The following is a 144,179-nucleotide window of genomic DNA, read 5'->3' on the forward strand; positions in this document are numbered from 1 at the left end:
TTCCTTTTTTTATTATTTTTAATTTTATTTTTGTAGAACAGTGTGCACAAATTTTATTTAAGGTGATGATACTGGGGAAGGAATAATGGATCAGCTTTTTAATTATATGAATTTATTGATGAGGCGAAAAATGGTCATTAATGATCCAACCCACCGAATTTATTAGTGACACTGCTCAATATCATGAAACCTCATGTGAGAATTAATATAAATGATGTAAATATATTAGTTTATAAAAATGGAATGGTTCAAATGACAGTTAAATGTGACAATTGACAAATTTAATTCTACATTCTTAAATACAGAAAAGAAAAATGTCTTTAAAACGATAAATCTTGAATTTTATTTTATATTAAAAAACAAAATAATAAATAAGACTTCAAACTATCTGGTTCACTTTCGCACGTATGCATACGACAGATAAAAATATGCAGTTTTATATCTTTCGAACACTTCACAGCACATTATGTATGGTCTTTCAAATATAAAATATCAATATATGCACAATAATTACATCAAAGGGAAATTGATAAATCACCAAATGACATCAAAACACATTAAAAAAAAAAAATCCGTTACCTTTAAAAACCTTTGTTTCCAAATTCCAAATGATGCTTATCCAAACAAAATTTATACTTTAAAAAGCCTAAAAGGAGAATATTACAGAATAATGGAGTGAAAAAAGAATTGAAGAAACCAAAAGAACAAAAACAAACACAGTTTATAGTCTCTCTCACAGTAAAGACATGCTCATGGATTCAAACGGTATGATTAAATAACTCGAAAACACACTAATAAATAACCAAGTAAGAGAACTAGTGGAATGATCAAACATTCAACTGAATGAGCAGTAACCCACAGCAAAAATGGCTCAAAATACATGGTCCCAAGATCTAACAAAAAAAACTGGCACATCAATGACATTTGACTCGTTCAGATAGATTCAAATGCCACAATCTCAATGGGACTTCACATATTCCTGGACTATATGAAGGCCTTCTGACTCCTCACCATAATCCTGTAAATTTAAAATAATAAAAATCAACAACAAGATATAAGGCAACAAGTTAATCACACAAGATGCCATATTCATGGTTTTACCTTGATAACCACACAAGAAGAACCTACAACTTTCCTTGCCTTTCCCTCGGAATCGATCTTGCACAGCTAGACAATCATCAAAATTAAGAAAATTGGTCAGTATAGGGTAAGGAAGAGTGAAAACGGAAGCTTCAGTAACATGACAACAATGGGGGGCATTCATCCAGATTTTCCTTTTGGTTCTAAATCATACCCTTCAAGTTCCCCCAAGATTTTATGTTACTCCTTGCTCAGACATGGTCTTATCAAAAATTTGAAACCCAAAGCCTTAGCATGGGAAATTTACAATGCTGATACAATTGTACAATATAAGAAAATACCACGTAAATGGCACAACAAATAATGTGTTGACCTAGTTTCAAAATCATCACAAAATGCAACATACTTGAGATTAAGATAGAGACATTACACTGAGTGCATGCATCACTTTACTTGTAAACTAAAAAACTCGCAAAGCAAACAACTTACCCCAGCCCACTCGCCGAGTGTCTTGGCACTTGGTACAGTAATCAAATGCACATTGTGATCAGCACAGAGCGCTTTCACAAGCTTCACATAGTCGGGTTGGTTACAGTCCTCTGCCAGCAAGCAGAGCTGTGCAGCATGCTTCTCAATGGCCTTGGCACCTTCATGGAGTCCACGAACAAGACCATCATGTGCCAATGATTTCTTCAACACAAGCTGCAGGGCTGTCATCAGGTCCATAGGCTCTCCAAGAGCAGGAACTTCAGCAACAACAGCATCCTCTCTACCACAGGAGAAAATATAGAAGAGTCCATCATTCCTCACTTACATAGTCCCGTAAGGTTAGTTCAGTTCAGTCAGGAATGACACAATAAGTGCATGAAATAATCAGTCTATCACAATACATTCCTGTGGTCAAACAAATGTTTCCAAACCTATTCGGAACCATTTTAATTATAAATCAAAATACAATAATCTGAACTATGGCCATAAGCATATATACAGATATATCATTTGCATATATTAAAATATTTATGTAATTTCCTCAAATTATCATACTAAACTGATTGCAGGTTTAAAAACCCACACAGCAAGGTACCAATTGCAACTGGAGATGACAATTGCATGCACAATCTTAAAACCATGAAAAAAACATCCTTTGCCACCACAATATTTCATAAATTTCAGTGTTGATTCAATTGCAATGAAGTCTCATAACCAACAATTTTCAAGCAGCAAAGCAAAGCTTAAGATTTAAAAAAACAGTCAGTTTCTGATTGCAACAAAAAACAACAATTTCCAAGTGATATCTGAAAATCAGGGGGAAAAACTCCCTTTCCATTTCATTGGATATCAATAGATTCACCCATTCATTGCACTGAACAATATATAAGGCCTGACTGAGTAAAGATTTAAAAAGAATGCAAGTTATGAATCACAACAAAATATAACAATTCTCATTAGATATCTGGAAATCATTAAAAAAAAAAAAAGGTTCTTTTCAGCCCATATCATTCAAACATGCATCCTCATATTCATTTCAAGACAATCAAATCCCATAATCAACCAATTAAACATTTAAAAAGATCCAAGTTAGGAATTGCAACCAAAGGCAACTGTTCCCGTGATATATAACAAATCAGAAGACAAAAAAAACTTCAATGTTAGTCCGCAAAAACCTAGAGCAGCAACTACGAGCAACTAGCAAGCAAATAAATGAGCAAACTTCTCAAAAACCTAATTTTGTGACAACAGTTCAGGTTTCCATATAACAAAACTATGTATAAAAAAAAAGGATATCAAATTAACAACTACAGTTAAAAAACCACGAAATCAAAGACAAACGGTGCACTTACGCAGCCATTATCGATAGAGTAGTAGATCTCAAACTCTAGGGACGGAGAGATTGAAGACAAGATCGAGATGAAAGTGATTCCAAGAGGAGCTCCGCCGCCAACGCAGAGCTAGGGTTTATCAAGAAATCGAGAAAGAGAGAAAGAATAGTGAAAAGTGTAGTTATATACGATGCTGGAAAACGGGTTGGCGGGTGTTATTGGGTCCTGTTCCAAACGGGTTTCGGTGAACAAAACCCGACCCGTTATGAATTTTCACATAATTCTGATCATATATAATTATATATATATATATTATAAATAAAGATTATCAGGGAAGTCCACATAGACGTTCCCAGATTTTAAAATGGTAGAATGATAGTAAGGATAAAAGAGACAGATTCATATTGGTTTGTGAGCCGTGTTATGACAATGCAAGATCATGGTACTCGGATGATGAGAACGGTTGAAATCAGAACGTTGATAGAGGATTGATCTTCTATATATAAAAATTTCCGTTATCTATAATGATAAATTAATAAGAGGATGAGTTTTATACAAACGTCAATAGATTTAATTTCAAATTTACTGAATGTTGATCTAAACCGTTGAATTTCAATCCAACGGTGATGAAAGTTTCAGTAATAGTGTCACTGTTAAAGCAATAGTATTATTGCGCTTTATAAATAGTAAAAAGTGAGATATATAATGTCTAAATCAATCATAACCGTCCAATCTTTATATACACAATGTCTAAATTAATCACAACCGTCCAATCTCTTTTCCCAAAATCTACCATGAATAATAAAAAAACCAGTTAAACTAAAACCATACTGAAGAATACCATACCAACTGGTTCGGCTGAAGTACACTTTTTGGTTACTATTGTGAGTACTATTCATCAACCCATCTCCTTGTTTCTCTCTTTCTCAATATTTCTCTAATATTTTAAACTTTGGGATGTTTGCTCGTTTAATAATAGTAGATTTTAAAATTTTGATAACTCACGTAAAAAACGAGTGTGAGACATTTAAAAGTCTACTATAACATGCCGATAGTTGTAAGTATGGGCTTACAATGGAAATCTCTTAAGTCTTATTCACAATTGAGGATGCAGAGGCTGGATGATCACTTCTCTGCTCATGGCCACGCTCCTGATGTTTGATTTCTTTCAAATTCAATATTCTAAATAATTTATGTAATTATGTACTTATTTATTTAACTTGAGGATGCAATCATGCAAGTGGTGAATAATTGGTGTTTATTTTGGAATTTGGATGAAAAAGTTTCCTTCAAATTTTAATTTAATTTAATTTTAATATAAAAAATTATTTGATTTAGATTGTGACTTTAATTCATTACATCTTCCAAGCAAATCAAATTATAATTATAAAATTAGACTTTAGAAAATTTGAAATTTGTTCACATTTATATTTAATTTTTAACTGATTAGGGATGGATAATTTCATATGTGAAAAAAATGTATATATTAGTGATTTTCTTTCTTTTATCAATTTTCTAACTACATGTGTTAAGCAATAATATAAAAATTCAAATCCCAATTTTTTAGAAGGTGTTTGGTTGCAAAGAGTGGAATGGAGAGGAGTAGAAAAGTAATGAAAATGAGAGAGATTGGAAAAAGAATGTGAATGAAAACTATGTTTTGTTGGAAGAATTGGAGAGTTGGTTTATTGGAAATGAGAAAAAAATGAAAAATGTGATAAAATGACTATTATGCCTTTTATACAAATGAGTCATGAGGATTATATTTTTTTAAAAAAATATTTAAGTATTAAAATAAATAAATTATTATAAATAAATATTTAATTTTAGTAATTCACCAAATTTCAAAATTTTTGTTAATATTACTAATTAGCAAGTAATTAACTATAATAAATAACTAATTATCAATTTAAATATATTTTTAAATAAATATATTATGAACCATAATAATTACTATTTTAGCTGTTGATATTGATTAATGTCCAAATTTGTTATTAATATTATAATAAATAATTAATTAGTTAATCTAAATAACTAATTACAATTTGGAGATAGTTATTTACACAAGGGTAATATGGTCATTTCATGAGTCAGGAATTAAGAATTCCTCATTTTTCTCATGATTGTGAATACCTTTTCAGCCCCCACCATCCCTCTCATTCCTTTCTTAATCCTCTCTCACTCCTATTGTGGACCCCATCCTCTTAATTTATTTTAAATTACTTTTAGTTAAATCTATCTACTTATTTATATTTTAAAAGGAGACCCGGATCCTCACGCGATATTTGTTTTGGTTTAAAAATTAAAGGAGAGTAGAAAACCGGAGGAAACCCTATCTCTTCTTGTGTCGTGTGGTGACCTTGGCGGCAGGCTCTTGATATTTTTGTTCTCGTTGAATTTTTGTGACGAAAGATCCAAGGTAGGTGCTTGAATTTTTATTGTGGTTGTGAGATCTTACTTATTCTCATCTTTAGTTTCCACCCCTATAGACTACTCTTAGGAATTTGATATGTGTTCACCAACCTTTGTGTTTATTCATTCATTTATGCACATGATTTATGTTTGTTAGGGCATCCTTCGAGTGCTTGATTTTGAATAATCTGATTTGGAGTCTTGGAGTTGTGAGACATTTAGGTAAATATCCACGTATAAATTATAATACGTATATAGACCTTTTTGAAAACTAGATAAATTTGTGAAAAATCAATATTTAATTTATTTATTTTGTGATAATTAGGTTTTCGTTTTACTATTCAAATATTGTTTATATAATTAATACTATTTTCGGAATTATTTTTAATTTATTTAATATTTCAAATTGATGATCTTCTTTTTGAATCGAAGTGTTTACATGTGCAGTAATCTTGATTTTTATTTAAATTTTTGAATTTCAAGATAATTCATTTAAATTCAAAATTTTCTTTTTCTAAAATTTCATATCTTCCGAATTTTACATACTTGTGTTGAATTATAATTATTTAAAAATCTCTTAATTTTTGGAAATTTGTTTAAATTGTGAATAATTCTTGGGTTTAAAGTCCAGATTATATATTATTTATTTATTTTGAATTTCATGTATTTATTTAATTTTTGATTAAAGAGTATTATTATTTTTATTATCTGTTCATGTTTGTATTCCATTAACTGGTGTATTTTGATATGACAAAAAATGGGATCATGTTACTGTAAATTTTTATACTTTGCTTGTTTTGAATTTTGTTAGTTCATCGTTTTGTGAACAAGGTACTTTGATATAGAAATTAGTCCCCAACTAACTTTGCAACAACTCATCCATCGGGGGTTAAACACGCCAGGTGTCGACACGTATTTTGTTCTAGAAACTATAGTTTCCCACCGCTTCTGTCGGTCGCGAATATCGGCCTTTGTTAATTTTTGGCTCGGGTCACCGAGGGTAAAAAATATGACTTTTTGTTTTGTCTCGGGATCACCGAGGGTAAATATATGAATTTTGTGATTTGTTTTTGGGCAATAGTTGTTTGGGGGACCTATATGCTTAATTTTTGACATCTATGTTATGTGAATTAAACTTATGGTTGGTTTTTTGCAAATTATTAAATTATGATTTTTGATAAGTGATCCCTATATTTTTTTAGTGGGTGCTTCTTTCGAGCTTCAAGCTCATAAATTTTTGTTTGTTTTTTTCTTTTCGGATCGGGGAGTAGAGGTCGATGTGGATAGCTTAGCGAGGGATTGTTGGGCCACCGTCAATCTTCTTAGCATGTAATAAGTCCCGCTTTGTTGTGGGCATAATTTTTTTATTTGATTAAATTTGTAGCAACTCGTGCAAGACACTTAGTTATTTATTTTTAGTGTTGAACTCCATTCTTGTTTCTAGCCTTTGCTCTCGTTAGACTTTTTGTGATTTGTTGAGAACAGGGTTTTTGAGGCCTTACATGCCTCACTGGGCCTCGACTTGGTTGGTGTGTGGCCGTTTGTCGATCACGCTGGGCCCTGGGGAGCCGGGTTCGGGGTGTGACACCTATTACTCAACATCCAAATAAATGCTAATTCGATGTAAAGAATCATTCCCACTCCACTCTTTGCAATCAAACACTCCTTAATGTTAATCCTCTCTCACTCCTGTTACTCCACATCCAAACAAATGCTAACTCGATGTAAAGAATCATTCCCACTCCACTCTATGCAATCAAACACTCCTTAATGTAGTTGTTGTTGTTTTTTTTGTTTTTGAGTTGCATGTTTGGACAATCTTCCAAGTCATGATGACCTAGGTGTTCGTTCTAAAACAAGGCACTCTTATGATACTACATTTGAATTGTTTAATTTTGAAAAACCTAACCAAATGGAAGTTGATAAATGCCTAAACTATTTGGGAGAAACAAAAGGCATTTCTTCATACACACACACACACACACACACACACACACATATATATATGGACAGTCATTGCTTTAAATAATTATATAAAAAAAACATAAATCAACAATCTCTTAGTCTAATGACATTAATTTTCTACATAAAATATTTATTTTATTGGCAAAGAAGTGGTTTGAATTTCAACTCTTGATTTTCTACATAAAATTATTTATTTTATTACCAAAAAAATGGGTTTAAATTTCAACTCACGTAATAAGAGAAAAATACATGTGAATTAAAGTATTGAATTTTTCTTTATGTACGTCTTTGCCGTAATTTGTCTACTTTGTTGCTGACCTTGAAAAATTAACAAAAGTATGCATGATGGCTTACACCTACCCACAAAAGATGACAATTGAATTTAGTTGGTTGACATATACATGATATTCATGGAACAAAACTTTAATTAATGAGAAGCAATACTGAAATTTCTTATTGGGGTATTTGTTCAAAATATGTATTTAATTCCAAAATTTTCATTTATTACATAAAACAAAGATAATAATAACATTTAAGATGAATGCAATCTTTGAAAAGTTTCTTTGAAAGCTATCCTTGGAATTGTATGAGAATTATAAAATTCTAAAATCATGAAGACTTTATTAAGAGCATATAAATTTTAAAGTTGTACAGGTACTCTTAATAAAAGTCTATTTTAGGATGAAGTTAAAAAAAAAAAAATCTCGTAGTTAGGAAAATTATTAGTAAATTTATTCTTAAGAGATTTATTTTTAAAATGAATGGATATACAAACTACTAGATTTCAATGTATTTGTGATTGATGGTTACAAGCTAGCGTGGAATTGTAAGGTATAAACTAGGTAAGGATTTTCATTTTTCTTTCTGCTTTGATTTGGTTTATTTTTCTATTGGTTTTGCATTATTTACCAGGTGATAGCTTTCATTGCTATCAAATAATTCATCTGATTTTTATTATGTGCATCCATCCATGTTGTGCTAACAATCATTATTTTTTCATTGTAAATAAATAACAAACAATGAAAATGAAAATAAAAACTTTCATTACGATAGGCTTGCCCTCTCTTTGTTTTCTTCAGCACCCATTCCCTCTTTTGAGTTATTTTCTGTTTGACTGCAAAATTCTAACAATTTTAGAATGACTAATTTTATTGGATATCCCACTGTGGCTGGTAATTAAAAAATTTTGGGTTAGAGCCTTTAAACTCGCAATATAAAAGGTATCATGTGAGGGAATTATTCTCCCTTCTTTCTAGGATGGTACGGTAGAAGATTTATTTTTAAAAAATCTATAAATCACTGTAATAGATGTATTTTCATATATGGCTATTCTTTCTAATAATAAATTTTTTATATATGTACTTCTTTAATTTTCTAAGGATTTTTATTCACTGAAGTATATATATATATATAAAAGACCAATATAAACTATTTTGATCTAAATTATTGATCACGATCGTAACAGAAATTGAATTAATGTAAACCATTCAATCTTATTTTCACTAAATTTATAGGAACAAAACTAAACGAAAAACTTAAACTAAATGAACCCATTCATTTGTCTATCTTTTTTCTTGGTGTTTTTTGTGCTCAATTACGGAGCTATGAACATCCACAATTGACGTTTTGCTCATATACATATATATAAACCGCATGCGGTTTTATCTCATATTTTTATTAAACAATTCATAATAAATAAATAATTTTACCTTTCACCTTACATTTAAAGTCCTAAAATACCTTTAATAAAACTTAAAGTGATATTTGATTGAGGGTTAAAAAAATTTGGAAGATTCAACAAATTTATTGAAAATTTGAGCTAGCAAGCAGTACGATTTTCATCTAAGCCTACCGAACTACATCTTAATTTATACCCATCAAAATTAAATATATCATAAAATTTAAAATTTACTTTTTTTAAATAAATTATAACAAAATTTATGTTTGAACATTATTTTTTTTTACAATAATGTATGCAAAACCACTCAATACACACTTTTTTTTTTACAATAATGTATGCAAACCACTCAATACACAATTGTTTTTTATTATTATATCTTAATCATGCAGAAAGAGCTCAATTGAGGAAATGATCACATTTATAAATTTTAAAATATAAATATTAAACATATTTATTTAAATAATCAAATTATGTAAAACATATATAATATTTGGAGGATTTGGCCGGTGTAAACCAATGTTTTTAAAATCGGACCGGACCGGCCGGTCGGACCGGAAAATCCGGGAACCGGCCCATAACCTGGTCCGGTTTTAGAAAGGACTTAGGCTTTTCTTGATTTCATGATGCTCTTTGAGTCTTGATTTGTTGAAAATATTGTTTGAATTCTTGGAACTTTGGAGTTTGGAGGTATGAGAAAAATAAAGAAACTTGTAAATTGTTTAAGAGGTATAGATGATTTATGACTTATTTTTATTTATACTTTTATTTTAATGGTAATGATGATCAAATATGAGAATTAAATTAATCATACTTAGTTCTAGTTTTGTTTTGAATTTTTTTGTTCATTCCTTGTCTCATCCTCACATAATTAGTAATTTAATTAGTAGTTTAATTTATGTAGTTATCATTATTCATTTATGATTAATAGATTAAGAAATAAAAAGTTTAGGGAGTTGTATTTGTTGCTTTATCTAGATTAATTATTTGAGTCTTCAACAATTTTGATAAAATCATAATGATATTTAAATAAATATTTAAGATAATTATGATTAAAAATATGATAAAGTTTGTTATATTATATATATATATAGTATTTAAGATAATTATTTATTTATGATGTCATCCGGTCGGACCGATTGACCCATGACCCAAATATGAGACCGGTTCACTATCCGGTCCGGTTTTAAAAACATTAGTGTAAACCCCAACCAGAACACCCCCAAATCTATTATATTACTTTCCTCTCATTTACACCTTTTTTATTATATATAAATGGGAACAATAACCACACATCATATGACAAGAAACTTCAATGAATGCTCCATCTAATTTGGTAGTAAAATGTGGGCAAGAACACGGCAGCCAAGTTATTGACCATTGACCCAACCTGTCTTTCTTTTCTCTCACCAATACACATCTACTTCTTGCTTTTCTCTTTCTTTGAAAACTCTTTATCTCTGTTTTTCTTGACCAGTTGCATGAGATGCCCTTACACATACGCTGAAAAAGATGCCAACAGGTCCCAAGACTTTTATTTATTCATTTATTCTCTTAAACTATTGATTTTGGGGGATTAATGTGCTTGGCTTGGTTTTTGTAACTTTGTTTCAATATATACATGTGAAAATAATATAATAAATGGAACTACAGTTGCCTTTGTTTCTTGTGAAGTGGGTCTTTATCTAGGAAGTGAGGGAAGTCAATGTAGAAGAAAAAAAAAATAGTAAGTGGGCCAATTGAAACAAGAACTAAGGGTTAGTTTAATGGTTGTTCTTTCTTTTTATATTAATGTTTTTGGGTTTCATCGTTTTCATTGTATATGGTTGTCTTCTTTTGTAGTGGTCCTTTGATTTTTATTTTTTATTTTTTTTTATTTTTAAAAAACTATAGGTAGATTCTCTTAGTTATTACATGTGTAGTTTTTTCATTGTAAAATTTAATTAAATAGGAGTTAAAAGTAAAATATATGAAGTAGAAACAAGAGTTTGTGAATTTGAGAAATGTGAACAAACCTTTTTCACACATGGTTGTTATTAATCCTCACAATATCCCTCCTAATTCAAGGTTGAAGGTGTAAAACATTTAATTTATTTATATTAAAAAATTCTTTCAAAATAATATATGGAAGTATCCCGGACATACGGTGGAAATTACCAAGCTGGAATACGGTAGAGACATAGAGAATTTTCTATAGAGCGGTGAAATGTGTAGAGATTGAAAAAAACACTAACGATGAAGGCACTATGTTGGGATGACACTAACACAAATATCATTAAAAAAATATTAAAAATAAAAAAAAGAAGCGCATGTTGTTCTTTTTAAAATAAAATGACGTGACATAAAAAAACACTGAATGTACTCCATTATTTTCATATAATTTTTCTATTAAATTATAGTCTCTGTTTAATATTTATAATTATAATCTTCAAACTTTATTAATTATCACAATTTAATTTAAAAAAGTACATCAAAATGTTTGGTGGATACGTCATACATTTAATAAAAAGTAAGAAGAAAATTCAATTTAGAGAATATATATATATATGCATCGAAGATAACTCTACAATAAATAATATCAAATAAAATAATAAATATATAATATTTCACACAATAATAAAATCTTAAATAGAAAAACAAAAACAAAAACAAACCAGACACTGCTAAATGTATCATTGGCTAAGCATACAACTTTTGTTAGTGAATCAATAAACAATTTAAAATTTTAGTAGATGCACATATATTTACAAATACAAAACTTTCGAGGGGTATAAGTAAAAAATGCAAAATAAACAAAAAAATATGACCAAGTAAACACACACGGCCATCTCAGCCGTTACCCAAAAAATAATAAAAATATATATATATATATATATAAAGGGTTAAGTTGAAAACACTATGAAATTAAAAAAAAAAAAACCAGAAAACTGGAACTCGTTCTCCTCTCTCTCTTCCCGTTCCCATTCTCCACAAACCGCGTTTTCCAAGAGACTTGTTTGCCAAGTTCATCACATTTCCTAATTTTCCTTCATGAAAATGCCTATTTTTCAAGCTCCACTTCCTCTACTTCCTTTTCCTCTTCGTTAAACGTAACTCCACTTTCCTTTTTCATCTCTCTTTCTGTCTGTCTGTCTATCTATCTATTGTTCATGCAAACAAGTTCATAATCATGGTATTCTTTGATAAACTTTTCATATTTCTTCTCTTCTTCGTCTCGGTTCTCCACCGCGACGCCGCCACGGCGGCGCCTTTCTTCTCCTTCTTCAACCGGAGCTCCGCCGCCATCGAGATGCCCACCCATCTCAGTTTCAATTCAGTGACGGCTTCTTCCGATCCTGGTTGCGATCTTCCCCTTGCTACGCCGGAGAAGAAGGACGACCACCGGAGCTCCGATCTCGAAGACGATGACGACGAGGAGGTAACCCCACATCAGCCACCAATCTCGTCTCAGCCTCTTAAGCTTCATCTCAAGCACCGGTCAACGAGAAGCGAGACGAAGACGAAGAGAGAAGCCCTAATCGAATCCACCCACACCGACCAATTCCGGATCCAAACACTTCATCGGAGAGTCACGGAGAAGAAGATCGAGACTAAGATCGGCGCCGGAACAGAGAAGAAATCGGCGACGGTGGTGTCGCCGGAGCTTGCCGGAAGGCTAGTGGCGACGTTGGAGTCCGGGGTGACGCTGGGATCGGGGGAGTACTTCATGGATGTGTTCATCGGAACCCCGCCGCGCCATTTCTCGTTGATCCTGGACACCGGCAGCGATCTCAACTGGATCCAGTGCCTCCCCTGCCACGATTGCTTCGAACAACACGGCCCCATCTACGACCCCAGCGCCTCATCGTCCTACCGGAACGTCACCTGCGGCGATCCCCGTTGCAGCCTTGTCTCCGCGCCGGAACCTCACCGTCCTTGCACCTCCCCTGACCTCCCCTGCCCCTACTTCTACTGGTACGGCGATCGCTCCAACACCACCGGCGACCTCGCTCTCGAATCCTTCACCGTGAATCTCACCACTCCGGCATCCCATCTCGTCGAGAACGTCATCTTCGGCTGCGGCCACTGGAACCGAGGCTTATTCCACGGCGCAGCCGGCCTTCTCGGCCTCGGCCGTGGTCCTCTGTCCTTCTCCTCCCAGCTCCGCTCCCTCTACGGCCACACCTTCTCCTACTGCCTCGTCGATCGCAACAGCGATCTCACCGTCAGCAGCAAGCTCATCTTCGGTGAAGACCAATCCCTCATCGCACATCCAGACCTCAACTTCACCTCCTTCGTCTCCGGCCGCGACAACCCCGCCGACACCTTCTACTACGTCCAAGTCAAAGCCATAATGGTCGGCGACGAGCTGCTCAACATCCCCAAAGACGCATGGGAACTCTCCAAAGACGGCAATGGCGGCACAATCATAGATTCAGGCACAACCCTAAGCTACTTCACGGATCAAGCTTACAAAGCAATCAAAGAAGCATTCATCCACAAGGTGAAACACTACGATATTATCCAAGGTTTTCCGATCTTGAATCCATGCTACAATGTGAGCGGAGTTGAGGAGTTGAATTTGCCGGAGTTCGGCATTGTGTTCGTCGACGGGGCGGTTTGGAATTTTCCGGTGGAGAACTACTTCATAAGGTTAGAACCAGAAGGGATAATGTGCCTGGCAATTCTAGGTACGCCTGCATCTTCCCTTAACATTATTGGTAACTACCAGCAGCAAAATTTTCACATCATGTACGATACTGAGCGTTCCAGATTGGGATTTGCTCCCATGAGATGTGCTGAGGTATGATGATGTTGATTTTGTGTAGAGATTTTGTGTGGGGTTTTCTTCCAACAACAAGTGTTGGAGAAGATTCTTGACAAGATATACATTCTCATCCATGATCCATCCCTGTTTTGGATTTGTTATTGTTTCAGGTTTTGTGTGTGTATGTGTGTGTTTGTGTTTTTTAGCCACATCAGGATACTATATACTTGTACAACAAAAGGCAAATTTTTTTTTCCCCTTTATTTTATTTTATTTTATTTTTAGATATGTTACAAAACTCATGTAGCTAAGAATTTCAGATCAGTGTTTCAATATATACACACATAGCAGTGTATGTATATATATATATTTATTTATATTAAATGGGGCCAACTTTTGTGTTATATTGTTATTTAATATATAATTTTATCTTATTAAATATTAGTTTTATGAATTAAAAATTTATAAATAACAGAATGGAATAATATTATAAATATTTTATCTGCCATGGTAGTTTTGTAAGCAAGGAATTCTAAGTGGTAAAGTAGTCTTGTTGCCGCAAGTAGAATTACAACTCTAGACTTTTGAAGAACTACAGCTCTAGACTTTTGAGTAGGAAAGAGGAAAGTAAACAAGTCTTACATTTATAAATAAACAATATATTATATTCTTTATTATTATTAATATCATAACTCTAGGTTAGGTTTCTACCAGCAACCACCACCTATACATTTTTAGCCTTGAATTATTCAAACCAAATAATATTTTTTTTAATCTATTGAATGCTAATTTATTTTGGCTACATATTCTTGGTCTTTTTATTATTTATTTAAGAATTACATAACAAACTTTGGAACCAATTGCTTTCTTTGTTGGAAAATAAATAACTAAAACAGTATGAGAATTTGGATGGTAATATGGAATTCAAACTTTGGTATTGCATTTCCTGATTAATGAAAGCTCAAACTGTGGACAAGTTTGTTGACTGGTTATTTAAACTAATTAATTGGTTGTTCAAACTTTCACCTACTTTGCGTGGTTTACTGCCACCTTTAAACCATCTCTTTCAATCCGTTTTTTTCTTTCTTCTCAACTCTTATTATTACTCCATTTGTCACCAGAAACTTAATCTCTTCTATTTAATATATATATATATATATATTTAATTCTTTGATAAAATGTTTTCAGAAATCATGGAAGACAATATCATAGAAAGCGTCATGAAGAATTAGGAGATGCAAGTAATCACGTGTGGGCTCTAATTTTTTTTTTTTTAAATAAATTTGCACAGTTAAATTAAGAAAAACTTCAATATTGGTATTCATCAATATTACAAACTAAAATTGAACATGTTATTTTAAAAAAATTAATATTAAAAATATGATAAATAACCAACAACTTTTTCGTCTAATGACACATGATCTTTTGTGTAAAGTGTTTTTTTAGAAAGAACTTGAGATAAAATTCTAAAACCCACATAAAGTGAAGACATATGGGTTTGTTTAGCTTGTGGTATACTCGAAGTTTATGCATGCCCTGTGTTTCCTTTAAATTGGGACATTTATTGCTCATTTATTTTTTAAAAAATCAAGTATATATATAAGAGGTCAAGTTTCATAAGAACATGCATAGGCTTTAAATCTACAAAGGCCCTCTTCATATCTCTCTCTAGCTACTCCCTCCACAAAACCAAACTATACTAAATTTCAATGGTAACACCCTTCTTTCTCCCTCCACTTATTCTCTTCCTTGCTTTCACTCGCTCACTCATTTGTGCATATATATTATCGTGGTCAAAATGACAGAACAACAAACAATTTGTTAAGAAACTTTCACCTATAATTCAGAAATACTCTATTTTGTAAATGTAGACATAAATTTTCATATTTTCCTGAAAATATAAGCTTTTAATTGTTTTCTTTTCCTTTGACTTAATCATTTAATTTTCTTATTTGTTTATTCTTGTAAAGCAAGTCTTCCCTTTCATGTTTCCCTTCAAACGTGAAGCAGTCTCAAAAGTCAACCATGACTCATAATTCATAAACAATGTCATCCTATTCGGACAAGTGGAAAATTTTTAGTTGTGTTGCATGTTCTAGCAATTTAAATTTCAAGGAAATTTTGAAATTATCTACGAGAGTTTAGATCCAATTTTTTCCAATAACCTCTTAGTAAAATCACTTTATTCTGTTGGCTCGTCAGAGAAAACAAAATTTTTACACTTGATAACCTATTCAAAAAAAGGTTACAATCCAAATGCTACTGACACATGTTTTCTATGTCATAATAATTCGGAAACAGTGGATCATCTTTTCTTTGATTGTATTCTTTTAGAGCGTATTCGGTCCTTCTTCAGACAAATCCTTCATTAAAAATCCCTTCATCTGTTTCCATTATCTGGACCAATTGGATCCCCTCCTTGAACTCTTCTTACAGGAACCTTTGGGATCTCTGTTCTAGAGCCATCTTATGGAATATTTGGTTGGAACGTAACAATCGTATTTTCAACCAAAACTGTTCTCCTACTTCTTCAATTCTTTATAAAATTGCTAATATGCTTCTTTCTTGGATCTCTACATGGATTCGGTATCTCATCAGCAGGATTCCTCAAATGCTACACAAAGGATCAAGAGATCCCTCACCTTTCTGAGCTCTAGATCCACAGGTGTTATTGGCGATTTAGAGCACACCACTGATCAGGAGTAGTTTGCTTCACTCGTTGCTGGGCAGGCCTGTGTCCCTTGTTGGTTGACTTCGTCTGTTCAGCTTGTTATCTTTTTCTTCTGTTTTTCGTCTGAGTCTTTCTCTTGTCCGGTTTTACTGTTGTCCTCATCTCTTGTGAGAATTTCAGTTTTAATTATTGTTGTTCTTTTGTTTGGTGTCTCTGTTTTTTCTTAGTTCTCCTCTCTACATTTTTTTTTTTTAATAAATTTGTGATTTATCCAATTTATTCAAAAAAAAAAATTATTCCAACAAAAAATCTAAACTATTTATGTAAGAAGTTTCTAAATTGTAATATTTAAATTAATTAAATATTTCTTTGTAGAATTGAGCTTAAAGTTTTAAAATTAAATTTATTATTAATATTTTTATAGATGGGGAAGCACACATGTATATAATCATGGAGTATGCATAACAGAGGACCCTTAGTATCATTGTGTTTAGTGCATTTAGAACTCTGGTAGTAAAAGTCTTGTAAACCAAATCTTACGTGATGAACCACTATTACTAAACGTTTAGTAATACTATAATTAGTCTGATAATTTAATATTATAATTTTTTTTCTTTGTGAAGGTCTAACTTAGATATAAATTTTCGGACGTGAACTTCCATATATATATATATATATAACTACTAGTTTTGAATAAAGTACAATTAAATAAATAATTTGAATTATGATTTTGTTAGGAAACTTAATTATTAAATAAATAAAGACCATTAATTGATATTTAGTCAAAATTACTTACTAGTAATTAATTAAAGAGGCAAAATAATGTCCATAATGTTGTGTCATTAGAGACATTGACTATTGTACTTTGGTTGGTAGGATTAAGCTATCACAATCCAAATTAGTCTAATCCACTTGCCAAATCTATTGAGATTAAGGTACTCTTTAAGTTTTGCTTTTTTAATTTTTATTTTGTTAATAATCATTATCAGCAAACTATTAGAACATGTTTTTTCTTTTCAAACAAGTGTTATGGTACTTAATTTCAGTTAGTGATCCATATTCAATGTATAAAATAATCTTTCAATTATTTGTATATTGAAATAGTTTATATTAATTTAATTTAATGGGATAAGTACAATCAAGTGTCACGAAATTGTAAATGTTTTATTATATATTTGCGAGTTGAAAACCAGTTATTTGTGTCTGCTAGCTACTTGAGAAGCCATCTGAAATTTTATTCTTTTAATAATAATTCCAATATAATAATAATAATAATAATAATAATAATAATAATAATAATAATAATAATCAATCAATCAATCAATGTTGATATATATTGTAACTTTTACAAACACTGTGGTTAAATGTTATGGATTTATATGAATTAAAAAAAAAGAATTTTGCTGCAACGGAATTTTTATTTGAACTTAAATACAATTTTTATTAAATTAACACTAATTTAAATAATTTATATAAGATTCTATTTGTTTTAAATTAACAATATATATATTATATAAGTGGTTAATTAATGATGATTAATGATATAATATTTTTATACGTATTTATCTCTAATTATTTCCCAAAAAAAACACTGCATTTTGAAGAATAAATTAAAAAAAAATGAAAGCATCTTCATATCACTAATTTGTATGAAAAAGTCCACTTTAGACTTGTCTTGATATCTCAATTCCAATTTCCAACTACCAAAATTATTTACAAAGCATTATTCTGGTCAACAAAACACTATATACATAAATAGACAAAACAAAAGCTAAGCTTAAGGTATGAATAGGTTTTTAGAGAATTCCATATATAATTATATGTTCAAAATTTTGATTTTTAATAATTTGTTTAAAAATAAATAGTTTTTAAAATCAATGGATCACTGTTTATAATGTTAATGTGCACTACTATAAGATAAAAATTATGATTAGATTCGAGACTTTTTCATTAATATCTACATTCAAAATTGAATGACTGAAATTTGATTCCAAACATTACTTAGTGACTAGTGTTTAATTTAAAAAAATAAAAATATATTTTTTTATAAAATGAGTTTTTTTTTTATAGTGTAAGAACAGCATTGAGTTTTTAAATAAAATATCAAAAAGTTGAAAATAAGAAAACTCTGTTCTCAAGGAATAAGAAAAACAAAAAAGGAAGGATATGATGCCATAAGAATTGCATGAATTATTATATTGCAAAAACCATCAAGAAAAATTCATAAATCAGAGGACATGAAATTCAAAGGAATCTCACAAAAAGGCAAGCATATTTGCAAGACAAATAAGAGTTAAAAGCATACACATGTGGCATTGTAGAGCAATGAATATTAGTCAAGAATTGAGTGCCAAAAACTTGATAAAAAAAAAACAACCAAAGCTTGTCCTAGTTAACTTTCCATTTCTTAGCACAAAACCAAACCATATGCTGTATGTTGGCTGTGCTCCACCAATTTTCTTTCTCCTTTCTATTTGTCACCTCCCTAAAGTTTAATAATAATAATTATTATTGCATGACCAAAATAAATGAATTTCTTTTCTAATTGTAGTAGGACGGCAATTAATAGATGTCTATAATTGCATTTTCACTAAAATTGGTTGATATATTGATACATTGTGAAAAAAAACTCTTTATTAAATTTTGATAATCAAAGTTTGATGTCTTTTCATTGATTTTGTATAATACATATAGTGAAAAATTTTAATATAACAGTTAGTTTTAATGAAATGATTTTAGTATGCACTGATTTCCTTAATGTATATGTCTTATTTATTATTAATTTTAAGTAACAAATACAAAAGATAAAAACAAGAAATCTTGTTTTAACAATTAAATAATAACAAAAAATCTCCCTTCAAAAACTAGCAATAAACATTTGCCATAATTTTATTATTGTTTTTCCATAGTAGTAATACACGTACAATTTATTTTGAGAAAAAAGATATCTAGAAAACATAATAAGCAAAAGAATTCTCAAAAGCTAACAATGATTTTCTAAGACCATTGGTTATATCATAATAAAATAATATCTAGATATCATTAAAAAATCATTAGTATAATTTTACTATTAAAAATAGTGTATCTAATAAAAAACTGATGTAGAAATAAAACAAACCAAAATACAACATAAGATACAGTGAAAGATGATCATGGAGATTGCTTATAAGTTATAACATCTAATAAATCACATATATATTTTAAGTAAGTAAGCCCATATTAACAATTAAGAACACCCACATAAAAATGAATCGATTAATAAATCTAGAATTTTTTATTTGTTTTCTTCTCTCAATTAAAAATGGAAAAAAAGCATACATTAAAGAAAAAAAAAAACATATGCTTGTACCAAACTAATCAATGGACAGAAGAACATGCAAGAAGAGGTGCCAAACTAATTCTTGATCCTAGAAAAAAATATAAATTATAAAATTAAAAACAAAAGAAAAAAAAATAAAGTGGAGTTGGCCTTGTCCACATTAAGACATGAATTCCGTCTATGGTCATCTCATACCAAACTTCAGTTCAGCGGCCTTTCAATCACATCTACATCTCCATCATCATATTCAAAACAGAAAAGCAAAAAAATATGAAGCATCAACAATATATATATATATATATATACAAACATGATCAGAAAAATTAAAGTAAAAAATAAAAATGAAAAATAAGTTAAAAATGAGGTTAAAGAAAAACAATATGCAAAGAAGTGCATGAAAATGAAGAAGAAGAAGAAATTAAGAAAGGATGATGATGATGATGAGGGTATCTTGCACAAGACCGTGCAGCAAGGCCATAAGCAGCGCATCGATGTACAGACCTATCAAAGCATGTACATAGTCTTGTTGTTGTTGTTGTTGATGATGATGATGGTGATCATGGATAGATCAGTACGACGATGCGGTGGTATATGGAAGCGTTGCGCGGTCTTGAGCAAAATCATCACTTCACTCATATATGGGATTTCTTACTTACTATTCACTACTTAAACTGCTGCTACTTCTTCTTCTTTTTTCTTGTTTTCTATCTTTTTTTTTTCTTTTTCTTTTTTTCTTCAATTTCTAAGGACCTAAAACTCTTCTTCTTCTATGAACCTTAGATATATTGAAAGACCAACTTCTTCTTCTTCTTCTTCTTCTTCTTCTTCTTCTTCTTCTTCTTCTTCTTCTTCTTCTTCTCTCTCTCTCACTCTCTCTCTCACTCTCTCTCTCTCTCTCACACACACACTAAGCACACCTGCATACACAGTACTAATACATAACTTTACTCTCTAAGTTCTACAATGAACTTTGTTTTCTTCTTCTTCTTCCCCTCCTCCTCTCTCCATCTCTCCCAAACACTTACTATACACAACTTTACTCTCTTTAGTTCTACGATGAACTTTTTTGTTCTCTCTCTCTCTCTCTCTCACACACACACACACACATTCTCTAAGAGCATATCATGAACTTCTTCTTCTTCCAAACACATGCATACACACTTATGCACAACTTTACTCTCTAAGTTCTACAATGATCTTCTTTGTTTTCTTCTCAAAGACACATATACACAACTTGACTCTCTCTTAAGTTCTACAATGAACTTCTTTGTTTTCTTTTTCCACCTCTCTCTTACTTACACCAGCACACTTTCTCTCTAAGACCATATATGCAATGAGAGCTTCTTCTTCCTTTTTCTCTCTTCTTTCTCTAATTAGACACATATATACAAAAACACAACTTCTAACTGTATAGAATGAATGAAGAATGAATGGATGAAGTTAGTATACTATATAGTATATATGATGAACTTATAAAACCCTAATGAAATAAAAATTAAAGTAGATATGTGTCTATCACAAGGTTGGAGGCAGCAAGGCAAGATGAGAAGGATGAAGATTAGAAAGAAGCAAGAAGGAGGGAGTAGCATGGTAGAGAACCAGGTAAGAGAGGAGAAAAGGGAAGCTTAAAAAGGGAGAAGGAGAGGTGGAGAGTGAGGAGGAGGAGACATTGATTCATGAAAATGAAAGGCAGGATGGCAGGTCTCATTGTGCTTGAAAAGGGCCTTTTCTTTGGGATGCTAACTGGTCTCTGTTTGGTTTTTTTTTATCATCCTCCTAACTACCTCTTTTACCCTTTTCCTCTTCTTTTATCTACTATATTGCCCTCACTTCATTAATTAATTTCACATTATTTGGTCAGTCAGAATTTTCATTTTTTATTACTTTTTTAAAAAAATTGTTTATAAAATATATTTATTATTATATATTGATTATTTATGTGCTCAAAATAATTGTTCAAAATGCTCTTTACCATATTGCCAATTAATTTTTAATTTTTTTTAAATATGAATAAACTATGTTCATTAAAAAAAAATTACAGAACAAAAAAAGAGATTTGAAACCAATACAAAGCTTATCTCGGTTTGATATTTACTTATTTAGTCTACTTTTTTTTTAAAATTATTTTTTATGCATTTCAATTATTAAAAATAAAAATAAAGGCCCTACAAAGTAGTATGTAGAACACTTGCGTATGAGCCTTGTCGGCCCAGTACTAATTCATTTAGGCCTTGTTTTGACTCATGTTAGATAGACTATAGATATAAGTGATTTTTATAATAGAACTAGTAAATTAAAAAGAATTTAATGTGTGGTTTGTCCCTAGTTTAAATTAAAAAAATACATATATATATATATATATATATGTTTTGATGCTATAAATAGGAGAATTCCAAAAATATACCATTACTTTTGTATATTTGATTGTTATGAATAAACTAACTTGTAGATGGTTTAATTAAATTGAAAATTTAAAAATTCCTTATTGTTTGCTACTTAATGGGTAAATAGCAACTGTGAAGAGGTATCCCCATTTTTCAATTGATAGCAATAGATATTTCAAAAATTTAATGGGTAATAGTGCACAAGTGAATTAAAATCAAATTGGGTTTTATGTTGATAAAATTGATGTCACCATGACATAATATGATCATCATTTATATTTATATTTATATTTCTATTTCTATTTCTATTTTTATATTTTTAGTTTGTATCAACCCTAACAAGTCGTATCACTATTTTGGAGATCACCATTAAAAAAAAATCTAACAAAATATTATCCTATGGACGTTTTGATTTAGTGATCAAAATAATAATAAATATTTTATAAAGTTATAGTTTTTTTTTTAAAAATATGAAATTCACAAAAAAAACTCATAGCTTGGTTTATATAAAAAAATAATTAAATATTCAAAAGTCTTATGTTTAAAACTGGTTAGAAATATTGGTGGTAATACATCACCTGATGTAAGCGTGGATTCACAATTTAAACCCCTCATTGTTCGTTGATTACACACCGGAAAAAAACATGGATTTTAGATAATTTTATTAATATATTTGACAAATTAAGTTTAATATATTAATATTAAATCAACATTATTATTATTATTATTCAATAAAAAAATATCAAAATATCTATCAAAGAAGAAGATCAGTGCTTGGGCGCCGCCGCATCTGCGATCTCGTTCGCCATGGATCCCTTCCTCTCGATCCTCAGCGTTGTGCCCTATGGCTTCCTCCGCCCTCCCCGCACTCGCCTGAAGCTCCCTTCCAACCTCGCCCTGCCATCGCCCTCCACCGTCCTCTCCCTCGTCCTCCTCACCTACTTCTGCGTCGTCTCCGGCCTCGTCTACGATGTCATCGTCGAGCCCCCTGGCATCGGCAGCACCCAGGACCCCTCTACCGGCACCGTCCGCCCCGTCGTCTTCCTGCCTGGCCGTGTCAACGGCCAGTACATCATCGAGGGTCTCTCCTCTGGTTTCATGTTCCTGCTCGGCGGCGTTGGCATCATCCTCATGGATCTCGCCCTCGATCGCAACCGTGCTCACAGCGTTCGTGTCACCTTCGCTTCTTTTGGAATCTCCTCCGTCGTCATCGCCTATGTTATGACTATGCTCTTCATCCGCATCAAAATCCCTGGGTATCTCTATTGATTCCCTTTTCCGGTTAGGCCAAGCAAGGTGAGGTTTTTTTTGGCTTATTTTAAAAAATTTCCTGTTTTTCTCCATTTAGACAACGATGAATTGGGAATGCTACTTAATGTTAGAACGGACCATCATCTGATACAGTTATTGCTGAGATTTTTCTTTTTATATGGAATTCGTAATGGTTTTGCTTATCATTTGATTCTCTTGAAATAAATGCTTAGCTTGCTGATTTGATTGAAGTGTTCTTTGTGTGCTTGCTTGCATTGTATTGAATGTATATGTGAACTCTGTGTACCCCATGAACTGTCTTTTTGTGTTTTCGTTTTAGCAGCAATGTTTTTGGTGTTGATTTGTTGTAGGGTATGATTGTGAACGTCTTACTAAGTTTGCAGCGTCACACATTATGACCTCCTTACCTGCAAAGTTTACAACATTATGCATTATGATCTCGCCTTTTACTAGATTAAGGATTCTGGTAGAATCAGATCCATAATTAGATTGCTTCAATTCTGTGAATAGCTCCATATATATACTAGTTCGATATGAAAAATTTAACAGTTAGTTACTTTCAACTCTAGTGAAATGATGTGTAATATTTGAGTGTTTGCAATTTATAAATTATATGTTAATTAGAACACAAAATATAATGCATTGCGAGCTGCATCCTAGATAGGAGAGGACTGTTTGAGGTTGATTGCTACAATGCCAACCATAAGGGAGAGCGGTTTGGGTTGTCACTAAAGTTGATTGTTGAGCTGTGCAAATCGTGGATTGGGTTACTATGTGTGGCTATGGCATCAAAGTGGGTTTCAATCTACATAGTGGGCTGGAAGAAGGACAATAATTTTGATTCATCCTAATATCTTTTCTTCGAGATATATATGGCCAGCTCAATATATGCTAAGGTTATACTTAAATTATCCTTGTACTTGTTGATTTTCCTTATTAGACAACCAATCATAATTCAGGTCTTCAAATTAGTTTGGTTTATGGAATAGAAGTTGATTTAGCTAGTAACCATTTCCTATTTCTCCAATGGTCTTATTGGATATAGTCATGTTCTATCACCTGCATGCTATAGGTGTTGTCATGATGGAGTATTACTTGCGAAGTTGCATCTCATAGCTCACTGCCACTTCTTTTGGTGAAAATTGTGAGCTCCCAGTTGTTTCAATTCTTTTGTGTACTACAAGCATTTTGTCCTTATGAACCCTTTTTATTTTTAGCCCTATCCATCTCCTCAACATGTTCCTCATTTTCCATATCTTTCTGACTGTAACCCTAAATGTTCTAATTTCTTCTAACATATTTCTCACTTTCAATTGTCTTTTAGTACTTTGGATCTGGAATATATCTCCACATTAAGAGAACACGTAGATTTAAGTGACTCAATGGTGATCATAAGTGTCCATGATAAGCATCAAAGCATGATAATCAGACTGTCCATCTATCATGGTCCCATAATCCCATCCTTTGGTTTGACTTGGATGTTGCAAATATTTATTTCTTCCCCTTGTTTTGAGTTTTGAATTCATAACATTATCATATTTATTAGTTATTCTATCAAATTCCTAATTAAATAATTGTTAAAAAAACATAGTTAGGAATGTATCTTGTAAATGTTTCATGATTTTCAGAAGAGGAACATTTAGCTTTTTGTGTTTTTGTTTTTGGTTTTTTTTTTTTTTGGGTGTGCAGTTTAATCTAAAACAACCAATGAACAAATACATAAATTCTTGTAATAGAGAAAAAAAAGCATTTGTTTCCTTTCTCTGATTATTTATGTTTACTCCAGATTTCATGTGAGTAAACTCTAAATGGATAAATCGTTTAGAAGATGTCATCCCAATTTTTGAGATTTACTAAAATATGCCTCTTAAAATTCACATGAACCATGTGAAACTTTTGGTCTGTAGTTTCACTCTGAAAAAATTATCCAAGCCCTTCTTTTAATGGTTATATGTTTTTAGCCTATTCTGATACTTATGATTGCCAAACAGTGGGGATTTCGAGTTTTACCTCCTTTTTGTTCTGTGTTGAATATATATCATCTCTGCCATTTTATTGAAGTGGTTGCTATACCTCAATATAGTAGTTGAATATTTTTGTCTTTTAGAAATTTGTTGGAATATCTTATTAGCCAGATCCGCTTAACAAGATGACATTTGAATGTGAACACTGCTGTGAATTTTCCTGCAACCCCTCCTTAATCAAATGAAAAACTTAGGGAGCCTGATTTTGACATTTGCTCTTAAGTCATCTAATCTCTGAATTCACTAATGGTAATTCTGGCAACTAATTCTACTCCCTTTACTTATGCTGAGTTAGGCCATCCTTATTTTATGGCTTGATTGGTGCTTGACTGGTGTTTAGATATCCCTTTCTTGCATGGTTTTAGTATAGCACAAATGAGATTTATAGAAGAATTTGAACATTACACGTGCGGACAGAGGTATGGGATGCAATGGGTTAGTTATTACTTCCTTCATCCTAACTTTGTAATGTGTTATATAAATACCTGCTATTTTATGATCTAAATTCTGTTCTTTTTGTTTATACTTTAACTGTGCATTCACTTATGGTTCATACCTATGGCTTTCTGGATAAGTAAAATCCTTGAGACTTATTTTCATGGTATGATCTTTCTGTGACATTGAGCATTAAGTTATTGAAAATGTGGGATGCTCATAACTTTCATGATAATAACTACACCCTATTTCAGCATCTCACCTTATCTCAAGGTTGTTGCAAGTTAAGGTACCAGTATGGAATTTTCTCTACTTTGGAACCTTATGCAAATGCCTATCACAGACCTCTTACAATTAATGTTTCTTTGAATATATTGAGTGTGCTCTAATGCTGTGTTGTTGGAGGGGATGAAAATGCTGCATCATGTTGCAATTTTTTTTATTGGTTTTATGTGTCATCCTATGAATATATTTATACGTGTTAATGTCTGATGATCAGGTTATTGCACCAAAGCATCTTCATAAATATCATGTGATTCCAATCTGTGATAAGATATCATATAAATCATCATTCTACATCATTTTTTTACAGTTAACTAGATGAGTCAGGATGCAATTGAATAATGGGTGAATATACCTTAATTAGTAATTAATTATTGAGTTCTAATTTTAACTCGTCCCAATCATTAAACATTATGATATGTTTTTTTTTACAATGTCGACAAGTCATCACATAAACTATATATGTGTCAATTCGGCCCTTGTGGTGGTGGCTCATATTTGAATTTTTACTATTTATTTTACTCAAAAGTAAACAAAAAACTTTGATTTTTGATTTTTTGAGAAAATGGCAAAACAAAGGGAAGTGAATAACTTATTTCCTCTGCTTCAAAGTTGTATATTTTTGATTGAGTTGGGAACTTGGGAAGCATAATTCTCTATTCTTTTGCCTTTTGACTTCTCTCACTTATATTTAACTGAAACGATAATTAAATATTAAATTCTCAACGAAATTATTTTACTTGCACCGTGCTACAGAAAAAGCACTATTGTATCAAATAACTTGCATCGTACTAAATAAACTACAGGCAAGTACAAGGTATCAAAATAAATTAAATTTATATTTTTCACTTGCTTGCACCAAAGATCAAGGGTGTGCTTGGTTGGAGATTAAAATATAGGTTTAAGGATTTTTTTTTTTTTAATTCTGGATTTTAGAAAAAAAATATTATAATGAATTTACCAAAGTTTAACTTAATACATACTAGTAAAACCAAAATATTTTAAAATTAAAATAATTTTATTCTAAACAATAATAAATAGTTATAAATATTAATAATTTATTTAAAATTAATTATTAAATACAAATATTATATATATATTGACAAATGTGACAAGCTCATTTAGTTTGTGGCAAGCACAGGGGTTAAGAATTGACTATCTAGCATACACATGTTTCCCATGATAATGCGAGGTTCAGATTGAAAATAACTACTTTTTTAATTATTTTTTATTTTTATTTTTTATCAAAAAACAGATAAAGCAAAGCAAACCCACTAGACGTGGGCATAAAACCACACCTAAGGCCGAAACAACTGGTCAGAACACCCTGACATATAAGAGCTATCTCATGCCTGAACAGAGTCCCCCTCACTGGGATCAGCTCCACCGGAGGGATCAACACGCTGCCCCGAGAACGCCAAGCTGCGATGGATTGTAGAAGCGTGTTCATCAAACTTCGCCGGCTGGGAAGTAGGGGTTGTAGAAAACCACAAGATCAAAATATGGGCAACCTTCGAAACAACAGAATGTGGTGACAAAGAAACGGCATTAAACATGCAATCATTCCTAGCAAGCCAAACGTGCCACACAACAACTTTAACAATGGCGCCTTCAAGAGCACGTATACAAGGTCTAAGTTTGAACCACCATGAGCCCCACACATCTACCATAAAGGATGGAAGCTCAAGTAATCCAAAAAGGCGCAAGAAAAAACTCCAAATAGGTTGCACAAACTGGTAATGACGGAAGAGATGATCCACAGATTCACTGTCAGTATAACAAAAAACACACGTAGTGGTAGGAAGTTTGTTACATTTTATGGCGGCTAAATTTTCTAGAGAAAGAATCTTATCCCTCCACACGAGCCAATTGAAAATGTTAACCTTCTGCGGACACACGGAATTCCAAATTGCCCTGGAGATCGGGCATTTAACCCTACCATCAATCAGGAAAGTATAGAAAGATTTGACTATAAAAAGCCCATTGGGAGTTAAATTCCACCATTTCAAATCTTCCTTCTGAAGACCAGCACGAAGGTTAGAAGCCTCCAAAAAGCGCTCCACCTCCAGATTCTCCCTAAAAGGAGCCAGCTCTAACCAGTGGATCAACTCCCTAACAGTGCCATTAGGGTTGGCCGTCTCAAGAAATAAATCTGGCCAAATGTTCATAGGAGCACGATTATTTAACCATTTATCCTTCCAAAATAAAGATCTAGAGCCGTCTCGGACAATTTGCTATGTACACCCTCTTGAGTCGGCAAACAGCAGAAAATGCTGTTCCAAAAAAATGAGACCTGTCCTTGACGACGGATGTGCAAGTTCCAATTTGTAATACCATAGTTGAACTGCACAATCGGCTAATTATCCTTCCAAAATAAAGATCTAGAGCTATCTCTAACAATTTGTTTAATACACACCTTTAAAGTCTAAGGACAGTAAAAAATACCGCTCCAAAAAAAGGAGGCCCGCCCTTGACGACGAATGTATAGGTTCCAATTTGAATACCACAGTTGAATGGCACAAGTGGCCATTATTTTTATTTTTATTTTTTTCTACTAAAGAAGTACAATGTATATACAAATTTAAAAACCAAAAAAATCTCTCTCAAGGCAAGCCTTCAAACAACTCATGAAGCTAACCTACTCCGCCTTTCAAAAAATAAATAAATAAATGAAGTACAAAGTCAACAACCCATTTCTGCATGAATCTAAGCGCACTAGTGCACAGTTGCTTCAAACCAAGAAAATCTTGCAGCCAACTAGGCCCTTTACTTTCCATGCAATCCTAACTTTCTCTCCACAACTCAACCCATGCATCAAACTATGACCATTCACAAACTCTATTAAATCTTAATCCCTCAACAAACAATCAATCAATCAATCAAAGACCCAATCAAACATACAACCCATCACTCCTTAACTTGATCCCATATATATATCAAAGCTTTCTTCATCTTCTCCTCCTCCAAAAATGAAGAACCTCACCATCTTCTCCATTTTCTTCATCTTCATCCTCTTATCATCCTCCATATCCTCATCCTCATCCTCCTCATTGTTTCGAACCCGTTTCTTGGCCGGCAAAGACCCGAAAGGCAAGAAATGCGACACCGATCCATCAGTTTGCTACACTGCCGGCAGCGGTGGCCCTCAATGCTGCAACAAACAATGCGTTAACGTCGAGTCCGACTACATGAACTGCGGCAAATGTGGCAACATGTGCAAGTTCACTGAAGTTTGCTGCGGAGGAAAATGCGTCAATATTGCTTTTGATAAACGTCACTGTGGTAGATGCTTCAATAAGTGCCAGCATGGTGTTTTATGCCTCTTTGGGATGTGCCAATATGCTTAATTTCATGAGTTCCATTTGAAATCACATGATTTTAATCCATAATATTAATATATATATATATATATATATATAGTTATATATTCTACGTACATTTTCATACATGCAATAAAAACAGTTGGTAAAACCATACTGATCATACTGCATTAATATCATTATTACTATTATTATGTGTATTTGTATTGCTTGTTCACTTGTTTTTTTCTATGTTCTATTGTCTATGATTCTATCCCCTGTGTTTAAATGGTTGCAAAGTATTAATTTTGCTTTGTAATAGAGAAGTGACAGTATGAAATTTTTTTCCAGTTAAATTTGACTTGATTTCTGTGATCAATTAATATGGAGGAATATATATTGTTAATTTTCTCGTGATTGAATGTTGTTTGAGTTTCAAGGTTAGTGAGGAGCTCTAATTGTAACACATATAGGCTACACGTGAAATGGATTAGATCTATGGAAATCTTTTCTATATTTAAATTGGTAGGACAAACTTGTTATATACCCAAATTAAGTTGACCTTCAAAAGTGGACATTAATTCCTTGAGATTGAATTACTCCTCTTTCTTTAATTATTATTGGGTTGAATTAGGAGTTCTTATATATTACCATGTATTGTTCTTTTGTTATCTATATTTACTAATTATTATAGTCTATAAGGTGAACTTCCAAGCTACAAGGGATTGATAATTAATTTAAGATTTTGGCTTAGTTTAATTGATGGAGGTTATATATAGACATCATGTGATTATCTATCTTCATATTTATTGAAGAATATCTTATAGTTTTTTGAGTGTTCGGTTATGATCTTTATAAGTCAATCCATCCAGCTTAAGTTGGCCATTTGCTTTGACTTTAGGGTTGCATATGCACCAAGTTGCTCACTCAAGAGAAGTTTCCCACGCTACCGGTTTATATATTTAAATATATATATAGAGAGAGAGCATTCTCTACATACATCCATGGGAGCGATTGGATGCTAATCTAACACCCCACCCAGGAAACCCTAATCCGGATCCCATCTCCCATGCTTTCCCCCTCGCCCGATAGCTTTTTCTCTAAATTCTAATCTCATTTGTTCCTCTCAAGTTCTCTTTTTTACTCTTCATCATCTGCATATGTTTACAATATTTAGTAATATATATATATATATATATTATATTTTTTTAAATATTTAATATGATTTTTTACTTTGTTCATGTTTTTTTTTTTTATATTATATATATCGCACAACTTAAGCCTTATAAATTAATATAGAAACAATGGAAAAATATGATTAGTTCAAGTCACTAGTTATTTTAATCATAAATTTAACATTGATTGAGAAAAATTAAATAAGATATATTTTATTGTATACCCAACTGTGATTATTTCAAATATGTTAAAATAAAAAAAACAAAGTAAAATATACAATGAATAGAGAGACGGAAAAAATGCACTCTCTCTCTCTCTCTCTCTATATATATATATATATATATATAATTATTATGAGGTGGATTTTTTTCTGCTATCTTTATAAACATAACTATACATGAAATAATGCAACACATGCAAAAATGCATGTGTTACATATATATATATATATATATATATCAAAGGTGATTACTTTTCTTGGATCACTCAATACATGGAAAATAACTTACAGAATACAATTACAAGATGGTAAAGAAAAAGATTTATTTGGACTGATTAAAGAAGGGAAAAATAAAACAATAAATTTTTTTTTTGAAAATCAAGCTATGCATGGTTTTCCAATGTAACAATATTTGAGAGCACCTGCATTTGCAGTTAAAAATGGCACCATTTTTCCATCGAAAGTAGTAAATTTTTGAGAAGGTAAATAACCAGGAGTACAATTTCCCCATCCTGATTGCACAAAGTAAGCACCATTTAAAAAATAGTCCTTCGTTGATCTCCACTTCCAGTTTTTCCATCCTCCTGCTTCCCTCTTTGTCACCTACTCAAATTATCAATTATCAAATTAATATATGCGATATCAACTTCATTTGGCTTAAATGTTAAAAATTTGAATTATTTACGTAAGTGATTTTAAATTTAAATTTTTATGTATATTAAAAAATAAAAATATTTATTTATAACGGTCTAATTTTTTTTTTTTACAGGTTCTTACTACCTCATCCCTCATCCTTACAGGAGACTAGTGCATGAAAGATTAAAAAAAAAAAACCATGTGATAATGCATGTGATATTACACGCGCGCGCACACATATATACCTGTTTCAAAGCAGGGTTATCAGGGGCAACGTAGTAATTTCCTTCACTCAAGATGGTAGGATCAGCACTGCCTCCAATGGCATACATCTCCCATTTATCATACCTATTGTTTGCCACGTGTGTATAACCATTCCTTACCCTACATATTCAATACATTTTCCAAAATTATTCAGCAATTTAATCCAACTTAATTATAAGCTTATTTATATTTTTTTATATCTTTTTGAACAATACTAAGGCAACAAATGATTAAGAGGAGAGATATGATATTGTATTACTATATATGGTTTGATTTGAAATCAAGTTAATACTAAATTAAGTAGACTATAAATATATCTTATAAATTCTCAAAAATACTAAAATTTGTTTTAAATATATTTTAAAACAAGCTCTTTCCATTTTCATATATACCTTGGCATTCTTTGTATCAAATCATGTGCAAAATGATTGAAAGCCACCGTCACCTTCATCTTCTTATCCGCCACAAATCCATCCATATGCCCAAACAACATCACCTGTATATAAGTAATTAACATTATAAGAAATTAATAAAACACCAAATAAATAAATAAATAAATAAATAGAAATGCATGCAAACCTTATCATGATTAAAAAAGAAGTTGTTTGAAATGGTAAGAGCAGTAGAGCCATGAATGACATCAATGAGACCATCATAAGCATTAGAGAGACTACAGTGATCAATCCAAACATTAGAAGAAGCAAAGATGGAAATAGCATCACCGTCGGAGCCACCTCGCCGGCCGACATGCTCCGGCGAGCTCCGAACCAAACCAGGCTTCCCAGGCTGACAATTATGAATCCCCAAACCATGAATTATGACATGATTAACATCTTGAATAGTAATACAAGGTCCATAACCAATCTCCACTTGAACTCCTCTACCATCAATGGTCTTGAAACTATTCACAATGAGCTCATTCTTCAACCTTATGATCATGTTTTTCGAGAAAATTATCCAGAGAGGTTGAGTTTGGATTGCACCGTAACGGAGAGTGCCCGGCTTTGGGTTTACAGCGTCGTCGGAAGGGTCAGTGACGATGTATATCTTGCCATATTTGCCACCAAGAGCAGACTTGCCGAAGCCTACAGCACAGTTGGCTAAGGCTTGTCTGTTTGATGACCATTTAGGGTTTGAAGCCCAACATGCATCAATGGGGTTGAGGATTTTTTTTGAAGTTTTTGAAGGAGATGAAGGAGGGTAGTGGTTGTAGTTGTAGTTGTTGTTGTTGTAGGAGTATGAGGATAGAATTGGGGAGATGTGGGTGTTTAGAATGAGGAGGGAGAGTAGGAGAGGTTTGTATAATGGGAGTAAAGAAGAGGTCATCATGGTTTTCGTTGGTGTGTGTGCGTGTGTTTGAGAGGAAGGTGAGAGGTGTTCTATGTGTTGTTTATATAAGTGTGATGTATGAATGTATGTATGTATATATGTATGTATAGTGAGAGTCATATGAGAATGTGGTTGCCACGTAAGCGAATATCTTGTGTTTTGCTTTTTATGTTTGTACGAACGTGTCTGCACGAGTTGCGCGGATGGTGGGGATATTAAGTCAATGTATGTTGGGGCTTGTTACAAGGTCAACTATATATACACTATGTTGACTTTGTAGAATGAAGGGGCTTTGATTTGAATCAAATCTTTACATGATATCATTGTGAGATTAACTATTTAAAATTGTAAATAAGGTCATGTTTGGCATGTACAAGGGTGTGGTTTCATTTATATTATTTCTTTCAAAATATGGATTTTAACTCATGTAAATTTTGATTTTCGAGTGCTAGTAAAAATGTAAAAGTAATTTTATTATTGGAATAGTATTTATAATGAGTCAGCTATTTAAACTTTTTTAATAATAAACATTAAAATCTCGATGTGAAAAATCCGTCATTAATTAATTAAGTGTTTTTAGGTATTAAGACCTTCAAAAATTATTGTTTAATTATGTCTGATTTAATCCACTTTCATATTAAAATAATAATAACTATTTTTTTATTAAGTGTAAGATTGAGGAATAAACTCGCTCTGATAACATTGGATGAGGTGACTGGCTTGCTCACCTTATAACACACACAAAAAAACAAAAAAACTAATTTAATAAATCGACCCATTTGATGTACATCATATAACAATAAAAAATAAAAAGTAAGTTCAATGTTTCAAACATATATCTCATTGTTTTGGAGTACTATCAATAAGCCCCCATTTTATCATATGCAATTAAAAAAATTCTAAGGACCAAATTCTGTACGTGTGCTAGTGTGTATATAGGTTTATAATTGAATATAGTAGTTAATGTAGGGGTGGCAATAATCTGTCCGGACCCGCCGGCCCGGTTTTGTCCGGCCCGAAATAAAAAGGGTTTGGACATAAGGTTTGCAAATGCGGGCCGGGTCCGGACATGGCTTGGTTGTCCGGATTTAAATCCGGGCCGGGTCTGGACATAGAAATTCGGACAACCGGGCACTTTTAATCCCTAAAACTTTAAAAGCCCACAACCTTAAGCCCATTTGTTTTAAGCCCATTTGTTTTAAGCCCATTCTTCTAAAAACTTTAAACATATATTGTTTTTTCTATTAAGACTTAGGTTTTTCTATAATTTGAGTTGAGTTTTGGATTATTGATGTTTTTTTTTGCATTTAATGTGAATTAAATTATTTTTGTTTAATTTAATATTTGAGCGAACTTAAAAATAGCTTATAGAATTCGGACAAATTTGGACATCCGGACAACCCGGTTTTAAAATAAACCGGGTTTGGACATGCCAAGTTTGTCCGGATTTAAAACCGGGCCGGGTCCGGACACAAGTTTTTCTATTTATATTAGTAGTTGTCCGGACCCGGTTTTGTCCGGACCCGAATTTTTGCCACCCCTAAGTTAATGTGTTTTTTATTTATTTATTTATTTATTTTATCCAATAGAGTAGTCCTCATTCAATGTCAAGAAGGATTTGATGTTGTGCACTAGGTCTTAGTATGGATTTCCTATGGGAGGAGAAGCATTTTTCACAACTCTAAGATTGCGTGATAGAAAGATTTACTATTGTAGAGTTATGGTACCTTATATATTATTTTGGGTGCACGTGACAGGCTATCATTGCCCAACGTATTAGCTCACCCTATATGGTAAACTCCAAGAGGTCAGTAAACCACTGTAACTAGTATATCTCTATATTTACCTATTCTTTTGACACCCTTAAGACGGGGTGCTTTTCCCCTATTTATCAATATATATATATATATATATATAATTTAATATGTAATTTAATTATCATAATCCTCAATTTTATTTGGAATTTTTGTTTAATTTATATTTGATTATATACAATGGTGCATGTGAACTTTTTCTATAATCATCGTTAGAGTAATAATATTATTATATACTGTATATTTATATGTATATACCCTTAAGTATACATACTCCCCTGTATACATCATTCTTGTATTTATATGGGTTGGTTTCAGTCTAATGAACACAACTTATTCTTTCTCTCATATTTTGTCTATCATGGTATCAGACGCCTGTCGATCTTGCCGAAATTTTGCTCCGTTCAGTCTTTGACGACGAAGTCGTTTGTTTGGTTCTTCGTTTGTTTGGTTCTCTTTGTTTTATCGGAGCTCTGTAAGCGTCATTTGTTTGGTGTTCTTTATTTTGTTATATCTCTGTAAGCCACTTTGTCAACTCACAGCCACCTTGTTAGCTCGCCACCGAGTTTTGTCTGTTCTCCGACGAGTCTTAAAAGCTCGGTCTACTTGAAGCACTACCGTTCTTATATTATTAAATAAAAAAAAAAATCCTGAAATCTTGTGTTTCGCCGTCACCGTGTCTATTGCCGTCGCGATCCTACACCCGTACGAGCTTCGCCGTTGCCACCAGCTGGTGCTTGCCTCGTCATTCTGTTGCCAACAAGCTCCAAAGCATTTCATTCACATCACCCACACCTTCAGCCAGCGACCGACGAGCTCTACAGTCCACACCTTCAATTATTCTTCCTTCCTGGATGAATCCATCTACATCAACTTTTCCTTGACTCCCGACCGGCGTGCATTTTCACTCATTCAACATTTGGTCTTGAGATAATTGATCTTAGAACTAAGAAACATGGCCATGGCTAAGTGTTTGGTTGTGGTTTTGGTTCTCTTTGTACTTAGTTTTTTAGCTTCTTCTACAACTGTTTCTCATAATGGAAGAGCTCTTCTCATTAATGGGCAACGTAGGATTATCATCTTTGGTTCAATTCATTATCCCCGTTCTACTCCTGAGATGTGGCCAGAATTGATTAAAAAGACAAAAGAAGGAGGTCTAGACGCAATTGAAACTTATGTTTTCTGGAATGCTCATGAGCCTGTTAAACGTCAGTATAACTTCGAAGGCAATCTAGACTTGGTTAGATTTATCAAAGAAATTTAGAACGCTGGATTATATGCAATTGTTCGCATTGGTCCTTATGTTTGTGCAGAGTGGGATTATGGTGGCTTCCCTGCTTGGTTGAGGCTAATCCCAGGGATGGAAATGAGAACTGATAACAAACCCTTCAAGGATGAGATGCAAACATTCACAACATTGATTGTGGATATGTTAAAGAAAGAGAACTTATTGGCACCTCAAGGAGGACCAATTATACTCACTCAGATTGAGAATGAGTATGGAAACATTCAATCTGGATATGGAGCTGCTGCAAAAAACTACATTGAATGATGTGCTAACATGGCTCAATCTCTAGACATTGGTGTTCCATAGATTATGTGCCAACAAGCTAATGCACCACAACCAATGATAAACACTTGCAATGGATTCTATTGTCATGATTTCCAGCCTAACAATGCAAACAGTCCCAAGATTTGGACTGAGAACTGGACTGGTTGGTTTAAGGATTGGGACAAGCCAAACCCACATAGACCAGCAGTGGTATCAAGAGCCAGGGTCTTCAACAAAATGGGGAGTTTTTTTGTAGTGAATAAATTCACAATGTCTGCAGACAACTTTGTGTAACCATCTATTCCACGTTTTGATAATCACTACGATCATTGGAGCATGTTGATGGAAAATTTCTTGAAATCCAAGAAGTATTGGAATATTGTTGAATTCAGAGTGGCAAAACCGAATGTTGGAGTGGTACCTACAGAAGCACAATGGAAGGAACTTGAGGCATCAAAGTTGAAAGACTTGAAGGCGAAGAATTACTTATTTCAGGCCATTGATCGATCTGTTTTGGAGACGATTCTTTGCAAAGAAACCTCCAAGGATATATGGGATTCGATGAAGAGAAAATATCAAGGCTCATCAAGGGTGAAGCGTGCACAACTTCAAGCCTTGAGAAGGGATTTAAAAAATCTACAGATGAATGATGGAGAATCTGTTAACAACTATTTTGCAAGAACCATGGGATTGGCTAATAATATGCGGTTTCATGGGGAGAAGATGGATGGTGTCACTACTGTTGAAAAGATATTGCGATCTTTGACAACAAAATTTGACTACATAGTTTGCTCAGTTGAAGAATCAAAGGACATAGATGCACTCTCAATTGATGAACTTCAAAGCTCTGATACCACTGATAACTTAAAAGAAGATATGAGTAAAAAACTGTACACTTTATTCATAATCATTGAAGCTTTTATAAAGGCAAAATTCTAAAAAGATAATCTCTACTAATTTGAGTTTTAATCAACACACAACTAACTTAAATATTTAAATCAAAGATATCCTAACCAAACTAAAATAAACATCATTATCTTAACATTCAAGTCCCAAAGCATTTGGCCTTATCTCCTTCGTTTGATTCCCACCCTTATTCTATTTCACAGTACCCATATTATATATATATATATATATCTATATTATAATATATCCATATCTATTATAATATATCTATACTTATCCCATATCTATATCTATATCTATATAAATACATATTAAAAAAAAAAAAACAAAAACAAAAACAAAAAACGCCAGCTCAATACCCGAGCTGTTTTAGCATTTATTCTCTCTCTCTCTCCTGACTCTTTGCTTTTCCTTTTAATCTTTCCTTTATTTTTTATTTTAACCAAAAAAAAAATGGCATAATATTCTCCACGTTTTCTAGCTCCAATTGATATTAAATTAAATGGTACCAACTACAAAGAATGGTTTACTGCCGTTCGTATTGCCTTACTTGGTATGGATTTGTTTAGCCATGTCGACGGTACATCTCCCCAATCGTCTGCACCTGATGCATCGTGGACACTTAATGATCACCCTACCATGGCTATCATCTATCAGTCTTGTGAAATTGATATTCGTATGGAAATTAGACATCTTCCCACGGCTCATGCAATGTGGGAACACTTGGGGTATATGTTTGAGCATTCTAGCTCTGCTCGTCAGTATGCCATTTTACAGGATCTTACTCACATACAACAGCGTGAGCGTTCCGTTAGGGAGTATGTCAGTGATCTGCGATCCTTATGGCGTCAGCTTGATTCTTTAGAAGGGTCTACTTGTCTGACATGCACATGTTGTAAAACTTGCACTCAGTCTCGCCTAACACAACATACCTTTGAATTTCTGATACATCTTTGTCCTGATTTTGAAGCTGTTCGCAGCCAACTGCTCAATCGAGACCCTCTTCCATCCTTTGACGATGTCATTCGTAGTGTTATTGCTGAAGAAACTCGTCTCAGCACATTATCTGCACAGCTTATCCCTCCAGACACAGTTCTTGCTGTGACCTCTCCACGTTCCACTCGAGCACACTCAATTCTTTCTGGGCTACCAGCTCCTGCTTCATCGACCTCTTCTCGGTCTTCTGTTATCTGTCATTATTGCAAGCGTCCTGGTCATATGAAGAATCAATGTTTGAAGCTTCAGCAATGACAACAATAACAACAGTCATCACAGCCTCGTCATTCACCTCGGTCGATCTCCTGCTCCCTCCCCTTTTGCTGCTTCTGTCTCAGTCTCAGATTCTCCTTCTCCTGTTGATCTTCTTTGTCAGGTTGCTCAGCTTACTAAAAAGATTCATGCCATGCAGCGAGCTCTGCCCTCTAGGGTTTCCTCTGCTATATCTGTTGCCTCTGGTATGTCTTCCTCTTCCTGGATTTTAGATTCTGGTGCCACTCATCATATGACTGTTGATACCTCTAGACTAGTCTCAATTACTACGCCTCATTCATTTTCCAGTGTTCATACTGCTAATGGGAGTCTTCATCCTCTCACGCAGTGTGGTCATCTTCAGTCTACTTCATTTGACATTCCTAACATTCATCATGTCCCTGGCCTAGCTCTTATCCTTCTTTCTGTTAGTCAGCTCATTGATCATGGTCTCACAGTTACTTTTTCTTCCTCTACTTGTACCGTGCAGGACCATCTTACAGACTAGAGGATTGAGATCAGGCGTAGAGTTGGCGACCTCTATCACTTAGACTCTTTCCATCTTCATGCTCCTCCATCTTCTGACATTATCGCCTCTGTATATTCTCTTGATCGTTGGCATAGTCACCTCGGTCATTTGTCTAGTTCTCGCCTGAAACTCTTACCCAGTTCAGGTAATCTTGGTCTGTTTCTTTCCTTCCCTCACATCCATGTCTGGGTTGTAAATTTGCTAAACCTACTGCTCTTCCTTTCTCTTCACGAGAATCCATCTTTGAATCTACCTTTGATCTAGTTCATTATGATGTTTAGGGTCCTGCACTATTCTCCTCTCTTGGTGGTTTTCTCTATTACATATCTTTTATTGATGATTTCTCGCGTTATATTTGGCTTTATTTAATGCGTTCCCGATCTGAGGTTTTTGCCATTTACTCTCAATTTGCGCAAATGGTATATACTCAATTTGGTAAACACATTAAGATTTTTCACTCCGATGGGGCACGCGAGTATCTCTCTACATCCTTTCGCACATTGCTTTTCACTCATGGCACTCTTCCGCAACAATCCTGTCCTTATACACCTGCTCAAAATGGTGTCGCTGAGCGCAACCATCGTCAAAATGGTGCACTTCTTTTTGTCTCTTCTGTCCCTCAATCTTTCTGGGCTGAAGCCATTCTTACATTCGTCTATCTAATCAATCGTACTCCCACTTACACTCTCTCTGGTATCACATCTTTTGAGCGTTTGTATTCCATTCCTCCTTCATATGGTCATCTTCGCACGTTCGGTTGCACCTGTTTTGTTCTTTTGCCCGCTGTCGAGAGAAACAAACTTTCTCCCCATTCTGCCATATGTATTTTTCTTGGATATAGCTCTGAACATAAGGGTTATTGTTGTTATGATCCCCATTCTCACCGTCTTCGTATTTCCCGTAACGTCACTTTTCTTGAAGATACTCCTTACTTCTCATCATCCTTCCCAAATCTTTCCTTTCTTCAGTCTTCCGCTACTGCATCCTCTCCTCTCCCTCCATAGTTCTTCCGAGTTCCACCACCACTTCCAATTCTGTGCCTTTTCAAGACGTCTCCATAAACCTTCCTATGTTCCTCTTTCTCTTTCTTCTGGGTGCATTGATAATTCTGGTGATTCGTCTCCTATCTCCGCCGACCCATCCTCTCCTAAAGATGCTCATGCTGTCCCCCGTTGTTATCCAGACCGTCCTCGCCGCCCTCCTGCTCGGTATGCCCTTTCTCTCTCATCTACCTATTCCCCTGATTTTCAAGCCTTTCTTGTTACTATTCACTCACATTCTGAGCCACAGTATTATCATGAAGTGGTAAAACATCCCAAGTGGCAACAGGCTATGTCAAAGGAACTTGATGCTCTTCAGCGTATGCATACATGGGATCTTGTTCCTCTTCCATCTGGTGTTACTCCTATCAGTTGTCGGTGGGTATATTAAGTCAAGACCAGGGCCGATGGTAGTATTAAGCTCCATAAAGCTCGTTTTGTTGCTCGTGGTTTTACTCAGGAGTATGGCATTGATTATGAAGAGACATTTGCTCCTGTGGCCAAGTTGACTATTGTTCGTCTTCTTTTCACTATTTATGCTGCTCGCCACTGCCCTCATCATCAGTTAGATGTGACCAACGCCTTCTTACATGGATATCTCTCTGAGGACGTTTATATGACTCCTCCTCTTGGTTTTCCTCATCCTTTTCAGCATGTCTGTCATCTTCGCCGAGCTATCTATGGGCTCAAACAGGCTCCTCGTGCATGGTTTGAGCAATTTCACAATGTGGTTCTCACTCTTGGTTTCACTGAGAGCTCTCATGACTATGCCCTCTTCACTCGGCAGACTACTCGTGGCATCACTATTCTTCTTCTTTTTGTTGACGATATGGCTATTACTGGTGATGATGTTGATACTGTTCTTTCATTGAAACAACAGTTACACACTGAGTTTCAGATGAAAGATCTTAGCCCTCTTCGTTGTTATCTGGGTCTTGAGGTTGCTTATTCTAGTCGAGGTTACTTGGTGTCTCAGCAGAAGTACATATCTGATAATTTTCGACGAGCTGATATCACGGATCTCCATACTACCTCTACTCCTATTGAGCTGCATCACCAACTCTCTTCTTCTGATGGTGAGCCTTTGCTTGATCCTACTCGCTATTGTGCACTTGTTGGCGCTCTTGTCTATCCGACCATTAATCGGCCTGATATTGCATATGTTGTTCGTGTTATTAGTGAGTTTGTGAGTGCTCCTCGCTCTACTCATTATGTTGCCCTCTTAAGAGTTCTCGTTATCTTTGTGGTACTATATCTCGATCTTTACTTTTGTCTGCCACATCTTCTCTTAAGTTGCACGCCTATTGTGATGCTGATTGGGCAGGTGATGCCTCTGCATTTTTCTTGGAGATTCCCTTATCTCTTGGAAAAGCAAGAAACAATCTATTGTTGCTCTTTCTACTACTGAGGCTGAGTATAGTGCTATCCCTTCTACTGCTAAGGAGGATCTTTGGTTGCGACAGATTTTGGTGGACTTTGGTGTTTTTATCTCTGCCCCTACTCCTATACACTGTGATAACCAGAGTGCTATTAAAATTGCTGCCAATTTTGTATTTCATGAACGTACGAAGCATCTTGAGGTCGATCTTCACTTTGTTCGTCATCATTATCTTGCTGGCAGTATTCTTCTTCCTTATGTTGCCTCTACACAGCAACTTGCTGATTTTTTTACTAAAGTACATACTGTCTCTCGGTTTCAGTTTCTAGTTGACAAACTCTTGATTTATGACCCACCATGAGTGTGAGGGGGTGTGTTAGAGTAATAATATTATTATATACTATATATTTATACGTACATACCCTTAAGTATACATACTCCCATGTATACATCATTATTGTATTTATATGGGTTGGTTTCAGTCTAATGAACACAACTTATTCTTTCTATCATATTTTGTCTATCAATGATATTGTCTATTTATATAATTGATTGTATATATATAGGGATTTTGATATATGTACCGTATCCAATAATATAAGGTATGCATGATAACCTTTCATAGTTATATATAGTTAATTAAAAGATTATAATTGATTTTTCCTTGATATGTAAATCATGTTTTTTTTTTCTTGTATGCTGCCATATATCTAAAATAAAAATGGCTAATTATTAAAATAACTAATCAAATTTAATTAAATCAATAATCCTTCATTCACAAGCTAGTCTCATCAATATTACACATGAGAAGATTCATTACTTAGTGAAAGAATAATGCGTGTGTTGGAGTTACTGAAAAAATAACTAACCACATTAATTTAAATTTTTAAAATATAAACTAGGTATAAGTACAACTTAAAAAAGATTATGCTCCATCGACTATAAAAGTAGATATTTAATATAAAAATCAGTCTAATACGATATTTTTATGATACATAAAACAATATTTAAATATATATATAATATAAACAAAAACTAAAAAATTGAATACCCCAGCATCTCTCATGAAATTCAAATTATAACTTTTTCCAAAATAATAACTCGAGTTTTTATTTTTTAAATACAAAATTGACACTATTCAAAACAATCGAATCACTCTTAATTATATCACGTTCCATATAACTTTAGTGCCACAAAAATATGTGAAGTACTTAGACTACATCAAAAGCTTCAATAACCAATAAAACAATAAAAAAATAGATAAATTATTAATTTATTAAAAATAAAAAAATAAGTACAAATAAAAAAAAACAAAACAAAAATCAATACACAAACAGAATTTCAGAAAGCAAGAAATTAACAAAAACAACAGCTACGGGAAAAAAAGAAACAAGGGGGCATAATGCACACCTGAGATACATGAAACTTTTCTGAAAACAAAACCACCAAAACATTCAATCAATCAAATCACATTTCATAACAACAAACAAGACAAAAACAAAAATTTATTGATCTTGTCATTGTCACAGATACACACACATATAAATATATATATCAACCTTTGAAAAAAAAAACATATATATATCAACCAAAAGAAGTTAAAAGAGACAAAATGAAGTGTTGAGATTAATTATATGATGATCTAAGCATAGTTGCACATGCCAAATCTACAAAATGCAGCCTTATTACACTTAATCTTGCAACCACCACAGTTATGAACATCATACATGATATTCACACAGTTTCCATGGCAGCAAATCTGACCATACCTGCACTTCCTCCCACACTCTCCACAGTTCAGATTATCTATCAAAACATTCACACAATGCTTCTTACAACAATCAGGACCTGGACTTCCCTTTGCATGGCAAATTCTTGGAACCTTATTGCACTTCATGCTCACCCTTGGCATGTAATGTGATAGCCAATGGTTTACAACTCCAAGTCTATGCTCTTCTTCTTCTTCTTCTTCTTCTCTATTGGAAATGGTAATTATGGACAGCATGAGAATGATGCTGATGATGATGATGATGGTGTTGATCTTGACCATCTTGGTTTGTTTGAAACTTTGAAAGAGAGGGAAAGAACTGAAGTTGTTTTATAGAGGGAAATGTGTACATATAGATATTATGTATATTTGGACAAGCACTAGAAGAGTTGAAAATATGGAACTCCATGGGGTGTTCACACCTCACTAGTTTATTTTGAAAGTTAGGCTCCTCTTATTTATTTCTTTTAATTGTTTTTAGTTTCTTTCACAGTGGCCTAACTTTGTCCATTATATATTTGTGAGGATATGGGTTCATATATATATATATATATATATGTTGTCTATTAAGGGTTACTGTAATTAATAATGAGGTTTTATAGCCATGTGAGTGTGCTCCCAACTTGACAATTTTGTTGAAATACAGTAATTATGGAAGGACTTTGAAAGAAGTAGTTATTGATAATAAATATGAGTATTAATTGATTTTTAATACCAATATCATCCTTTTAGTAATTTTCAGTGTCCACTGTCAGACCTATGTGAGTAGGCTATCTAAGTTTCCGCTAGGGTGGTATATTTAAAAAAAATAGATAAATTTCATTTATTAGAATAAAAAGGTTGAACATTATGCCAAAGTTTGGAAGAATATATATGCTGTGGAAATGAGAGTTATAATTCTATTAAAGTACTGGGTAAATTAACTATTAAATAATATATTTATTTAACCAAAATTACTAGGTTCAAATGGTTAATGACACCACTTTAAAGTTTAAAGTGTTTATTGGAGCTGGAGAAAACTGGTAAAAGTTTGAATCACGAATTAATTAAGCATATCTCTTTGAGTTGTTTCAGCTCTTGCCTTATATATATATATATATATATATGTATATATCTTAGTTAACATTATTCCTCTTTCAATGATAATCAAAACTAATTTTTTTTACATAAAAATATAATTTCTAAGTGGAAGTTGTACGATTAATAGCAAATTGGCTATATAATTTGAATGCAAATTTTAGGAGAGTAGAACAATGAATATATATATATATATATATTCAATTAAGTAACACTATTATCTTATCGATACATCATTACAATTTATCACAACAAGCTAATAGCAAAGCCTCAAACCTCCTAGTATTAGACAATTTTTTTTCGAAATAAAAAGTTGTTTAACTAAGTCCATATATATATAGTCAGAATAACCAAACAAATTAATTAATGAAGCAGTATGTATTAACCAATTAATTCACTTGCACATGGTAATTTTTTTTCATGTATAATTCTCAGAATATGTACCTACAATTAATATATAACTCGCTGCATTTTATATGTGCCTCTCTTCTAGATTATTCTAAATAAAATTTGCTATTAATGTTTTCTTAAACAAATATATATGCTTAACTTCGACCAAATGAGTGTTGGAAATATAGTACCACATCGGTTGTGTAATAGAATTGTAATGAGTTTATATATAGGTATAGAGGTTGAGCCACTAAGTTTTGAGACTTTTTGGTGTAAGACCCCTAAGTCTCATATAAAAGTCCCATATAAGCCCACTAGTACTAAAAAAATATAAAAATCTAACACTAGTATCGAGCCCTCGAGAAAAATGATCCCGATAAAAAAAGAGACCTCTGAGACACAAAGTAGTGTACAAGTCCATGTGTGTAGAACCTCTGAGACACAAAGTAGTGTACAGTCCCCAGTAAGCAGACAAATCACGGTGTACAGAGTCAGTGCAAGTTCGACCGTAGTTGAACTTGAGGGAGGTGTTGGAAATATAGTACTACATCGGTTGTGTAATAGAATTGTAATGGGTTTATATATAGGTATAGAGGTTGAGCCACTAAGTCTTGAGATTTTTTGGTGTAAGACCCCTAAGCCCATATAAAGCCCATATAGGGCCCACTAGTACCAAAAATATAAAATCTAACAATGAGAAGGAAATTGAAAACATGTGGATTTGGTTGCATGCATGTTCAAGGTAATTATTAAATACATCAATTGAGTTTACATATCCTTCATACCCTTTTTTTCCAAGTTGTGATTCTTTACTTTGGAAGCTTGCATAAGTTCCATGTAGCATATTTGGTTAGGTACTTAGCACATCAAGCCCATCCCTAGCTATTTGTTACTCAATTAATTCTTCATTCATAGAGATCTTTGCCAAATGACATTATAATTAAGTTTGAATGCATCTATCTATCTATCTATCTATCTATCCATTGACTACTTGTATCACTGTTTTCATTTTAGCTGACTTTTAAGAGAACATGCTTTCTAATGTCAAAACTATTGTTTAAGGCATTCTTTATCTAATTTTATTCAAGTCAAGATGTAAGAATGGTGATCGATAAGTCCATAGAATTGTGCCTAATTTTTGACATCACTGCCATGTTTAGTTTTTAATTTGTTAGAAATAAATTTTAAAATTTTAATAAATATTAGTTTGAAAAAAAAATCAAATATTGTTTATTATTGGGAGAGTATATTTCTTATAATACTCTTAGTATCTCATCCTGAATTGGTTTAGAACTACATTTCTTAAATAACCAAAAAGTCTGATATATGTATATACACAATTTCATTAAGTTTTTTGGTTACACTACTTACATGAACTTGGCTTAAAAATAATTGTGATACATTAAAATAAATTACATTCATTTAAGTTTTATCAAACCTCAAAAATGACAGTTAAATTTATTGAATGGATGGTTTTCTAAACGGACTCTTCAGTAATAAAGACAAAGTGTGATTATTCATTAATCCTAATATTTGTGCGTGAAACATGCAAATTAGTAGGCCTTTTGAAGCTTTAATATTTGTTTATCAGCATGTTTGTACAACTTTTTTTCTTTTAATTTAATGAAATATTTGTCCTATTGCCAAGTCTTTCTTGGAGGTGACTTTTGAAACAATAATAATTTGTGACCTAAGAAATTGAAAAAACAAAATCTATTACTTTTTTTTTTGTCATTTATCTTAGAGAATAAAACCACATGAATCAATCCATATTTTTTTAAAATTTATAAACTGATTTTCATTCATAAAATATAAAATAGATAGATAAATAAATAAATATATTTTAAATAGTACGTATAAAAAAATATAATTCTCATGACCGCATATGCAATCAAGAGAAGCCTGGAGTTTACAGACCCAGAAGGGGCGCCCGGATGATCAAGCTTAGTATAGGCTAGTTTCGCAGTGTCTTCTTCTTGAGTTCCCTAGGGACCTCTTATTTTTATTTTTATGCTCAGTTGTTCTCTATGTTGTTCCACTTCTAGTGGACTCTGCTCTTTGTTTTGCTTTTATTATTTTGTCGTATCAACCCTTGCTAGATTGCGTCGCTATTGGCGTTGTTTGTTTGTCACCTTGGTAGGTAACCGTTTTGGTTTTTGAATAAATGTGGTTTATCCAAAAAAAAATCCAAGCAATTTTCCCTCCTCTTAATGTACGGGTCTTACTTTCAAAAGATTGCATAATTAAGTTCCATGTAGCATATATTTAGCGCATCAAGCATCGAGAATATACCTATTTAATTATTACCCAATTAATTAATTCTTCATTCATAGAGCCATTTGCCAAACGACATTATAATTTAAGTATGAATACATCTATATGATCTATCTACATATTGAATATTGTATTACTGTTTTCATTTGTAGCTGACTTTGTAAAGAACATGCTTTCTAATGTCAAAACTTATTTTATTTTATTTTATTCAAGTCAAGTTCTTAGAAAGGTGGTTGGTAGGTCCATAGATCTGTGCCTAATTTTTGACATCGCATTCATCAAATCTAAATTGTTGATATACAGCTTCAGCTGCCATTTTTTTTAATTACAAATATAATTTTAATAATTTTAATTTGAATAATTTAATAAATGTTTGGTTTGAAAATATAAAATTAATTTTGCTGATAGGGGTTAGCCCAAATGATTAAGTTTTTTTGTCACACAAAAAACACCTACCATGATAGATCTACTCTTTTGTAGGGCTTAAAGTATTCGTCCGCCGGGACTAGTTTAAATCTTGTCGCTCTTAAGAAATCATAGGATTAAAGACTAAGATATATATATATATATATATATATTATTTTAAGTTATTGCATGAACTTTGCTTAAAAGTGACTGTGATACGTTAAAATAAATCTCATTCATTTAAGTTTTTAGTCAAACCTTAAAAATGGTACTTAAATTTATTAAATAAATATTTTCTTAAAAGCACTCTTCAGTAATAAAGACAAGGTAATTCCTTAATCTTATGGTTTGCTCATTAAATATGCAAACTAGTTAGTCCCTCTCAAGCTTTAATAATTGCCGAATTAATGATTCTAAGTTCCCACTATTTTCGTACAACTTTTTTTCTTTCGTTTTGACTAATAGATGACAACTACAACTTTTTCTTCTAATAGAATGAAATATTTGTCCTATTACCAAATCTTGCTTTCTTGGAGATGACTTTTGAAATTAACAATGATGCTTTGTGACCAAAGAAATTGAGAAAAAAAAAATTCTATTATTTATCCTCTTTTTTCATTTATCTTAGACGTTTTCAATTTAAAAAAATTATCTTAAAGAATAAAACCACAAGATTAATCAATCCATATTTTTATAAAATTAATCGACAAACTGATTTCAATCATAAAATAAATAAATAAAAGTATTTTGAGAAGTATATAATTAACCAAATATAATTCTTATATGAGTGTAGGTATATTAGCATTAATTACCCACTCTTATAAGAGTTTGCAAGTAATTTTCTCTTCCGTGAATATAAGTGTGGCAATTTACACGCAATATGTGATCCAGTTGAACAAAAAGGATTAATGAAAATGCACGGCATCTAATTGAATGACAATATTCTCATCCCAAGTTTAGCAGTCTAAAAAAACTCTAGTCCACTATATACCATTGGAATGCCTAACTTCCTCTTATTACTTGAACCAACTGAATTCCTTCTCTAAATTGCTAATCACCCTACCATTATAATTAACTCTCTTAATTTCTCTCTTCAATCCTATAAATACCTCCCATCTCTTCTTCACCCAAACATCCAAAAAAAAAAAATACAAAAGAAAAACATTAGTACATAGATATTATCATCAACTTGACAATGAATAACAAGTCCTTCATCATCATCATCTTCATGATATGGACAATGATGACATTGTTCATGGCTTTGGGCAGTGCTCAAAGATTTCCCATGACGTGTGATAAGTTTCCCAGGGTTTGCAGGGCAAGAGGAAGTCCAGGTCCAGACTGTTGCAGGAGAACGTGTGTTAATGTTATGATTGATAGCTTTAATTGTGGGAAGTGTGGAAGAAGGTGCAAATATGGAGAGGCATGTTGTGGAGGGAACTGTGTTAATGTTTTTTATGATCCCAAGAACTGTGGAGGTTGCAAGCGTAAGTGTGTTAAGGGTGCTTATTGTAGTTATGGGATGTGTAGTTATGGTTCTTGATTAAACCAAAGCAATTAGCAAGCCATGCATGCATGCATGCATACGTTGCAGTTAATTTGTATTTTGATTTATGGATTAATTATATGATTGTTGGAAATAATAATATGATGATAAACTGGGTTGTTGGTTGCTCAAAGTTTGTCATACTTTTTGTTCATGGTTTATTTCAAATTTTTTTTATTTTTAATGTTGTTGTGATTACAGTTTTGTTATAATATTTTAATTTATTTAATCATCTTCACAATATACATATATATGTATATATATATATGTATGTCTGTATACAGGGGTGATTAATTTATCCACATTAATTTCACAATATATATGTTAAACATGTTTTTATATTAACTAATGTGATATATAATGTGATCACACAAGGTGACATTGTTTTAGCATTGATGTGTTAGATAAATGCCAATATTTTGAATAAGGGATGATTCAGGTGATGAAAGGAATAGCAAATTATGATAATTAAAATGATGGTTGATTAGGCTTGTAAATGAACCTTGAAAAAGTTATGGATTTAAAAAAACATAATATATAAATATATATATATATATATATATAATTTACATTACCGTTTTACCAGGAAATTAAGTTGGCTTCTGTGCATGGTTACTTAAACAGCTTCATTTGAAAGATTGCTCCCACTTTTGTTAAACCAGCTACAAAAGCTTAATTCAAGAGATTGAATGAGCCAAACCATGAACTTGTGCATATACATACATACATATATACATGCATGCATGCATATATATATATATATATATATAAGGTTTCTTGAGCTGAAAATTAATGCCTCTAAAAGTGTCTCATTGGTCTGCAAAATTTTAAAGTTACCTACGTTAACTATGAAAATATTCCCAATTGTCGTTTTGACTTTCAAAGGATTGAAATTGTCCGGATGCGTTAGGTAATGGAAAATTCAACTTTCATTCTCCAATTGACCAACATAATATAAATTTAATAAAACTACTGCATTTTATTATTTTAAAAATTAAAGGGATAATATTTAAATTTTATATTCCTAAGTTATGCTTTAGCAATGAACAATATTAATTTCATTTTGTCAATCATTAGATAACCCAATGGTATGGCACCAAAGTATAAAAAGAGGTCATGGGTACAAATCTCTCCCCGACAGTATTATACTGTTCATACACTATTTATCCGAAATTTTTATATTATTTTTATAATATACATATACTGTACATCCAGATTCCAGTACTGTTGATACTGTTTATATTCATTAAAAAAAAATGCTTGTCAAATATTATTAAAAAAAATATTAATTTCATTTTTGCATTATATCAAAATAGGTTTGATAGGAAGGTAGTACAGAAAAATTTTCAAGAGTACATACAGACAATTAGCATATTATTCCTATGAATGTACATACATACACATTATATACACACGAATCACTTATGATTTGAATATCTCCAATAGAATATGGTTTGGGAAATAGAAAATTGTACACCCTTATTTGCGGTTTAAAAGACAATAAATTACATACTTTCATTACCTTATATTCAAAATCAGTAACTTAATAGAAATCCCAAATGCATTCCATTGCCATGAATTTATGCTATTATAGTATGTAGATCGTTTACCGGACAATAAAATTCTACTAATTCTTGTAAAATCCAAGGGTAAAGAGAGTGAAAAATAAAAAATGTAAAAGAGTCTTATCAGGCTGGGTATCATTAATTAAATAGATAGCATAAAGATGATGAAGATAATTAAAATGTTTGGACATTGAATTATTCTTACAGAAGAATTTTAAGCACAGTTGATTACTCTCAGTACAAAGGCAACACATCTGCTTCCAGCTCCAGACAAAAGCTAAATGCCTCCAGCTAAATTCCGCCAGTAAGATCATCCATCATGCATAAGCAGCTGATACACATCTTATAGCAGTTCCGGAAGCTGTATCACCAATTACTTAACTGCTTGCCAGATTAGGGGTTGCTCCAGGAAATCAACCTCACTAATGTCACATTGCCTACAGATTCATGTTTAATACAGGGGAAATGATACAATGTATTGGAGGCTTGAACACACATTAGTTTACCTGGTTCCAAGTGAAGAATTCGAACTGCTAGAACAGTTTGAAACACGTATCCAAAAGATCTTGCTTTTGCTTGACGTAACACGGATTTATATTCTCAGGATACGAGTTAATTTATATACCTGGCACATTATAGAATTCAGCATAGGCACCGAACATATCATGCACCTTAAATCTCTTACCACAAAAAACTAGCAATAATACCAACCTGCGCACTTCTAGAAGGCAAAGTAACCTCCAAGGAATTCCGGTAACCATCAGTTCTGAAATTAAAAAGAAAAAGAAAAATTACTAAACATCAAATGCAAATATTGGAAGAATTGTAAGCCATCACTTATAACAATGCCATGACTAAATGACAATAACTGGAAATAACGCATTAAGGACCTTTTTGAACTTGTCTTTTTGAGATTTTGATCACTCTGGATTACTCCTCGCCCACCAAAGCTCACGTCATCGGTGTTCAGTATCACCTGTCAACACAAGTTGAAGCAAAAAATAAATGAGTTCAAGTTAATCACACAAGATCCATCTTTCAGCATGAAAACACTAATTTTATTGCAGTGGAACGTGGACAGTGTCTAAGCAATTTCCAAAATTATCATAGATACATATTTAAGTTGCAATTATAAGTGTCATCTAAGTTGTTTAGTGTGTGGCTCACATAATTAACTGCTCAGGATCAAATACAAACTTCCGACAATGATGCAAAGTGATGATATGTTTTTTTTTTTGCTAGTGTGCACATTTATAATTATACATTATCTGGCATAGAACAGTTCACACCAGATTTGGTAATGGAGTCCAGGAAGAAAAAAAAAACCAATTTTATAGCCTTTGATCAAGACTGTTATGACAGGTGCATACTGTAGTCTAAATGGTCTAAAATTTGCTATCCACCTACTATTGTCAATACCCTGACCGCTGATGATAAGAATAGGCTTGTGTTCGAGTCAAGTTTGGATGATTCCAAGAGTAGCAAGGTTTAATCAAGTATCTATCTATTGTATTTTGCTATTCACTTATTTTCTACTTAGCCACTAGATTTAGGATTTGCTTTGAGGTATGAATAAAGGTGAAATTGTGTACATGAACTAAATCATATTATCCATAGAAACTCAACATCTTGAATTGTTCTCATTTTTATCATCTGTTGCAGATTAAAAGGGCTATTGGAAGATAGTCTTCTTTCTTCCCATGTCATCCTCATTATCTGTCATCAGAGCCACATTTTCCCTCAGATGCCTTCAAATAGGGAAATGACAACAACCTCAATTACACTGGTAGATTATTTTGGATGAAAACATTTCAGGCTTTTCTCACCCAGTTAACAACGATTTTGATTCAACTAGCAGGATAAAAAAACCAACTGGACCATGAGATTGGCAAGAAATATAATCATATCGTATTTAAGTACACAACATTCTATGGACAATGTAGCTCCGAAAGTGGTAGTAAAAACCTAAGAGCATTTAGCAGCAGAGGAATAGAAAGTGCCAAGCCATTACAAAGTTCCACCATCACAGAAGTCAGACATGATATAATTGTTTGATTCAGTGGTCAAGCACAGGAATACTCTCCAAAGTAACATACAGAAATATTATTTATTTTCATTAGCTCTTAATAAATGAACATACTGCCATTACAAAAGAAAATGGTAATTGCTCAGTAGTAAAGCTCACCTATTAGAAAATTAACACATCAAATTTTATTGAAATGTCACAGGATTAGTGTATGCAAAACTTCAGAAACCATCAAAACTCAACCACACAAAAGCAACTTACCATATATTCACCAGCTTCTTCTACTCCTATACTATAATTTTCATAGGACTTCTCAGGATGAAAATTAAAAACAAAGAGAAGACGTCCTCTAATATAGGATATCACCTGCCAAGCCCAAAAATCTAAGTCAATTATCTTCTCAAACATGAATTAAAGATGTAGCACATGCATAGATGAATATAAAAATTGCGGGTATAAAATATGCAAGTATACTGTGATATCAACATGTTCTGAACATCACTTGGTATGAGAATTTGGAATAATTTAATTGCCTTAACACTCAACCTTATATATATTTAATATTTGGTATATGGATTTCATAAATATAATGAAACCTTGTTCATCAGTAAGACATCCCCTTGGGCCTTTCAAGAAGTTTCTACTGCTAACGATATACAAGACAAGGTACTGATATGAAGACACAGGGATCATTCTGTCATTGTGTGAAAGACATTATTGCGTGATTCAATAAACCCCAAAGGTCGTGTTCAAGGTCGACTCACCTATCAAATCTCTAGGTTGAAGGTGGATTGGCTCCTAAGACTATGTAATATAGAATAAAGCCAGCGGTTTGAGAAATGGTAATGAACCAAAAAAGAAATACCCTAAATAAAATTTACAACTTTCCAGTCAGCATAGTATTTCATAGAAAATTCAGGTTCCAAAGATATTATGCTTGCAAAAACATATATTGGCTTTCGAATGGCCTGAAGTGAGAAAGTGTCTTCTCCTTATGACATGATTATATGAAAACCTCACCCCACGCTGCCATCAGGCATGGCTCTAGATTTAAATTATTGACAGTTAATAAACTTCAAAATTAACTATAAATGCCAGAAAATAGTCTAATAAATTATAAAAATATAAAAAAATGGAAAAAAAAAATGATGAGAAACAATGTCTATTGTCAATTTTTGGTTTTAAGATGATTTCTCCAAATACATCTGCTTGTATTAAGATATCTACATTTTCAAAAAATGCTGTTAATAATAGTTTAAGTTACACAATATAAGTTACTTATCACATCCCCATTTCATAACAAGTTCCAACCAAGCATTAAGTGAGTTCTAGGCAATAGCAGATCTTCCATGTAGAGAAATGTATGGCTGACTATCACACCTTGACATCTATAATGGTGTCCCTCCTTTTCACTGAATACTAAATCTACTGACTAGATTAACAAAAAATCATCAGTTCTCTAAGTTGAGCATAGCAACATACTTATAAATCCCTAACAGCTTATTTCTTGAATGGGATCATAAAAACCCACCGGAAAAAGGAACTAACTGAAGTAACATGAATCATACCATTTTTGAGTCATCTACATGATGCACAGTTGATGGATTTCGGGAAAGTATTTGTTCCTTTTCGTCTAACTTCATCATCTCCTGCACCAAAAAAAAAACATATAACACTTGGAAGTGGGGGAAAATAGCTATGCATTTGGAAAGTTGTCATTATCAGAATTGGTCAAAATTTTTAAAATAGTTGGCCAGACCAATGACAAACAGTAAATTCTATCAAATGTACAAGCTTATCATCAACTTCAGGGTGCCTGGGTGTTTTGTGTGTTCTCCAAAATCTATGTGATCAAGAGATCACATCAAGTCAAGATTAGATAATGTACATAGTGGTTGTTTGTAAAACTCACTCTTACACCTCTAAGAAGAGCTAAATGCTCCCGTCTTAACTGCCTGTGATATAAAATTCTAGGTATTATCTATGAATACCCAAGAAAAGAGTCATAAACAAAATTAAGATGATAATAAATTATTAAGTTAAAATTTTCAACTTCTACTATTTCATGTAATGATATTAGAAACAGTTACCACTTACAAGGTCTTGTATGGCAAGTCGTAATTCACTTCTCAAGAATTTTAATAAGTTGATAAAATGGCCAAAGCTCCAAAGGCTTCACACATTTTAGTAAGAAATTCAAATCAAGGGTTCATACCTTATCAAAGTTAAATAGGCCCATGTGCAATCCCTTATCCTTCAAGAGATCCCATTTACGATTGGCAAAAGCAAATGAGTAGTTGTTGCTTTCCATTGGGAACTCAACTCTCTGTAAAAGATCAAAAGATTTTGCAATTATTAAACCACAACCAAAGAACTTGAGCACCACTAAAACCATGAACACTAGGTAAAGAAGGGATATGGTGGAAAAGATGTCTTACATTTGGATGTCCAAATTCATTTCCCATAAAATTGAGATAAGCAGATCCACCAATTGAAAATGAAATCAATCTGATCATCTGAGAAAAAATGGCCATTAGTTATTTTATTTTATTTTATTTCTTCTTCTAGATCATCTCTTGGTATGCAGTCACAAGTTCTATATATAAAAATATAATGAAAGAAAAATGACATGTGGGAGAAATACAAACATTAACTGGCTCCATGAATCTATAAATGGAGGCTGAGGTGCAATGAGAAAATAAAAATGATAGAATAACTACTTGCACATTACCAACATTTCAGGTTTTCAGTGAAGAAAAAGCAGAACATAACTAACGTTTATAAAACGAGTCCATAACTAGAAATGGCAAGCCTTCAACATTCTCCCAATTTCTATTATACAATAGCAAAGATTAGCTAACAATATTCAGATATTAGGGCCCTTCTACCACCCTGATATGGAATTTCTTTAGTAATACCTAGTTTCATGAAATCAAGAAATATGTCAAACAATCTTTTTCTCTGTGATCCTGAAGAATGATCAATATCAATAGCTACAAAAAAAAAGTTGAATAGGATGCAAGTGTTGAGCATGAGATGCAAAAGAACAATGATCGAGATGCACGCTTTCCAGCACAAGACACATAATGCCTGACACAGCTATCTACTATTGTGCCATGCAGGTTGTGTCTCTTCATTGATCCAGGTTTGTTCCACATTTTTACTGGTTAAGATTTTGATCTTGTCTTGTCTTGTATGATCAATTTTTAGTGCTCTAATATGAAATATGTAAGTGTTTTAATAAAGAAATTTAATCATCAGAAAATGAAAATGCTGATCGAAAGAAGAATAAAACAATGTAAAACATAATACCTTGTGTAGTGAGGAACCTCTAAATTCAAAATCTTCCAAGCCAATGAAATTCTGATTGTTATTACCGAATAAAATTTCCGCAAATGATCTTCCTCCAGATATGGACTGGCATAGTATGCTCAAAAGTGATTAAACAATTTTGTGCATAAAACAGAAGACAATCAAGCAATTACTTCTATGCAAAAACTAAATAAATTATGCAACAAATGTATGGAGCAACAAACTGAAGATATGAGTCACCTAAAGTTTAACATTTGAAAATCATGGTTAAAACCAAAAAGCAAACAGAGGAAGTTAGCATCATAAAAACATCATTCAGAAATTATTGAATAGAAACAAATGCGCACTCACCAAGATAGAATTAACTTGAATGTAAATACAAAGAAAACAAAAGAAAATAATTTCCAATGGCAAAAGAACATATAAATGCAAAATTTACAACACCTTCCAAAACTTGTCTGAGGGTGCACAAATTAAACGATCGCATACCTACTCATTGACTTTTTTTTTATTTTAGGAAATTAACTCCAGTGATTTGGAAATTGAAAACAAGACAAAATTCAAATCAATAAATGATTCTGATAAAATGCAAAAGGAAAAACTAGATATCATACCTGATTATGATTCTCACAATAGACAAGCATCCTACGATTGTTACTCTGACTATTTACGAGCACATTCACTATCTGCATATTTGCATTATGTTTAGCTGAGGGTACTGAACAAATTTGACGACCTATTAAAATCTTCTGATTTATAGCATAGAGATAATATTTGATACAGAAAAAGATGACCACAACCATGAAACAAATCACAACATATGTGCCACCAGTACATAAAAAATTTACATATTTTTTATAGAATAATTGTTGGAATAACAAAAAGATTCTGCAGGCCTCACAGGTCGTTTAGTTTGAACAGCAAGGCAACCAGGAACTCGAAAGCCAACAAGATTAAATTTGATGGCAGGGACTTAAATTTCTTTATAAAAAATCTACTGGCAAATGTCAATAAACATTAATTGATGTCTCCAAAGTGACAAATTGATGGAATAAGAACCAACCCCTTTAAAATTAAAATCATGAAGCTAATCAAATTACAGAACGAGATCTAAATGGAAACAATATATTTTGGGATTTCTTTTTTTAATTTTTAAGTGAAATCAATCTCAATAGGGATCACAACTATTGTTGGTATTATTTAAAGTGCATTTAAGGAGCAAGGCTGCCCTCCTCTAAAGCTTAGCAAAGCCAGCTCAAGTGACCTGTGAGCCAAAACAGAATATGTTTCAGCTTATCCACCCTGTAATGCAATATTAATAACAATAATAATCATAATCATAATTCTAAAACAACAATAACTTTTGCAACTTCTTGATTTTAATAAATCCTAGTTTGAACCTAGTTTGACAGAATATATCAAATCAATCTCAAATGCCATTTGTGTTCATGGGAAATCAAAAAATCAGGAACCTTGTTTGTTATCAAGTGATAATACTCACTAAGACTAGTTTTTTCCCCCACATTTTCAAACCCTATATATGTGCTTTCATTGTGCACTGTAACTATTGGCTGTCAACTACAAAAATTTATAAATTTAAAAATCCAAAAATTACAAAAGCTTGTTTAAGCATGATGAGAAGTATAAACAGGTAGTTGTGGGGCAAATTGAACAAAACAAATTTTCATACAAGAATGATTGGAGTAAAACCTTAAGATATGTCACTAAAGCAAGATAACTTAAGCAATTTAGACAGTGTTAAAATAGCTTGAGCTAAATTGGGTCTAGGATTTTATTGCTTGAATTTGTTTTGGAGTGAAAACCTTTAATTGAACTTAACCTGAATTTTGATTTAATAATATTAATAAAATAAATATTTTAAGAATAAATTAATACAATGTTTATTAATATCAATAACATTTTAGGCAGTGTGTTTATTAATATTAATAACTTTTAAATATTAATTCATAAAAAAATTTAAATATTCAAGAAGAAAGCCCTCCAAAATCTGCTTATGTTCAAAAGTGTTTTGTTAGAGGTGGTGAAGGTTATCTAATAGTGGGTTTTGAAGCAAAAACGCTTTGGGTGTGTTTATTTGTGTTGGAGTAAAGAAAGTAGGAAAATAAGATGGAGTGTCACTTTGATGTAGTGAGGTGAATTCGAGATGTAGTCTCACTTACAACATTTGTTTTGGAGGAAGGGTGACAAAAAGGAGTAAAGAGTTTATAGAGATTGTCATTTTTCCCTACTTCAAAAAACTTTGGATTGAAGTTCAAGAATGCGGAAGTAAGGTAAAACAGGACTTTCTAACTTCCTCATAAAAAAAAAATAATAAAAAAAAAGACAAAGTGAAGAAAGTCAACCTATTTCTTAGCATCCCTCATTTCACCAAAATAAATAAACCTTTAGAATAAGGTAGTCACAACCTCAAAGATAGGATACAGCTAGAGGTGGGCACGGGCCGTCCGGCAACCCGGCCCGGCCCGTGCCCGGCCCGCCGGGTCATTGATCCGTAATCGGCCCGTACTGTAGACGGGCCGGTTACGGGTTGGGCTTCTTCCAACCCGTGGCCCGGCGGGCCAACCCGCCGGGCCCGGCCCTAATTAAAACCGGGTTGCAACCCAGTTCCCAACCCGCCGGGTCAACCTGGCGGGTTGGGCCCGTTGAAGCCCAGCTGGCCTTCAACGGCTATGAATTCAAATATTCATAGCCGTTGAAGCCAACGGCTGTGATTTTTGAATTTCAAAAATCACAGGGCCATTTTTTTTTTTTTTTTAATTTCAAATTTTAAATTTTCAGAAATTCATTTTTTCTTAAAATTCTTATAAATTTCTATATATACCCCCACCCCACTATTATTTACTTTTTACCAATTATTACTCTTTCCCAACTCTCTACTCTCATGCTCTCTTAATCTCCTACTTTCATTCTCTCTTAATTTCACTCTCTCAAGGCATATTATTTGGATTCTTGGAGTTTAATTATTTCAAGTCAACAAGAAGCAGAAGAAGGAAGTTCAGATGCTAGTGATTTCTTCTACACAGATAACATGATGAGCACACCTGGCTCGACAGTCATTAAGTCCGACCAAGACCTAGATGGTACCGATTAAGTAAGTGGGTGACCGATTATAATGTGTAATAGAACTACGTCGGCTTTGATTCCTCTTACACTCAGGAGGATACGTAGGCAACTTGATTCGGCATGTAAACGAATTAAGTCCAAGCCATTTATTTTCAAATTTAGTGTAATTTAAATTTTTAGTGAAATTTAGTGTAATACGTGGGACATCTCTTATTACTTGGAAACTTGTGGTCTTCATTTTTGGGGTCTTAATTAATTCATTTTTTTCTATGAAATTTTCTGAATTTTTTCTTGAATTTTCACACATTTTCTCATTTTTTTCTCATTTTTTCTGAATTTTCTGTATTTTGTTTAAATTTTTTTAATTTTTTTTAAGGTGGGCCACGACCCGGCCCGCCGGGCCCAAGCTGCGGGCCGACCCCGGGCCCAACCCGGCGGGTTGGCCCACCGGTTTGGCCCGGCCCCCCCGGGCCAACTTGCCAGCCGGGTTCTAAACCTAGCCGGGCCGGGTCCGGGTCAGTGGGCCGGTGAACCGGACCCGGCGGGTCGGGCCCGCCAGGTCCGGTTATCCGGCCCGTGCCCACCTCTAGATACAGCTAAAACAACCCTCGTTATGTCATTCATTCCTATTGCTTCTTAGAAAAGATCATAGGACTTTCAAATATTAAATCAAAAGGACTATCCAATTAAAGTTTCAATGCAGCTATACAAGTATTTACCTAAATAAGAAAACAAATATGACTTATCTAAACTTCAAAACATACTTAATAAAATCATACTTGAAATAAAATTAAAAATCAAAAAATTTAAGCAACAGTCTTGGTACACTTATGCAGGCCAAATTATGAAATTACCAAAATACTCAAAATACTAAAATTCAAGAAACCATAATCTTAAAGAACAAGCACTAGACCATGCCAAATAATCATGTTTGATGTGGATATCTGGATTCTATGCTTCATCAACAACAAAGTTTTGCTAGATGAAAAGGAAAAGATAAAGCCAAAAATACAAAAATAAAAAATTTTACTTAATTAAATGTTGCTAGTCCAAAAACATATGGCTATGAATGTTTTAGACATGACATTGATCTAAAGTTGATGACAAGAAAACCTTGTCAAGGTCTGTTGCTATCCTAGTTTTACTGGAGCCCATAAAAAACTATCTTCAATTATATATACTTTTGTAAAAATAAGAGCTTACAATGATACTGATCTAGGGTAGGGTGTAGAAAAGCTATCTACTTAGAAACCAAATTAAGAATCCTATAAGCATCAGAGTTCGACAAGCAAAGGCAACAATAATATTAAAAGTGCTCTAAATAAAGACAAATCATTGTAAGATTTCAACAGTTATGTAAATAAGACCTTGCTCATGCTCCAAGCCTGATCAGGGACATCTTGAAGAAGCCATAACCATAAATCCATCACAGAAAGGTTGACATAGTAATCAAATCCTAATCCACCTTGAGTTGTTGATTCACATAATCCAGGATAAAATGTTGCCTGCAACCCAAGGTGGTAGTAGTAGTTGCAGTAATTACAATAACAATAATAAACAAAATAGTCTGCTTATGAGAGGTATCAAATAACAACTTAAAAGGTTAAACAACAATAATGCAGCATAACTTAGCTAAAGCATGCAACATTTACCAAGTTATATTAGCATAGAATGTCCTATTTAGACTAAACAATGTTGAAGGTAAATTAGTGGATCAAAAAACTCAGAAGAAAATGGTAGCAACAAATTAAGCTAGGCAAAAAATCATAGTTGAATACTATTAAGTAGATTCAATAATTTGATAACATATTGACTAACCTAAAACTTCAAAAGTGAACTTAAATTCACTAACCACTCTCTTCTAAAACTAACACATTCTCCTTACAAAGATTCATTTCTCACTGAGATCACTTGCCCTACATCCATTTTTCTCTCTTAGTCTCCAATTCCAAATCCCTTCAACGCTTTCCTTTCTCTTCCTCTGATCTCAGCCTTCAACCATTATCTTATCTTCTTTTCTTCCAAGCATCTCTTAAATTTGCAGTTGCACCACACTTACACTTAAAATATCACTTCTCTACGGCTCCTTCATATTCTAGCAATATCTCACAATAAACATCTCATCCATGCTCTAGAAATGTTAGGGAGAGAATGGACGTAGTGAATAGTCAATGGTAATTCACTATAACAGTGAACCATCCTTGACACAACTATTGCTCTAAGATCCTAATGTCATGCAATTCCCCTTTCATTTGCTAATTTTGTTTTTGCCAACATCAGGCCATTCTCAAAAACCTTCGCATACAATAGCTACCAACAGCTTCATCTCTAAACTTTTTTTCTTCAACAACCTATGCCATTGAACTATCATTGTGTATTCCTTTTTATTATTGGACATCAGACATAAAAAATTACTTATTATCATAGTTTAATTTTCTTATGTTGATTTGTAATATAATCATGCTTAAAATTGCAAGTAATATCATTGTGATGTTGTAGTGTTGTATATCAATAATCAATATGCACATATACCTTTCTGATAATGGTTAATGTCATTAGGTGCAGGCTAGTAACAGTAATAAAATTTTGGGCCTTTGCACAATTCCATGCCTGCGTGCGTGGGTGTGTGTGAGTTTTGGTGAATGATTCCATGGATACATGGAATCATTGAATATAGGTTGGCTACTTTGGGCCAGTGGTTTTCTAGTGAATGAACAAACTATAAGCCCTAGAACAATCAAATCTCCAATACATGAAGGTGGAAAATAGACTCTATCTACAGTGCTTCAATTTTAAATGATTCTTGGGAGAGACAACTATGTCCCAATAAATTATTGTCTTCTTTTACCCTGGGGACAATTTAGGCCCAGGGATTGATTGATTTCATTGTGGAGTAGAGCTTTGAACCAAAATTAAAATTGAAGGCCCAACCACAAGTGGAGGGTGGATTAGTAACAATTAAAGGAACTCAAATGTTTCACATCAGTAATTAGTAGTAAAAATTGTTTTAGTTGGTCATCAATACCTGCTCAACTACTATATATACAAATATGATCAATGGCTTTGTCTATGCAGAATTTGTTGACAACAAGTGTGCAATCAATGATGAAAGTAAAAATCAGTTAGCATCCAACTCAAGATTGGAGGATCACCACAAAAGCAAAATTCTGATCTGAGAAAACTTCAAGAACAAATTGACATATGCCACATAACCAGGTTTCAATTAAATGTAAGAAAGAAATGAAATAGTTCCATATGCAGAAAACTGAAAACTATACTAAATCCTAAAGCATAACTGAAAAGCAATCTCAGATCATAACCTGAATTACTAAATAACACCATTTTAGATTTGGTATAATTTGAAATTCAAATCATTTAACTAACTAGAAAGTGAAATACACACACACACACACGCACACACACACACATGCACACACACAGAAACAACGGCAAAAACACTCGAATAACCATGAGGCCAATCAATTTGAAATATAACTTACATCTTCTGCAATTGTTATAATATCTGGGTGGAGTTCATGCAGCATCTCATTTGCTAAAATGAGGTATATCAGAGCATCTTTGTCAACATATTGATTGGCAAACCTACATCCAAGAGAGATCACAATAAATGAATTCTAGGAATTCACACTAAAAAGATGACAAGAGAGAAAATAAACAATTGGAGGAAAAGATATGAAAAGTTTGCCTCTGACTGTCAACCAGAGCACAAATAATGTTGTAGAGTGAAAACTGGTGTTTAATTTTGTTACATTTTAGTCAGTATATGCCAATTCACATATTAAGCTTACATAGAAAAAATATATATGTGAAATACAGAAATTAAGATGCAACTTGAGTTTTTGACAGGCAAAAAGCTTAATATGCAATATTGAGAATCAACAAAAGAAATGAAAAAGAAAAAAGAAAAAAAAAAGAAAAAAAGAAGAAAAAAAAAAGAAGAATTAGATATATGTTTTGGACATCATTGTTCAACTCAGCAGAATCAACTCAACTCAGCCAATTCACCCCATTTTAGACCCCATCAGATAACAAATGAAGGATAAACCTTCAGGGAGATCAGCTAGCTGGCTCCAAGAAATCAAGTTTTTCTCAATTTCAAATTCCTTATCACCAGCAACTGAGGAAAAAAAAAGGAAGAAGAAGAAATTTACCCTACTCCTCAGTTGTGTTTTTCACTGTATAGAACAAATTCCTAATGTCAATTGGATTAGAGACATGTTGACCTACAAATGTAAATACTAAAATGCATTGTTATTAAGTTAAATCTATGCTCCTGATGACTAGATTCCCAGCCAATGGATAAAAATATTTCTGGTTTTGCACTTTGGGCATTTCATTTTGTTAAAAGAAGTGTTGTACATCCGGATCCCATATAAGACTTTTAAATAAAAGCAAGGGTGTCTCACATGTGAAACAGCGAGACACATTTTCTCAACACATCTCAACATGGTATCAGAGACACTCCCACCACAGCCCTTGTTGTCCTTCCACAGCCATCGCCGCTACTCGCCGTTGCCATCATCGGCCACCTAGTCTACTTCACTGACAAAGAGTTCATGCTCTTCTTGGGCTGAAACAATGAAAGCAAGGAGCTGAATACTAGAGCTCTTCTCATCTTCTTCTCCTCCATGTTCTTGTTCTTGTTTGTTGTGATGGAGAACCAGACAAGTTCTGTTGGTGGACAAACCACGATCAATCATACAGTGGAGAATTTGAGGACTTTTTTTAGGGAAATAGTGCAGCTGTTTGATGCTCAGTGAGGTGGACATGTGGCATCTAGCTCGGAGATTGTACTGAAGCCATAGATTGAGCAGCACATCAAACTAGAGTTGAAGCCGAACTTGAGTCTTGAGGGCACTAAAAACTATTTGAGCTGGTCATGCCGGGCTATCCTTATTCTGAAGACGAAGGACTTGAAGGGATATGTTATTGGAGGACGCAGTGAGCCAACTGACAAGTCAACAATTAATTGGAGGGTGTGGAGCTCTACTAACTCATTAGTGGTTGCAAGACTAATGAACTTGATGTCACGATCAATTGTGTCTATGCTTGAGGCCATCGAACAAGCTAGTGAGGTGTGGAAGGCAGTGAAGAACATGTATTCTAGGGTTGGAAATGCCATGTTAATGACACAGGTTGAAGAACTTATGAAGACAAGGCAAGACCAACATACTATTCTAGAATATGCCGCTGAGCTCAAGCGGTTGAGATCTAACCTTGACTATTATGATCCATAAACAGTACCTGATGTAGAGAGTGCAACAATCAACAGAAAGTGGATTGATCGTCGGAGAATAGTCCAATTTCTCAAAGGTATAAATCCTAGCCTTGAGAATCGAAGAGCGGCTATATTTGCACAATCCACCTTGCCATCCTTGGAGGAGGCAATATCAGCTATGGCACAAGAGGAGACAAGATAGCAATTGACGGGTAATAATTTTGTCTCAAATACCCAATCATCCTTAGTTGTCTCTAATGTGAGACCTGCAAGTGGTGAAACTAGGTTTGGAGAATGCTATAATTGTGGAGACTATGGACATATCAGCAGATTTTGTACACAACCAAGAACTAGAGGAAGAGGAAAAGGCAGGGGTGGTGGTAGAGGAGGTCATGGACGGAATATTGGTGAACGTGGTAAGGATACCGGTGGACACAAGGCACATCTTTCTGTTTTTGGAGGTGGTGAGGCAATCCAGTCTACTGAGATGACTACAAGAGAAATGGAACAATGGAAAGCATTCAAGTCAAATATCGATGGTACTGAAGACAAAACTCCCACCACTGACGAAACCACATGCACATCTTTCAGTAACTTTGCCAACTATGCCCACTCAGGCACAGGTAGTCAAGCACAAGCCTTGCATCTTCATGTAAAAGTGCATCTTCAAAATGGATTGTAGATTCGGGTGCATCTAAGCATGTAGCATGTGCATATAGTGAGTTCTCTGCATATAGTCCATTTGCATACCATGAAACCATCAAGACTGCTGATGGTACATTACAACCTATTATAGGAAAGGGATCTGTCAAATGCACATCATCCATTGTTATATCTGATGTCCTACATGTTCCTTCCTTTCTTGTTAATCTACATTCAGTTAGTGCTATTGTCTACCAACTTAAATGCATTGTTTCCTTTGATGAGTTTAAGGTTTGGTTTTAGGAGAAAGGGGAGGGGAGGAAACTTGGAACTGGCACATGGCATGATAGGTTGTGGTATCTGGACAGAGAAAATGTTGATGCCGCTTTAGTGTTTGTTCTTACTATTGTTGTTGGAGGCAATGTGGAATCTGAGATACTGTTTGGGTTGTCGAAGGTGCGCCTGAGGCGCTAGGCGCACAAGGCTCGCCGGTCTGTGCCCTTATACACATCGGGCCGGCGGTGTCAAGGAGGCACACGTCTTTGAGCCTAGGCATCAGGCGAGGGCTTAGGCGCCCCTCCATAGTATTCAAGTATGTTTTTTCATTCACTTCCACTTTTAATCATGGCCACAGATTTTAATTTTAAGTTTTAATCTGATCCACAAATCTTGCATCTTGGTGATTGAAATAGGAGAAAACTCACTGCCCACACTTAAAAAATCAAAATCCAAATCAAGACAAAAGCACCCAAAACCGGTCGTCACTTCTCTCTCTTGCATCCGGCCTGGTCAGCACTTCCCTGTGGTACGCCTCCATTCTTTCACTTTCTTCTCTCTCCCACCTCTCTCGATCAAGGCACGCTCACAACCCTGACACTCATTTTCCACTCTCTTTATTGCTCACCCATCACCGATCCCTTGAAACCAACAAAATTTCTTGTTGCCCAACACCTGCTCGACGAAATGGCTCGAAGAGATTTAGCACATCTCAACCCTCTCTTCTCCGCTCACATCCGAAACAACAATCCTAAGCTTGGCTGATCATCCTCTCTTTATCTCTATTCCTCTCCTCTTTATGTTTTCATGTCTTTCTCTGAGACCTGTGTAATTTGTTGAGTTTTTAAATATAATTTGTTAAAATTTGTGTATTAAATATTATAGAAATATATATAAATTGGTTGATGTTACTTGTTCAAACTTGTTGGTTGCTTACTGTACCTGTTGATTGCTTCACAAACTTGCTTCAAAGTTCAAACCGGCTTATTAAAATTTCTAGTTGAAAACTTGTGTCACAACTCACAATTGTGTATTTATTTAATATGTAGTTATATAATATATAGTTATATTAATATACATATGAAGTGTGTTATTGAAAGTCTTGAAAACATAATTATATAAACAAAATGATCTATCTAAACCCACGACCTGAAACCTGAAATGCAAAGGTATTCTAAATACTTAAACATAATTGTTATGATGTACTGTCTTCAAAGACTCAAAGTTCAAACTGAAAGTTTGAAACTACAATTTGCAACACCTAATGGTCCTGATCATTGTAAAAGAGACAACAATTGCTAAATAATGCACAAATATGACTTCACCTCATCTAACAGATTAGAGGCAAACAACTTGAAGATTCCACTACAAAGTCTGCAATGCAAAGTGTCATTCTCTACTTCTTCGAAATCTACAGAACTGTTCTTATTGCTTAGAAGATAACATGCTTGATTCTAAATAATTTTGATAATTTGATCCACAATGAAGTGTGAACATATTTTAATTACAGAATTTAGTAGATTGAATTCTAAATTATTTAATCACGCTGGCTTGTACTTTTTAATAGTTTTATACCAAGTTAAATTTGTTTTTGTAACTTTGTTTAGTGGATTGAATTTGTGTTTATTTGTTGATAGGTATATGGCTTCTTCAAATGAGGACTATTTCATCATCAAGTGGAAAAAGTGATCCATGTTGGAAATATGTTCACTTCATTAATCCAAACAACAAGAATGATTTGAAATGCAACTTTTGTGATAAAGTTACAAAATGTGGAATATTGAGAGCTAAATGTTGTATATAAAAACTGCATAATTTTCATCATGCATTTAGTTGTTGATTCTTAATTAATCATGTATTTTCTTAGCATTTGTAATAAATTCTTCCTTTTTGTACAAACTATTTCTTTTAATTATTTTGCATGTAGGAGGCTGGACCTGACCCAAAACTTTGATAAACTGAAGGTGTTCAAAAGCAAGGAGAAAAATGACAAGACTTGACAGATGGGCTAGCTTTTCCAAAATACACAATCCTTCAAGTAAACTAGCACACCTGTGGTCTGTAAAAATACCTGGGACCCAGCACCTAACACTTGGTATAAAAGGCATCAAGAAAGAGGTTTTCAGGGAGGAAAGCAGGCAGAGAAAGGGCTAGAGACCTGAAGATCAAGTTTTTGTGGGCAACATAGGGATTTTCCAAGCTTGTCCTGTGTTCTTGCATAGCATTTACTTTTCCTGTTTTCTTTAGTAATTAAGACATGGAAGTGTAGAACTTCTCTCTAGGTATGGGATTAGCCCAAAGTTGTGATGATTGATGTCGTTGTTTCTTTTGTAAAGATCTTTTATAATTAATGGTAGATTACTTTAAGTTGGAGTGTAAAAGCACTTGCTTGCTTTATCATAGGGATCAAGATTAACTGAAAGGTTATTCTAGGTCTTGAAAATTCTTAAGTCAACCCTGAAATTACAAAAAAGTATTTCTTGAGGGTTTATTGTTTAATCATTAAGAGTTCATCTACCATGAAAGTAGGAGTTGGCTCAATCTAAATCAACTTGTTATCTCTTGAAAAAGAGTGACAAGTAATTAAAGATTATTACCCTTCAATTGATCTACCTAAATCAAGTAGAGATCCAAACACATCTTTCATTACTCTTTGTGGTGAGTTCCTAAGCCTAGGTTTACTTAAATCTAAGTTACAGTCCACACCCTTGCATCTCTGCATTTCTCATTTGTGTAATTTCTCCTGCTTTGTTGTTTTTATTCTCCCTTCTCTACATCTTTTAATTGCTTAGATAGCCAACTGTTGCAATAGATTAGTAATCACACTTGGTCTATATGGGATCGATATCTTAATTACTACTTGGCAAAACCATACACTTGCGGTTGCACAACACTAAACAACATATTGTGGGAGGTTTTAGAAATACAACAATTTGTAAAAGATGTCCACCACCTGTGCAAGAAGAGATTCAGTCTTATATGATAAATAAGGTTAATGCAAGCAAGATGGTTGAAGGTAATTTTCCGGATATTACCGAAGTAGATGCTTTTGGTGGTGATGAAGAAGATTAAGATGAAAAAACCATTTTGATTAGCCCGCACCAAGGAGGCAGTAAAATTTTGAATGCAAAGAAACAACATCGACAAAAAGGGCCACTAGATTTATACTTCACACAAAGTGCTGAAAAATCAAGTAAAAGAGAAGGAAAGATGAAGCAAACAATGATACTTGCAAGAAGGAGTTGCGAGAAAGAGCATGTAGAGAAATAGCTCGATGGTTGTATGATGTAATGATTCCATTTAATGTTGTTAAATATCCTCAATTTCAAGTAAAGATCGATGCAATTAGTCAATATGGTATAGGCATAAAAGCACCTAGCTACCATGAGCTCCACGTCTCCTTTCTTAATAAAGAAGTGGAGGATGGCAAAAATATACTACAGCCATATGAAGAAGAATGGGCACATTATGGTCGCTCTATAATGGCTGATGGTTGGACGGACAAGAGGGCATTGATAAATTTTTTAGTGAATTCTCTAAAAGAAACATTGTTCTTAGAATCTATCAATACTCCGGGTTATGTGAAAACTAGAGAAAAAATGTTTGAGTTGCTTGATCGCATGGTCCAACATGTCAGAGAGAAAAATGTTATACAAATAGTTACTGCCAGCGCATCTGCCAATGTCTTTGCAGGTATAAAATTAATCTATCCATCCTATCCTAGTACATGTTATTTGAATACTTTATTAACTGAAAGTGTTTGTCTATTTGATGATTTTTGAATTTATTTTTAGGTAAGCACTTGGAAGAAAAATATAAGAATTTGTTTTGGACTCCTTGTGCCACACATTGTTTGGATTTGATTTTGGAAGATATTGGCAAGATCCAAATGTGAAACGAACTGTATAAAGAGCAATCAGCTTAAACTCCATTTATGTTCGATCGGGCATGGTTAATTAGTTAAGGAGTTTCCCAATCAAAGAATTTGTTAGGCCGGCTGTTACAAGGTTTGCCACGGCTTTTCTCACACTTAAACGAATCCATAAATTGAAGAATTGTATGAGGAAAATGTCTACTTCTAAAGAATGGGAAAAGAGTACATGGTCAAAGGAAATTGCCAGGAAAAAAAGCACAAGCTAGTGTAATGATGACAAGATTTTGGACCAGCATTTTATATATTTTAAAGATTTTTCAGTCCTCTGGTTGGTGTGCTTCGATTGGCTGATGGTGAGAAAAAACTAACTATAGGTGACATTTTTGAAGCCATGGATAGCGCCAAGGAAGCTATAGCAAAGCCGTTTGGAGAGAATGAAGAACAATACAAAGATGTGTTTGATATCATCGACAAACGATGGGAATGTCAACCTCATCGACCTTTGCATGCGGCTAGACATTATCTTAATCCGGAATTTTTTTATGCCAACCCGATAGAGATTATCAAGACTAGTGAGATAATCGATGGGGTGCTTGAAACTCTAGAGAGATTGGTTACAGATTCTTCATGTCAAGACAAAATCAACAATCAAATAAGTATACATCAAAATGCATGTGGCATATTTGGAAGAAACATTGCAATTAGGAATCGAAGTTTGAAATCACCAGGTACTTAAGTTTTGTTATAAATTGATAAGATTTAACTTATACTATTGTGTAACTAACTTTGCTATTAATTAATTTAATTAATAGCCGAATGATGGAAATCTTATGGAGCCTTAACTCCAGAGTTGCTAGATTTTGCAATCAAAGTACTCAATCTAACTTGTAGCGCATTTGGTTGCGAGCGTAATTAGAGTATTTTTGAACATGTACGAATTATACTTATATATAGTATACTAGTGTTTTCCTTTTAATATTGTAGATTAACCTCTAAGGCCCTAACTATATACTATATAAATATATAATGTTGTCCTTTTTTTTCAGGTTTATACTAAAAAAAGAATGGACTTGATGAACAAAAGATGAATGATTTGGTCTTCGTGAAATATAGCCAAGCACTAAAGCGTCGATATGATGACTATGATCGTATTGACCCTATTTCTTTACAAGATATTGATGATGCAAATAAGTGGTTGATGGGTACACTAGAACAAGAGCAAGGAGACGACGAACTAGTGTTCGGTGATGATGACCATACTTAGGATGCAGTTGAAAGAGCAACTGGAATTGATGAAAACGCATATACTACTCAAGGCCGAGGAGAAGGAAAGGGAATAAATGTTACTGCTTCAAGTTCAAGGCCATCAAAGGGGAAAAAGAAGGAAATGAAGGCATCATTTGCTAGTTTGAGAACCCCCTTAATTTCTAGAGATGGCGATGAGGAAGAAAATCTTGGAGATGATTATTTTGATGAAGAGGATGATCAATTTGAAGAGAAAATTGATGGAGTTGGTGGCGATGATAATTATGAACCACTTGACTTTTGATGATGAAAGTGATTAGTGGCTAGATTTTATTGAGTTAGGATTCAATGGGTGCATTATATCATGTTATAGCATTTTGGTCTTGAACATTTGAACTTATTCAGTATGTCATTATGCGTGTTGATATCCTCTATGATATTAATCTTTAGAACATTCTAAAAAAACTCTTTCATTTTTCTTGAGTGCACCCAGTATCGCTCGGCCGCGAGCCTGCACCTAGGCTCCAGGACCCCCTTGCGCCTAGATGAGCCTTACGCCATGACAATCTTGGTTGCTATTACATCACTGTTGTCTTGGCCATTTAGTAAATTAAGTCATATTTTTCCAGTGCTTTACATGATAGTAAATAAGGAAAAGCTTGTGTGTGATGCTTGTGAGCTTGGTAAGCACACAAGAAGTATTTATGTCAGTTTTGGTCATAGAAGTTCAAAACCTTTTGATGTTATTCACTTAGATGTATGAGGACCTTGTCCTGTGACTACAATAAGTGGTTATAAATGGTTTATTACCTTCATTGATTGTCGCTCTCGTATGACATGGTTGTATTTGATGAAGAATAAGAATGATGCTCTTGCATGCTTCAAAGATTTTCATAAATCAGTTATGACTCAATATGATGCGCAAGTGAAGATATTTCGTACTGACAATGGGAAAGAATATATAAACACTGAATTTGGTGTGTATTTGTCAAATAATGGGATACTTCATCAAACTACATGTCCTAATAGTGCATCTCAAAACGGAGTTGCTGAAAGGAAGAACCGACATTTGCTAGAGGTGGCAAGATCGTTGATGTTCACAATGAATGTTCCAAAGTATCTTAGGAGCGAAGCTGTCTGCACAGCAGCATATCTAATAAATCGGATGCTATCTAAAGTTTTGGATTGGAAAACTCCTTATGATATACTTAATGGTGAGAATAAATATATTGTTCCCCCAAAGATGTTCGGTTGTGTTTGCTTCGTAAGGGATTACAGACTGACAGTTGGAAAACTTAATCCATGAGCTGTTAAATGTGTGTTTGTGGGGTATTCAACAACCCAAAAAGGCTACAAGTGTTGGAGCCCAGTTGAACGCAGGATGTTTGTTAGTATGGACGTGACTTTTCGAAAGTCAGAGCCATACTATGGAGAAAGATCGGATGATTTATCTTTGTTTGATGAAACATCCTCTCCTAGAACAAGTGATGTTGGTCGGGAAAGGGAGATAGTGCAAATGGAGTCGGGTGTGGCGCCACAATCAATACCACATCTATAACCGCACATACCTCGGGTAGTTGTTGGATCAATTCCTATCATTATGGAGAATGCTGAGAAAGCTATTATTCAAGGGGAGGATGGTGATTTAACACAAGTACAAATGAAGGAACAAGGTCAAGGAGAATTGAAGGTGTACAAAAGAAGGACAACATGTATTTAGGAAAAGAAAGCTCATATTCAGGGGGAGGATGGTGGTTTAACACAAGTACAAATGAAGGAACGAGGCCAAGGAGAATTGAATGTGTACAAAAGAAGGACAACATGTACCCAAGGAGAGCAAGGTTGTCAATCTCATTAGCAGCAGCCAAGGTTTAAAAAGGCGAAAGGCGTACTTGAGGCGTTTTGCTCTTATGAGGCGAGGCGTAAGCCTCGAGGCGATCCGAGGCGTAAGCCTCAACAAAAACTTAAAAAATATAAATGATAAATAATCATAACTTGTAGATAATGAATAAAGAATAATGGTTAATGTATATTAATTATTAGTGTTAAATTAATATTTAAATTATAAACATATTAAATATTTTTATAATTTTTATTATCTTTGATATATTATTAATATATATATTATATAATTAATTTTTTTTAAAATAATCTAATTAATGGATAATGATTTGATGATTATAATTTATAAGTTTGTAAAAACCCTAGCCTCCATCGTCCATTGATAATGATAATGATTGATATTATTTAAATTATAAATATTTTTTTAATAATTTTTTTATTAACATTTTGATATATTATTATATAATTAATTTTTTTATTTTCAAATAATCTCAACCGTTGAATCGTTGATAATGGTTTGATTTGTAAACCCCTAGCCCACGTCGCCACCATCATCATCCGCTCAAAGACGTGCCCGCTCAAAAGACGCCCGTCGCCACCATCATCACCCGCTCAAAGACGCCCACGTCGCCACCATCATCACCCGCTCAAAGACGCGCCCGCTCAAAGACGCCCCGTCGCCACCACCATCATCACCCGCTCAAAGACGCCCCGCTCAAAGACGCCCGGGGCTCGCAACCTCGATGCCCGCATCCTCTCCGACCTCCGCAACAACCGTCCCCTTCGGCCCTTAGTTCTTAGCCATTTTTTTGTTGCTTCTTGAGGGCGTCGCCTCTTGAGCCTCGAGGCGACGAGCCTCGAGGCGGAGCGCCTCACCCGGTTGAGGCGTAAGCTTCGCCACCGGCCATGGAAGCGTATGCCTCGAGGCAGGCCGTCACCGCCTCGCCTTGAGGCGCGCCTCGAGGCGTACGCCTCAATCGCCTTTTTAAACAATGGCAGCAGCAACAGATACAGCTGGTAAAGATAACTGAACAATCCATCATGCCATGTCTAGCTCCAAGTCCTCAACCTATCTTAACTCCTGAAGGGTTTTCCTCGTCTTTTCTTAAGGCGTGTGGTATGGACTTTCTTCTACTCTATTCCTTCATCTAATGATCTTTCTTTGCCTATTGCGCAACGGAGGCAACCCCGCAGTAATGCAGAAAAGCCACCAATTAGATATGGATATGAAAATAATCATGACATAGCTAACTTTTTTTCATATTCCAACATTCCACCTACATATAAAGCATTTGTTACATCCTTAGACACAACGTCTATACCGAAAGATTGGACAGTAGCTCAGCAAAATCCCAAGTGGCAATCAGTGATGCTTAAGGAGCTTAATACACTTGAAAAGAACAAAACTTGGGAGCTCATACCTCTTCTTGCAGGCAAACGGACAATTGGTCGTAAATGGGTCTTTACTGTGAAGTAAACACCAAAAGGGAAAATTGAACATTACAAGGCGCGCTTGGTAGCCAAGGGAAACAACCAAACATGTGGCATCGATTATGATGAGACTTTTGCAATGGTAGCTAAGATGAGCTCAGTGAGAATTTTAGTATCACTTACAGCAAATTTTGGATGGTCGTTGCATCAGTTAGATGTGAAGAATGCATTTCTCCATGGAGATTTACAAAAGGAAGTTTATATCTGGGTTTTGCATGAAGCGAACAATAAGCAACGTGTCGGCTAAATTAGTCTCTCTATGGACTTAAGCAGTCTCCTTGGGCATGGTTCGATAGATTCAGAAAAGCTGTTTGTGGTATGGGATACCAACAAAGCAATGTTGACCATATAATATTTATAGGCATCTTGGAGGCCGCATTACTCTATTAGCAGTATATGTTGATGATATTGTGATTACGGGAGATGATGAGAGAGATTGCTCAGTTGAAGAAAAACTTGCAAGAGAATTCGAAGTGAAGGATCATAGACTCTTGAGGTATTTTTTAGGAATTAAGGTTGCCCGATCACAAAAAGGCATTGTCCTCTCTCAAAGGAAGTATGTTTTAGATCTGCTCACTGAGACAAATATGTTGGAATGTCACCCAGATGCTACTCCTATGAAGCAAAATCACAAAATCTGTGCAGATGCTAGAAAGCCAATTGAAAGAGAGAGATATCAAAGACTAGTTGGCCAGCTGATCTATTTATGCCACTCGCCCATATATCACCTATGTTGTGAGTGTAGTAAGCTAGTATATGCATGATCCACGAACAAGGCATGTGGAAACAGTTTATCGAATATTGAGATACCTAAAAAATATCCTAGGGAAAGGCTTATGGTTTGGGAGCAATGGGCACTAAATATTGAGGCCTACAATGATGCAAATTGGGCTAGCTATACAGATGATAGACGGTCCACCTCGGGATACTATGTGTTTGTAGAAGGAAACTTAGTGTCTTGGTGAAGCAAGAAACAAGCCGTGAAGGCATGCTCTACAGCAGAGGCAAAATATCGAGCAATGGCACTTGCGTTATGTGAGATGATTTGGCTATGTGCACTCCTAGTGGAACTTTAGGTGTATCGACATACTCCTCTTAAGCTATTATGTGATAACTAGTCAGCATTGAATACTGCCAATAATCCAGTGCAACATGACCGAACGAAGCATGTGGAGATAGGTTTTTCATTAAAGTAAAACTAGATAGTCGAATATTAACGATTGCACATGTGAGAACAACAGAACTGTTAGATTTTATATTTTGTACGAGTGGGCCCTATATGGGTGCTACATAAACATAGGGGTTTTATACCAAAAAGTCTTAAGACTTAGTGGCTCAGCCTTTATACCTATATATAAACCCATTACACTTTTATCACATAACCGATGCAGGACTATATTTTCAAACAGGAACAATTAGCTGATTATCTTACCAAAGGTCTTACTTCTATAGTTCTTACAAATCATTGTAACAAGATGGCCATGATTGATATTTTTCACCCATCTTGAGGGAGAGTGTTAAAAGAAGTGTTGTACAGCTGGATCCCATATAAAGCTTTTAAATAAAAGCAAGGGTGTCTCACATGTGAAACAATGAGACACACATTTTCTCAACACATTTTATAAAAAAACAAGTTTTTATAGGGATTTTATAAAAACAAGTTGGCACATGATGACAAAAGAAAGAAGCAAAAAATCAGGCAAGCACAAAGGAAAAATGTGCTATTTGTAGCTTGCTAGTTCACTTTCACAACCATAATGATGAAGCTTCCATTGGCTTTTCTCTCAATTGAAAATATTAGGTATCATAAAGGTGGATTTGGCTATGTGGTTGGGATCATGTTCTAATGTGACCAATCTGCTAAGTATTGTAAAATATAAATCAGTTTCACATTACTGAGGGTTATTTTCTAAAGAAGCTTCTGATTGAGCCATGCTTATTTCATGTAAATACAACTCAACAGAAGATCCATTACAACTTCCTAAAAGATTAGAACTTTGTAAAGCATCTAATTGACAAAAGTCACAAAATGCACCCTAAAAATGTTACGCTCATACCGAATACTGTAACTGAATATAGTTGTCCTCTATCATTTTCATGAAAAGAAAGCATAAGCTTGTGATGTTCTGTAGTAAAGAAAAAAAAGAAACAAAAAATTACATGCTGCCCATATACCCATAATCATCACTGAGATTCAGAATGCAGTAAGCATGCTTATGGTTTAGTTAAAAAATGAATCCTTTAATCCATCTTTACAGTATATGCATGGAAAGATAATAGTTTCCCTGAAGAGGGTGTTAGCGTGCGCTTATCTTAGTTTAATTGATCTTATCATAGTTCTAGTTGACATAATATTAGTTTGATCATTTTCATAATCTGATATTTTATTAGTGCTTATTTTATCTGGGGCCTATGCATACATTCATATATACTGTAAGTCTCAAGGAGTTGGCGAATGACGCAATAAAGAATTCAGTTTTTTTTTCCTCTACAAGTAATCTGTATTAACTATATGTAAAAGATAATAACTTATCCAAAGAGTAGTTAAAGACATATGACATAAAAAAAAGTTACTTAACTTACAGAAACAAAGATGATGGAAATCATGCATGAACTGATCAGAACGAGAACACTTACTCCTCCATCTGGCCAGTAAAATTAGCAAAGCCATTATGTGTATACATCATAGAAGCAAGAGAGTGGAACTGAAAGCCATCAACACAATATTCTGTAACCCACCTATCCAGGAAAATAAACATATAACTATAAGATAAATTAGCACTGATCCAAAAAATAATTTGCAAAATAAACAATCAAGCAAACAAAAAGGGAACAATTGCCTCTTTAATGAGAAAATAACAGTTCTGAGAATACCATTTCAAATTTGACAAAAGAAAGTGCAATACATCAACATCACCATATTTGAACATTCGAGTTCCCCAATATTTATGATGACCTCGTTTACCTATCGAAATAAAAAAACGCGTGATAGACAATTTGCACTAAAAAAAACTACGCAGAGAAAGAAACAACTTTAAAAACCTTGAATTTTTTATAAAACACAAAAAGAATAAATTTTGAAATAAAATTTACTCCAAACATTGTCTCATCAGACAACGTATTAAATGAAATGAAAAATGTAATGAATCTAATGGGAAAGCATAGAAAAATCTCACTATGGTCTGGTGGTGGAGGAAAGTTCAAAAGCATAGATATGGCCAGATTGTATTAGATATATGCATACCACTCCGTATCTTAATAAGGCCTAGCTAAACATATTTTACAAAATAAGGACCAATTGTGCCTAATTAAGCATGGTTGGAATAATTAAGATAAACAGATCTAATTTAAAAAAAATGACATTTATTTGGATTTGTCAGCCCATTTCAGTAATCCAATATGTAGACTGTTAGAAGTTAGAATTACAGTATGGCTGATAAGCATTGCCTACCCATCACTTGGGCATCTATCAGCCCCATTAAAGTGAGGCAGCCATGCAATATCAAATTAGCATATTCAACTTGGCACATATCAGTCAATAATAAAACTTATATGGTTTATTATTTTTATTATTATCATTAGTAGTAGTAGTCGACAATGATTAGTATTAATTTGAGTCAATTATGCATTAATTAGGGATGGCCCAAGACTATTGTGTTGATTTAAATTAAAATTGTTAAAAAAAAAAAAAGAATGGCTCTGTCAATGATTTATTCAATGGCTCAAAATCTTAAACTTTTAGGCACCGACTAGATGCTCATGCAGACCTTGAATCCAACTGACCAAACTAGCTTGATTAGTTTAATCAGAAGATTAATTTTATGCATGGTTTAATTCAAACATGAGCCAGATGTTTACGAGAAACAGTGGATGTGCTTCGCATGCCAGGTCTTCCACATGCTTTTTGCTTTCGGTTCCACTTGGACATGATACTTTATGAAAATATACACAACTTGACTTCACAGCATGTATTTCCTATATAACTTCCCTCGATGTTATAATGGCACCAGAGCCATTAGATAATACAAGTAAGCCACAACAATCTTATTAATAAAGCAAATTAAAATTACAGGAAAATCTAACAACAGTCTACATGAGCAATAATAAAATAGAATACCTGAATGGAAGTAGCAATCATTAGAACCATCAAACAACGATAACCCAACCAACTCATCTGCTGCAGCATAGGAATGAACAACATCTAAAAGAACCAGGAGCCCAAGCCCTATGTAAGAAATACAAATGCAAGACAGGCATTAAAAATTGCATCTAGTGGCTGTTGTGCAATGCAATGAGGTTTGTCAGCACTATTCAAACTTCAACAATAGTTTATCTGAGAAGTATAAATCTGAGTTGAGAAGATTTGAAAGACTAGATCATTAGTTTGCCATGAACAATGTTCAAATATCACCAATATTGAATATATCAATTCCGGAGGCATGACGAGCAATTCTGCCCACAAAATGAGATTTAATGTATAGCCTACTGCCAATACCTCTATAATACGGCAGTGCATTTTGTCTAGCTAACAAGGCAGTAGTTGGGTTGGCCATGTAACTGACCAATCACCTAAATCACACAAAAACAGAACCGCTCTCTATTAAGCATATGGCATAATTTTCCTGAACACACATTTATATGCCACCCAACAGCTTTTACCTCTTTCTTCCATTTTTAAGTGCTTTGTCTACCGATTATGTTTAGTATTTCCAACATATTATTGGTTAACAGTATTGAGTTCAATGGATTAGTCAAAGGTGGTATGTTAATTTCCATTAAATTTCTTCATCGACCAAGTGATTCCTTCTTAGTAGAGTGCATCAGAACACAAACGTTATAGTGATTGACTTCGAACAGAAGGAGCATGTAAAATATTACAAGCTTAATAACCAAGTAAATCATTGGTAACAACATATTCAAACAGTCTAGAACACTGTAAAATGGTAGGATCTCTAAAAGCCAAACCCAAATTTAAAATAAGAAAATCAGAAACACTTCTCAATGTCAATTCACACACTTCCATCCAGTTCATGCACAGTTCACTACATTCCACTATGCATGTTTGCATATAAATCCGCAAGTCATTGTATCTTGATTTTGAAATTTTGTCTGTAATGAGCAAAAGCATATGTGTATCCCTATGTACTACTTAAGTTATGATTCTGTTGTGTGCTTCTGCAGTTTAAAAGTTCAATGGCCAAATATGCAATAAAGCAACCCTACATTAGAAACTAAATGAAAACACACATCTTATCATAATATGAAATGAATAGGAAATAAATAATGCTAAGGAACTAAGAATAAGTACCCTTTACCATTTCAATGATTTAGTAAGCACAACCACCATAAATATCAAATTAGAATACCAACTTTTTAGTTGAAGACCAGACTTTATTCTAACATCCAAAATCAATTTAGCAGATTCATTTGAATTATCTAACAAGACTAAATTAAAATAGCAGATATCAGCAAAAGCTTTCCATCAATAATGACAAAGAATATGAGACTAAACGAAAGAAAACCATGTGCTTCATCAATCAGCTGCTTGAAATCATTTGGGGTGCCAAATCTGCTGCTAACAGCAAAGAAGTTTGTAACCTGTAAAAAAACAGCTAATCCCTTAGGAATAGAAAAAATAACAATAAGTTATAATAAATTGAAATACAAAACAAAAAAAGATTTAATAGTAACAATATTTTGGTCCAAGCGATCAAGGATGAGGGAAAAGGAAAAAAGATGATAAAAGAGAGAATATAAAGATATGTACAAAAAAAATTTATAAAAAAAATTGAGAGAAAAGAGTAAAAAATGGGAAGGTTATAGTTAGAGATAAGAAGAAAATAGAGGAGATGAAAAGATTAATTAAAGAAAGAGACAAAAGAAAGAAAAAGAAAAGGAAAAGAGAAAAAGAGCATATTACTAGTTTCAGAAATCTATTGAGGACAAATATATTACATGAAACAAGTTATAGTTATAAATTTATTTATTTTTTTATGGGTAGAGCATCCAACAAAGCATCCATATAAAAGAACAAAGTCTATAATTAGAAAATGTAGTTTTTAAACATAAAAGAGCAAAGTCTTTTGAAAATTAAAACTAAAGGCTTTCTATGATTCGCCCAAATAAAACAAGTGATGTGTTAGCTAAAGAGTTTGGAAAAAAAATACAATTGCAAAAATTCTTCAAACTAAGGAATAATTCAAAAACTTGAGACAAAATGAAAGCAGAACACCTTGGAACATCAATTTTTTGCAAGAAATTTGTCAAACTATTGTTCATATTTCATGTGATGATGCTAAGAATGTAAAGCATGTTAATCGACTCATAATTTATTCACCAAATAGTCATGCTATGAATATTAGGACTTCATAGGGGCCTGTATGCAATTACAAACTTTATAAGGTACATTTCAAATTAAGCTATTTAAAAAGGAAATATGTCAAAAACCTACCACTATTGTGAGGTAAGTCATCAATTAACATTCAGGCGATGGCGAATAAAAAGGAAAATTTTAAACCAAATATTGTGGCCGACAAGCAAATTATTGTAGTCATCTCCAAATAAACGCTAGAAATGCTCAATAAGATAATACTATAACCCACATGACAACTTACTTACCTTATAGCCGACTGAGGAATAATCTTTATGTTCCACAGCCCCGATCAACTGAATGCAATTATATCCTGCATTTTTCACATGTGGAAGTACCTATATAAGAAAAGACCTATTTAGAAGAAAAGTCAGATACATATCATAAACATAATCCAATTGTTGTTCTACACATCACCTTCAAGGTAAACTCATTAAAAGAAGAAATTTTTGGCTCAGATCCACTAATTCCAATATGACATTCATATATGCGAAGAGATTTAGGGACTATAGGGCGTTTATTCTTCCATTTATAAATATCTTCAGGAGATGGTTCCCAATAAACCGCACATGCTGACTGCCCATCAACATCTGCATGGGATGAATAAACTTTCAGGGAGCAAACAAAACAGATAATTCAAAAAAAAATAATAATAATAATAATAATTCATAAACTCTAAAGAGTGCATTGCTCCAAATAATTTATGCCAATATCAACAAGTGACAAAGGACCTTATTATCACAGCAATACAACCATATTTAACAAATGATAGTAATTAGTTTTATCATAAGTGAGCTTGGTTCTCAAAAGAAGTTAGCAATTTGGGGAAAAAAATAAGGTTTACCTTAGAATTTTGTTCAAAAGCATCACATATAGTGGAAATGATTTTTTACATAAAAAAAGAAATCTGGCCTTAAGAACCATTCATCGTTATAAAGTATACCTTATTTATTAAATCTTCAGAGTGTTGACAAGATGCCCACTAAGAAAATGGAATTTTGTCATTACTAGCATATGTTCAATCTAAATAACATTTGTGTATAATATTACTTACATTTAAATATGCTCCAAATGATGGTGTATAGCACCGCTTTAATTATTTATATGAAGGAATAAAAGGAAAATTGAACATTAAAGACTTTGGCATTCCATGAAAATGATTGCAAGCTAACAAGTGTATCAATAATATGATACAAATGTATGGTTCTGGTCAACTACTCCATATGATTGACGGTAAAAATAATTTTTTTTAAAAAAAAAAAAAGTCAAGGCGTTTTCTTTGAATGCTCTACATAGAGGTGTTCAAGAAAGCTATAGTTAAAAATTAGTTCTTATCCTCAAATTTCAGGTGATTAGCAATCTAGCACCCCATGTTTCATATTTGCCATTTTAGGAACTTAAAATTTCATTGGTCACATTTTTAACTGTTAGATGTATGTATGCATATGTATGTACAGCGGTAGTACATTGGTATATTTGGGGTATACTTGTATTGTTGGTTCCTATATGTAGACCTAAAGGTCATTCATGAAGATTGTTCAAGGCATATGAACTTGTTCCACTCTCTCTCTCTCTTCTTCTTCTTCCAACATGGTATCAGATGCCTAAATTCCTCCGGCCGCCGGTGCCCTCGCGCTACCCCGCAGCCACACCACCAAACCACCAATCTGTCAGCCGTGCCACCACTAGGTTACCTCTTCCTCCGGCCATCTTCCTCACCGACCACCTACTTCTCCTTATCCCACCTCTTTAAACCTTCACTAGCCACCTCCATCTCTAGCCACCTCCTTCTCCGGACACCTCTTTCTTCTATCAAATTCAAGATCAACATTTGCAAAAAAAAAAAAAGCAAATTCACCCGTAGCCATGCCATAACCCACGCCGATGACCCACCCACAGCCACGCCAGCACCAGCGCCATCTGCGCCAGCGTCGCCACTGCCAACCTCTTGGCCTACCTGCGACCAGACCCACCCGCTGGCTTCCGGCCCCACGCCCAGTGCTCAGACTCGCGCCCAGAGCCCACTCACTGCCGGCTGCGCCGCTGCATCGATAGCCCAACCAACATTTTTCCTTGAAATTACAGCCATTCCTAAATTCCAGAATTTACCCATTTTACAAACACCTAGAAACAAATGCTCGGGCCCGCACATTATTTGTCTCTTTATTCTCTTTTTAGAACATAAAGAGACAAATATTGGAGCCATATAAACATATATATATATATTATAAAAAAAAAAAATCTGCCACTATTCACAGTTCCTTGTTTACTGTTCTAACGGCACCATTCAGTGTTCTGACGGCTCATTGTTCACTATACACTATTCTGACAGCGCATTGTTCTCTACAATGATATATATATAATTAAAAAAAAAATGGATACTTATGGATTTATTCACAGGGGGGCAGTGCTCTTACTGTCTCTAGCTTTACTTTTGTGCCTCCACCAAAACAAATCGTGACTTGTCACTACTATGGCATACCTGGCCACCTTGCGTGCGACTGTCAAAAGAAGCAGCGTATACTTCCGCGTGTCACTCCTCTTAACACTTCACCAGCTTCACCTGTTCTTCCAACGCCTCTCTCTCCCCATGCACATTTGGTACAGGCTTTTCCTGCTCCACTGACTCCTACGGATCAGCAGCTTTTGGCAATGTTCTGGCAGTTTCTGCGTCTTGGTCATTTGTGTTCTTCTTGAATGCCATCCCTTGTTCGTCTTGGCGCCTTAAGAGTTGTCTCTCCTCCTTTTGATGAAGTATGTTTTGGCTGTAAGCTTAGTAAGCAACTACATCGTCTTTATCCTTTGAGTATATCTTAGACTGTTGCTCCCTTTAAGTTTATTCATTCTGACGTTTGGGATCCCGCTTCTTTCATATCTAAAGGCGGTAATCGCCATAGTTTTCAATATCGTAGGATACAAGATATATATCGCACGATACGTATCTAAAAAACAAGATTTCGATACTATCGATGAGTATATCAGTATAATTTAAATTATCGTGATTTATCGTGTGTATTTATCAAAATATAGTGTATCGGATGAAGCGACGATATATCGGTATCGCATGATCCTCCTTGAGTTTGAGGAGAGGTGTTAGATGTATGTATGTATGCATGTATATGTACATCGGTAGTACAAAGGTACAATTGGGGTATACTTGTATTGTTAGTTCCTATATGTAGACCTAAATGTCATTCATGAAGATTGTTCTAGGCATATGGACTTGTTCCACTCTCTCCAATCTAAGTTCTTCCAACATTAACAAACCCATAACCCCAAACATACAAAGCTAACCTAGGATTTATTACATCCAACAAATATTATATGAACTCGATTCAACCCAAAAGCTTAAATAGATAAGATGAGAGACCCAATCTTATATATTGAAACCCATATTTATCAAATTAACATAATGATCCTTTGCAACTAGACATGTTGCAACCAAACAAATTAACCAAGCTTGGATACCATATTATATAAACCAAGTTAACAAGCGTATATTGTCTATACTAAATTCAATATAAGAGCTTAAAATGTTAGAATGAGAGATCCAAGCTTGTATATTTATCCATATTTACAAAATTAACTGATGTGGAACTATCAGTTGCTTTAATAAGATTTACATGAGGCACTAACATTGGCATGGAAATGAAACATAATAAATCACCATCCTTTTTTTGTTTGTTAGCTTTCAATAGAATTTCTATTTAGAATATCATAGTGATCATCTCTCCATCATAACCTCAACCGTGGGTATTCACTTTGAATAATTAGTAGGTTATGGACGTGGATTTCAATTATATTGCATTGTGATAGTAAACTCCAGAGCCAACAAAAAATGAGAACATATAAATGTGATGGTGGCTATTGTACCCAAAGAAAGCAATGTTGGCTTCATCACAAACAAATACTTTAATTTTCTAATTATTACTATCCTCTCGCTTTCAACTTGTTTCATGCTATTGTATGAAAACCCTATAGCATTATGTCTTATCCATGTGTATATCCACCAAATGATTTTTTTTTTTTGTTTTTTTTTTGTGATAAATTTCTTTGTCAGCACTAGATAATGCTTTCTCAATCACCTCCACCACAACTTTCAGAATAAAAAGACAAATCCATCTTCCAAACGTCTTAATATTACGTTTACTCAAATTTTGGTAATCAGGAAACTAAGGTTCAAGCAATTGCTTCTTGACATTCAAATATTCCCTCTGCTACATGGGACTAACTGTTTGATTTACAGAAGAACCTAATTAATACATATGTAAAGAAAGAACCAGATCGTAGAAAAAGAAAGCAACAGTAAGTATGTAGAATTATGAGGAGTAAGGCTCTTTTAGCATAAATGAAATATTAAACAGCCCAACCATCATATTGAAACTGTTCATTTATCTTCTTTTCATAAAATTTGAAAAACCATTCATGACACATCCTTTCATACTAGTGTCTTTAGTGACTTTAAAGAGTAACTTATCATAATTTGTGATATTTATGATATAGAATGGAACCAACATAGATTTCCTGCCAGTTATATCTTTTATAGGCGCACCATTCTCCATAGTCCATATTTCTTAAAGAGTGAGGAGATTTTGTTTAAAGTTCATGAAGACAAGTATCATCATAAAGCAATTAATGCACCTGAACAAGAATGAGATCCAATAAGAATAGTTGGAAAGACAAAAATCTAAGAACATAGCACCATAAAATGGCTAAAGAAGTATACCTGGAAGAACGTACGGGGCCCAAGCAGGCACTCGTTCCAAGGCCCCATCAGGAGTGTTAAAATATACTCTGTACCTGCTTCCATGAGAAATTGCAGGTATATACTTCTTCAACCACGCCTTTCGACCTTTCCGCATTTCTATCCAGTACGCGAGTGGAGGTTTTTTTGATCGGAACCTTTCACGTGATACAGGATCACTGACCACATTGAAGATATCATATTCCTTTCCATTGTCAATAACATCAAAACAAGGTTTAGTAGGGTCACTTTTATTGGTTTCTTTCCATTGTTTGTATCGTGTTTCAGCATCAAGAATTTCACCTAATTCTTCCTCTGTCTGTGGACCATTTGGACCAAACATCTGCTCATATAACTTTGAGACCATTTCCAAAGTAGACTTCCGAGTACGAACCTCTCCAGGTTCCCAATATTCATCATTTGCTCTTTTTAGTAATTCTTCAGCGCTTATACCACTATCTCCTTTATCATAATCATCTACATAATTGTACTCTTGGAAATAATACTTTTCTGCTTCTTCCCCATCACGAAGCTTATCTTCAAGAATAATAAACCAATAGCCAAAATCATCATGTCCAAAGTGTCCATCCCTTGCACTGTTTTCTGTTGGTGACCAACCATTGAAATCTCCAACAAGTGAACAATATCGAGCACCTGTCATGCAAACATATTTGTAAAATGTTAATTAATCAAATAAAATAATGCAAAGTGTGAACTATTAGTTCTGAGCTGCATTTTCTAAACAATAATAAACCAACAACTAAAGTGATTAATAGAAATGATCACGTGATTTCTAACCATATAGTAAAAGAGATCATGCATCACAATAGTATTCAAAGTAACTATTCAAGCTAACGCAGAAATAATGCAGCTGGTAATGTATGAGACAATATTACCATCAAAACTTTTTTGAGTATACCTTCCAATATATGATAAAGCTATAAAAATGATTTTTTTTTTTTTTAATGATGATGGCACTAGATCGTTTTTTGAAAAAGGAGACAAAGAAGCGGTTGGAGGATGCCACTGTATACTGTTAACCACATTTCCATTTGTTTAATGACACCTTAGAAACACATCCCCATTAATGTCCCAAAGCATTGTACATTCATTAAAGTGGAAAAATGTTATAAACTTACCCGAATAAGCTAAAAAAGGAAAAGATAAGTACCTACTGCATAAGTAATGGTATAAGTGATATCCAAACAAAAGGAAGAAAGTTGATGCATTATATTAGTTCCCAACCTCATCACCAGAATGGGCAAGCACCTGAAATTCTGGTAGAAGATTAGAGCACTTTCATTAAGTTATATGAATGGAGAACTGCTACCAAAGATTTTCTGTGCACTTTTAACCAAAATCAAAGGTCACAGGACCATATTGTTATAATTGGTCAAATTATTGTGAGTGTTTGACATGTATAAACAACTCATACATTTTATTTTCCTTTACCTAAAATCATGCTGATGGTGATATAAAGGATCTTAAGAATCAGAAGTCCAACAAAACATAATGTGAGGAGGCATCGAACAACAAAATGCAACATCAAGCAACAATCTGCTGATGATATTAAGCAGGCCTTAAATAGCATTGGTTGTTTAACCAGTAGCTAGCAGTGTGACACAGAATAGATCCATGCAAAATTTGGCAAACAATAAGGACGGTACTTGTCTCAAAAATAAAAAATAAATAAATAAAGAGAACACATATAGATTTCAATTGGATTTTCAAAAGTTTTAAACCAAATTGAATTCATCTATAGAGAAAAGTAGGGGAAAAACTCATTGGTATGTCTGAAATGAACTCTATCTGATAGCACCCTACATGATCCAACCCAATAACGAATAATAATTAACCAGAAATATTCTAATTGATGGAATTAATCTTACCAAAACCACAGTCAAGAATAAACATTGTTTGTTCCATAGCCTTAGTTCATACTTGATCATATTAAAATAAATAAATAAATAAAAAATAGCAATTCGCAGTTATCGAATAGATGATGTCAATCTAACCAAATCCTCAGTCAAGTGATAAAAATGGTAAATCTTTTTTAATATGATCTCATCTTTTTTTACTTCACAGCAGCTCACATTCAACCAAAACATAAATAAATAATAGTTTATATTTATAACTTGAATTGCTTAGAACATAACCTTAAAATCAATATCCAGCTAATTGGTCATCCAAAATAACTCAACAAAATGACAGCTTGACAAAGCAGTAAAGTTGGAATGGCAATCATGAATGGATGGATCTGTACACAAAATGCATGCAGGATGTAAAACCTAACTGATGTTATAGTTCTCGCCTGCAAACCAAATGCACAGATTTGGGTATAATCCTGAGGTAGAGTTCAGTTGAAAAAATGGCAATCAAAATCATGAACCGGTTAGGTTCAGGAAAAAAAACAGCTGATATAACACCAACTGACAGCATAGTGAACTGGTCAATAGTTGTCAGGTATACAGGATGGTTATACAAGGCAGAGTAAATTGATTCATCTCAGGAAACCCATCATTGGGAAGTCATTAAGATGAAAACAAAAAAAAAACAAAAAACCATTTCTAGAATCCAAGTTGAATTTACTCTAACAAGAATTATTTTTCAGGATACTGTGATTACTCAATTAAACAGCTAATACAAGTGAGAAATTATAAAAAAAAAAAAAGTGTTTCAGCAGTCACAATGATGCTAGCTTACTAAAAGTACAGCATGAAATTATTAACATGAAAAACATAATAAAGCAACAAGAAAGAAAATGACAAAGGATTATGCCCTGGCATGAATTAGTCTTCATGAATCAAAAGTTTGTATTTACTTCAAGCACAGAAAATAATGCAGACAACTGAAAAGTGTTAAATAGGAGTGCAAGAGATGGCAGCGAGTACCTGGTGCCCACTCCATGAAATCCACCCTGTGCTGCCTGTGGCGATGCATACCCAATATATCAGACCTGACAATAAGTCCAGTACAAATTCAAGCCAAAATTAAATAAGCAAGAACAAAAAAAATTAGCTGTACTCCAGTGATTATAAAGAGGTCAATGATGAAAGAAAGCAAACCCTGAAGATGCGACTGAGATGTCAAGAAACCGAGAAAACAGCTCAACCTTGCGGTCCTTCAATGCCTTATGCCTGAACTTCAAAAACAAACATTAAGAAACCTCAGGAAAAGATAAATTATCAGCTAGAGTTGATGAAAAGAAATCAAGGAAATCAAGTGAAAAATCAATTTGCAATACCGATCACGGAGGAATTGGGCGAAGGCACGGTCAGAGATGCCATACTTGGAGAGAAACCCAACAGGGTCGACATCAGTCTCCGATTTCCTTCCCGGCGACTGGCTTGGCTTCTGCTTAGATTTCGGCGGTTGCTCCTGGGCCGAGAAGTCGCACCGGACATTGCGTCTATGGGAAACCAACGTTCTCCCTCTGCCGCCACGGCTGCCGTGAACCTTGATTTTGAAATCGGGCATGCATTTGAGGAGCGAAATGCGATCGCCGTCCTGCTGAGGAGGAAGAAAACAGCGAAAGAAGACGGAAGAGACTGCCATTGATCGCAGTGATCGAGCCGGAGTGAGGGTTTCGCCTTGGAGCTGTGGTTTTGGGGATCTTGGGGAGGACGAGAAGCGTGGGAGAGGTGCGAGTGAGTGAGGAGAGAGAGAGAGAGAGAGAGAGAGCTTGTTTCTTGGTGCCTCCCGCGCTTGAGGGCTTGCGGTGAGACGACGCTACATTTGTAGTTGTTGATAAGCCTGCTGCCGCCCTAGAGATTTGAACGTTGTCGATAGCATCCGGAAAGCACGTGCGTCCCGGCAAAGGTCGGTGTTTGGGTCTATGTGCCTGAACGGGTTTGAATTTTGAAATGTTTTGATTTGTCATGATATTTTAGATTTATTTTTAAAAAAAATAATAATTAGTAATACAATAATTGGACTTTTTAATTAATTAAATATGTTTATATGATAGTTAAAGTTTTATTATGAAAGAATATTTGCAGTGTGACAAATTTTTTTTTTCTCAAGACCAAAGTACCTCTCAATCAATCAAGAAGTTTCTGATCGGTTTGATATTTCAAAATTGCATGATATAACTTGGATAACCTCATAATTTAAGTATAATATTAGAAATATAATTATCATGCTAATTGCACAAATTAATTTTTTTTTATATAAATAAAATGAGTTTTGATACTTTCTTTGGCCACACGCTAAGCTTGCTCTCATGGCGAGGGGAAGGGATCAAGGAGGTCAAAAGCTTGCAATTTAGGGTGATTTCGCAGTGGCTGGTAGTGCTTGTTCAAGGAAAGGGGATGGGGATCGTTCTGATGATGTTGATGATGGAGTCAATGAGTTGTTGATGATGGAAATGCCGATTGCGGAGGAAGAGCAAACCCTAGATATGATGCCATTTATGGAGAATTTGAAGGGGATTTCTACTGGTATGAATACCAATAAGAATTTAGGGTCTGTTTGGATAGGCCAGAATTATGGCATAATCTGTATAATATGCCGTAATTTAATATTTTCTGAGAATTATGCCATATTGGTTGTTTGGGTACTTATTTTAGAGTATAAAATTATGGCATAATATAGGCATTATGGCATAAAAATATATTCCACTCTTAGTGGAATATTTTTTTATTGTAAAAAGTCTCTCTCTTTTGATCCAGCAGCCAGCAACCAGCCACCAGTCCACCGGTGGCTCGGCTATCCTCCGACGACTGGCCACCGGTCCGGCCGGCGGTCTAACCGGCCTCCGGCGATCAGTCATCGGTCCACCAACGGTCCGATCATCGGTCCACCGCCCTCCGGTGACACACCGACGATCCACCGGTGGTCCGGCAAGCTTCCGGCAACTGGTCATCGGTCCACCGGCCTCCGGTGACACACCAGTGATCCACTGGTGGTCCACCCGGGTGGCCTCCGGCGATCCACCAGTGCTTCGGCCGACTTCCGACATTGGCCACATGTCCACCGGTGGTCTAGTTGCCGACCGGTCCATCTTCATAATTTTTTTAATTTTAGTAACCAAACAATCATTCTGTATTAATAAAATATGCTATAATTTCTGTAATAATCACTTACACTTCCTATATAATAAAATTATGTCATATTTTTTTATTTTGCAGCCAAACAGGCCCTTAGACATGAATTTATATGCAATCTGCTTGAAGGGATGGGATTGATGAGGGGAAGGAGAAACATAATCAAGGTCAAGAAATGAAACCTGGGTATCTTTGTTTTGCAGAAATCAAATAAAGGAGAAAGGTAGTAAACTGAATCACATCTCTCCATCTGTGATGAATAGTCAAAGAATTGTTACATCTGTGATGAATAGTCAAGAATTGTTAAATTCCATTCAGATGAGGTGATGAATGAGGAAAAACAATGGAAGAATACTCTAGTTGCTTGTGTGTATGGGATGCAACCAAGACTAGAGAGATTCACTATTTTCCTAAAAGCTAGATGGAGAAAATATGGAGTGATGAATGTCTCTAGAGTAAATGATGATCTGTTTTTAATCAAATTCTCTGGAGAGGATGGATGTGATAAAGTAATGCGTGATGGACTTTTTCACCTTTGATAATCACCAATAGTGTTGAAGAAATGGCATCCAAGAATGAAGTTAGACAATACTGTTCGTGCTCTCCCCATTTGGATTCAGCTCCCTAGTCTACCTTGGGAATTTTGGACAGTTAACATGCTCAATAGGATTGGAAGCATTTATGGAAAACCTTTATATTGTGACAAATGTATTTTATTGAAATTGAAACTAGGGTATGCCAGAATGCTTGTGGAGATTGACTCATCTGGAGAATTTCCAGAAATGATAGTTCTGGTTGATGAAAAAGGAAATGTTATTCAACAAAAAGTTATATAAAAATGGAAGCCTTCTATTTGTACTGGTTATAGGAAGTTTGGGTATCTGGAACAAGATTGCAAGGAAGGGAAAATTGAAAAAATGGTGTGGAAAATGAAAAGCAGGCCAGAGCATGCAAATATACAACATATAGCAAAGGAGGAAAATGTAGGGTCAAGAAGTGTGGAAAACAATACAATACATGGCACAAAAGGAGATAAATGGAAGGAAATAGTTAAAAGAAATGCAGTTTGCTAAGAAATTGAGCCATGTATAGATATGCAGAATGATATATTGCAGCTACTAGAGAAAATTATTGGCAACAGACTTTTTGATGGTGTACAGATTGGGAAGAAGGGTGGAAAACCCTCCATGCAGTGGAAAGGTAATTTGTCGTACTAGTGACAGAAATAACTTTGGTATTTTAGATATGGATGCATGAAAGAGTGAAAGGCCTTTGTAGATTGCTGGACAAGGTTTTGAAGAGGGTAGGAAAAGCATGAATGCTAGCCTACAAAAAAGCATGTCAAGTGATTATGTCATTGAATATTAGAGGACTTAATAGTCCTCTAAAGCAATAAGAAATTAGAAGTTTGCTTGCAAGCTACATGATAGTAGTTATGGGAATGGTGGAAACTAGAGTAAGAGAGGAGAATTTGAAAGGGCTGTATGGGAGAAATTGAAATTAAATTAATGGAGTATGAAACATAATTACATGCATAGTGAGCTTGGGGGAAATTTGGATTTTATTTGATACTCGTCATGTTATAGTAGATATTTTGGAAATGAGTATGCAATTCATTCATTGTAAAGTTATATTGGCAATGAGGTGTTTTATTGGACATGTGTGTATGGATCATATAATCTTGAAAAAATAAGGGAGTTATGGAGGGATTTAACAAGAATTGAAATAAGCTTAAATGAACCATGGCTCTTGCAAGGAGATTTCAATGCAGTTTGTAGTAATGCTGACAAAATTGGAGGGAATCCTGTGAATGAGGAGGCTGCAAATGATTTCCAAAATTGGAACTTCTTCCTAGATCTAATCGAAGTGCAATATAATGGTTCTAAGTTTACATGGACTAATTTCCAAGAGGGTGAAAGGAGGATCTTTAGGAAACCGGATTGGTGTTTTGCAAATCAGAGTTGGTATAAGAACAGGCAAGATCCAGTGTGTTATGTACTCAATTGCAATGTGTTTGATTATTGTGGTATTTTAGTTGACATTAAACAATCAACAAGAATGGTTAATGCTCCATTTAGATTTTTTAATATGTGATGATCACCCAAATTTCTTTAAGATAGTAGAGAGAATTTGGAGCATGCCAATAGAAGAGAACAACATGTACAAGCTATATTAGAGGTTGAAATGGCTCAGGGTTGAATTTAGAGCTCTTAACAAGAGAAATTTTGATGAGATATCATACAGAGTATCAAAATGCATAGATGATTTAGTAGAGATACAGAGGAAATTACAGAAAAACCCATTTAATAAAGGAGTTCAATAGGAGGAGAAGAATAAAAGGGTGCAGCTAATGCAACTAATTAATTGGGAGGAAAGTTTCTTGAAACAGAAGTCAAGGTGTCATTGGGTCAAAACAGGTGATCAAAATACAAAATTTTTCTTTAGAACTTTGCAACAAAGGAATGCTAGGAACATCATTAAACAGCTAAAGCTTTCAAATGAAGATTTGTGCACAGATCACGAGATTATAAAAGAGACCATACTAACACATTATATGAATCTTCTGGGTACTGAAAAGGCTAGGAGGAATTGTTTTGATAGCACAGTATTCCAGAGTATGCTTATTACTACAGAGGTTAGAAAAATATTATGCAAAAGGGTGACTATTGAAGAAATAAAAGAAGCATTATGGAGCATCAAAGTTGATAAAAGCCTTGGACCATATGGGTTTAATAGTTTTTTCTTCAAAAAAGTGTGAAACATTGTTGGAAAAGATTTCTGTCTAGTTGTTATGGAGTTTTTTTTCCATTGGTATGATGTTAAAACAAGCAAACTCTACAATGATCACCTTAATTCCCAAAGTTGCAATGCCTGAATCAGTGATAGATTTCAGACCTATATCATGTTGTAATGTGATATACAAGACTATATCAAAAATCTTAGCTAGCAGATTGGGGATCACTCTGACAGAAATTATACATCTCAACCAGTCAGCTTTTATTCTGGGAAGGGCAATTTCAGACAACATCATGTTAGCACATGAATTCTCAAGGGTTACCACAGAAGTAAGCTAAATTGCTATGCTATGAAGATTGATTTGCAAAAATCCTATGATTCAATTTCATGGGACTTTATAGAAGAGGTGCCATTGCTTTTAGATTCCCAACTCAATTCATTAAATTTGTCATGGTTTCTATTAGAACATGTATGTTTTTAGTTATGGAAAAATGGAAGGTTTCTTTCCTAGTAAAGCTGGATTGAGGCAATGTGACCCTATTTCACCATTACTATTTGTTCTATGCATGGAATATCTAACTAGAGTACTTCTCAGGTTGACAGGGAATGGCTTTAAATTTCATAGAGAATGTGAGGAGATGTAATTAACCCATTTGTGCTTTGCAGATGACCTATTTATATATGCAAATGGAGATATTAGATCTATAGAGCTTATTAACAGGGCCTTAGACCACTTCAAAGGAGTTTCAGGGTTGAAGACAAATCTACAGAAGAGTGAAATTTATTTCTTTTGTGTGGAGCAAAATGTGAAGAGTAGAATCATGAAGATTATGGGATTTAAAGAAGGAACATTACCAGTCAGGTACCTTGCCTTGCCTTTAATTTCATCTAGAATGAAAAAGGAATATTGCCAGGAGCATATCTCAAAAATCACATCAAGAATTCAAAGTTGGAATGTTAAAACCGTGCCTTATGGTGGTAGATTGCAAGTGGTGATTTCAGTGTTATCAAGTATGCAGGTTTATTGGTGCATAGTTTTTGTACTACCAAAAGCTGTGATTAATGAAGTGGAGAAGCTATGTAGGAACTTCTTGTGGCATGGCAATGATGGGGTGAGGAGAGGTGGTTTATTGGCATGGAAAAAAGTATGTCAACAAAAAGAAATGTGTGGCCAAGGTGCAAAACCATTTATGTTATGGAATCAAGCAATGCAAATGAAACACACATGGGAATTAATTCAAGGAAAGAAGACTCTATAGGCAATATGGGTGATCAAGAACAAATTAAAGAAGTTGATCTTTTGGGGTATCACAAAAACACCATATAAAAGTTGGAATTGGAGGAACCTACTGAAGCTAAGGAAATTAACTAAACCTCTAGTTAAATATCAAATTGGAAATGGGAAGACTTTTTCATTTTGGTATGATCCTTGGTGTAATGGGCATGTTGTTGTAGATAACTTTCCAGGAGTCAGTTTCATGAAAACTTACATGTCCAAAACTACCAAGGTGTGTGAATACTGGAAGAATGGAAGATGGGAGTTACAGGCCAGGTGGGATACCACAATGGCTAGTATAATGACCTTTCTCAATGAAAATTTTGCTTTGGATGATAGTAAACAAGACTACATTGAATGGAAACTTGAAAAACAAAAGGGTTTTTAGTGTTAATTTGGCACTAAAATCTCTTGTAGAACTAATGGAGAAAGTGAGATGGGCAAAATTGGTGTGGTCAGCCAGCAATATCCTTAGACATTCTTTTGTATTATTGTTGGCTCTTCAGAAAAGACTGCTCATAAAAGACAAGCTGATGCAGTGGAGGATTGTTGAATCAGATGAATATGTGCTTTGTAAAACCGCTAGTGAAAAGCTCGAGCATCTCTTTTTTTAATGTGATTTTTCTAAGACGGTATGGAGCAAGGTTCTGCTGGCAATTAATGTGATAAGAAATATATTGCTTTTGACAAGAGAAATAAGTTGGTTCGCTCAAAAAGCAATAGGGGAGACATTACTTGCAAGAATGAGAAGAACGACTATGCTGCTTGTGTCTACACATTATGGAAAGCAAGGAATGATGTGATTTTTTAGAATAAAAAGGTTACTGAGACAATTGTATTTGAACTGATTAGAGAGATTATGATACTTGAATACCAAGATACTTTGGCAAAAGGAAGAGAAGCTGAAAAAAGGCTTATGTAGAGATGGTTTGCTTGAGTTATGCTCAAGAAAAGAAGAGGAAAGGCTGGAAAGAGGAATGCAGGTAGTTATATTAACCTGTAGATGACGATTGGCTGATAGAAGATAGGATGATTGGTGAAAATGTAGTGGAATACAGGTTGCCGTCTGGTAGTTGATGGTTTTATAAGAGGTATGGATATTATTTGGAAAGTTGAAGACACATGTATACGTTGGATTGGTGATAAGGGATGATTTGGATGTTGAATTAAGATGTGGAGGTAGTTATAATGGCTGAGCAGGGTGAGGATTATAATGAGGATAGTGGGAATAGGTTTGTAATTGGTTGAGGTTTTTGTGGTTTTTTTGACAAATGTCATAAACTGACTAGTTAGTTGAGTTTTAATATGTTTTGTTATATGTTGAGCTTAGTAAATATTTTGATTTGGATTGATAAAAATAATGAGTTTTGATTGTGTAAAGAGAGCATGGTATCCACTGAATTTCCATTTTGAAAAGACACTTTGTTTATGGGAACTTTTGATGTTTAATAATGCGAGTTCAAAAATTTTATTGTATATTTCCAAAGTGTGCTTTTGCAAGAGATAATGTTAGTTGTTGTTGTTGTTGTTTAAGCGCTAAAACCCCTAAACAAACAAATTCCAAAAAACAACAAATTTTAAAGTTTTAAAATAAATCTTTAACTACAAAAAACATTGTCGTCGTATCAAAAATTCCAAATTCATGTGAAACAATGAAATAAATAAGTTGCTCTATTTAAAATTTGTTAATTCATCAGCCAAGCCATTATCCCAAGAAATGAAATCGAAACTCACAAATGGGAAACAATCTAGGAGGCTCTTAACACTCCTCAAAGAGTCTACCAACCTCCAACTAGTGAGGTCATCTCTATGTTGCATTAATTGAATCAAATTGGAGTCATTCATGAGTACCAAATTCAAGTATAATTATCAAAGACGTCATTGCTCAAATACGACAAGATTCCATTTGTGAAGATAAAGCCCATAAACAAAGCGGCTAGATTCCATTTGCACCAACAACTATAGCTGCTTCAGCTGCCATGAGATTCCATTTGTGAAGATAGAGCCCTTGCTATGATAATACGACAAGATTTGGAAACCACAACAAGGCCCATGACAGAATTTGATGATGCATTTGTTAGTGCAACCGCACTATTTATTGGCATGATTTGACACCTAGACCAAGTGACATGGCAACCAAGGTGACAAAGCATAATTGATGATGTGCCAAGCATGGTGACATGGCAAGGAGACTTGGAGTGCAAGGCAAACATCTTGAAGATCTTGATGGAGCTATTTTTAGTAAATCTCTAACATGGAGCCAAATATCTTGAAGATCATGGTGAAGCTATCTTAAAGATCTTGGTGGAGTTATTTTTGGCAATGCATTACAACTTGAAGACAAGATCATATCAAGACATATTTAGGTGATTTGATTGAAGACTAAATATGGTGGAGCTTAATTAAAGAAAGATCTATTCATGGTGTAAATGAAGACCAATAGGAGATATGATTTGAAGAATCCTTGATGATTGAATTGATTGATTGAAGATCTATTGAAGGCAAGATTTGAGCACCAAACTTGGGTGAATTGAAGATCAAGTTTGGAGAATCTTTGAAGACCAAATTTAGGTGAATTGAAGACTAAGTTTGGCAAGTTTCATGGAAGACGCACAAGGACGTGCGCCCCTTGCGAGGGGACTGCGTGATGAGGAGCTGAGGAGGTAGGCTAGTTATCGGCAGTCGGGATCGGGAGATTTGGCTGCATCGACTCGGACTAAGCATGACCGGGAGGTTGATGGGTCTTGAGGTCGTCCGCAACATAACTAGAACTCAGTCAAGTCAACAGTCAGGGCCATGTTGCAATTCATGTTACAACAGGAGTTGCAACAGCTAATTTCGGCAGGTTTTTAAATTAGTAGCCGCGAAGATTCTAAAAGAGGTATGTGCTATATTTGGGACGTTGAGGCGTCTATATAAGTTACCTTGCTCGTAGATTGTAAGGTGTGACTCTTGAGTGACTCTTTGAGGAGAGTGTGTCAGCACCAAACAATCTAGAGAGGGTAGTGATCTTTATTGTTGAGAGTGTGAGTGACAAGTGTTTGTACTCATCTATTTTTACCTCTTTTAGTGGATTGTTTATCTCCGGGCTTGGCCCCCCAGACGTAGGCGAGTGGACGCCGAACTGGGTTACCAACGTTGTGTGTCTTCTTGTGTTTGCTTGTGTGCTTTTTCTTTATTGGTTTGTGTGAGACTTCTATGAGTGCTTAAGTGTTACTTAATACCCACAAACCACACCGGAGGAACTAACAACATTAATCCAGGAAGCATCATAAAAACATAGATATAGAAGAAGTAGGAATTTTAAAGAGGATTGTTTTTGCAAAAAAATGGGCAAAGCCAAAGATAAGGATAAGCACAACTAAAACATAGATTAAAAGACAAGCAAAGGACTTCTAGGCAGCGAGGGTGATCCATTCCTTTGGAGAAAGAGGGAAATCTTAGGGTTTCTTCTACCATAGTTGGGCAAAATATCAGTAATTTGATTTTCTTCCCGCGAAATGGTTGCAAGTGACGCATCTGGGAGGAAATTCAGAAGATGTTGAAGTCTTTGAATTTCATCTTTGTATCTCCACGCGGTAATATCTTTTGAGTTCTTGAGAGATTGATTCACACTAGAGCAGTTACAAAAGGATGCAATCAAGCTTCCAATTGTTGGAGATGGACTGTTCCAGAGTGAAGTTGATAGCATCAATCTCAGCTTGAATTGAGTTGGTATAGTGAAGTTCTATAGAACCTACGAGGAGAACAAGTCTTTGATTAGTAATAATGATGAAGTCTAGACCACTAATAGTCGAATCCCTGCTCCAAGAAGCATCAGTTTAAATGATGACTGAGTTAGATGAAGGATGAGAGTACTCCTTGTTTAACGTTCTAACAGCGTTAAAGTAGTATGCTATTTGAGTCCATGCTTTAGCCACAATTAAACCAAAGTTTGGAATTCTATTTTGGAAGACAAGGGAGCATATGGCCTTCCAGATGTACCAAGTAGTTGTTACGATGACAACTTTAACAAAGGCTTCTCTGGTCCAAAGCTTTGATTGAATTGCAAATCTATTAGCCAAAGTTGAGATTGGAGATGAAGTGGGAGCCTAAGTCAAGAAAGCCAAGTAAATTATTCCAACAAAACTGAATTTTATTGCATTTTCAGAGGATGTGATCTGCAATTTCCGAATCAAGTCCATAGAAATGGCTAAGAGTGTGGGGACCAATATTGATGTTGTAGAGATAAGCACCTGTGGGGAGACAACCATGAGCATATTTCCAAATGAAGAATTTAACCCGGGGGATAGCATGTAATTTCAAAATATGATGCCAACTAGTCCAAGGGTTTTGAAGAAAGCAATTAAGATTTAGGTGATCATACACAACAAGAGCATTAGGAATTTTAAGACACAATTGCACCATGCATTCCAAATAGCCCCCAAGTAGGAATTAAGTAAAGGCTTAATGAATTGATTCTTGAGCCTTGATTGAAACTTACATGTCAACCACTCTCTAGCAGAAAAGTTAGTAATTATGCTTAAATTACTATTAACACAAGAAGCAGCCAAATCCTAGCAGATTTTACTCTTGATAATATACTGATGGATAAATATTTAGTAGTTTTAGGAGTAATGCCACAAGAAAAAAAAAACAAGGAAGGCCATGGACAATATTAATAGCATCCATATGAATAAAAGACGGTAATTAATCGTCAAAAGCTTCCACAAGGGTAATATGTAACTTCCAAATAAGCTGCTAACTGTTCCAAGTATCATTAGAGTCATAAAATGCTATCATCTCGAGAGTGTATCATCTTTGCAATTTTGCCAACTGAATAAATACCATTAGTCAAATTGCTATATAATATTTTTGACAATATCATGTATAAAAGGCAAATATGCCTCTTAGAATAATGATATTATTTAAGTATGATTTTATTATCAAAATTTATATTTTACTCTAGTATTAACCATGAATTAATAATATGTTACTAATTGTTGATTATAAACAAAATTTCTTTGAAAAAAAATTGACACTACGTTATAGAGAATAAAATGGAGTCGCGATGTTCAAAAGATGATGCAATAACTTATGGTAGCTCTTGTGAGAAGCAATATTGTGTATTTGATTCTAAGGTTAGCGTGTTACCCATTCCATGTTGGGCAGAGGTCCAACAAACTCAAAATCAAAATTATTCCACAAATTGATTGTCACAATTTTGTTCATCTCACTTGTGACAATTATTTCTATGGTTATTAGTGTTATAAATAAACCATAATATTGTGTGTTTTGAGTTTTTTTCTTACTTACTCAACTGTTGTGATCGAACGAGAATGGATAAAAAGCTCGCATGAATAATTTGAGGAGCAAACTCTAGCTAGGCTAATATGAAACCCATGGATACAAGTTATACTTTGGAATTCAAGGTAGTTTTAAGCCAGGTTTGTTCATAAACAATATATATATATATATATATATATAAGTAATGCAATAATGAATCTCATAGAGATTTTGATCTTGGCTCAAGATGAAAGCTGATGGCATGGTTAACATATGCAGGTCGAATGGGAACAATGTTTCTAGTAGTGCAGGGTGAGTAAGACGTAAGAGCTTGCTTTTGGGTGGGGAACAACAAATGGAAACAAGTGCTAAACCCCATAGAGTGGGGAGTGAAAAGAGAAATCTATCCACCGAAGGACTAGTGCCTAATTACCTAATTTGTGAGGCAAAAGCTTACTAAGACTATGATCCGTAGCTGGTCTAAGAGGATGATGGGCAAAATTGGAGCTGAGGCCAATACTATCCAACTCTTAAATCAATAAAATATATATTTAAAAAATAAAAAAAATATTTATAGCAGGCCAGACAAAGGATTTTAATCAAAAATGGAAAACTTATTTTAAATAGTAATAAAATAATTTATTCTTTCTGACCATTTTTTTTCTTTTCCATCACATAGGGTGGTATTTGTTAAAATAATTCCCTCCATCAAGCTAAAAAGGGGAATTGTCTTCACATCAAACGCATTTTTGGCGGGGTGGAAAGCGCCGAGGATTTCCATCCCGACATTGAATTAGGGTTTCTATCGCGTTCAATCTTTTTGTTTTGCCCCACATTCGGGAATGGAGCATCCTCGCAGGTGCAACGAAGGGTTCGATGAGAATGCACTGGCCATGCTTGATTCATCGGGAGTTAAGGAAGCTTGCGATGTTGACGACGACAGTATTGCCCCCTTTGTCACGCATTGTTATCTTGTGTTTTTTCTCTTGGTAATCTCCGCTAATTCTTGATTCTCTTTTTTCAGGGAATTCTTTCTTGGAAGCTGTTCGCAGTGCTTATCTTGTTCCCGATTCCCCTCCAACTCCTTCATGGTGATGTTCTTTTTCTCTTTTCTCTCCAGTTTCTTCAATTTTTGTTTACTTGAAGTGGTGTTAGTATTAATCTGAAATAAAAATGAGAACTTTTCTATTTTTTTGGCCAGTTTTTGAAGATCTGTGATTTGTTTATATTAATTTAGTTAGATATATTATGTGTTCTGTGAAGGAAAATTTTCAATGCAACCTTCCAAATCTTGAGAGAAAGTAAGTCTCTGGAGCTTGCCGTGGCTAGTTACCTTCTTTTGATGGAACTGGACAAGGTGTGTCGATCTTCTTTGATAAACTTTGCCAGTTATCTTCTGATTTTGGACTGTACAAGTAAAAAACATTGAATGATTACTTTTTGTAGAGATACCCTAGAGTGTCAACTGGTGGTGTTGGTGAGCTTGTTGTTGATAAAGAGGTGATTAAATACTGGCTTGACTCTTGAGAAACATGTTGTTTCACTTCTTGCTTATGGTTTTAGCATCTATTGTGGAAGACTTGACTTCCTTGTTTTTGGTTTGTAGGCATGGTCACCTTTTATTATTGGTTTGGAAGTTATTCATGATGTGGCGGAACATGCTTTGGCAAATTCCGAATTATTGATTGACTCCTCGGTGAGTTTGACCCTTGGGTGTATGTCCGTAATGACTAGCATTCAACAGTATGCCTAGCTAATAATGTAATGTAGTTATTTTTTCTTCTTATTTAGGACCAACTTAAATTAGACAAACATTTGTTACTCATTCTTGCTCCTTGCAGCTTTGAGTTAACTCTGTGAGGCGCATTAGCCATTGACTGAATTGAGAATGTTAAAATGGATGTGCTTCTTCTTATACTGGCCATATTGCTTGATTGATTTATCTAAGTGTCTTTGAAAAGAAAAGCACGTGGAAAAGTTTTAGGCAATTCTCACAGCGATACTTTGATTGCTTATACAGAGAACAGTGAAATTTTGTTGCAGGGCATCCTATAAGGTCTGCAATACCTTGGACATATTCCTCGCACCAATACTTTCATATTGGAGTTCTACTTTCACGTTCTCATGTTAATATTTGGTGTGAGAGGGAAAGTTTAGAAAAAGACAAACTGCCTGATATGTGCTATCTATCCCATTTATAGACAAAACTTAATCCTTTTTTGAAGTTTCTAAATGTTAGTTGACAAAAAGAATCTTTTTGCATTCAAAATCGCATCTTTCCTAGTGTGATCTACTAAACACGTGCAATATTCATAACTGCAGTAACATGCAAGAAATGAGGCACCATATAGGTTACTTGAGGCATTGAACCATAATTTCAACTAATATGGAATGTGCAGATTCGCACAATTCTTTGCTCATATGTTATTTCGGAGTGATAATTTCCTATTGTCCATCTTTGAATAAAGTTTCCAAGTACTTGTGATGCTTGATAGACTACATGCTTCTTTAAGTGAGAAGTGAGAAACAAAGTTAATTACTTTAGAAGTTTTGACTAAGGTAAGGTTGTGAACTTTTAGGTGGCCGTATGCTATGCAGTATGCACTGCTTCTCCTTAACACAATGTTGCGAACAAAAGGTTTCTAACCAAAGTTAGGGAATTGGGTGTAATTCGACTTTTTCATTTGCTTGAAAGGATTGGATAATTAGGATATGTATCTCTAACAAACCTGATATCGAATTCTATATGTTAGGAGATGAAACTTTTTTGGACTAAGATTAAGGTGGCTAGAATTAGAGGCCTAATAAAGCAGGTATATAATTTTGGGGAAATTGAATGTGAAATTTGAAAACCATCTTGCATTAGTATCAGCTAAGATTTTTAGGCTCTTTCTATTAAAACTGGGCTAGATTTCTGTTTTCTTGTTCTTTTTCTTTCTAAATAATAGGTTTTATTTTGAGCGATAGGTTTTGCAAATTCGAAGGATTGCTGCCCTTATTAAAGTCAAAGGTTTGTGAATAACAAAGTGAATAACGCATGGTAAGAGAAACTCAATTCCAGCTAAGTAGACCTAGATTGTCATTCACGCACTATGATTGGCTTGTATCTTAACGAGGTTGAAGATTGCCAGAAGGTTTTGCTAAAAGCTAAGAGCCTCACCTATATGTTGCCACTCAAACTTAGTTAATTCTCTCAGTTTACAGAAGGGAACATTATACAACTTCATGGTATTTTCAATGTCCTGACCACTAGGGCAGAAGTGGATGATGTTATAAGAATTTGTGTGATTTGTCCTGGCTAGGTTTTCGGAAGTATTTGTGCACTGACCTTGTATGTTATTGAGTTTATTTTGCAGTTATAATAATTGTTGAATTCATAACTGATCATATAGATAAGATAAACAATAAGTTTGCTTGGTTCGTATTCTTGAATGCTTACATGTTTGAATTTTCTTGTTTCCAGAGATTCTCCTGCCTAGTAGTGGATATTTCTCAAGCACTCAATAAATCAAATTCTGTACTCTTAGTTAAGGTAACATTGAAACTCTTTAACTAATTTTATTATTTTCTAATTGGGTAGAAAATGTTAACTTTTTAATCTGTAATTTAATCATTTTCATTCTTAAAGAGGTTTCTCCTCATATACATATTGCTTTGCCAACTCTTGTATATGGTGGTTATATATGTTCGTTTTGGTGGTTTGAAGCTCACAGAGTATGTATAACATTGTGCATTTTTATCTGCAGTAAATTTCTGATTGCAAATGATAGATCTTGATTCTTTTCATGTGTGATTTGTCTGCTTTATTCATTTTGTCTTCATTTTTATTTTTCAATTATGATTCAGTATCTCTTACGCCCACCCTAGGTCCTTGAAGGTTTGAACTTGCCATTGTTCTTAATCTCTATGAGTATACTTCCTCTACAGATTTCTTAGCACATATTGCTTCTTGAATGTTAATGTGGCACACTGTAGAGTTATTCATTTCTAGTTTATACTTCATATTATCTCATGAATTTTTTAATGTTTCTACTACCAATCTCATGATGTTGTTGTTAGAATAAGGCTATATGGAATATAGAGAGAATGAAGAGAGGAAGAATGAGATGAAGAGAGGAAGAATGATATGAAGAGTGATGTTCATGTAGTGATGTATACAAGTATATATAGACACAAGAAGTAAAAAGGCTAAAATGGGCTATATAGTAATGGGCTCTTTAACACCCCCCTTCAAACTCAAGGTGGATTAGGATGATCTGAGACACCGAGTTTGAGAAGATGGAATCGATGTTGTTCTCGAGTTTGGGCCTTGGTGAAGAAATCAGCAACTTGAGACTCAAACGGCACATATCGAAGAGCAATGGTCGATTCATCGACAATGTGAACGCTGTGAAAAAATGCATCAACACCAATATGCTTGGTTAATTCATGCTTCACGGGGTCATTGGCAATCAGATAGCACTAGTGTTGTCACAGAAGAGGTGTGGGAGTATTACATGAGACACCAAATTCAGCCAGCAACCAACGAAGCCATACAATTTCGGATGTGGTAGTAGCAAGTGCCCAAGTTCCGCCTCAAGATTAGAACGTGACATCGTAGCATGTCTTGGACTTCCATGCAAGAAGAGAAGTGCCAAGAAATATGCAATAACCAGTGATGGACCGGCGATCAACAGGGTCACTCGCCCAAGTGGAATCCGAGTAAGCGTGAAGCTGAAGTGGACTAGAATGAGCATAAAACAGACGTCGTGATGCTGCCCCCCTTAGATAACGCAACACGCGAAGTAAATGGCCATAGTGGACGGAAGTAGGAGTACTAACGAACTGGGCAGCACATGAACAATATGAGCAATATCCGGCCTGGTAACGGTAAGATAGACAAGGCTGCCCACAATATGACGATAACGAGAAGGATCCTCCAGCGGTGTGCCATCCGTAGGGTCGAGCTCGAACACGAAGCTTCATGGGTGTGGCGGCAGACGTGAATCGATGAAGGCCGGAGCGTATAATGAGGTCCCGAATATATCGATGTTGAGAAAGATAGTAACCATCATCCGTAGAAGTCACCTCAATCCCCGTAAAATAGCCGAGAGGTCCTAAATCGGACATCATAAACCAGCTGGCTGAGACGCTGCTTTCACAAAAAAACAATATACTCCATATCATCACCAGTAATCAACATATCATCAACATAAAGCAAAAGCAAAGTGCGACCACTGAGAGGTATGGATGAATAATGCAGGATCATGATCACTGGGCAAGAAACCAAACTGCACGCACTCACGTAACTAAATCGCTCAAACCAAGCACGTGGAGCTTGCTCGAGACCATAGAGAGCTCGACCAGGGCGACAAACATAACCTTTAGATGTCTCAATGCCGGGATGGGGGTGCATGTATACCTCCTCGTAAATCACCGTGAAGAAAAGCATTCTTCACATCCATCTGAGAGATAGTCCAAGAGCGAACAGCAGCCCACGAAAGCAATCGAGAGCGAATCGTAGTCGGATGAGCCACGGGGAGCAAAAAGTCTCATCATAATCACGACCATGTGCTCGCCGAAAACCACGAGCCACGAGGCGAGCCTTTATAGCGTCCATCGAACCATCGGACTTTGTCTCGACCTTAGACACCCACTTGCATGTAATTGGAGCGGGCGTGAGCGTGTAGAGGAACAAGATACCAAGTGCTCGTCTTTTTCCGAGTCGAAAAGCTCCTCGAGTAGCCCTATCGCCACTCATGGATACTCGCCGCCTCCCGATAAGGCTCTGGGCTCATATACCGCACCAGAGAATAGGAAAACCATATCCGCCGGTGCGTAAATAGTACTACGATCACGAAGGTCATACCGAGACGTTGAGGCAGGTAAAAGACCATCAGACGCTGCATCAGTGGTACTGGCCGGAGTATCAGAAGGAATAGGAATAGGGAGTTGAGGATCTTGGGGAACTTTAGGCCTACGACGATAGTGAAAAGGAAAGGTGTCAGGAGCTGAGGATGACGGTATAGCGGAAGATGGATCTGAAGGTGGAACAAGAGATGAAGAAGGAACAACAGGAGACTCTATAATAGGAACTAAGTCCAAAGGAGAAAGTTGAAGAAACGAAATAGACTCTGGGAAAGGAGAGGAAAAGGGAGGTCGAGTAGCTAAAGAGTAGAAATAAGGACGACTCTCGTCAAAAGTGACATCACGAGATATGCGAATGAGACGAGCAGAAGGGTCATAGCAACGATAACCCTTATGTTCAAGACTATACCCAAGAAAGACACACTCAATCGATTGAGCTGTTAACTTAGTACGTTCACGAGGTGCAAGTAAGACATAACAGACACAACCAAAGACCCGAAGATGATTATAACGAGGAGGAGAGCCAAACAAGATTTCTCCAGGACATTTACCCTGAAGAGAAGATGATGGTTGCATGTTAATGAGATAAACTGCTGTGGAAACTGCCTCAGCCCAGAAATGAGCAGGAACAAAAGACGAAATTAGGAGAGTCCGAGCAGTCTCAATCATGTGACGATGTTTACGTTCAGCAATCCCATTCTGCTGATGAGCACCAGGACAAGAAAGTTGAGGAAGAGTACCCTCAGATGAGAGAAATTGACGAAAAACAGTAGACAGATACTCTCCCCCAGAATCAGAACGAAAAATACGAATGGCAGTAGAAAACTGAGTGTGAACCATGCTAGCAAATGACTGATAGATGGATAACAATTGAGATCGATGTTTCATGAAGTAGACCCAGGTATATCTAGAGTAATCATCAATGAAAATGACATAATACTTGTGACCACCTTTGGAAGTAAAAGGCGCAGGACCCCAAACATCAGAATGAACTAAATCAAAAAGACGACTAGACTTAGAGATGCTTGCAGAATATGGCAGATGTACTTGCTTGCCAAGCTTACAACCCGAACAATGAAAACCAACATCAATAGACACAGGACCCAGGACACCTTGATGAACTAAGGAGGACAAACGTGAGCCACATAGATGACCTAGGCGATGATGCCACTGTGGAAAGGTAGCAGAAGCAGGAAAAGCAGATCCCTGAACATGGATCGTAGAAGCAGGATCTGTGGATAGCGTAGGCATGGTAGAAGGAAGAGGAAGAGAAAGACGATCTAGAACGTAGAGTCCGCGAGAACCACTACGGCGATGGCCGAGTACTCAATCACGACTTTTGGTCCGACGGTCCCCGCACATAGCAAGAAGAATCATCAAACCCAACAAAACAAAAGTGAAGGTCGGTGAGTCGACCAACGGACATAAGATTCATAGACAGTGAGGAACGAGGGACACATCGGGGAGCAAATGATCGAGAAGTAGAAAGAATCCCTTGATGTGAAAGCAGACAAGAAGTTCCATCGTGGTCCGAATATACGCACTCATCGGGAGCGGGTTTGCGAGGATGAAAAGCCGAGAATCATCGGAGGTCATGTGAAAAAGAAGCCCCCGAGTCTAAAAACCCAAGAGGAAGTAGTAGTACCTGAGGCTGACATTGAGGCATCGGATCCAGATGTACGGACGGGAGGATCAGAAGAAGCTCCAGGAGCAACTCCGAGACGAGATCCAGAGGAGCCTCGATCCGAAACTCGCAAAAGTCGCTCGGGATGCAACTTGAAGCGATCGCGAGCACGACGACTGCTCTTCTTGCAATGGGTGCAGATGATAGAGTCAACAGAAGGACCCTTAATCACCGCAGGCCGATGAGAAGCTGCCAAAACGAGTAGTGAGGTCACCGAGTAGTAGCAAAGAGCACGAAGACGTGTCTCCTCGAAAGAATCAAGGCGGCAAGTGCTTCAAAGAAAGGTCGGAAGAGGATTACGTCCCAAGAAGTCGAACGTCGACGGGCTCAAACTCGGAGCTGAGGCGCATCACAAACCGAAACACGAGGTTTTGTTGCTCATGTTTTTTTCTTTTTGCAAAAGACAATTCTTGCAACCGTGAGCATCCCTTTGGCACCATAGCATCCAATTGACCAGGATACACGAGTGAATACCGTGTAGAATTCCTCCACTGATAGATCCTGTTGTTGAAGACTATGTAGGTTTTGTAGTAGGGAGAACCGGAGTGCCTCACTGGTGTGTAGCTAACGTTGTTGAAGATAGTCCCAAATTTCTTTTGCTGATAAATGATCAATAAAGCTCATCCTGATGGAAACATCAGTACTCATGCACAAGATAGCCATGACACGATCATCGCGACCCGCCAAGCCTTGACACCGTACCGCACGATCGTCGCCTCATCGGGAGGATCGCTCGAGTAGATGAGAGGCTAGACCAATTGATCGCAAGAGCATGCGTCATCGAAAAATGCCCACTCACGATAATTTTTGACCGTTAAGTCTAATGTCGATGTGAGGAAGAGCACCACCGCTAATAACCGGGTCGAGGACCGAATCGGGATCGACATTTTTAAACACCGTGCACAATTATGCTTTTATGTTATCGTGCCATGTATCGTATGTCGGATCGCGTGCACATCATCGCGTCGCTCATCAGCGTGTGTCGATCGCGTGCACATCATCGCGTGCTGCCATCGCGTGTGTCGGTATCGTGCACATCATCATGCTTGCCATCTGTATGTCGGTGCTTTGAAGAAGGAGAAGAGGACCGGCGGCAACTTGAGGAAGGAGAAGACCGGCGGCGACTTGAGAAAGAAGGTCGGCGTCTTGAGGGAGGCCGACAACTTTAGGATGGGAAAATACCGACGACTTGACGGAGGCCGGCGGAGATGACCGGAGAAGATGACGATGATGACCGGTGAGAAAGAGAAAGGTCGGCGTCTTGAGGGAGGCCAACAAGTTGACGGAGGAGGCCGGAGTTAAAATTTCTAAACCCTCTCTGATACCATGTTAGAATAAGGCTATATGGAATATAGAGAGAATGAAGAGAGGAAGAATGAGATGAAGAGTGATGTTCATGTAGTGATGTATACAAGTATATATAGACACAAGAAGTAAAAGGCTAAAATGGGCTATATAGTAATGGGCTCTTTAACAGTTGTTTTGCCTGGTTGCAAATGTTTTTATCACATCATGGTCCAGGTTTACAATGCTAACTTATCAGCTGTAATTATTGTGGCTATCTAGATTGGCACAACATGTTCAAATTCTGTATACCTGAAAGTTAATTACCTATTGCAAGTTTTCCTGATAGTTTCAACCATTATAGGTTGTACATTTCAGATTCTTTGTTAACTATATCTACACTCACCATATTCTGGCCCTGCTTTGTTTTGGCTTAGAACTGATGCTTCTTGGTAACGGGTCTGAGTGCCATTGTTTGGCATGTGGTTTAGTGTTACTTTCCTCAAACTCTGTACATTGGAGTTGAAGGCATAACTGCTGTACATAGATAATACCAACACAAACACATTCATATGTATATATATCCAGCTTATGTATTCTTCTCATCTTTATCGGCATTTTTTTTATATGCACTTTTCCTGAAGATACACTGCATAAACCTCAAGTCCCACTGCAGTTTTTAACATTTCCTTTTAGATGTTTCCTTTTGAAATTATTGCTGCTACTGCTTTTATGATATTAAACAAGAATTTAACTAAAAACCAAAATTATGATTTGAAAAGAAAGAATGTTTTGTTTTGGTTTGATTGAAACCAACATTTAAAAGCCTGGTCCCAGTTTCCCAACCAATGTGCTTGGGAATTGGGACCTTCACATGGACCATTGTCAGTTGGAGTTGAAGTTCCTTGGCCATGATAACCATTTAGACTTCCTTTTTTTATAATTAAAAAAAGATTCTTGTTACATTCTTTGTTTCTCTGTTGTAATTTACTGCACCCTTTTTGCTAAACCCAAATTTAAATTCAAATACAATCAGTCTTCCATGAGAGACAAGAAGAAGAGGGAAATGATCAATTATCTAACATAAGAATTAAAGAACTAGCTGTTGAATGATAATGGTATATTCTACTGATTTTTTTTCTTGAAAAACTTACTAGTTTATCTTTGATATATTTTAGGATGTTGAGGACATGCTTGTATTCCAGTATCTCATTAGTGTTATTGAAGCTGATTTCTTACCCCGTCAAACTTTATATAAAGGTAAAACACTTGTTATCTAATGGTTGTCTCTCCCATTCTCCTTGTTAACTTGCACTATGTTCTTTTTAACTGTAATTATGATCCTATTACAGAAACCTTGGACTGGAACCATCCTAGAGAATCTATTATAAACATACTTCTTGTAAGTTCTTTCTTGCTGTGTATTAAATTTTACTTGATTTAATTATTTCTTGCAATAAGATGAACATGTTGTTTGTAAGTAGAAAATATATTTGTGTATTTGACTTTTTTTTCTTCTGAGTTTTATTAGTGGTTATAGTCAGATAAGAGATTAATATCTTTCTAACGTGACTTTGCAGACATCTCGGAAGCTAAACTTCAAAAATATAGTAAAAGATTGCATGTTGATTGCAGACAAACTATCTCATCATCAGCAAAAGCACTGTCCGGATGATATAAAAAATGCTAATAATTTTGCTAAAACTTCATCTGATGGTGATCTTGCTCTAGTGATAGCAGCAGACCAAATTGGGAAAGGAACATGCTTGTCCATGCAAAAACTTTTGACGCTGGTAAGAAATAGTGGACTACTCTTTGTGGATTATGATAGAGCCCTCCTTATTAGGTTACTTTTATCCACATCAGATACTGGAACTTGATGTTATGAAAAAAGAGGCAGATCTACAGGGCTGTACTTCTAGAGTTGATGGAAGAAGGTACCGTGCTTTTGTCTTGCTCAGCTTCTGGGCTTCTAGTTAATTATTTTGAGTCCTAGCTATTACCCATGTTTAAAATAGGACACCACTTTTGGAGATGGTTCTGGACGAACTAACATACAATAAAGATCAGATATCCACATTTCTTGAGGTAAATTACAGCTACAGTTTGCATTTTGCATGGTTCTCATTAATGTATTCATATTCAGCCAGGGATTAAGTTTGTTGAACAAAATTGGAACTAACCTTATCCTTTATTCGAGCTTTTCTTGGTAAACTTAGAAAGTTCTTTTACTTGATTACTAGATTAATTCCACTGAGTATTTCTCTAATAATGGAAAGTTGAAAAAAGATTACTGATTGTCCTTAGGTCCAATTATGTCATTTACATGAAACTCTAAAATGCCATCATATATAGCCCCCTGTGCAAAATCTCCCATTTTAAAGGAGTATTTTGTCACATAGCATGGGGTGTGGGTTTTTATACAACATTAATCGAAGAGAATTAAAATATTGATACTGAAATGTAGTTCACTCTTGGATACAGTATTAGCCATTGGTTGGTGCATGTCCAAGATCCTGAAGGAGTGCCACATGCCCAATTTGATTGATCTTGAAAAGTGCATACATTTTGCAGAGATGAAGTTTTATGATGTTTCACTCAAAATCAGAAACAGCAACAAAAGCTGAGTAGCATTTGGAAGTCAATAAGGAATGCTTCCACTTCTTACGTTTATACTGATGGCCTCCTTTGTTTTCAGTCCATCTGTTCTTCTTGGCATGGGATTTACCAGGAAATAACTGCATGGTCTGGTATTCACTCACTCCAAACACGCTTGTCCCTGAGATTTGGATAAAACTGAACAGCAAAGGCTTTTTGCGGTGTATCCAAAGCTAGTGGTTAGTTTGCTTGCAACATGACTAGCTAAAAATCACTAGCACATATCAAAGGGTTTCTATCAGAGTAATTAGTAGTCCCACAACTGTTAATCTAGTAAATTTTATCTTGGATGTGTAAGTCTTGGTTTCACATCTTATGAGCTTAAGCTTATGGGCTGAATTGAGCCACAAAATATGTGTTTTCTTTTGTATCTAATAGTGGACAACTTTTTTGAACCACCACAAAAGTAAGTAACCATGCAGAAGTCCTTTGTTTCAACTAAGAGCTGGAATCTCTTCAATCTTTTTGCTGCATGCCTCCATTTATTGTAAAAATGCTCATTTCTTGTTGCTTCTAGTGTAGCATATACTTAATGAGCAAATAACCCAACATGCTAGCACAAAAATCTGTGTCTAGTATGTGTTTCAAAATCTGACCTTAAATGAGACAGTATTCCTGAAATGTTAAGGTTCATAAATACCAATTACATCTATTAAGAGTGAAACAAAAAAGGTTCTCAAGGCAAACCTACAATTAGTATTCCACACTATCATGTTATGTTCTTGCTGCTCACAGCTGGTCTGGCTTGGTGCCTAATAAAGGAGCTTTAAAGATGTGCTTTACTCTAAAGCTTCAACTTTTAAAGAAACTTCTAAAGTAGTTGTTTTTGACGAAAGCTGTTTTCTAGTTATTGGGGATATCAAAGCCCTTGTGAACTTTGCTGAGCGACCATTTTACATCTCAAATGTGCCTGTGGGAATAAAAGTGCTTTTGAAGACCTAAAAAATAAAGCCAAATATACACTTTGTCCCGAGCCATTATGAAGTCTGGTCACGGGGATCCTTTTTATTGCTTATTAGAATTTTGGCGAACATACTATGTTTTTAAATTTTATTTTTAGCTTTTACATTATCTTCCATAGTTTATTTGATAAAGTATTCTGTCAGCAAAATATCCATTTTTTGGTTAAGAATGTTTCCTTTATTTAGTAATCAAAATGCCTCTTTAAGAGGAATAGAGGAGTTATTCCTCAATCTAGGAGACACAGTCATTAGACTAGATGAATGGTTTTCTTGAAAATTGTTTCTTGTCTTTTGTTCTTGTTGCAATATTTTTAGCGGCAATTTGCTTGCCTTAGCCTATTTTTTCACTGTTAGAAGTCAGTGTCTTACATGATGAAACTAGTTTTAACTGATAGATGAGAAGGCATCATTTGTCATCAGTCTTATTCAACAAGTGTATGCTATATGTGGTTAATGTAATGCAGGTGTTCAAGGAACCTAGATGGAAGTTGGAGATAGTATTGCAGTACTTTTCTAAGTATTGCACGAAGGTATGGCAAGTGGTCTTGCAAGAAGTTATTTCTTAAAAAAACAAATCACTATATATATTTAGTAGGTTCTGAATTACTACACTAGTTCCCTTTGCTTGGCTTTATCTTTTACGTAAAATCTCTTGCTAAGTCACTTTATTTCACTTTGTCATTTACTTGCAATCTCCTTAGCTGTAGTGCTCATGAGATTGCTTGCACATCCTTTGAACGGTTATATTTTTCCAGAAGCTACTCGTACTGTTTAAAATTGCAATTTATCCCTTGCAGAAGCATATCTGCCCCATGGCCGACTAGAGTGATTAGATGAGAATTGATTGTTTGGCGCAAAGGAGAATTCATCTGGTTGAAATTGTCATTTGTTTGGATTGGTTAGATAGTTTTGAACCTTTTCTTCTTCTGGCCACTCTGTTAAGGGTTGCACATGTGTTAAGATAACCTGTTCATATACAAGTTTGTTGATGTTGGGGAGTGCTTGGATACATGGTTTCTAAAATTCTGCCACTCATTCCTGTCAATTAACATTTGCCTTCAGTGTTGTTCTCTGTTTGAAACTTTCCCATGTAATTCTATGACATGGATATAAATTTATTTTAACAGTAATTGTTTAAATGTGCTTATGTCATTTATAAGGTATTCATATTTAGATTAAAAATTGAACTTTGGGTCAGTCTGTTTTAATTGGAGGAGCATATATGGAGCTGAAATTTAGGCGGGCAAGTCACAGGACCATAAGATATGAGACTTTTCATATCCTCTGTCAGTACTCCCATAAATTGGACTAGCTTTGATATTTCCAAATGGTAATTGCCAAATATATCATGTGAGTTATGAGTAGTTCTCTATCCAGTGAAGTACTAATTTCCATACATTTTTTCTGCTGAAATTTGAAATGAGATCATATGGTGAAGTGGACTGCTCAAGATTATATTCGTTGCTGTGGCTAATCAATCGCTTTTCTATCACTTTTTATAAATATTAGGACAATCATCTGACACCCTATATATTTATTTTAGAGAGCGCCACTGAAGTTAGCTAGTGTTAGAGGATTGACCATATGGCAAATAATGAGCTTAAGGTTCAAGTTTAGGTCCATGTGAGATATTGCTTCATCATCCAAGACTGAATTTATCATATCTTTTAGGAATGTGATTACCCTCAGGAGATTTGATTAAGTGTTGAGGCTGCCTTAGCCAGATGGACCCATGTTATGTCTCCTGCTTATTGTAAACCATCAGCTCACCTCTCTCCATCTTATCACTTAGTCCAATTTAGTAGACCTACTACATACCTAGTTTAAAATCTTATCATTTGACATAATTAATTTTTTATTGTTTGCTCCTAGTCATCTGTTAGAACTCGGAGGTCAAGTGAATCTTCAGATGATACAACATTTGAATATCTATTGAGTTCCTTCTCAGCTACTTCAAGTGCAAAAGCAATTATAAAAAAGATTACCCTTGAAGTGGCTCGGTTGCTTGTGGCACATGCTTTTCAGGTGATGACCGCTTTTACCATTTCTCTTCTATTTTGATGTATTGTATTTTGAAGATACTTTTTCTATTTTATCTTCTTCTTTATTTCCATAAGAAGCTCAATTTATTTAGCATTCTGTCAATTGATTGATTATCTTGTTGACCTATTTAATCAGTTAGAATTCTGAAGCTTCATTAATCTATGATTGTTCCAGTCTAGTTTTTGAAAAAGGAGCTCATAAGCTTTTTATTAGAAAGACTGAGAAAGGAAATTACAAAGAGAAGGTTAATTGTGAACAAAGAAACAAGATTAAGAAAAGCTAACATCTGACTAAAGAAAACAAGCAGCAAAACAAGCTAAGAATCTACAAGAAAATTAAAAGGAAGCTCCAATCCTCAAGAAGTTCTTCATGATCCATCGGGGAAGTTCTCTACCTTGATGGAACAAAGTTAGATCATGCAAACTTCCACCATGAATTGCCAAGCCGATTGCAGCCTCTGCCCAGCTTCTTGGGATAGTATGAAGATTAACATCACCCAGAATCCTCATGAGATTATCAATATTTGTAATCAAAGAGTTAGCTCTCCAAATCTGTTGATGGAATCCATGCTTTATAGCCACAACAAGCTCATCATTGGTAGTAAACACATGCCGGACTGTCAAATTGATTTGATGTAGATATTGAAGTGCTATCCTCATAGCCTCTGCCTCAGCTTCAAATGCAGAATTAGCTTTAAATCTATAACAGCCTGCAAGTAAAATTTTGGTATTAGAATAAAAAATATAGAAACCAGCCCCAGATTTAGCAAGCTCTCTATTCCATATGGCAGCAATGATAAGAAAAGGGCTATCATGGGCAGTGAAATTATTCAGGATCAGGTTCCTCCCTGGCTAAGAAACATGAGAGTAAAAATACTCCCTGGCATAAGCAACGGACTTGGATGCCAACAACCAACAATCCAGATTACCATTTCTAAAAATCTTATTACATCTCGCCTACCAAATATGCCAAGCAGTAGCAGCAATAACAGATTGGGTAAAGAGATCCTTACCAGCTATAGACGGACTAAGCCAATTCCCAAAAATGAAACCATCCACAAAATTAAAAGATTTACCAATGATATTCTTGACTAAAGCCCAAGTGATTTGAGTCTTAGGACACAAATGCAAAAGATGCTCAACATTTTCATATTCCAAACTGCAAAAAACACAGTTACTCTGAGGACCCAAATTAATTCTATAAAGGTAATCATAAGTTTTAGCACCATTATGAAAAAGTAACCAGATAAAATGCTTTGCTCCAGGAGCAATACAAAGCCTCCAGATGTTACCCCAACCATCCCAAGAATCTTGCTGAACTGCTAATTTAGAAATGTGAGAATAAATTATAGAAGATAGTTTATATTTCTTAGTCTTAGGATACCAGACCCAACAGTTATTAGAATCATAAATAATCTTCCCATGACTTAGAGATTTAGAGTATAAGCAACAACCAAACAATTTATCAAGAGCATGAGTATCCAAAATAAGATCAGAAATTTGTAAACCTTCAATATACTCTTCCATGTTAAGATAAGTAGGCTTATAGGCAAGAAGAATCTCAAAATACCAAGGATCTAAATCTGGTAGGAAAGAAAATTTCAGACTTGGCCTTATTGTCCTGTTGACCAATTAACCGCTGATAAATAGAAAGACAGGTTGATATTATGAGCAGTTTTCCAAGAAGCCTGAGTGATAAATTAGATCATCTGCGTACATGAGGTGGTTGAAATTATTAGGAAGAGTAGGACTAAAACCCGGGATCATATGATTACTCATAGCAAAATTAAGCATAACAGTCAGATTTTAAGCAGTCAGGATAAAAAGATACGGGGAAATTGGATCACCCTGTCTAAGACCTCTAGATGCAGAAATCCAATCAGTGGGTTGTTTATTGATCAAGAAAGAGAAGGAAGCTGATCTAATACAAGCATTAACCCAAGAAATCCAAACACTAGGAGAGTTCATTCAGGTGAAGAGTGACAAGAATTGCATTCCAACTCAAAGTGTCATAGGCTTTTTTTATATCCAATTTAATTAACATCCTAGGGGGAGTTGAGATCATTATCCATCGAATGCACCACTTCTTGAAGAGCTGTAATATTATCAAAAGGATTGCGACCAGAAACAAAACCACATTGCTCTTTACCAATTAACCGAGGCAAAATATTTTTCAGGTGATTGGCTAATATTATGGAAATAATTTTATAGCAGACATTATAGAGAGATATAGGATGGAAATCAGAAACATAAATAGGATTTTCTTTCTTAGGAATTAAAGAAATATAAGTTTGACCCCAAGACTTAGGTAAAATAAAGTTCTTAAAGAAATAACGAACTGCCATAAATAAAGGATCACCTACCTCCTCCCTAAAGAATCGATAGAATTTAGCATTCATACCATCGGGGCCAGGACTTTTACTTGAGGGAAGAGATTGAAGAGCTTGGTAAACTTCAATTTTAGTTACCTCTTTGATTAACATTTCACTGTCGCTAGGAACCATTGTAGGTAAATCATCTTGGAGAGCTTGAAAGACATCATTAAAGGAAGTATCAAAGGAGTCAGTCCACAGATTAAAGAAAAAAAATTAATAAATATGCTTTTAATTCCATTCCGATCTGTAAAACAATTCCCATTAGTCTGTAATATTCATGATGGAATTAGCATGATTATGAATACGAATAGCATTATGAAAGAAGGAGGTATTGTAATCATTACATTAAATCCACATAGTCTAGCTCTCTGAGCCCATGTAATAGAATTCTGCCTCTGGAGAGCTGAAAGTTTATTATAGAGAGCAGTTAAACCAGTATAAGTAATTGTACCTGTGTTGTTAAGATCCTTTGTGATCTCAGCCTCTAAGATCTCATGCTCAATCTTTTTAATCTCAGTGTCAATCGAGTCGAGACCTGTCTTTTTCCAACTAATCAAATCAGCACGGGTACAGACTACAAGATGAGAAAAAGCATGAAAGGGTTAGAATGAGGCTTAAAAGACCAGGGCTCTCTTACCGCAGAGTGACAACCTAAATAATTTAACCAGTAATTCTCAAAACGAAAGATTTTTTATTATTAAAAGAAGTGCAAGGATGAACTGTGAGGAGAAGGGGGGAGTGATCAGAGAAAACTCTTAGAAGATTGACGAAATAAGTATTAAACTGGGCAGACCAGCTAGCATTAACCAGACAATGATCCAGACGTGCCCAGCGCCTGGCTAAGCCCAACTGATTATTACACCAAGTAAAATTAGAGCCAATAGATCTAACATCCAACAAATTATTAATAGTAATGAAATTAGAAAACTCACGAGCTTTAAGGTGATAGTAGGAGAAAGAACCTCCTCTAATCTCTTCTTCCGAACAAACAACATTAAAGTCTCCTATAGCAATCCAAGGTAAGTTTGCAGAAGCCATACCTGTAAGTTCATTCCACAATAAACGTTGGCCTTGGATTCTGTTGGAGTTGTAAATTATTGAGAGGACCCAGGATTCATGATTAACATGTGTGATAACCAAATGAAGCGCAAACCAAGATTTAGCCATAGGAGTCACTCTCCCAATATTGTTTTTCCAGAATGTAATGATACCACCTGAATAACCTTCTAATAGTAAAGCTGCCCAATTCCAAGCACTACCAAGCTTATTGCAAAATTTCTCAAGCCTGACAGAGTCCAACCCTGGTTTCTACCAAACAAAAAATAAGAGGGTTATGCATCCTTATCATGTGCAAAATACGTGAGGTAGTATCCCTGCTCGATACCCCTATGCAATTCCAACAAATAATTTTGGTTAGTTCGATAAACATAAATAACATCATGAATAATTTAAAAAACAAGATGCTGAAGAAAGGAAACTAAAGAAAGGAAACTGAAGACAAGAGCTAAAGATCCTCAAGAAATAAGAAGCTGCTTAAGTAGCATCATTCCTCTTGTTAAGCCTCCCTTTCTTTTGAGGGGCAGTTATGTCTTGAGGGATTCGGCGAACTAAGTTTTCTTTTTGGATTCTTGTGTGATATTGATCAAGGGTCATCAGATCATCTGGTTCATCTGAGCCCTCATAGTCCGACATCTCATTGTCCTCATCGTCAGACCCAGACTCATCTTCAGATTCACTCATCTCTCGATCAAGATCTTTGTGGGAAGATGCAGATGGTTGTAGAATGGCAGCAATACGATCAACAACCATAAGATTTGAGATAGAGGACTCTCCATTATCCAACCCCATACCCTGATCATCAGAAGATCTAAGCATTGGAGACGGAGAACCATTATGGTTAGAGACTTTTTCTTTTCTTTTGGAACTCGATGCTGCCTTGGAATTATGAAAAGAAGCTGACAAGCCACCCGTGCCAACTTCCAAGGCAGTAGTGATATTCGGAGCCGTTGAAAAAGTATCTTGAGCATTGTGCAAGGTCTTTTCAGATGTAACAAAAGAAGCTCTATTGCACTGTGCTTCCCAAAGAACTTCCCATACAACGAGTTTTGAAAACGAAGACGGGCTCTGGAGTCCCATAGTTACCAGAAACGCGGTACGATCCAAGTCGCGAGACGGGTACGGATACAAGAAACAATGCTTGTAGTGTATCCAATACGGTGGGGGGTAGGCTTAGTTGGTACGATTAATTTGATTCAAGATACGATTGAAAATTACATCCGAGTCGGTTATATAAAATACATACAAAATTATAAGACTTTAATTTTAATTGGAAAGAAAAAGATGTTCTTAGATTAGTAAATAGATCCAAAAGTGCATAAGAATAACACTTAATAAGAAAAGAACATTATAATTAAAGTTATAAAATGAATTATGCAAACTTTAAAGAACTAATTTTATTGCAATGTTAAAGAATGTATAGATTATAATTTTATATAATAAAATTTTATATTATATAATAATTTTAAAACTTACGCTAGATTTTAAAATAGATGGCAATTTTATCTATAATAACTTTTAAAACCTACTAAATTGTAGCATTATCTATACCTAGTTAGATAGATTTTTATAAAATCTACGGTTAATTAATTTTGATACGCCTCTCTCATCGACTCAGATTGCGTACCCAATCGATCCAGAACGAAAACGAACTCCGATTGGGTACGAGCGATCTAGATCGAAGATCGGTGGGGGACTTAGCGAATCTGGTAACTATGCTCTGGACATAGTATCTCCATCCATGCAAATAAAGTCTATAGAATTTGCTTCGAGTTTGTTTAAGACCGAACTATCTTGCAACGGGGAAGGAGTAGAATGATTCTTCACAGCAATATCCGCCCAAGATGGCGGGGATGCGAGGGTTGCCCCCCGCTTGCCATTTGCAAGGGGGGGAGGTGGCTGGGGTGGAAGGGCTAGAGAAGGTGAAGGAGGTGGCTGGGGTGGAAGGTGAAGGAGACACTTGATAGTTGAGTACTAGTTTCTTTGGACCTTATGACATTTTGCTATTTATTATGTCCTATTAGTTCAGCTTGTAGTCTGTCCTAGGTACATGCATTTGTCCATTATTTCAATATACTTTGTATTATGTTGAGTTGAGCTACCTAAAAGATATTACTTCCTCCGTTTCTTTGTACTTCTCATGTTTTGGAGCTCTTCTTTATTCTTTTTTACTTGTCACATTGGAAATTTTGTGCAGCATTAAATAATTTTTTCTAAATTTATCCTTTAATTCAATGTATTCTTACAATTTTCAATAAATCACAATCAACTAAGCATTAAATCATATACTCCACTTAGTGGAGTTTTAAATAGGGGTAGTTTTGGAAAGTAATGATTTTTTTTATAAAATATAGGTAACCAACTAACTTTAACCAATTTTTTTTAATCGGTGTGAATTAGGTAAATGTGACAAATAAAAAGAAATGGAGGGAGTATAATTTGTTCCTATCAGAAGCAGTATTTTTCATCCATAACGTTTAGGACATCAATTGATTTGCAGTGTGCAACTTTTTAATGGCAAAGGCCACAGTTGGTTCATCAATGATATTTGACATTGCATTAGTCATTAACTCATTATTCCCATAATTGTCTCCTACAGTTGTTATAATCCCCCTTTTTTTTCAGGCTTATCTTTCTCTTCAACAGCAGCCAAAACATGCTACTACTTTTACTGGAAGGATTGGAGCAAGCTCTCTTTCTCAGATATGCAATGCTATGATTGTTACTTTCCAAAACTTCAGAAAAATTGATGAGTATGTATCCTTTATCACTTCTCTAGCATGTTTAGTTGACTTTATAAAAATTTTATGTGACAATTCATCTTCATCTTTCACTCTTTTTTTTTTTTTTTAATTCTTTGTTGCATTGCCCATTCCTATTTAGTAATATACTATACTACATATTTTCCTTGCTTTTGTTTTGCTTTTAATGCTTTCAACCAGCAATTGAAACATTAAATCTTCAGGATAGTCACTCCTTAAACCTTGGGCATTGTGGATCATTTGAATTAAATAAATTTATTTTTTTCATTTTTATTTTCAGATGCTGGACTTGTCTATTTTCAATCCAAACACTCACTAGGTCTTAATTCTTAAAGCGGTTACATGCATCGCAGCTCTTTCATGAATTTTCTCCAAAATTTAACACCAGATTGATTTATTATCTACTTAAAACAGTCTTTGCATATATCACTCACTCACTATTTTAGCTGCTCCATTAATTTTTGGTATTTCTTAATATGATTGGGCATGTGATCTAGAATTCCAAAAATCAAAGTATGTATTTCTGTGAATTACTTATAAGATGAGAAATCTGAGTGATGCATCTTTGGATGAAATTTCTGAAATTCATTAATCATCAAAACTGCTATGATTATCATTGACCTTGATAAATTTTTTTTTTTATGCAGGAGCATGGAGATCACCTCTTTTGAGAAGGAAGCTCTTTTCACCGCTGCAGTTTTATCAGAAAAAGAACCTTAATTACTGTACTTTATCTTGTGATAACCATCTCATATCTTTTTCAATTTTTGGTCTTTTGTATGAAATTCTGAAACTAAAGAAATGTATAGAGCTCTCAGAAATCAGTCAGTAATAATTGTGGATGGTTTTTTGGCTGGTGGTTGTCAATTTATATTGGTAGTGAATTATCAAATGCTAGATTTTTGAACACTTAAAGGACCTTTTTATTTGTTAGATTAAATTAATTGCATTATTCGTGTTAGAAACTAAATATGGAAGCAGCAACATTTCCCCTTTTTTCGGATCTCATTTAACCATATTTTCTGTCTAAAGGCAAGGGTTAAAAAAACAAAAACAGCTTATTCTCTATGTTTAATGAATAAACTTATATTAATCGAGAGCAAAAATATTGGTTTATTTCAAAATTATGTTTTGTTAAGCTCCACAGGAGGGATTAGTATATTTAGAACAAGATTTGTCTATTTTAAAATAAAATCTTTCCATCTTCAGTACAGCCTCATATTGTGCTAACTTATATGACCAGTATTTTTTTTTTTGAAAAAAATTCCTAAAGTGAATTTGATATAGTTTTTTAATTAAATAGATATTTGTCAATTTGACTTAACCAACGGTTTTTTGGTCTATTGACATTAGATTTTTTTTCAATTTCGGAGAGGGCCCAAGATTAAATTGTAAAATCACACAAAATAATAATACAAGTATTTGCTGAATTTATTTCATGACTGTTAATATTTTTTGCTTCTTTTAAATGGATGTTTGCTTGTCGCTTATTTGTCAATATATATATATATATAGTAGATAAATTTTTTCAACAAAAAATCGTTTTTAATTGTTTTTCTTTTAATTTCTAGAACATTTCTTCCAACATGGCCGTTTATCAAATGTTTATAGTTCAATTCAAATAAAAAATAAGAATTCTTCACAAGCAACATAATAATAACTAGGCATTTTTCGCGGCTTCAGATTAGAGAATTTAAAATTTTGTGAGGAGTTTTGAGGCAATATCATATATAAAATAATATAATTAAACAACTCCTACCATAGAAAGTATTTTATATCTTATAACATTTATTATATAAATAATTAGGTGTAATTAATATTTTTTTAATTATTAATATTATAAATAATATAAATAAAAATTTAAATGTTATTAAAAAAATTAAAATTATTTTTTAAAACGCTCTCGGAGTATACATTTACTTTTAATAGTATGTATAAATAATAATAATAATAATAATAATAATAATAATTGGATTGAATTGGGCCCTAATAAGCGCCGTGATCTATATAACCAACCTCCACCTTAAAGTGGGCTCTGAGGCTCTCTCTCTCTCTCTCTCTCATGCTCTGCCATGAGGGCTCTGGTGACCAGAAGAGCAAGGTCCATCCTTCTGGGGCTCCGTGCTCCTCCTCAGTCCTCCTCTTCTTCATCCTACGGGACATACTTATGCGGCAATCCGTTTTTGCTGGAGAGCCGGCTGCGCGCGGTGCTGCCCGATGGTTTCCTCAAATGGTCCTCCGTTGGGTCTTGCAGAGGCTCCAGGTTTGCCACTGGTTTCACCCCTTTGCAGCCCAAGCCCTTGAACTCCATCATCGACCTTGATAGAGCCCAGAACTACCCGCAGGAGGAGCTTGTTTCTATTTGGGATGATGTAAGCCCTGAAAATTTTTCCAATAAAATGCTCGTGCATTCCTCACGGCTTTGTTTTGGTATTCTAGTTCTTTTATTTGTCAATTAATCTGGAAATTTTGCTTTTTTAACAAAATGGGGTAGTAATTAGCTGAAGTTCATGCTTTCTCGGGTATTTGCTTCTTCTAGGTTTGCTTGTTTGATTGATTGGGTTTTGTTCGTCATCATCATCATCATCTTGAATTCTTTTATAAGATCTTTGATCCTAATAGTTGTTGCCTCATGCCCATCCTTGCTAGTCTATCAAATTACTATTTTCACTGATTGCTGATTGAATCTTTTGTGATTAGGATGACCAAGTACTTGTGTTTCCTTCTCTTTAACAAATTAAAGTTTTGATTTTTTTTTTTTGTGGCCCATGTGCTCTGTATTATTTGGTTGTTCTAGGTTGATTTATAATGTCATCATCTTGAATTCTCATAACATCATTGATCCTAATGTTATGGCTGCCCACCGATCCTTGCTTGGCCCATCAGCTGCTGATAAATGACTGGAATTTTGCAATTAGGATGGTAAATTACTCCTCGTGTTTTTGTTGACTCACCTAGAAAGCATGCTGTTTTTTTAACACATTGGAGTTGTAATTAGTTAAACGCTATGATAAATTTCTAAAGATTGATGTTGGCTGGGAAAATACTGTTGCTCCATCTATAACTGTAGAAAGGATAGGTTGTCTTGGTGATGTTTTTTGTGGACCAAAAAATATGTAACTTCAACTTTACGAGAAGGTATTAAAGTTTAGCATCTCTTAATAATGCCATTACAATCATAGCTCCCAAATTTGTCTAATTCATCCATAAGTGATGCTAGGTTTTGAGAAATAGATTGTATTAAATTGGTTGGTTTACTTCCCCATATCCTCTACTTCCTGGAGTATTAGAATCTACTAGTTTTTTACTGGGCACTCTAGTTATATTATTCTTTTGCTTGATAGAGTTCTGGTGTGAGAAACTACTGATATTAAGGGATTGGTTTCTTTCTTCTCTGTTGGAATTTTAGTATCACCTGGGGAGAGGTCACATTGGTGCAACTATGAAAGCAGCATTGTATCGTTTGATGGAGCAAAGAGCAGCTACATGGTAAATGTCTATTTCTATTTACTCTTTGTTCCTTTTTTAATGGAATATTTTCTTTTTGTTAATAAAATAAATTTGAATTGTAGCAATTACATATGCCGCATGTATGATCTGACTTTCTGTATTTTCTCAGCCGGTATTTTGTTATTCCTTTGTGGAAGGGCAGCGGCTATACGAGCATGTTTGTTCAAGGTTCTACTTCTATCTTCTCATGTGGTTTTTCCCATTTGATAATCTGAACTTTTGACTAAACCATAGAAGTTATAAGAATCTGACTATTGATCTTCTTCTTCGTCTCAGTCTTACAATTTTCCCCTGTTTTCCATTGCCCTTGTTTGTTACTAAGCAATATATTTTGGGTGTACTTTCTACAATTTGCTTTATGATTACATATTTAGACTTTTATATTCTGAGAGTGTTTTAAATTTTGAGAGTCAGGTGAATTTGATTTCCATGTCAATTGGACCTGTCTCTTCTGTGTTTTTTCACTATATTGATATTGCATGTTCCATTGGTTTATTAATTCTTGCAGATAAAGCAGAACCAGTGAGTTGCATGTGTTTGATTTACCAAGTGTAACTGAAGAAATACTACAGTTTTTTTTTTTTTTTTATAAAAACATTTCATATTACAAAACCTGATTTAATGTGAAATTTAGCAAAATATATACTATTACTGTAGATCTATCTTCATTTGAAACAGATTTCCATGTGAATGATATTATATATTCTGCTTTCACCCAAGCAAAGAAGCAAGATTACCAGCAATTAAGCTTGAACATGACTTTTTTTAAAAGCTGCAATTTTGCTATACTATTGTTGAACTGTCATGTTGATCTTCATAAGTTCCTGGCGTGCATCTAATGTGTGTAAACACGAGCATAACATCATCAGTTTATTTTTTAGATTTGTCTTTCTTCATCGTGAATATTTATATTTTCTCATAAAATTCTACGACACTAATATTGGCATTCTCCTCTTGTGGTTTGATTCATCAGCACAGATGCCATATATATTGTTCACTGGTCTTGAGGATTACAAGGCGAGAGGAACTCAAGCTAGTCCCTTTCTCACCGTCACCCACTACACTGAATTTGCAGATAGCAAGGACATTGTTCTCATTCGTGGGGATGTTGTGTTCACCAGCAAGCTCAGCGACTCAGAGGCAAAGTGGCTTATGGAAACTGCGCAATCTTTCTATCTGAATGACACAAGATACAAGCTTGTTGAGCGATTCAACAAAGAAACTCATGAATTTGAGTTCAAAGATGTTCTCCAAGCCCTTGAAATGCCAATGCTATAGTTCTCAACTTGAGCTGTTTTTGCATCAAAATGTTATCAGTTATTTACTTATTTTACAGCAAAGGAATAAGCAAATCATTGGCTCGACTACGAGTTTGAGAGGATTTCCAACCATTTGGGGAACTATTGTTTTGTAATGTATCTTAAATTCATTGCTATAATTTAATTGCAATAACAATTTTGTTTATTTTGGTCATTCTGCAGTGATATGTTATGCTGCTATTGATTTGAGTCGCTGAGCCATCAAGGACTCACAAACTGGAAATATCCAAACTATAATTTAATTGCTATAATTTAATTGCAATAATAATTATTAATTTTTATTTCATATTTATTAATAATTATAATTATTATAAATATCCAAACTAACAATTTTATACCCAAATCATCCTCCTAGTATTAACCATCACAATCTAAAAACCAATTTTTTTTTTTTTTCCTAATAATAATAATAATAATAATAATAATAATAATAATAATAATAAGCATCCAGCCAAAGTTACTTTATCACTTTATCCATTCCCTCCATGAATTTGATACAAAATTATTCACAGCTACAGCTACAATAAACAATATATATATATATATATACCCATCATTAAACCAGTTGAATTCGATCCGCTGATGACCGACTCATCAGAGTCAAACCTCACTGCCTGATCTATTCGTCTAGACGCTACTACCATCCCCGCCATATCAAACATCTCAATCTGGTTACGTCTCTTATCATCCATCATCGTCCCAGCGAGGGAGTGTTCAAGATCATCCGATCGCGTTCATGGCGGAAACCCTAGCACGCCTTGACACTGAGTCCCCGGAGGATTCCTCCTGGATCAATCTTCACTACCACTCTGGCTTCGGCAACCACTTCTCCTCCGAGGCCAAGCCCGGTGCACTCCCCGCCGACCAGAACAACCCTCTTCTCTGCCCGTTTGGCCTCTACGCCGAGCAAATCTCCGGCACTTCCTTCACCGCCCCTCGCCGCCTTAATCAGCGCAGGTTCCAATTTGCTCGTTTCTCTCTTTTCCCTTCTTCCTCTTGCCTTTGAAGAATCTTTGATCACTGATTTCGTCTTTGGGATCTCGGCAGTTGGTTGTATAGAATCAAACCTTCGGTCACTCATGAGCCGTTCCATCCCCGTTCTCCGCCTCACCGTCGCCTTGTTGGTGATTTCAATCAGTCCAATAGCTCCGCCAACCCCACTCAGCTGCGCTGGAAGCCGGCGGATCCTCCGGATTCCCCAACTGATTTCGTCGATGGCCTTTATACGGTTTGTGGAGCGGGCAGCGCTTTCCTTCGTCATGGATACGCCATTCACATGTAACCACTGTTTCAATTGCTTTTTTGTGTTTTGGAATTATGTATATAAGTAAGTATGTATGTATGTACGTATGTGTGTGGGGTTTTTTTATACTGTTTTGTTTGGCATAAATTATCACTTGAATCTCGCAAGCACAAAATGTTGCTTAATATCTACTGGAGAATCTTCGTATTAATGCAATGCACTTGGCTTGACACGGTTTGATCATTCTGCACATGTAGGTATACTGCCAATAAATCTATGGATGGTGCATTTTGCAATGCTGATGGTGATTTTTTGATAGTTCCTCAAGAAGGAAGTAAGTGACCCAAACTCTTCTTGGTTTATGTATATGATTAGAAAATTCTACTTTGTCATCATCTAATATCACTATAAGACAGTCATATTAGCTTCTATGTTTAGCCTGTTGATCAGACTTAGTTGAAGGATCTAGCATTGTGATGTTCTCCTTTCTTGGGGCTTTAAGTGAATGGATCTCTGAAATTCAGTTCCATCTCTTTTTCATGTTCTGAAACTTATGAACCTTATTTGTGTTGCAGAAACATTATTGACATAACATATCTGTTTAGAAAGCAAAAGTATTGTCTGATTAGCGTTTTCATGCTGGGTGCAGTGTGAATGTTATTAACATAAATGAATGTTCAAATACTGTGGAAGAGTACCTATGACTGAAATGCTAATTTCCAATGTTTAAGACTTTCAATTACTAGGATTATGTTAACTTTAAATGTTAGGTACCCCTATAAATACTTTTACTCTAACAGGAATGATCATTCATCTTGTATGCTAGAGTGTATGTGTATTTGAATTCTACTTTTCCGTAAGGGGTATTTGTTTCACCAAATGTTGGCAAAGTGGGACAAATATTCCTAAATATAAATGCGTTATACTTAGGAAAAGATCTTTCCCAAATCTTTGTAGTTTCGCATGTACTTATTGAGAACAAGTGGTCTTCTAGAGTCAATATCATATTTACATCTTTCTGTGGAAGAGCATCACCAATGAAATTCAAATGCTACTCATCCTTCAAACGCCAAAATTCACACATATGTATGCTTCTTCATTGACATTAAAATCTATACGAATAAAGAAACCAATAGTGTTGGTTTTTGAGAAAGCTCATGACAGTTTTTGGTTTCTAGACCTTTGTTATTTGATTTTTTTTTTCAGATCTTGGAATTCTAAAATGTAGTTTCTTGTATTTCAAGCATGAAGAAGGAATGCATCATAAGTTAGTTTGGAAAAGGCAGAACATAAGAGAAGCTTGTTAATCCATCCTATGATATGCTCTTGCAAATAATCCATGAATAGGATTTGAAGTTTTGAATTCATAGATGAGGACTAACAAAATTATTATAAGGTGCTGAGTAAATTAGCGCAAACTGATATGGTCTTATTTGAACAATTTGAATGTTAAATTTTGTTATTGATGCATTTTGTTAGAATAAAAATGCTTTGTCTTTAAAATTTTTTTTTTTCTTTTCTCTTACACCTTGTTTCATGTTATACCAAGTCTAGGATTGTGGATAACAACAGAATGTGGTCAATTGCAAGTATCTCCTGGTGAAATTGTTGTTCTACCTCAAGGATTCCGTTTTTCTATCAATTTGCCTGATGGCCCATCACGTGGCTATGTTGCTGAGATTTTTGGTACCCATTTCCAACTTCCTGATCTTGGCCCGATTGGTATGTCTTTTAAGAAGTGATGAAGTGAGCTTAAGAATTTATGTTTTATTTTATCCCAGTCTCAGCTTTCTATGAGAGTAAAACATGTGGGTGTTGACCAGGTTCTAATGGTTTGGCTGCTGCAAGGCATTTCCTTACTCCCACAGCTTGGTTTGAAGATCGTATTCATCCAGGTTACATCATTGTGCAAAAGTTTGGTGGTGAGCTGTTTACTGCAAAACAAGATTTTTCGCCATTCAATGTAGTTGCTTGGCACGGGAATTATGTACCATATAAGGTATTTCTTTGGATTATGCTTGACTTATAATTATAATCCTGTTGCATGTGTTTTGATAGGAAAAATATCAGCTGTTAAATATGAGAACTCGAGAATCAACCAATTTCAGACTAGTTTGGTTAATTGCTCATACACTAATCATAAGATCTAGGCTTTATGCTTTTCGTAATCTCCCAGTTGGTCCCTCAAAGAAATCATAATTACTTCTTTTGATGTTTTTCCTTTTACTTAGGTTGGAAACTTCCGAAGTTACCATTATTAACATGTGCAATCTGTGGGTTTACCTGACATAAATTGTTGAATTTTTCTCCAAATGGTCAGTTTAGCAGAGTTGAAGTGTAATTTGTGGCTCAAAAGCTAATGTGTGGCACTGTTGGTTCAACGAGTGTCTTGCAAATAATTGGAAATAGCCCTTGGTAACGAATTCTAATAGTGTGACCTTGAATAAGTTATGCAGCCATATGATTGCAGTTGCAATTTGTACCACACTTTGAATAGCAGAACAAACAGCTTATGGAGATTATGAAAAATGATAACAATGCTCAATGGTTATTTTAGTGTTAAAAAGAAGAGTTTAATAAAAGGTTTTTAAAAAATCAATTTTTTTTTTGCTATCTGCTTTATGGTCTCAACTTTCCTAGAGTGACCATCTTTCTCTTAATATAATCTTTTTCTTAAAGGCAACCTTTTTAATCCAATCATCATGACACGTTTTTGGGTTATGTTTGTGAAAATCGATCATCTGAAATCCGTTATTATTTTGGAGTAACTTTTCAATTCATTAAATTCTGACTTCCATGCATTTCTTCTGCTTCAAACTCATGACAAATACTTTATGTTATTGGAAGCTATTTATTTAGTATGATCTGAACAAGTTAGATAAATTTGACAGTCAGTCTAAATGCCATTGTTTCTTGTGGTAACTTATGATTTGTCTTATAACAGCAACTTTTATCAAAGACCTAATGTGATGATTTTTTTTTCAGTATGATCTTAATAAGTTTTGCCCATTTAACTCTGTTCTGATTGATCATGGCGACCCATCAATAAACACAGGTAGCAGTTTTACCCATATCTTCACCAAGTTCAGTTAAATTATAGATACTCAGAAAGCCCTTTTCTCCTTTAGTTATAACAATTTACATCCTTGATGTTGCTGAACAGTAAACTCTTTTTTTTTTTCTTTGGGGGGTGCAGTGTTAACAGCCCCATCTGACAAACCAGGTGTTGCTTTGCTTGATTTTGTGATATTCCCACCTCGATGGCTGGTTGCTGAGCATACATTTCGCCCTCCTTATTATCACCGCAATTGCATGAGCGAGTTTATGGGCTTAATTTTTGGTCAATATGAGGTATTAAATATATAAATAAAATTCTAAAAATCACACACAAGACTTTTTTCTCGTTATACCCTCATGCCATGGTGCATATTTCTTCAGTGAATCAAGTTTTAACATCCAATATTGCAGGCCAAAGCTGATGGATTTCTCCCTGGAGGCGCAAGCCTTCATAGCTGCATGACACCACATGGGCCTGACACCAAAACATACGAGGTAAAAATTGCTTAAAAATGTGGGAAAAAAATAAAAAACACAAGCAATGTAATTTTGCTGACCCATGCTAGCGATAACAGGCTACAATTGCACAAGGTGACGATGCTGGTCCATCTAGGCTAAGAGCCACAATGGCCTTCATGTTTGAGTCGTCATTGATTCCTCGTGTCTGTCAATGGTCTTTGGAATCTCCTCACTTGGATCCTGATTACTATCAGTGTTGGATTGGATTGAGGTCTCATTTTTCATACAATGAGACAGATGAGGTGATAGATGGAATCCGCAATGTTAGTGTTTAACTAATTTATTTTAGCTTAAGAAGTTCATCAACCATCCAGATGTATATAATATAGTTCAGATCTATCAGCAAAATAAATGTTTGAAAAAGTTGGAAGTTGGAACTACTTGCTGTGCATGAATAAAGTGTAGCATGGTGGCAGACTTACATTGTGTTCTTATATTATGCAGAGGATGCTAGCACTATGCAGGTGTTGTTTAGGGTTTGCAAATATGAGCAGCTCTGGTTGCTTATTGTATTTTTTACAAAGTGAAACCTGTGTGATTGGCGCAGCATATGCATTTTGTATGTTATGCTTTGATGCTAATCTTTAACAGAAGTTTCACATATTGAGATTTAAGTGATACTTTATATCTTTTCACATGTTCAGTCTTGATTGGTCTGTTTAGTACCATTATGCTTTTCCTTGTGTTGCAACTAGTCTTTCTTTTCAATATTTCCGAACTGCTTTTTTGTTGATGTGATAACAACAGCGTGATCAACAATTTTTTTTTTATTAAAATAGTTTTAATAAATAAAAAGATTCAAATAATTTGTGCTTCATGTATAAAGAAATACTTTTAACCAAACTTAAGTAGAGTAAATTTAATGTTTTTTTTTTTTCAAGTTGTTGGTGTGGTACTCAAATAGGATATGGTTTAAATTTATAATTTTAAATTATTTACCTTTTTGTTTTTTAACAAAAATATACTTTTCATTAATAATTAGCATTATGCTGTTTAAATCATTTTTATTTAAATATTTAGGTTTTATTGTAACCATGTAACAAAGGCTCATTATAAGAGAATTAGGTTTTTAAATTCGGCTAATATCTTTATAGTCCTTATTGGTGATGATGTGTTATCCTGTGCTAGAAGTGCAAGTTATATCACCATTTATTTTAGTACTAATTGCTGTTCCTACAAGCAAACCAATTGAAAATCAAATTTCTTCATTTTGTTACTTGTCATAATAGTAATATAGATATAATGGATATGGACCATATTAAGTAATTATAAAGTACAATGACTTTATAATATACATTACAAAGGCTAAATGTGACTTTAATTTCTCACATATAACTAAAATCTATGATATTTAAAATGAGAGGAAAACACACAGAAGAGCATAGCTATTATTTGTGTGTAAATGTTAAATTGTGGGTTAATGTTAACTAGAAGTTAAAATATTAGACTTTTGGTATAGTGAAATTACTTTGTTACCATTAATTCACTCTCATATTTGTTTTTCTCTTTTTGTTCTAATTTCTCAAACATATAATGCATGCATTCTTATTTGTTATATATATATATATCAATGATATATTTGGATAAATCACATGTTTGGACTTTTTAAGTTTTAACTTAGAGTAAAATAAAATACCAATTCTCATATTGTAGAGGTTTACATACTACTAACTTATTTATATACACATCAAAAAAACTATATAAAATTACAAAAAAGTAGATTGATTGATTTTTTTTTTAATAAAAAGTAGACTGATCTTTTACATAAAAACAAACTAGTGTGTTTTTCTTTATTTAAAAGAATATTTATTGATATGTTAATACCCATTATGTTAGATATTTAAGTTCTTGTAGTAAACTTATGAAAATAAATTTAAAAAATATAACAAGTGGGAGTAAAAGTCCATAATTGACATCTAAACTAACATTTATAAGATTCTATAATTAATAAGTAGACATTACTCAAAATTTTCATTTTATCTCTTCTTAAAAATATCATGTTCATCATTTTCTTTCATTTTATCTCAACATATTTGTGATGTTTAGGAAATAAAATAAATATATTTTTATTGATCTAAATTTAAAACAACAGTCAATATATATGTGGAATTTAATGACCAGGTGATAATATTTGTACAGTTAAAGAGTAAAAATAACCCTCTTTTTTTTAAGAAAAAAAAACATTTGGATATAATTGAAGACCAATTGTGAACTTTAATTTACTAGATAATGAAAATATACAAGATCCATGAAAAATACAAAAGGTTTACTTCCAACCCAATTATATCCATGACAACACCTTCAGATAATTAAATCATCAGTTATCATTCCCATTCATATAAAATTAAACTCTCCATTCATTTTCATCCTCATCAAAGTGTACTAAATGACAAAACAAAACATAGCCAAAACCTTAATTTTTACCAATTGAATCCTTTACATTTCAATTTATTGTAAGGTATTTATTTCTAAGATACACATTAGTACATTACAATAAATCAGACACTTTCAAACATAATTTTATAAAAAAATAAAAATAAAATCTATTACGTTAGAGCCCAGTAAAAACAAAAGCCAAAGAACAGAATATATATATATAATTATAAGGTAATTAGTTTTTACCCAATTATGTGCCTTGATTACTACCTTGCTGATGAGAATAATTACTGTGACCTTGGCCATCAACATACTGATGATGATGCATATTATAACCTCCTCTTCCATTACTTCCATTAATAAAACTTCTCCCAGTGCTCACTGGACACTGTAAAGCTTGTGTTTGACTTTGACCTGAACTCCTCCCATAGCAATGCAGTTGATAATTCACAGCAGTATTATTATCCAAACACATTGGAACTAAGCTTACATTATTCTCATGAAAATTATGATGCTGTTGTAAGTGCTGCTGCTGCTGCTGCTGTTGTTGTTGTTGTTGTTGATGATGATGATGATTAATGTTATTGTTTTGAACTGAATTATTCTGTGTAAAATAACAACTAAATTGAGCACTATTTATGAACTCCTCAAGCTTTTTCTTTTTTTCATAAACTTTTTGGTACTGTCCATAAGCCCCAAGCACTGAATCCACCATCCTGCACTCAGCTTCCCAAATCAAAGCTTCGACGGTCCGGTGCCGATCTTCCGGGTTACTGATTTCTTTTATCATCTTTGTGATGTTACTGACTCCAAAAACCTTCTGCACTGCATTGAATTGCTTGGCTTTTTCTGCAGGAAAGTATGGTGCAAGTGTGCAATCCTTTGAGCATCTTTTTCTCTGGTGCTTGCATGAAGCACATGCAGTTCCTCCGTTTTTCTGCATTGTAATCTAAATTTAACTGCAGTAATTAGTAATTAGTAAAAAGAATTGAAGAGAGGAAAAAGAATTAAGGGAGTGTAATATATATTAATTAGAAGAACAAAGTTGAAATGAAGGATTGGAATTAAGTACCTGGGATTAGTGTTTAGTATTTGAATGTAATTATATTGGTTAGAAAAAGAACACAAAAAGATGGCCAGGGGGGAAAGAACTGGTGAAGATTTAGGGTTTTTTTAGGTAACTCACAGGAAGAGATTGATCAAAGAACTCTACTGATAATGAGTTGAAAATTGATATAAATAGATATATAATAATCTAGTTTTAAAGAATATATATATGTATATATTTATATGCAAAGTTAATCCTAATTTTTTTTTGGGGGTAGGATAAAAGTTATATTTGAATAGTTTAATTTACAACTTAAATTTTTCACCTGATTTTTTTATTTATATAATCTTTTTGATGAAAGAAAAGAGTATCATTTATTTTCACAGATTACAAAACTCATTGGTTTTCTTGGATTGATTGATTTATTTATTTAATGAAAGGCTCCTCTTAAATTTACAATGCATGGGAGTATATGTGTGTATTTAGATTGATCTTTGAGGTTTGGAATTTTGTAATTAAGTATATCTAAAATTAAAAAAAAATCACTTTAAGGGTTAAATTTACATGTATATTAGTAGGATGAAAATCCCATTATCTTTTTACCTAATAGTTTTAATTTTGCAATGATTTAATAAGATATGATCATATTATTGATAAAATTGCTTATATGCTCCATGAAATTTTTTATTTACTGATATATTTTTATAAAATTATACTATCTTCTTATATGAAGACTTTCACATGTTCATATGTGTTAATGATTAAATTTTAATTAATTAAGTTATATACAAATAGATAATAATAATTTTAAAATATATAAGAAAATGCATGGATTGAATAGCCATCATCAACATTACAAGAAGAATTCGTCTGGCAATGGGATAGACTTAGGGTATAGTCAAATTTTTAGTTAGTTACAGAGGCAATAAAATATCATAACAAATGCACCACTATACGTGTTTGTAATTTGACAATTCTTTTATGGGACAACGTTTATCACCTTTATTAAAATAATAATAATAATAATAATAATAATAATAATAATAATAATAAAATAAACTCCATCTCTAAATTCCGCAATGAAGTGAAAATTTCCATTTCAACTTTATTTCTGAAATGAATAAGCAATAGATTTAATTAATTCACAAATAAAAATTTTACTTTTGTAAGCTGGAATTTTCTCTAATTATAAGTAGACAAGCTTGATTCAAACAAGAGTTGTAAGATTGAGAGAACAAAGTTAATTAATCATTCATTCAATATTAAAAGGATTTGAACATATAGTAATATATAGTACTCCAAAAGCAAACAAAATGGTTCAAAATAGATGAAGTTATATAGCTAATTAATACAACTTAATGAAATATTTGTAAAATGTTTACTAGTGCTCATATTACTAATTCTTAGAGCATAATCAATACTTTTAGTGCCTTCAAAGTACCAAACATCCCTTCTGCTTTCTCTTCTTTCTCTTCTGCTTTGGAGGACGAAGTACTACTCTTATTGCAGCATCAAACACTGTCTTCACATTCTATACATTAAAAAAATAATAATAATTAACTAATTAAACAAAAGTTGAATTTAAGTTTAATTAAATTTTCTTTTCTTTTCTTTTTATCGGTTTAAGTTATTAAAATGAATTGAATAGTTTGAAAAATCAAACCTGCTGAGTTTTGGAGCTGCATTCTATGTATGCAACTGCTCCTATCATTCTCTTCAGCTCTTCTCCCTAATTTAATAAAATGAAGTCTTTTACCAACTCATTTAATATATATATATATATACAACTCAAAACTTAGATGTATAATTAAAATAATCATGCATGAATAACTCACTCACCTGAGCAGTTGAAATCGGAGTCACACTCTGGTGATCACTCAGGAATTGAAGGTCATCACGCAAATCTTTACATTTAAAAAAAATAATAAATAAAAACAAAAACAAATACAAAAACTTTAATCTTTGATAATTTCTCACAAATTTAAAAAATAAATATTTATTGTAGATTTACCAAGCTTAGTTCCCACAAGCACAATTGGAACATTAGGAGAATAGTGCTTTAATTCAGGCACCCACTGTAATATTTTCAACAATAAATAAATAAATAAATAAATAAATAAAAGATATAATTGAGAGGAAAACCAGAGAGTGAAAAATTAAATTTAACCTTTTTGTGAATGTTTTCATAGCTAGCCTTGCTAATGAGAGAGAAAGCCATTAAGAATACATCTGCTCCTCTGTAACTAAGAGGCCTCAACCTATTATAATCTTCTTGACCTGCATTTGTATATATATATATATATATATATATTCATAAAAGGAATTATACACCTTCAATTAATTGATATATAATGAAATAAAATGAAATAAAAGCTAACCAGCAGTGTCCCAAAGTCCAAGGTTGACAGTGCTACCATCAACAACAACATTAGCACTGAAGTTATCAAACACAGTTGGAACATAATCCTATTAATTTCAACAAACCAAAACATAAAACTTCAGACTGATTCATTATCCCACTAATGATCATTCTATAAACTCTAATAAGAAAAGATCAGGATGAGAAAATAAGAATACTAATTACAGTAGGAAAAGTGTTGCTGGTGTAGGAGATGAGCATGCAAGTTTTCCCAACCGCGCCGTCTCCGACTGTAACACACTTGATAAATCTTGCTGTACTCATTTTCGCACTTCTTGTTAATTCTTCGTCTTCATCATCTTCTTATCCTAAGACAAATAAATGATCATATGCAAAGAAAGATTTTTTTTTTTTTTAAAAAAGAAAAATATTGATGATTAGCTATGAACAAGTGAATAAGCAATGATTGTGAGCACCATTGCTAATGTTTGTTTCTAATATTGCTTTGAGTACAAGGCCAGAGGCCAACTTCAAACCAATCAATGCTGTTTGGAGTGCTGGTTAGTTTAAGTGTGGGAAAAGGAATTGAAGAAAAGAAAAACACTATGAATTGGTTTAACTAACTTTGCAACTCAGCATGATGCTACTTATTACTATCATTACATCACTTTGTTCTTCTTTTTCTCTTCTCTTTCGGTGCTTGATTAAATTTCAAGCAAGGTTAATTATTTATCTCTTGTGGACTCTGTTTTAGTTTCAAATTTGATGCAATTTTTGTTTGTAATAATATAATTCTAAATTCAAAGAATTAAATTGAATCAAAATAATGGTAGGAGAATGTAGGAGAAACATTTGAATTATTGCATGAGATTCAGATGTCAGAATTGTTTGCTATGAAATATATGATTCTTTTTTTTTTTTTTTGGATAATGTGAAAAATATAATTCTTATGTTTATTGGCCTTTTTGAAAACCATGGAAGTTCAAGTCAAAGATAATAATTTATTCACAAAAGGAAAATATATATGGAGTGATTTTCCTTGAAAAATACATGAAACAAATGTATTTTTAATAATAAGGGGAAATAATAAATAAATTTGGCAAATGAAATTAGAATTTCATAATTAATATGTTTAAAAATTAAACATTAATTATAAAAATATATAAGTTTATAGTTTCAGAGGGAGGCAATCGAAAAATATTTACATGTATAAAGATGGAAGTATAATTGTATGAAGATATCTTGATTATACAAATTAGATTACTTACTGAAATTTATAGTCGTATTGCTAACATGAGTATGAGTCAGTGGCAAAACCATAAGCAAAATAAAGGGGGTGCTCATATAAAATATTATAATTTTTTTTAAGTTTTTTCAATTTTAAAAAATATAATTAGATTAGTTTTTCAATGCCAATCTAATTGTCAAAAACAATACATTTATAATTTTTATGAAAGACAAAAATAAAAAAATTATAAGGGGCAAAAACAATAATTTTTCATAAATATTTTTATAAAAATATATATTTATATAAATATTTTATAAAAATATATATTTATATAAATATTTTTTAAATATATATATATAATATCCTAACTAATAAAAATCACGAGTTGAACCAATAAATGTTTGTAATTTTTTTCTAATTTTTATTCTATATAAACTAATTTGTAATAAATGAAGGCTAAACAATAATTTTTTAAAAAAAATTCTTTTATATTATATCAACCAATTTATAAAATATTTAAATAATAAATATTAATTTGGTTCCAAACACTATTTTTTTAAATTATGGGTATTACTTTGTAAAAAAATTAATATTTTTTGAAAAATAAAAATAAAGATCCAATGAATTATTAATAGGGAAATTTATTTTTTAGTTCCTGAAAGTTTCAAAACATCCTGCATGTAACCTCCGACATTTGAATTTCGCTAGATGATCCCTCCTTTTTGCGATACTTATTTTTTTCAATTCGACAGGTGTACTTTTTCAATTAATGCAACTTACTCGTTAGTTTATTCTATTTCACAACATGTACTTTCCCGCTTAAAATTATTAGTTTCGCTTAAAAAATTTGGTGTTTTTACTTAACTACATAAGTTTTCATTTAACATATAACACATTTCATGTTTAAAATTTGACTTTTCCGCTTAAAATTATGGGTTTCTGCTTAAAATTTGGTATTTTCGCTTAAAAACTGAGAGTCAGCCCAGTTAATATCTATTACCTTTATGTCAACGTCAATCACCTTATGTCAGAAAGGTCTGAAAAATAACCTGTCAAAAAAAGGAAGGATTTTTTGGGAATACTCAAAGTCATGGGGTTTTTTGGTGAATACCTGAACTTTGGAGGGATTTTTTGTTCATTTCCAATTATTAATATATATATATAGAGAGAGAGAGTGAGTGAGTGACTGAGAAGAGAGGGGGTGCTTCCAAATTCTGACTCCCTCCAATATATATATATATATATATATAGTATTGGTTGGTTGGGGCTAAGGGGGTGTTCAAGCACCCCCTTGGCCCCCCTCCATCCGTCTGGTATGAGTGATACATTGGTAATAATTATTTGTAAAAGCTCTAGGACAATTTAACAATAAAAAAAAAAAAATAATCATTCATCTCAGTTTGAACGGTTACAATTGAATAACAATCAAAATTGACGTTTATGATACTTAACTATATTTATCGAGCGGTCTTCACTTTAAAATTGACAAGTAATTTAATTTTGAATTATAATATTTTACATTTTATTGCATGAATAGTAGTCCAAACCATGTTTGAAAAGTAAAAGGCATTTAATTCGGATTATAAGCTGTTTCATTTCAAGGGTCTTTTTGAAGAGTAAAAATGGGGAAAATTCGAATCTCGTTTAGAGAGATTAATTCCGTGAGAGTTTGAACTCCTCACATGAACTCTAATAAATTAAAATAAAGACGTGTGAGACATTAACTCTACCCAATTAGCAATATAATTTAATCACATCACTTTCAGGTACAAATCAACAGCAGAGAAGATGCATGCTGACCAATGGTAAAATTTAAAAATTTTCAAAGCCAGCATCAGTAAATATATTTCTCCACTCATGCATGGTCCTCACGTTCTCTTCCAGTATCTCTAGTCAGCGTAAAGAGATCAAAGAACAACTGTGTTTGTAATATTTCCAATTAAGTTATCGATCTACTGACAAATCAAACACAATTAATGTGTTAATTATGATAATCTTGCCACCCGACCTCTTCTTTTGAAGCAATTTTTTCTTTGCATACTTTCAGAATTTGAACACATTCTTCATCACTACAATCATGGAGAACATTCTGTCAAAGATAATTACATTAGAATAAAAAAAAATAGATTATGACAAATTATTAATCCACAAAATTTTGTCATCACAACCAAATACTCTTAATTTACCAGTTTATAAATATAACACCGGTACCTCTCTTTAAGTTTTGTACATTTTATAACCGTTCTCCTCAAAACATAATTTTTTTTCATATTCACTTTATATTAATTCTCAAGTTTCACCAAATTTTTTTTAAAAAAAATAAATAAATCACAAATGCATTAATAAAAAGAACAAGTACAAGGAGGACTCCACTAGAAGTGAAAACAAAAGACACAAACAAAAGGAGACAAAGAAACACCACATGAGACAAAAGGGGACACTCAGAGATATTAGAAGGAGAGAGACTCCTCCAAGACACAGAAACACTATCGAGTAGGCACATAAGACAATGCAATACGTGTTTTCTTCTCCGGTGAAGCATTGGTGGCTCCGGCAAGCTCACCGAGGGATATATATCTTGTCACTAGGGCAGAGCATCGGTCGGTTCGGTTACCGAACCGAACCGAATTATCGGTTAACCGAACCAAATTTCGTTAAAAAATGAGAACCGAACCGAACCGAATAAGAGGAAAAACCGAAATTAACCAAACCAAAATTTTTCGGTTCGGTTCGGTTATTAACCGAAATTTGTTATTTAACCGAAATTTTATAAAAATGTTTTTAAATTAATTTTTCGATTTGGTCAACTACTTTTGGTTTGAAATATTTTTCAGTCTTGCTCCAAATTCTGGTATGAATATTATACTCATTCACACTCTCATATTTCTAATAATGGCAATGGGTTTATAAATTAATAATATTAATATATAACTTATGCAACATATATATATATATATATTTTAATGTATATAATTTATTCGGTTCGGTTTCGGTTACACCGAATTATTTTACAACAAAACCGAACCGAACCGAATACCAAATTATTAATAAAACTATTACCAAACCAAACCAAAAAAAATTCGGTAACCGAACCAAATTTCTTATTCGGTTCGGTTCGGGTTTGGTATTCGGTTTTTCCGAATAATGCTCACCCCTACTTGTCACCATGCTTTTGTTGCCTAATTTAATTTGTACCTCACGGTTGAAGGACATAAGCTTTGCAATGCTCAGTGTGCATCTAAGAATGCATGCATGAGGTTGCAGCTGCTCCATGTATTTTATTAGTTGATTGTTAATGCAAAATTTGATTCAATGTATGTGTATAAATGTGTGTATATATATATATATGCGTGTATATTTGGTATAATGAAAGGAATTATTTTATGGCTTTTTTGATGGTGGATAAACAAGTCTGAACAATTTAAGTTGGACAAGAACCTCAAATTCAGAGTTAAGTGCATGCATGTGGAAATCTAGGGACTTCCTCGTCGATGATGGGTTGTCTTTGTGGGTATATATATGCGCCATCTCTTTGTAGATTTAAAATCTATGAACGCTTTGTTGAAGTCTAGTATTGATCAGAGGGACCCGGTGACACTAGGCTGCTGTGAGAACCTGGAGAATTGGGAGTCTTTTGCTAGTGGACCTGGATTGTGAAGTCAGAGGATGTGCAGATCAAGCTTTTGTCTGTCTGCATATGTTTTTATGTGAATGTTTTGTAGTACTTTATTATGCTTTTACTCGTTAATTTGATGTAAGTTTGTATTAAGTGTATGGTTGTTCTCGGGCGTAATAATTGTGCTCGCTCTCATCGCATGCACAATGATGTTTGTATAATTGCCCAGCTTTATCAATGAATGGATGGGTGAGTTTTTGCATTTGCTTTTCTATCTCTTCCTTTCATACACGAATCAAGTTGTTAAGTTGAGTGTCTGAGTGTTTGTTCTTTGAATTACAAGTCTTGTTCTTGATCCTATCGGTGGTATCGTAGATAGCTTCTGAAAATTCTAAGTTAAGAATGTCTTCCTCTTCAACGAAAGGATTCGGATGTACTCGTATTTCAAAGGTGAAAAATTATAATCTCGGCATTAATGATGAAGACAATGTTCAGATCAAAAGACTTATGGAAGCTAGTAGAAAAAGGTTTCAGTGAAGAAGGAGATGCAACCAGAATTAATGACAGTCTTAAGAAGGATGCCAAGGCAATGTACTTGATTCAACGGGCTCTTGACTCCAGAATTCTGGTGAGGATTTCTGAAGCAAAGACAGCAAAGGAAGCTTGGGACATTTTAAAAACAGAATTTCAAGGAGACTCAGACAACTCCAACATTCAACTTCATGCACTACAAAGGGAATTTGATGCAGTTAAAATGAAGCAAGGTGAGTGTATTCAAGACTTTGTAAGCAGAGTTTTGGATATTGTGTATCAAATTCGTGTGCTGAAGCAAGATCTCCCTCAAAAGGCAGTGGTTTCTAAAATACTCAGAAGTTTAACTCCTAGATTTTCACAAGCAATTCATTCAATCATTGAAGCTAAGGACCTGAACTCTATTACAGTCGAACAACTGAGTGGGTCACTGAAGAACCATGAAGCCATACTAAATCTAGAGGGTACACAACTCGAAGGAGAAAAGGCATTGCATGTTGGTCGTGGTTATGCGCATTTCGAAGGTCCCAACAGAGGTGGAAGAGGACGTGGCGTTCCTTTTCAAGAGGAAGGGACGAGGGCGCGGTAGAAGCTTTGAAGTCGGAATCGTAGAAGTTTTGAAGCCGGGCCGAATAGAGCCAGTGACGAGGAGGAGAGTCGGCAAACACTAGCAAGAATGTGCAATGCTTTGTCTAGTAAGAAGTTCGGTCATATAAAATCTCAATGTTGGTACGTAAACAAAGAAGCCAACATTGTAAAAAGAAGAGAAAGTAAAAAGGAAAGGGAAGAAGAAGAAGAAGTTGCTTTTCATGGCAATTGATGAAGAACTAAAGAAAACAGAGGAACTTGGCTCATCGATCAAATGTCGCTCTCATCACATGTCGTGAAAAAGAGTTTGTTTCAGTCTATCGAAGCTACTCCCTAGTCGATCAATCACGGTTGAGACGGAAAGGGCTCTCAAAATTGAAGGAACAGTGGAGTGTATCACTGCTCAGCTGCAGGAAAGGTTACCACTCAATAATGTACAATTTGTTCCAATCTCGCCACAATTTGTTGAGTGTTGACAAATGATGGATGCCGGATATGATGTTGAATTCACTAAAGGAGTGCTATACATCAAAGAAGCTAATCCAAGACACTGTGGCGCAAGTATGTATGACTACCATGACTCTTTCCCTTAGAAGCTGATGATGTTTTCTCCGCCTATTTGGCACAAGACGGAGACATGTCCGATCTCCGCATAGAGATACGGGCATATCAATCCAAAGAAATTAAAACTACTTTCCGACTTGCAATTGGTGGAAGGTTTCGTCAATATCACAAATGTGACAACCATGTGAAGCTTGTTCACAAGGAAAGCAAACTCGTGATCAGAGTTTCCAAAAAGGCCCAAAGAAGGAGAGATCGCTGCTCCTTGAGCTTGTCCATGCAGATCTCGCTCTGACCAATCAAAAACCCGATCCATAGGAGGTAATGTGTACTTTTATCTTATTCATCGACGACTACTCAAGGTACAACTGCTGTACTTTATACAGAGGAAGCTGGAAACCTATCAAAAATTCAAGCATTTCAGATCGCTAGTGGAGAAACAAGTCTCTTCCAATTAAGGTGCTAAGAACTCGATCGGGTGGGAGAATTCATGTCAAAAGAATTTGAAGATTACTCGCATCGATGCTCGGGATTCATCAGTTAATCGTCCGCTTCCTGACGCCGCAGCAGAAATGGCGCCACGAGCGCAAGAATCGCATCAGTTACGAGAGATGGCACGACATCGCTAAAAGCAAAATGAAGATGCCACCGAATATTGGCGGAAGCAGCCGCCATCACTGTCTACATTCTCAATCGCTCGCTCTACTTTACCGTGAAGCTGCAGACGCCATTAGAAGCACTCGATCGGAGAAAACCAAATGTAGAGCATTTCAAGGTTTTCGGTGTCTCGGTGATACATTCTAGTCGATTTCAACGAGAGAACCAAATTTGATTCCGTGTCACGAGCTGGGAGTTTTCATCTGGTTACAACAGAACTCAAGGGCCTATAAAAATCATGGATCCGGATTCGGGCGGTACATCGCCAAATAGGAATGTGCGCTTTTTGAAGAAAAGCGATGGGATCTACCGAACCAAGGTGACTCGATGCCTTTAAAACTATGGGCCAAAGACGTGATAAAAAGCGTGACTCGGGTTAATATTGATCTTGTTCAATCTACACCTGCTCGATCAAATTGGAACCGCTAGATGATCGCCTTCCACATCTTCTTCTTCAAATGAAGAAATGGTCGCTGGAGAAGATGGTGGCGCTCCGATCAAGGTATCGAAAACTCACCGATATTTACAATTTCTTGTTCTTTTGCACTTACACTGGAGACCCCGCTCTTTCTACGAAGACGCCGCAAAAGAGCAAAAGAATGGATTACAGCCATGGAAGAAGAGTTGGAGGCAATCAACGTAAAATCAAACTTGAGCTTGACCACACTACCGTAAGGGAAGAAAGAAATTGGTTTGAAATGGGTTTTTAAATCGAAATTCAAGCCCGATGGTACCTTATCGAAGAAGAAAGCTCGCATTGTAGCCAAAGGATACTCACAGAGAAGGGATAGATTTTGGAGAAATTTTCTCTCCAGTTGCTCGGATGGAAACTGTGAGGATTTTCTTATCCATTGGTGCTCAGAAGGAATGGATTATTTACCAACTTGATAGCAACTCGCTTTCCTAAAATGGAAAGCTCACTCGAGGAGGTTTTTGTCTCTCAACCGTATAGGTTTTATTATCGAGGCAAAGAAGACTATGTGTATCGGGTCAGACACAAAGCGTTATATGGTCTTCGACAAGCACCCTAGAGCCCTCGGTACAATGAATTGACACTCATTTTATTCAATTGGGTTTTGTTCTGCAGCTTAAATGAACCCACAGCTTATAGTAAGAAGGAAGGAGATAGCAGTAGTTATCCTATTATGCCCGTAGATAGTTGACGTATATATTATATATGGGATCGTCTGAGAAGTTATTGTTAGAATTCAAAAGTTCAATGTTGAATTCCTTTGAAATGATCGATCTCGACCAATGAGGTATTTTCTTGGTCTCGAAGTAGAGTGCAGGAAAGGGTCAATCTTTGTTTCCCAACAAAGGTACGCACCGATCTTCTTCACAAAAACAGGATGTTGAATTGTAATGCAATTGATACACCTATGAATTCAAATGAGAAACTACTTCTTGACAACTCCGTAGAGCAGATCCGTTGAGATATCGGAGCATTGTTGGGGGATTGCTATATTTATCTCACACCCGACCCGATATAACTTATGCTCAGTGTTCTATAGTTTCTAGATTTATGCAAATACCCTAGCATGCATCATTTGGGAGTCGGAAGAGAATCTTGCGATATATTAATGGTACAATTCATTATGGGATTCACTACAAAAAGAAATGAAGATTTCAAGTCGCTCTGGATATTCTGATAGTGATCGGAGTGGATCGCCGACGACCGGAAAAGCACCACTCGGTTGGGTGTTTTTCACTGGATCGTGGGTCATTGCTTGAGCTCTAAAAAGCAAGCTATTATCGCTTCTTTTCAAGGGCATCAAGCGTAGTATATTTCTCGATCACAGCAGAAGCATGCGAGGTCAGTATGGTTAAGGCGCTATCGGAAGATTTTAATGAAAAAAGTGGCACTCCAAGTGTTATTATTTGTGATAATCGGTTCATGCGATCGCTATCGCTAAAAACCCACTCTC

At 34.5% G+C, this 144,179-nt stretch overlaps 14 protein-coding genes across 17 annotated transcripts in view; 9 read left to right on the forward strand and 5 right to left on the reverse strand.

Moving 5' to 3' along the window:
* Positions 1-85, forward strand: part of LOC120261794 (vacuolar cation/proton exchanger 3-like) — a 3,416-nt gene extending 3,331 nt beyond the window's left edge. Inside the window, 1 exon segment of the mRNA XM_039269779.1 lies at positions 1-85. This exon segment is cut by the window's left edge and continues 118 nt beyond it. The gene's annotated coding sequence lies outside the window, so the exon portion shown is untranslated.
* A 617-nt stretch (positions 86-702) lies between these two features.
* Positions 703-3,058, reverse strand: LOC120262429 (40S ribosomal protein S12-like). The gene is made up of 4 exons (XM_039270532.1): positions 2,922-3,058; positions 1,570-1,849; positions 1,102-1,167; positions 703-1,018 (listed from the first exon to the last, which is right to left on the reverse strand). Exons 1-4 carry the CDS (start codon positions 2,927-2,929, stop codon positions 959-961), a joined length of 414 nt encoding a protein of 137 aa, XP_039126466.1. The 5' UTR covers positions 2,930-3,058; the 3' UTR covers positions 703-958.
* Positions 3,059-4,021: 963 nt separating this feature from the next.
* Positions 4,022-14,047, forward strand: LOC120260112 (aspartyl protease family protein 2-like). Its single transcript, XM_039267551.1, has 3 exons — positions 4,022-4,056; positions 8,331-8,385; positions 11,990-14,047. Exons 1-3 carry the CDS (start codon positions 4,022-4,024, stop codon positions 13,742-13,744), a joined length of 1,845 nt encoding a protein of 614 aa, XP_039123485.1. The 3' UTR covers positions 13,745-14,047.
* An 8,761-nt stretch (positions 14,048-22,808) lies between these two features.
* Positions 22,809-23,533, forward strand: LOC120261636 (oligosaccharyltransferase complex subunit ostc-like). Its single transcript, XM_039269593.1, has one exon. It carries the CDS (start codon positions 22,884-22,886, stop codon positions 23,343-23,345), a length of 462 nt encoding a protein of 153 aa, XP_039125527.1. The 5' UTR covers positions 22,809-22,883; the 3' UTR covers positions 23,346-23,533.
* A 5,525-nt stretch (positions 23,534-29,058) lies between these two features.
* LOC120260113 (stigma-specific STIG1-like protein 1) lies at positions 29,059-29,436 on the forward strand. The gene has a single exon (XM_039267553.1). The coding sequence runs from the start codon at positions 29,059-29,061 to the stop codon at positions 29,434-29,436; it is 378 nt and encodes a 125-aa protein (XP_039123487.1).
* Positions 29,437-31,162: 1,726 nt separating this feature from the next.
* On the reverse strand, positions 31,163-33,010 carry LOC120260114 (putative pectate lyase 2). The gene is made up of 4 exons (XM_039267554.1): positions 32,264-33,010; positions 32,077-32,180; positions 31,666-31,804; positions 31,163-31,387 (listed from the first exon to the last, which is right to left on the reverse strand). The coding sequence occupies exons 1-4, from the start codon at positions 33,008-33,010 to the stop codon at positions 31,163-31,165; spliced, it is 1,215 nt and encodes a 404-aa protein (XP_039123488.1).
* A 15,624-nt stretch (positions 33,011-48,634) lies between these two features.
* Positions 48,635-48,937, forward strand: LOC120260115 (stigma-specific STIG1-like protein 1). Its single transcript, XM_039267555.1, has one exon. The coding sequence runs from the start codon at positions 48,635-48,637 to the stop codon at positions 48,935-48,937; it is 303 nt and encodes a 100-aa protein (XP_039123489.1).
* Positions 48,938-50,643: 1,706 nt separating this feature from the next.
* LOC120261270 (1,4-alpha-glucan-branching enzyme 3, chloroplastic/amyloplastic) lies at positions 50,644-88,403 on the reverse strand. 3 transcript variants are annotated; one of them, XR_005536583.1, is made up of 22 exons: positions 87,895-88,403; positions 87,716-87,787; positions 87,542-87,606; positions 84,633-85,304; positions 80,324-80,496; positions 80,155-80,244; positions 79,059-79,134; positions 77,654-77,761; positions 76,411-76,501; positions 76,174-76,275; positions 62,428-62,530; positions 60,295-60,432; positions 56,458-56,529; positions 55,844-55,948; positions 54,970-55,047; positions 54,747-54,857; positions 54,100-54,180; positions 52,793-52,897; positions 51,396-51,481; positions 51,217-51,271; positions 51,012-51,130; positions 50,644-50,942 (listed from the first exon to the last, which is right to left on the reverse strand). XR_005536583.1 is itself a non-coding variant. In XM_039269088.1 (21 exons), the coding sequence occupies exons 1-21, from the start codon at positions 88,203-88,205 to the stop codon at positions 51,098-51,100; spliced, it is 2,727 nt and encodes a 908-aa protein (XP_039125022.1). In that variant the 5' UTR covers positions 88,206-88,403; the 3' UTR covers positions 50,644-51,097. The 3 variants fall into 3 exon arrangements, 1 of the variants encoding a protein (XP_039125022.1); XR_005536584.1 differs by having other exon boundaries at positions 87,716-87,792; positions 87,895-88,019; XM_039269088.1 differs by having other exon boundaries at positions 50,644-51,130.
* An 11,270-nt stretch (positions 88,404-99,673) lies between these two features.
* On the forward strand, positions 99,674-120,509 carry LOC120262486 (negative regulator of systemic acquired resistance SNI1). 2 transcript variants are annotated; one of them, XM_039270613.1, is made up of 15 exons: positions 99,675-99,914; positions 99,997-100,063; positions 100,236-100,329; positions 100,419-100,472; positions 100,579-100,668; positions 102,436-102,504; positions 108,966-109,047; positions 109,140-109,189; positions 109,368-109,580; positions 109,654-109,724; positions 109,806-109,875; positions 111,872-111,937; positions 113,280-113,432; positions 119,506-119,633; positions 120,290-120,509. In XM_039270613.1, the coding sequence occupies exons 1-15, from the start codon at positions 99,815-99,817 to the stop codon at positions 120,360-120,362; spliced, it is 1,380 nt and encodes a 459-aa protein (XP_039126547.1). In that variant the 5' UTR covers positions 99,675-99,814; the 3' UTR covers positions 120,363-120,509. The 2 variants fall into 2 exon arrangements, with proteins under 2 accessions (XP_039126548.1, XP_039126547.1); XM_039270614.1 differs by lacking the exon at positions 111,872-111,937 and having other exon boundaries at positions 99,674-99,914.
* A 1,176-nt stretch (positions 120,510-121,685) lies between these two features.
* On the forward strand, positions 121,686-124,660 carry LOC120260468 (ATP synthase mitochondrial F1 complex assembly factor 1). The gene is made up of 4 exons (XM_039267950.1): positions 121,686-122,014; positions 123,052-123,131; positions 123,262-123,320; positions 124,126-124,660. The coding sequence occupies exons 1-4, from the start codon at positions 121,715-121,717 to the stop codon at positions 124,428-124,430; spliced, it is 744 nt and encodes a 247-aa protein (XP_039123884.1). The 5' UTR covers positions 121,686-121,714; the 3' UTR covers positions 124,431-124,660.
* A 365-nt stretch (positions 124,661-125,025) lies between these two features.
* LOC120261711 (homogentisate 1,2-dioxygenase) lies at positions 125,026-129,927 on the forward strand. The gene is made up of 9 exons (XM_039269694.1): positions 125,026-125,428; positions 125,519-125,749; positions 125,972-126,048; positions 127,269-127,436; positions 127,538-127,713; positions 128,700-128,769; positions 128,911-129,065; positions 129,183-129,266; positions 129,347-129,927. The coding sequence occupies exons 1-9, from the start codon at positions 125,208-125,210 to the stop codon at positions 129,563-129,565; spliced, it is 1,401 nt and encodes a 466-aa protein (XP_039125628.1). The 5' UTR covers positions 125,026-125,207; the 3' UTR covers positions 129,566-129,927.
* A 1,798-nt stretch (positions 129,928-131,725) lies between these two features.
* Positions 131,726-132,704, reverse strand: LOC120259957 (LOB domain-containing protein 2-like). The gene has a single exon (XM_039267409.1). The coding sequence runs from the start codon at positions 132,607-132,609 to the stop codon at positions 131,917-131,919; it is 693 nt and encodes a 230-aa protein (XP_039123343.1). The 5' UTR covers positions 132,610-132,704; the 3' UTR covers positions 131,726-131,916.
* A 1,268-nt stretch (positions 132,705-133,972) lies between these two features.
* LOC120259958 (rac-like GTP-binding protein 7) lies at positions 133,973-135,548 on the reverse strand. Its single transcript, XM_039267410.1, has 7 exons — positions 135,299-135,548; positions 135,093-135,180; positions 134,882-134,991; positions 134,726-134,789; positions 134,554-134,618; positions 134,378-134,443; positions 133,973-134,245 (listed from the first exon to the last, which is right to left on the reverse strand). The coding sequence occupies exons 1-7, from the start codon at positions 135,395-135,397 to the stop codon at positions 134,147-134,149; spliced, it is 591 nt and encodes a 196-aa protein (XP_039123344.1). The 5' UTR covers positions 135,398-135,548; the 3' UTR covers positions 133,973-134,146.
* Positions 135,549-140,392: 4,844 nt separating this feature from the next.
* On the forward strand, positions 140,393-141,037 carry LOC120260116. Its single transcript, XM_039267556.1, has one exon. It carries the CDS (start codon positions 140,393-140,395, stop codon positions 141,035-141,037), a length of 645 nt encoding a protein of 214 aa, XP_039123490.1.
* The last annotated feature ends 3,142 nt before the right edge of the window (positions 141,038-144,179 follow it).

Source organism: Dioscorea cayenensis, chromosome 5 (genome assembly GCF_009730915.1).
Source record: "Dioscorea cayenensis subsp. rotundata cultivar TDr96_F1 chromosome 5, TDr96_F1_v2_PseudoChromosome.rev07_lg8_w22 25.fasta, whole genome shotgun sequence".
Classification (NCBI taxonomy): Eukaryota; Viridiplantae; Streptophyta; class Magnoliopsida; order Dioscoreales; family Dioscoreaceae; genus Dioscorea; species Dioscorea cayenensis.

Coding starts and splice junctions, on each gene's coding strand:
- LOC120261636 (XM_039269593.1), top strand. CDS start 22,884: ATGGATCCCTTCCTCTCGATCCTCAGCGTTGTGCCCTATGGCTTCCTC.
- LOC120261270 (XM_039269088.1), bottom strand. CDS start 88,205: ATGGCAGTCTCTTCCGTCTTCTTTCGCTGTTTTCTTCCTCCTCAGCAG. Junction 76,276..76,410: donor CTTTTGTCAAATTTGAAATG/GTATTCTCAGAA, acceptor TTTCCTGGATAG/GTGGGTTACAGAATATTGTG. Junction 51,482..52,792: donor AAGAAGCTGGTGAATATATG/GTAAGTTGCTTT, acceptor TTGTGTTGACAG/GTGATACTGAACACCGATGA.
- LOC120260112 (XM_039267551.1), top strand. CDS start 4,022: ATGATCACTTCTCTGCTCATGGCCACGCTCCTGAT. Junction 4,057..8,330: donor CTCATGGCCACGCTCCTGAT/GTTTGATTTCTT, acceptor TCATTACGATAG/GCTTGCCCTCTCTTTGTTTT. Junction 8,386..11,989: donor CCTCTTTTGAGTTATTTTCT/GTTTGACTGCAA, acceptor TTTCCTTCATGA/AAATGCCTATTTTTCAAGCT.
- LOC120260468 (XM_039267950.1), top strand. CDS start 121,715: ATGAGGGCTCTGGTGACCAGAAGAGCAAGGTCCATCCTTCTGGGGCTC. Junction 123,132..123,261: donor GAGCAAAGAGCAGCTACATG/GTAAATGTCTAT, acceptor GTATTTTCTCAG/CCGGTATTTTGTTATTCCTT. Junction 123,321..124,125: donor TACGAGCATGTTTGTTCAAG/GTTCTACTTCTA, acceptor TTGATTCATCAG/CACAGATGCCATATATATTG.
- LOC120259957 (XM_039267409.1), bottom strand. CDS start 132,609: ATGCAGAAAAACGGAGGAACTGCATGTGCTTCATGCAAGCACCAGAGA.
- LOC120261711 (XM_039269694.1), top strand. CDS start 125,208: ATGGCGGAAACCCTAGCACGCCTTGACACTGAGTCCCCGGAGGATTCC. Junction 125,429..125,518: donor CGCCGCCTTAATCAGCGCAG/GTTCCAATTTGC, acceptor GGATCTCGGCAG/TTGGTTGTATAGAATCAAAC. Junction 129,066..129,182: donor TAATTTTTGGTCAATATGAG/GTATTAAATATA, acceptor CCAATATTGCAG/GCCAAAGCTGATGGATTTCT.
- LOC120262486 (XM_039270613.1), top strand. CDS start 99,815: ATGGAGCATCCTCGCAGGTGCAACGAAGGGTTCGATGAGAATGCACTG. Junction 102,505..108,965: donor ATTCTGTACTCTTAGTTAAG/GTAACATTGAAA, acceptor GATATATTTTAG/GATGTTGAGGACATGCTTGT. Junction 109,048..109,139: donor CCGTCAAACTTTATATAAAG/GTAAAACACTTG, acceptor ATCCTATTACAG/AAACCTTGGACTGGAACCAT.
- LOC120260116 (XM_039267556.1), top strand. CDS start 140,393: ATGATGAAGACAATGTTCAGATCAAAAGACTTATGGAAGCTAGTAGAA.
- LOC120262429 (XM_039270532.1), bottom strand. Junction 1,168..1,569: donor CACTCGGCGAGTGGGCTGGG/GTAAGTTGTTTG, acceptor ATGATTGTCTAG/CTGTGCAAGATCGATTCCGA. Junction 1,019..1,101: donor CTTCTTGTGTGGTTATCAAG/GTAAAACCATGA, acceptor TTAAATTTACAG/GATTATGGTGAGGAGTCAGA.
- LOC120259958 (XM_039267410.1), bottom strand. CDS start 135,397: ATGAGTACAGCAAGATTTATCAAGTGTGTTACAGTCGGAGACGGCGCG. Junction 135,181..135,298: donor CCAGCAACACTTTTCCTACT/GTAATTAGTATT, acceptor TGAAATTAATAG/GATTATGTTCCAACTGTGTT. Junction 134,246..134,377: donor GCAGCTCCAAAACTCAGCAG/GTTTGATTTTTC, acceptor TTTAATGTATAG/AATGTGAAGACAGTGTTTGA.
- LOC120260114 (XM_039267554.1), bottom strand. CDS start 33,010: ATGACCTCTTCTTTACTCCCATTATACAAACCTCTCCTACTCTCCCTC. Junction 32,181..32,263: donor TCTTTTTTAATCATGATAAG/GTTTGCATGCAT, acceptor ACTTATATACAG/GTGATGTTGTTTGGGCATAT. Junction 31,388..31,665: donor ATAACCCTGCTTTGAAACAG/GTATATATGTGT, acceptor TAATTTGAGTAG/GTGACAAAGAGGGAAGCAGG.
- LOC120260115 (XM_039267555.1), top strand. CDS start 48,635: ATGATGACATTGTTCATGGCTTTGGGCAGTGCTCAAAGATTTCCCATG.
- LOC120260113 (XM_039267553.1), top strand. CDS start 29,059: ATGAAGAACCTCACCATCTTCTCCATTTTCTTCATCTTCATCCTCTTA.